Here is a 121,106-nt window from a genome sequence, read left to right as displayed (position 1 = left end):
AGGGGCCTCACGGGCGGTCAGGGAACTATCACAAGAAAACAGTATGGAAAGGAATTGGGAGTTCATGGTCAACTTTGATCTCAGCCAAAATATTATCAAGAGCATAGAGCATCCCAGGCAGCAATATCTCTTCTGTTACCTTCTCCGTCCTGGGAGGGAAGATCTGGCCTGGGTCCATTGCAGAGGCAAGAGTTGCCGGAAGGCTTTATGGCAACGTGCTTCTATTACCACCAGATTGTCGGGAGATGGATTCCGACAAAATATATCTATCTTTTGTTGGAAAGGGGCGACAGCAATGGGACTACCAGCCAGCGTTTTCAGGATCAAACCTGTAATTGCACCAAAATATTGGTTTTGGTGAAATAGTTGATAGTTTATTACTCTGTGAAAGGTCAACAGTCTTAAATCTTAAGATTTTAAATCTCTGTCCTTAAATAAGGATAGTTTCTTAACATCACAGTAATACCAAGGTTCTTATTAGCTTGCCATTTGCAAAAATGTACCTCAGAACATAGGAGTTCAAAATGGGAAACAATCTAAATGTGCTTTGGCTTGGTTCTGATGCTGCCAGTGCTCACAGGTTTGTTGTGAGTTACAAGGCATTTGCAGTTATTTTTTCTTGAATCCCAGCTCCCTGAGTCATGTGCTTGTTTGAGACCCTTCACTCTTCTCGTTCTCCTTTTAAAAGATAGTGCTGGCAGCCAGTGTGGAAGTATTTGAAACAATAGTATTCCTGAAAAAAGTCTAAGAAAAGAGAAAGCAAACAAAACCACCTTTTGTGTGTAAATAAATACACACGCATACACCCATAGGTATATATAGTATGCACGGGTGTGTCCATGTGTAAATATGTATCTATACATGTGTATGTGAATATATATGTGCATATGTATGTATGTGTGTATATAGGAAAGGAGAGAGAGAGAGAGAGAGACTTACTTAAACATAATTTCTAAGCCAATTTCATGATCTTTGTAAAGGCATGGATTTCAGTTTTTGGAAGGCAGCTCCTGGCAATGTCAATCCTCTAAAAAAGCATTAATGAAAGTTTGGAGGTACGTAGCCATTTGGAGAAGATTCAGCAAGGTGCCAGCCTAGGCTCTTTTTGGGACAGCACACAGCTAGATCTTGCAAACACTTGTTCTGCGTGAGCAGCTTTTCATGTGGAGGTGGCTAGTCCCACTGGTAGGAGTTTTCACAGGAAAAAGTAAGCTACTTGTAAAAGAATAGAAAAGCTCGGGTTGTTCCAGCAAAGGATTCCAGCACCCTGATATGGCAAAGGCTTTTGTGTGCTCTAAGTTTCCTCACTTGTGGTGGTAAAGTTGGCCTCATGTTTTGTGAGGTCAGAAGCTAAGGATTCAACAATTACAATCTTCCTCATGAGTAAGCTTTCGTATGATCTAGAATTACTCATCAGGTTGTAAGGCCAAGCCATTTATGAAAATACACTTTTAAATACTGGTTTTCTGAATTTTCTGAAAAGGAAATTTTGGTATAAAAAGTGTGAAGAATTGCATCCAAAAGCATTATATATTTCAATATATCTTTCTTAAGATTTGTGACTCCATATTTGTCTTGCTTTTTTCTGTAGGTCAAAAAAAGTTTTACAGCAAAAAATACATATAAATGCCAGCAAGTATTTAGATGTACCATCCAGTACCATCCAGTATATTCAGACTTATTTAATTAACCTGTCAGGCTTGCTTTTTACCAGGCTCTTTCTGTGGCTATGACAAATTATATCTTCCAGATCTGATTATTCATTAAATGTCTACTGTGAATTTCAGGTTCCCTAATGCCTAAAATACAATGCATGTTTAATAGGATTAAGAATTAAAATATGTTTCTTCACTTTATCTAATTTACATCTTAAAATTATGGAATTTAAATTCTAAGGACGCGACAGAACACATCAATTAACTGTACTGAGCTAATTAACTTTTATAATTTTTTTTTGACTGCAGCACATAAATTTTCAGAACGGTAAAAAATGACTGGACAGTTTGTTACTGAGGTTAATTTAAAAGGTTTATTTTGATTTCAAGGGTGGGCACATTTTAATCCACTTCTGGAATAAATAATGAATGAATGAATACTCATTGCATTTATCAGAAAGATTCTGTGATGAAACTAAGCATTCTTTTAGACCACTGTTTCCCACTGTTTCCTGGGTGGCACAAGAAGCTCTTTGGAAGGTTATTGCAATACTTTGAAGACGTGAACATCTCACTCCTGTGCTATAGTAAACTACAGGAATCTTGCTACCATATGGCAGGGGAGCAGGATTAGAATTTAGATTCTTGGTAGCTGCTGCTCCAAAACCGTAGAGCCTGCCCCAATGCACACTGAAGTCTACAGGGAGATTCCCGCAGATTCCTGGAGATTTTGGATTAGATCCGAGCTGCATAAATTGCAGTCTGAAGCTTATTTTCACGTGCCTTCCTTTGCGAAGGAAGTCATTTTATCCTTTGTGTCATGCAGCTTACGAAACACACATCTTGTTTTTCTCTTCTTTGTTTTAAATGAAGTATTGTCGCTATAGAGGACTCTTTTCTACATTGAGGGCTGTAAGAGAGCCTTAAGCACGATCTTGTGTAAAATTTGCATGAGAAATTATTTGTAGCACACAGCCAGCTATCACTTAATTATGCTTACAGGAAACCCTCCTCCCCTCTCAGCAAAGCAAAAATTTAAAAATAGGACTGAGCATTCAGAACCTGATGTTATCGCTGCTCTCTTCATCAGCTGCAGCCTTGTCATTTATGACAGCTGAGTAGTTCGCACAGCACAAGCCTTTACAGGTTGAGAATACGCTGAGAGAAGTACAATGCTTATGAAAACGCCATTAGAGTAACAAGCAAGAAGGAGGCCTCCGTATGAAAAATAAAGTTTAAGGACAATGCAAGCATCCTGGACTTACCCTAGTAAATCTTTTCAGCTGCCTTGAGTGGGAAGGTAAATGACCCGTGGGACAATTTGCCAAAGATTGTTTCTCCTTCATAAGTAGTTTTAAAATCCAAGTGGGTGATTTTCCCAAAAGGTGTGTTCTACTTCAGCCGCACCCTCCGGCCTGGAGAGTGCATTAGTTCAAACAAGTCCTACGGCTTGTATTGGGGAGACCTTGCTGACGCTCTGTGACCAGCAAATCTATAAATCGTTGTGTCTCACTAGGCAAGCATCTGTCAGGAAGGTTAAGATTTCATTGTGAGGCAGGAATAAGTTAGATTTCTTCCAGCCCTTTTATCAATGGTATCTCTGATGACACCTTCTTCCCTCTTTTTCCCTCTATGCAACACTGTAACTTTTTTTTTTCCATGGTATCCCCTTACATATGGAAGATGCTTCCTGAGCTAATCCCATCTTTCTGTAATGCATTTTCAAGTCCCTCTTCTGCTATGATACCTGTTAAGAAAAGAGCTGCTATTTAATAACTTGAGGGAGGCGCTGGTAAAATAGCAGTTACACTGCCGTTTAAAGTTTTATTTTACATTAAAAGTGCAAGAAAAAGTATAATACACTTTTTTATATGTTTGACAGTCTTCCCATCTCCAAAACCTGTATGGGGCTTGTTTTTATAGACTCTAATCAACGAAGGCAATTCAAGTACGACTGCAGCATTAAGAACCCGTGGGAGCTACTAGAAGACAAACATTAATTAAATACTTAAAAATAATGATATATACACCCAGCCCCACTTAACTGAGTTTGGTTACATAACCAACTAGCATCTTACCATTTTAATGCTGGTTGACTTTCTTCTCTGCTTGGCAAAAATAGCTGGCAAATACGTTTTTCTGATTTGTAAAACTAGCCTGTGCAGCTGGCAACTTCAGACGGTTGCGCGAATAAAATGCTGGATAGCTACGTTTCAATCTTATGATCGGAGGTGGAAGGCTCGGTGGAAGTTATAGTGGGCAGTCAAGCCCTGGCTGACAATAAAATAATCCTTAGGGGCTGTGTCTTAGTCAGTGTCGGGTTGATGGGGCTCCATTTAAGGCGTCATCTGGCATTCACTGCAGTCGGTGAAAATTTTGCCATTGAATTTATGAGGAAAGAAATGGGGTCTGCAGATAGGGACAGTCTAATTAGTAGGATAAGGCAAAAAAAAAAAGAAATCAGCTCTTTCTACATTCTCCCTCTGGCCCTGCCCTGGTGACTTGTGTGGCTCTACAAGCCCTTCACCTCCTGCAAAATGAGATAACACATACCTCCCCGCAGCGCTGGGAGATTAACTTCATGCTTGCAAAGCGCTTGGAAAAGATGAGGCACCAAGTATTACTGTGCTGCTCTCCCCAGCAGAGCTTGGGCTGGCTGTGGGGCTGTGGCGGGTAGGAGCCTCTGCCAGGAGCTTCTTCTGAGCAGCAGCACAGAGCATATAAAAATAGAAGAGCAGGATTGCTTTCTGATTAATTTCTCAGACATTTTTATTTGCCCACCTCTGCTTCTTTGGGACCCATGTCTCTCTGTCTCTCTTTCTGTCTCTTTTTTTTAAAGCATCTATACATGTTCCTGTGCTTGTAGGAAAGGGAGCTGGACAATGAGCTAATTCAATGCAAATTAAGAGATTTCCTAGCAAAATTTGGTGGTACTGCAGGTATGTGAAGGCACTGAGCTGTAACCTGGGAGTACGGAGAGGGTAAGCCTCTGCTCTAAGAGAGCTATCACTTCATGCAGTAATTGCCAAGAGCTCTTTAGCACCCTGTCATTTTTTAAATGAAATCGATTAAATATCTACATCCTGGTCATCTTCTCCAGCCATTTCTGTCTCCAGCTCTCATTAGAGCTATTCTCGGAAATGAATACAGTTCATACAGCGCTGCATCCCTGCCGTTGATTGTGATACAACATAAGCTTTGGACAGAGAATAAAAAAGGAGGAATAAAAAGGAGCTCTGAACAGTATGACATGGGCTGGGGACGCAACTTCCCCTCTCAAAAATAAACAAAGAATCATCTTGCAAACACAATGCCTTTCTTCACAGCAGATTCCTGCATGTCTATAGCTGGTATTCCATGTCATGGGAATACTCCCAACTACCCCAGTTGACGTTTTTTTTTCATCAGACTCCTCAGCTAAGCAAGTTTTCAGGAATACATACTATGCATGATGTGTATTTGTAATAATCATTTAGGCTCTTCATTCTGTAATGAAAACCTCTTCCGATGCTTTCTTTTATCTCTTCTTTAGGTTGGATGGATTGAGCATGCATCAAGATAAAAATCAAAAAGGACAATAGCAAAGAGTTCGCATGCAGATTTTAGCTAGCTTAAAAATCTGATAATAGTAACAGCTTAAAAATAACATCTGGGAAGTTCCTCACGATATTTACTAAGTGGATCTATCAGTGCACTCCTTAAAGTTTTGCCTGAGAATTGCCTTTATGGAGGCTTAGTTATCAGTATTAATTCCCAGAACTATGCGGTTTTACCAAGTATATGCGGATGAGAGAGATGACATAAGAAAACCATTAACATTCTCCCAGTGGAAAAGGAAGTAATAACAAATGAGAAATACTGTTTTCATGCTTCTACAGAAATATTGCAAACAAGAGAGAACATAAAGATCTACACCAAAGTAGTTAATAACCATCTAGTTATAAATGTATAGTTTGACAAATAGTTTTCAAAAAGTCTGGCGCTTAGGTCGGACTGAATAAATAAACAAATTTCTGTAGGTCCCTAGTCTAGCTCATTCCATCTCACTGTGCTTTGCAAATGTTAATCGGAGACTAAATCTGACAACCTGAGATGACTGTAAGTGTGTATGTTTATTCCATGTTAGTGAGAGGGAAACAAATCAAGAGAGATTGGGTGATCTGCACAGAAATGCCTTGATTCTCATTCTTCTCCTTCTTATGTGATGTCAACAACAATGAGCTGAAAAACGATGTCTGGATTGCACCTGCATGTACAGCACGTGTTTTGCCTGTGCACTATTTTTTTCTGAACAGTAGCACCAGCCGTGGCATATGTCAGGCCATGCATACAGTGTTATTTTTATACAAGCAGAAGTATGAAGTAATACCCTGTTTTTCTATTATATTTTAAACTGAAACATGTTTATATATTTACCAAACCTATCTGTGAGAAAGACTGAAAAAGATCAAAATTAGTAGGGGTATTCATGTTATAATGTACGTAGCCTTCCCAACAAAGAATATTTTCTTCCTACGGAGCAAAATAATCCTTAGCTTCAGGAAAAGTAAAGTCGGCATTCACATAGAAGAATAGCTGCTGAATTTTACGTTACATGCTTTCAAAAATCTGAAAGCTCTTTCTCTTGGGGAAGAAACAGCTTATGACTGAGTTAATCTTCAACTAGGGAAATAACATACTTTCTTTCAGTGATAGTTTGGATCCTTTCTGCATGCCTAGAACGAATGCTCACAGTTAGCAGTTGACCCCCAATAAGTAAATTACAAAAAGTGAAAGGCTCAACTTTCTCCTTTTATTACCAACTAAATTGCAAAGTTGCTTATTTACCGCTAATATATATTAACAAGTGAAACATTTTAGACTTCTGTAGTGTAGACAAGACACCAGGATTTGACTCTAAAAGGAGTCAGGAGGTGAAATAGACAGTGGAGAAAGTTCGAGTTCCTTCCTCAGAGAGGGAAATCCTTATCGATACTGCAGACTGTCTTTTCGAACTATTTTAATTTCACCTATGGAACTGAAGTGAGTTTTCCTTCCTGCCACAGACCTATTTCAAGTTTTTATATATGTGCTTAAGCATTTATATATGCGCCTAGAGTGAAGAGTATGCGTAGTTGTTCTTTATTGCAAGAAAATTTTAGTGAATAACAAGCAAAAACAGGGAGGAAGAAACGAAGTGTGCCCTTTCCAGAATCAAAATAGTGAAGTACCTGAAGATGCTAACAAGCTGTGCTGACTGTTGTATCTTTCTGCCTGTCAAAACCGTTAGCTCCCCTCTGCGAGCTGCCTAATTCTCGTTCTTTCCCAGAGAATTTCTATGATACAGGAATTCATATGTCAAGTATGAAATTCTTCAGAGTGCTGGAAATTCCAGGACAAGGTAGAACAAAGCAAATGTAATATGAAAATAAGCAAGTGAGAAGACTCTGTAGGAGCTACGCAAAATAATTCTGTTTTATTTGCTACACATACACATCCTTGACTGCAAAGGGGGTGAAAGATGTTTGTATCTTGCTCTGAACTCCTGGGCTGGTCTCATTCAGCCCAGCAGTAGTGATTGCTTGGTTCTGTGTTTTTAGCCAATGCTTAAGACTGGGTCTTGCTGGTTTCTGGTTTCCAGGATACTGAAAATATTTTTTAAAACCAGATATTTTTGGCCAGATTCTGATGCCTCTTGTTTATACTTTATGTCCAGAATTGGAATGGGCGTTGTTATGGCAGTGAGATTTGTTCTGTTTCTTTGAATCTGCTCTGGGAAGATCTGAAAGGGGCAGGCTGGCGAAGTCTCCAGGAAAACTCTAAAATGAAGCTGAACGAGCGAGAGCAGGGGTTTCTGTAGCAGCTCACTCTTGTTCCTTGTTCGCTCTTGGAGGCAATACCGTTTTCCATGTTTACCGTTGTCACGTGACGACAATATCAGACACACAAAGCTACTCGAAAGTTGTGGGGTTGTCACTGTGTGTTTTTCCAAGTACTTGTAAAAGTAAGTGATTCAGCAAAGAGAATATGAAGTGTGAGTGCCAAAACTATTTTGCTCATTGGCTACATCTTTAACTGCTTTTGCCCCTAAACTCAAAAACTTCCTTGGGGTTGGGACCTATTATTTTACTGACCCAGTCCCCTTACTGCACAACACAGCGTGCAGTAACAGCTTTATATAAATATTCATTGCAAGACCACTGTGGTTTAGACAGGCAGGATTTTATTGCATCTGAAGCCAATGTAGCAAGCCACAGGAAACGGAGTCTGGTGTGATTAATGTTTGCAAATGTACTGTACTGCACACACGGGGGATCGCTTGATGGCACAGGTTTTCTTGTTGAAGTGGAGCCTTGGTGTAAGATTCACAGCTTTTAGTAACAAGATGGTGGAAGGGCTCATTACAGAGTTTCCTCAAGCAAAGCAGAATAAAAAGCAAAATATTACCTCTGTGTAGAAAAATAAACATCTTGGCCTTAAGCACAGTCTTTCAGACAGACGCTCTCATTTTACTTAAGTCTCTCCCAAATAGTGCTGTGCTTTACACTGATGATAAACTTCCATAAATTAAGACACAGGGACATTAAGTTATATCATTAATTTTATGGGTGAGTAACAGCTGAATCACAACTGTGACTTGAACTGGCAGAATACTAGAATCTCTATTCCAAGTGAAATTCCAACATAAAAAGTCAGTCCAGAACAAAAAAAAGAAACCCTGAGATTTCCTGTGGAAGGAGATTTTCAGATTTTTTCCAAGACAACATTCTGAATGACATATTTGTTTGTTCTTTACAAATTCTTTCTGAAGAGCCTGTAGCTCTGGCTCTTTACCGTGCTATGCCATGGGAAGCTCAAGAGCAAGGAAACTGAAAAACCTAATTTCCTGAGATGTTTGGACTGCTGAGAAGCCCCAGTCTTGGACATCCTGTAAAAACCTTCACGTGAGCATCAGTTATGGAACCTGGAGCTGGGTTATTGTGGGATAATTCATACAATGACATGGGCTAATCATGAGGGCCTTGTCATTTAAATGCTCCAATTACTTTATTGCTGTAAAAGCTTCTGCTCGTCTCCACATCCCCACAATACATTCCATGGCTCCTGTGTTAATGGGAAGTATATTCCTGTGGGTGAAGTGGACTTTAATTAGCACCCAAGGGCCACCACATTCACGTGTCCTGACTCATGTGGAACTGAGCACTTCAGAAAGCCCCATTGCAGGCTATGGGAGTACTCATGAAGAAAGGTGCTTCCTGACCCGGCAAAGGTATCGGAGCCTGGCTGGGATGCTCCAAGCCACCTATACAGGACAAGAGGCTCCACTGACTCTCCAGCATGTAATCCTGTGGCCCGAGGCGCTGTAAAAACAATAGTTACACTAACTATTCAAATTATTTCACTTGACTAATGAGTAATATGAACGGCTCCAGATTTTATGTCTGTGAGCAATATAGGAACGCTGTAAAAATTGGGATTGTAGGCAATCTTGTAATAAATTAGTAACTTTGACTGTTATGTGAGTCATCTGTTAAATGAGCCCTGAGTTATGAACACGCACACCAACTGTGGGGGTATTACGAAAAATTAAAACTAATGTGACATAATACTGGTTCAATTACAACAGAAGTACTGCAGCTGGAAATGATGGGAAATATGGGAGGGGCATAACTCCACCAATTAGCATAATTATATCCACGCATCTGGTTTCCAAAAGCGGGGTGCGAGCTGCTTCCCACACGGTATCAGCACCTCCTGTCAGCTGTGTAGTTAGATGGCTGTAAGCAGACGTCCTGGCTTCAGTTCTACTGGGATGAAGCTGGCAGCTAGACTGAAAGAAAACAAGATACCGATTAAAACGAAAAGCTCAGTCTGCAAGTTCCATGATCAATACGTAAAAAGTCACTTCTGATGGCCGGCCCTTCAAAGCCCTTACAAAATACGCTTCACTGATGATATGAAACATTCCCTCCACCATCAGTTTTCGGGCTCCTTCCTCATCCTACATCCACATGTTCTGACCATCCTCCTCTGAAGGACGCCAGGTGCAGTTGGCACTATATCTAGCTTCTTTGCTGGCCACTACAGACGGATGTGCGTCACTGTCCTTTTCACAGAACGCGAATCCCACCTCTGCAGGTTAAACCCTGCATGGCGATTTGAGAAGGAGGAACCAAGCCCAAGTTAGAAATCACCTTGGCAGTGTCCCAGTTGTGCTGTCTTTCAGAAACGTGTCCTGCCCACAGTGACAACTTGAGACTAAAATGTCAGCAAATACTTCATGAAAGTTGTTATCTAGGAATTATTTCATAACTCAGAAGAATATTTATTGAAATATTTTATGAAGAGATCATTATTATCTTAATTGTGCTTAGTCTGGAGAAATAATTACAATGCTCTGAGGCTACTGATCCCTCCTGAATGAACTCAGTGGAAGTAAAAATTTAAAAAAATTTTAAAGCTTTAAGCTTTAAAGTGAGGAGAGAGTGAGCAGAGAGCTGAAGTTATTTTAGACATGCTTTAGGTCCAGAAAACACCTGTCTAAAAATATTATAAGCAACATGTCCATCAAAATCATAGTACAGAAATATAGGAAAACTAAAAGGCAGAAACTGTGTGTTTTAATTGCTTAAAGCATTTTTTCTTCCACGGTATCAAAATGTCGTACAGGATTTAATCAACACCAGACCTATTTTATATTGTTAAAAGACAGCATAATGTTTTTAAAATATACCATTAATAGGTTTAATGTCTCCAACAGAATCTGATGGAACTTGTTCAATGTGAAAGGACTCCATATGCGCCAATGAAGAGAAAACTAATCCTTAAATATTCTTCTACTTTTTAGGTTATATACAGATATTTTTTCTATGTGAAACAAATGGTCAGTATAGATCCTGCTGGGTAAAGAGTTGTCATCGATGATATACTTCTTTTGGCCAAATAACCCTTAGAACAAATTAATGTAGAAAACTTGCACAGGCACACAGAGGTGCCTCTGTCCTGTTGGTTAGCAGAGGTTGGAGCCCGCTTGCGTGACCAGACCTGCCAGTCATTCGTGTTGCTGATAAGCAACCCAGCTTTCCAAAGCTGAAAAAACTGCAAATGTTTCCTACTCAGCAGAGGTCCAATCTTGCATATTCGGCCTGGGTAGATAAAGAATAAATGGGCACAGGGAAATGGCTACCGATCTCTCTCCATTGACTTTTTGAGGAGGTCGGGTGACTAGCTTTGATTAATCATCTATTTTATAGATAAGTGAAGTAACACGAGGCAAATGCCATTCTGTGGGCCTAAACTGATGGCAGGACAGCACCTGGAGCTCTGATTTTGTTTTCCTTTTTGGTAACTCCAGGATACTATACTCTGCATGAAAAATAGTAATGCTATTTAACTTAAATTTAATCTTTCAAGCTGATACACTCCCCTTTGCTGCATGTTTACTGGCGAAAGAGCAGATGAGGCCAGATCAACTTTACCTAAAGTGGGAAAAGCTGCTTTCACAACTGTGTACAAAAAGGGTGAACTCGGTTAAATTCCCAACTTGGTCTATACTGGAGCTGCTTTCTGATACGGGCTTTTGATTTGTACACTGTGAAGTGTTGAATTTATTGTTACATAATGCTGTATCATACTGTAGCAGGATATTCTGGGGCATACTCCCATTCCTCTGGATTCCTGTCCTCTGTCTCGTGCCCTGCTTGCTTTCCTCTGTAGCTGCCTGCTGCTCTGCCTTCACCTACAGCAGCCCTCACTTCAGGGACTTGGGCTTATTTGCCTCAGGTGGTGCCTCGCTTGTCCCACCCTTGCTATAGTTCTGGCAGGAATACAATAACATGCAAGATATATCTCTTGTCTAGACGTGATTAGAAATCTTTACATATCTACTTTGATTTGTTGTTGCAGTAAAGTTCCTCTGTTATCTGCTCTACAAGACAGGCAACTTTAAGAAAAATATTTAACACTAAGTAACGGTCTCTTTTCTGGTATTCCCAGCATTCTCTCTTCTCACAGGCTTAGGCACCGTAAGAAGGATTTTTAGTGAATGCAAATCTCTTTAGAGAAGGCAGACAACAATGACAGAAATGTATGTAACACGCTGGCAAGTACTTAAGAAAATAAAACGTAATGCTAGAATTCCCTGTGCACGCATAGATGGTTTTCTGTATGAATGGCAGGGTCATGGCACAGCTAGACTACTATGGATGCAGAGTGGCTCTAGGTATGTGTAAATAAAACAACCTGACTTTCAGAAAGGCTGTTTCCATTACAAATGAATGTCCTTTGAGTTGGATTCAGTCTCTAGATATTTTCAGAAAATTATTGCCTCCAACCTGACTGGAATCTGAGGAAGTCTGTTGTTATCTTGATGACTTTGTCATACATGACCTCGCTCTACCCTTTCACAACAGATGCTACCAGTAAAGCGCTGTGTTTTTTGATGACACTCATTTCATTTGCACAATTGCTGTTTATTTGTGCCCAAAACTGAATCTGTTGGTTCCCATAAATCCCTGCACGACTATAGCTTTTGCTCTCTGGTCCTTAGGATGAGCCAAACCTTCCTGTACTGGAGAGAAGAGTTCACTCTCCCTCTCGCCTCGGAATACTGAACTTCTGCCTGTGGCTCATGCTAGTGTGTTGTTTGCTAAATTATTTGGTAGCTTTTGAATGTTTCTACAGAATGTTTCTTAGATTTTTGACCTCGTCTGGCACCCAAACAATCCAAGCCTCTTCAATAGAAACTTCTGTCAGTATGTATATGTGAGCTGTGCCCCAAATGTCCCTCCATGTCTAGTGTTCCTATGCCAATACAAAAGGAGTGTTTGAACCCAAATTAAATTGTAATAAATGTCTACCTTGCTCTTATTCCAGCGCCTTCACTGAAAATTTCCCTTCCAATGCAAATTAATCTACTCAGTCATTCATTCTCTCACTCCTCCTCTCTCTATTTACATCCCTTTTAATTTTATATCTTGCATTCATCATTGTTACATGTTTACTCCTAAAAATGGATGATTGGGCAGAACCTTCTTCATCCCTTTGGTCCCAAATGATTAGCTTGTATTATGTCAACCACCATCTTAAAAGCAGTTTGTGTCACATTGATAGTCCAGATGTAAGTCTGTTCTAGGTCCTCACTGTTCTCACATTTAAGAACTTTTTTCTATTTTCTAGACCAGAGTTATTAATGGCTAGCTTAATCTTGTTTGTCTGCTTGTTGTACCAGCACTGGAAAAAACCCTTCCTTTCTCTCTTTTTCCCTCCCTCCTTCCTAGCCTCTACCTTTGCTCTAGCATTCCTTCCTCTCACTAAACTGTTTATAAAGAACTGGTGCCTGTGATGTTTCAAGGACTTTCCAGACTGTCCAGAGTGGAAAACCAGCTTTGTCCTGGAGGTTCACAGCCCAAAGGATCTTAGCAGGCAGATGTTAGTGGAAGGAAACAGGGACTTTCTATCCATGTGAACTAGAATCACCCTGTGAAGAAAAGACAAAGATGGGTAGACAATGGGGAGAGATGCCATGGCAAATGTGATGCAGCATGCTTTTCCGATTCCTCAGTAGAAGAAGAAACCAATTCCTTTTCTTTCCACTCCCCTTAAGAAAGGACGGCTCCCTTCAAGAAAATGATATAAACAAGAGTGACTGCAGAAGGGGGAAGGAGCACATTGACAAGGGACTGTGAAAGCCTCTGCTTATTTGATGAGGAAGACAGGAAGCACTTCTGTGCACCTCATGCCTCATATTCCTCCTTTCGATATAGTCTTTCCAGTATGGGCACAGTGCCTGCAAGCATACTTTCGTGCTTGTGCAAGCAGGCTACCTGGAAGGAAATGTGTGTGGGAACAACTAAGCCAATATTCCCCTACGGCAATAGGGAATCAGCAGTGTTTTTATCTTTCATCCTCAGTTTCGGAAGGCAGAACATATTGCGTGGGTATCAGAGCACGGCAAACCTGGGTGTGCAAGTTCCTTTGTTAAACACAGAGGTCACGGGACACTACTATCTTCTGTGTTTTTTTTTTTTTTTATTCTCATCAACCTGTTACTCATGGTCCCGTGCAGCATTGCCTCTTCAGTGACAACTCAGCTCCATGAGCCCCAGGCCACGCTATATGGGATAACTGGCAGACAGAAATTTGCAAGGAAGGAGAAGATTCTATTTCCTAACAATTTGGAAACACTTCTAGATAAGTATAGATCTAAAGAAAAGTAGAAGCCACAAAATGGTATGTCCATCTTCAGCAACCATCCTCTTGCAGATTCCATATAGGAAGCAGTGTAGTATGATTATGTAGAGAAAAGACATGCAACTCAAAAAGATGGGTAGGCTGTTGAAGACTGTGCCTTACCAGTTGCTAACTTCCATGGGAAGCATTAATCTCTTTCCTCAAGGCCTGAGAGTAGATTTCTAAACATGGGCACTAAACATGCACAAGAGAGGCCCATTTTTTTTTTAAATTATTCTGTGGCTAATAGTTTAGTTCTCCAGCTATTACAGTTTGGTAATACCTATGTGTAGTGACTGTCTCGCCTCCTACTCCGATACCTTCCTCTTCTCTGCTCCAGCGTTCCTATAGCATGAGACTCAGTTTATCCAGCGCATTGAATTTATTACATAGATTGTGAGGTAAGGGGGTGAAAAAAAACCTGTGCACATCACCGCCACCATGCCAATCTCATCCCTCTCCCATTTTCCTAGTGGATCTAATGTGGATCTCTTATACTACACCTTGAGTTCTTGCTTCTCCCACATATCACACATCGGTCCCTTTAACCCCCTTCCTATCCCTGGCTTTTCCCCCTAAAGTTTTAGTTTACTCCCATCTGCCATTTCCTATGCCTCCCTTCATCCTCTGTTCTCCCACTACATAGTGCCTATTTTTTAATTTCATGCTAATTCCCCACTACGTCCTCATCCAAAAGTGTGATTACTTCTTCACATTAGACAGCCAAAGGTGTTCATGGGCTGTAAGTAACTCGCAGGCCCTAGGTTACATGGCTCTGACACAGGGAACTTAAGGAACATCTGAAGGAACAATTTAAGGAATGTCAAGAAACTTAAAGTACTTGTCTTTGGATAAGTTTACAAGGTACAATGCAATGCCATACAGATAGGATTGAGCTAGTGCTAAATGTGCCAGCTCTTTTGTCCAGTGCTCTGTCCTGGCTCATTTACGTGGCTTCTCGACAGGAACAGGCAAAATCCCACACTCATGTTGCTATACCACTGCTGATGTCAGGGTCAGCTCATTTAGGGCTAGCTCATTTACCTCTGACTTGTGCAGACATACCTTGAAGACATTTTTTTTTTAGGAGGCTCATGATGAGTGAGAACAATGTACACAAGAAAGGAATTTTTTAAATAGTGCACTTCTTTAGCTTTTGTTTTATGCTTTTATATTTTGCCTGTGATGGTTAAAATGTATCTTAGGAGTGTGCGGGTTTTGTACAAAATCACTGTAAACAATGTGTATAGTAAGGTCATCGTTAATCCTGCTTGAATCCAACCCACTTTTGTTTTCTTCCTCATCCCTTGCAACTGATTCCTGTCTGTCTCTCTTTGAGGGGGAGTCAACAGGAAGTATGATAGTGCTGGGCAGGATGTGTGACAGTTTTAAACTCCCTGCTGAGGCTCCGTTCTTCATAGTATCATAGCAGTAAGTGTCAGTACCTGAAATTTTTTGATACAAGAGTCTGTCTCTTTATTTCTAAAATAGCAGTTACATCAGATGTACCATGCACAATGCTTTGCACGGATAGAGCACTTATTACAGAGCTACAGTGTTAACTATTGTTTTATTATCTGAAAAAAAAAGAAGGGAAAATGCTAAAGAGTTTTGTTTTCTTCCTTAATATTGGAAGGCAGAATGGGAGTGCATTATCTTTTGATGGTGGTTGAAAAAGAATTGTCATAAAAAACAATAAGCAAACAGTTCCATGTTGTAAGCACTAATATAAAGGAAATGCAGACAATGCTGATTTTTTGCCATGAGAAAAAATGGTAAAATGTATTTATTGATAGGTGAAATATTCTAAAGTCAGGACAAAGTTATACTTGCTAATACAATCTCAGCACTGCTCTTCCTAGTATTACAATACATTCTCTACTGAATGACATAATCATATGCTTTCCAACCATCAATATCCCTTCATCATTCACACTAAAGGTCAGATGACAGAATGGCTCAAAACTTATTTTTATCATTCCTGTGCAAGGAGTGAATTCCCACTTCCCAGTTACTTGGATCCCTGACTCCTTATTTTTCGATCTTGCCTCATTCAGCAGGCAGCATCTGGAGAACTCATTCCTCATTTTCAGCATTAGTTGAATGGTGGGCTTTGACTGAGGCAGGGCTTCCACACGAACAAGAAACTATGTTTATTTGATGTGCAGAGAACATCTCATTTTCTGGCCTGGAAGAATTTTACCTAGGAAACAACAGCCAGAATCTCCTAATGGATCAAGAAAACTGTGGGATCTAGAAGTAGCTTTGCGTTGGCTAGCGTTTGCCCCTGGGCCTTGTGAGACTCTTGTACAAGCGCTGCAATTCAAAGCACTGTAAAGAATGTTTTCTTGCAACACTTTGTTTAGCATAGCCAAGCCTAGAGTGAGTGTTTTTGGCAGACTGTTTACATAGAAGATTATAGCACGTATAATCAGAAACTTTTTTTTTTTGCCGTGTAATTACTACATTTACATATACTTAGCCTTGAGGATAGATATACTCATTCTGTACACTGCAAAAAAAGCTACCTAGGTCTTTATTTTAGCCGTTTGATGAAAAACTTAGATTGCTGGGAGCAGCAAAACAAATCAGGAGATTGACTAGATGATTGACTTTTGGGCCTCTACTTATGAATCCATTGCACCTGCACTTTCAAGAGAAATTTTAAAAGTACCCGAAAGAAAATCGGGGTCACTGAAAACACTTGTGCTGTGGCAGTGACAGTGTCATAACAAATACACGCAGTACCTAGTATTTTTAATACTATAATGGGAAACTATTTCATGGCTGAGAAACAAGTGCCTTTTCTATACCTCAGGGGAATAGTTGTGTAACCACGAATGAGTTATCATGTCTAGGCTAGTCTTTAAACCCTTGATTCCAATTGTATGAGAAGCTGGAGCACGGTTTCCAACCCGAAAGTAGCGTACACATCTCAACTGTATGCCTTATAAGGAGCTTCTCTTTTCTATCTTTGTTTACTAAGCCTTCTCAGAAAGCTAGAGCAAATGCTTTGGCATGCCACAGAACAGCACTGTCCATGTGCCTGGGCAGGTATTTCTATCTGAACGCACAGGTGAGACCGATTAGTCAATCCAACAAAGTAACGTACCTTCTTTTTTATTACTTTATGATTGCGCAGTAAACAAAAGCAGAATAGAGAAAGCGTACAGTTCTGTACTATTTGTTTCTTAGATGGAAACTATGCTCACAACTACATAAATATTTAAAGGCCAAGTACTGCATATATAGACCTATGTTTCTGGCTTCCTGAAATCAATGGGAGCCTTTTAACACTGAGTTCAGGTTTACGATGCACATTTTTCATATATTTTACCACACTAGAGTAACTTTTAGTTACTCCTTGCCCAAAAGCATAGGAATTGCCCTGCAGTGTGTCTATAGTTAGTCTGATTTAAAAGAAGGACATGCAGCCACTTTTAGTATAAAGGTTGTTGATTGTTCCCTCTCAACTGAGAATTGACCTAAATAGTGGAGCAGAGTCCTTCTGATCCACGAGACTGCTTGACTATACAAATTCATTTATGTACTCTTGGTTGCTAAAAATATAAACGTATTTTGCTGTTGGTTGCTTCTGTTTACAATGAATTTATTCCGTTTTTGCCTCTACCAGTTTTACGCCTCAGTGTTTCCATACTGAACTCGTCATTTAAAAAGCTTGCATCGGGACCAAAACCGTGTGTATTTGCCACCCTTTTATCAGGTCTTTTCTCTCATTTTTCGATTGCTCCTCTCCCCTTCTTGGCTGGGGCAACTTGAAACAGGGGCAACTTGACACAGGGGCAAAAATTATCGAAAGCCCAAACTTTGGAGCTTGAAGATCAGGAGAGGCAGTTATTCCTCCGTAAAGATGACTTTGGTGTTCGGAGGGTGTACATCCGGAATCCGCCCCCTTTTCCTGCACCTAGCAAGTCAGCAGCAAAAAGAGGACTTTCAGGGGCAGGAAAACTATTTCATGAACATAGTCATATCCATTCACTATTTGACCCGTACGTTTTTCCTGAGGCAGGAAAACGGGGATTTCCCCCCCCCCCCCCCCCGGTTACTTAAAGACAATCGTTTTCACTTCTTGTGGCGACACCTCAATTTCCATTTGAAATCCGCTCTGGACAAAAGTTGGGGGAAAAAACAAAAAAACAGGGAATAAACGCCTCCTTCCTGGCGAAACAAGCACACAGCGGTCACACCGGACAGCAAAGCCCTCCCGGCCCTAGCGCGCCACCTTCTCCCCCACCCCCTGCTGCCGCTCCAGCAAGGGGGCCCTCAGGGGGCAGCAGGGCCGGGGGGAGGCGGGGAGGGAGGCTCCGCCCGGCCGCGCCGTGGCAACCGCGCCGTCTCCAGGGTCAACGGCGGGGCGGCGCCGCCATCCCGCCGAGGGCCGGGGGCCGGGGGGGGGCGGCGGCAGCGCGGCGGCCGGAGGCAGGTGAGGGCGGGCAGCGCTGCCGGCAGGGGGCGCCGCGGGGCGCGGGGGCGCGCCGGCCGGCAGGGGGCCGTTAGTCCCCCGCTGGCGGCCGAGCGTCAACGGGCGCCTCAACGGCTGTGGGGCGGGGGGAGGGGCAGAGGCGCAGCGGGGAGGGCGCCGTCGCCTCCGCGTGGCCCCGCTGCCTGGCCGAGGGGCGACGCGGACCCTCTGGTCCGTAGCCCTCCCCCCTCCCGGCGACCATAGTGTCCCTCCGTCGCCCCTTTCCGCGTGCTGTTACCTTAGAGCGGTAGGGCTGGTGGCCCGGGGTGGTGGGTCAGGCCTCGCCCCACCCTGCCCACCTCGCCAGGTGGTTTCGCTAGCCCACCTGCTGCCCCGTGTCCGCATGGAGAAAATGGCTGTCCTTCATGCACCGTCTGCGTCGGGGTGGGGGGTTGGCGCTTTGGTGGGCCCTTGTGGGTTTTTTGGGCTGTAAAGCACGCAGGCTTTCCCTGGGAGTTTCTGGGTGCGTCGGACAGGCTGCTTTCATGGGTTCAGCACACACTGCCACATCTGTTAAAAACTCAAAACACATGCTGGGTGAAGGTTTGAGAAGACTCTTTGTGCTGGGTGGAGGGGAAAGGTGGAGGTGCTCACATGAACTCTCCTTCGCCTTTTGAAAAAACGCGGTTTTGGTTCAAAGTTTGGGCTCAAGGTTATCCTGGTTGTCATGTCTTTTGATCTTGCTTGCCTTTCCAAGACTTGAGGTAAATTCACTATTTCCGTTGAAGTCACTGCATCTCTTTTTCAAATGTTCCTTTTCATACAGTGCCAGTTCTTCACATACAGATGCTGTTCCAGTGGCTGGGAGTGGTACTAAGAGTCTAAAGCAAAGGAAAATCTATCACCGCACCTCTGGGCATCTCTAAAGTAAGGTGGCATCTGGGATTAGTTCTGTAGTACAAGCTGGCATGTGAAATGCAGATCAGTTATTACCATAAGACCATTGCGTAATTCTGCAACATAATTTCTGCGTCCCTCAGTTAGAGATTACACAAGTCTCCCCGCTCCCTATGAGCATTGTCTACCTTGACCGCTCTATAGTCAGCGTTCTCTTCTGCTGTTGCATTAACACGATATCACTGCTAATGAGGTATTCTGCTAGAAGATGTCTTTTGCAGAATGCTTGAGCTGTTACATGCAGACCGACTCCTATTTTTTTACTTTTCTCCCTGCCTTTCATACTGCTAATGTCTTTCTGCACGAGCAAGACAATGCCCGGAATGGTTTATATATTTCTGTATGGGCATTTAAGTTCATGTTTGGAGGAATAAATAGCATGTTTGGCTCTGCAAAGAAGAAAGAGGGAGGATGTTAATTCTTTTGGTGCACTCCTGTTATTATTTTATCCCATTTTTGCTTTTCCCATAGGAAACTGCTTGATGACAATGGCTAGCAGCTGGCCTATTAGTGCTTCATAAATAAGATGAATGAACAAGGGATATTTATTAAAAGAAGAAATAAGGAAATGGCCAAACATGAGGTCTCAAAATGATGCACTCAGCTAGTATATGCAACCTTGCTTCCCCTGGCATTTTGTTTTCTGTTCATGTGTTGTGTCTTATTCACAGTTGGGCCTTATACCACATGCATATACATATATACACAAATATTTCTTTTCCTTTGTGAATCATTTTATAGTCTTCCAGACAAAGTTATGAATCTGTTCCTGAAATTGCATCACAGCTGCTCCCAGGTTTAGTCATAAATTGGATTATAGCAAAGGTAAAGTATAGTGCAAAGGCATAGTAGAATGTAATACAGCTGTCTGACAATAGGCCGAAGTGCCACTTTCTTTTTTTATGGTGTGTCTGTGTGGAAGCAACCACATTGCCTACATTTTATGCTAATTTAGAGGGGATGAAGGGGAACCATATTGCTGGTTTCTCGCATTTCCGTTTCAGAGTATGAAGGGGTTCCCTGTCACATCTGCCTTCGCACTTTATTGACATGGAAGGTAGCTACCTTTTTCATCTGAACTATTAATATGCATAAGAAAATCTTGATGTTAGCCTTCTCCTTATTACTACCTAGGCCTGTGCTGTTGATCTCCTATTCATACTGTTCTGTGCATGGCCATATATTATTTTTTTTAAATAATAATTCCTCAGGTATTTAAGAAGAAAACAAAGAGGAGCTTCAAATCTAGACATCCTGCATGACTGGCAATCCACGTAAGAGACTTGCCTGGACTGACTGTGAGTATTTCAGGACTGTCTTTACACAGATTCCATGTTTTTTGGATAATTTACATTTTGATTTGTTGAACTGTGGTCTACGAGCTGTGTACAAATCATTCTGAAGCAGTGCCAGTCTCGCCTCTGCAGTATATGGTGCTGTGCTGGCTTTTCTGAGGAGGAAACTGGGGATGACTGTTCAAGTGACTATACGCACTGCCTGAGTATATTTGGTGCCTGAACAGCTGCCTACCTTCATCTGTGTCTCTCTAGAATTAACATCTGCTGCTTCTGTATTGAGAGGAGAAGGAGGCTGGTAACATGCCTGCCTCTACAGGACTGCCACAACAGCACCCTGCTTGTAGGACTGATGGCTATGAAAGAGCTGGTGCCAGTCTGCCCCATATAGAAGGCTACTGTCACACTGAAAGATGATTTTTGAAGGCACGGTCTCATTTCCTTTATGTATTATTAACTGAGGAACATTTTAACTCATGAACTTTTGTAACCAGGCCAGTCATCATAATGTTTTATCTTCGCAGAGAAGTCTGATCGTATTCCCTACCGGACTGAAGGTTATTTTGTAGTCATTAAAGATAGAAGTGCCCGTCTTTGAATTTTGAACCAGTTAGATCCATGCAGTACATTTGCAGCTGAAACAGCGTACAGTATTTGGGGCAATGGGGAACTGGGATACTCCCGATAATGTTGATGCTGCAAAAAGTGGGCAGAAAAATCAAACATGTCCACAGAAAATCAGCTTAGATACAGCAAGGGTAATTAATCAGCTAGACCCAGCTTGACTCGTGCAGAGAATTTTGGGAATGAGCAAGAAATACCAAAGTCTTCCTGGAACCCTATGTGCTGAGGAACAGTGGCATTACTGTTGCCATCACTTCCATTTCTTCCTCAACCCCTCCAGGCCCTGGACTGCCTCTGCTACCAGTTTCAGGTGGAGCCAGCCCAGCTAACTATAAAATCAGTGTTGAGGTATGTTCATTGTTGTGTGCAACTTAAATTGAAACTGGACCTTCATGTACAAGATCTCCTGTGCCTGCGCGTGGTCCCTCACAGAGCCTGGAACAGCTACTGCCAGTACCATCATTTATGATTGTGGTGTGGACATGAGGTGAGGGAGTTTCACCTGCCTTGCAAAAAAGTCAGGATCTCCAGCCAGCTCTGCCATTGCTAATGGTGCAAATTTAATATACAACTGTTAGAAATCCTTGATTTATTGTATAATGTTTCTAATGTGTATGTAGAAGATTGTCTGACAAACCTCGGGTGCCTATTATCGGAAATATCCCCAATATTTAGGACAGATATCTTAGGCACTGCGGGAACTGCCTTTTGGCAAATTGGACTTAGCCTTGTCAGTACTTAGATTTCAGCATAAAAAGATGCGTTCTTGGTAATACATTGAAGGTGTATGTATGTGGATGAAAAAAAAGAGATATAATAGCAAGTAGATGTATGGCAGCTTTCCAGTTTGAAAACATTGTTCAGTGTAATAGAAGAAAATGAGAGGTAGGATGTATGTATACAGAGTAGCATGAAGAGAAGCAGAGAAAGGAGAGAATTCAAGTGAATCTTTTTGTTAAAGTGTAAATAATATTTTTCCCTCCTTTCTCTTTAAAACAGATGCCTTTGATTCAAAGCACGGGCAAGATCATGAGAGCTCAAATTCCAAGGAGGACCACAAGAAGAAATCAAAAGAAAAGGAAAGGAGACTGGCAGTCTGTCAATGGGGCTTGGATGTACAGCCCCTTATTTCATCTTCTAAATGGCTTCAACTTCATGGGCTCAAGAGAAATAAATTGTCCCTCTCCCAGATTTTGTCACAAATTGGATTCCAGCACAGGAAAGGTATAAGACAAACAAAATAACAGAATTAAAAAAAAGAGAAGACTTAGAATAGGCTATAGTGTGGTGCTCATTTTGCACCACAGTCTACACTGAGGAGATTTTCAGATCATCTGTTATTTTATACTAAGGACACAAAGGGTAGCCATGCCCCCACTTCCTGACATTGCCAGAAGTGAAAGGACATGAAAGGACTGAGGAACTCCATTTCTTCTTGATATGAGAAAGATGCTTTCCTTATTGAACTGTACTGTTGCTTCTTTACCCTAGCCCCCATTCCGGTGCTCTACAGTTTAGCTACAACTGGAAAATAACTTGTGCTGAGGCCGTTAATTGTTGCCTGAAAATAACACACCAGCAGATCTCTGTCCGTTCTTAGGTGGCAAATGTGGAGTACACTATGCTGTAATCTGTGGTCTACTGGTTGATTATCTGGGCTAGCCAAAGCATTTCTGAATAGTATATCATTATCAGGGATCAAATTTTTATGCAAGCAGTTAAATTTGATTTGAATTCAGGCTGATTTTCTTGCAAAGTCAGGCTGTACAAAAATCTTTTTTGCAGTTATCTGTCTGGCAGCTGGAGAGGAAGAGTTTCCTAATAATTATTAATCACTTCCATAATAGTACTTTGCAGATCATGGTAAGATAGTCTCTTTTTTGGAGAGCTTACAGCCCAAGAAGTAAGAGTTGTAATGTATTGCAGTTGTTCCAGCTTGTATAATTTAAGATTTCAGCTGGCTTGTGCCTGTAAGGCATTCAAAGACCAACAGTACAGATCCTGAAATCCTGTACGGTGTAGAGGAAGGAGAAGTTGTAAAGCAGGGTTCGTGTTGTTACAGTGTAAATTTAAGAACAAAAAGTACTGGCTTAACAGGGCAGCACGCTACATAGAATAGCTGCTTTGTGACGTTAAGTATTCCCACCCCTAATATTTTCCTATCAGTGGAGCTACTGCAGAAGTTTTCCCTAGTTGCACCTACTTCTGCACCCATTTAGTTGTGTAAGAGAACAGCATTATCTGTTCCAGCTTTTGTATTTTGTTTGATGGACAAATATTTACAAGTCCTGTGGAGAGGTAAATGCATAATACGTAAGTTTAATTGCCTAAACCTTTCATTTATCTTTTCACCTATAAACAACTAAATGTGCTTTTTCCCCCCACTTCTGACTAGACTGTCAGAGAGGAGCAAGAGCAGGGCTGCTCCATAAGGGAGGGCTGAGTCAGGAACCCAAGGGGACCACAGCGCAGGCACTGCCCCGAGTGACCAGTCTGAACTGGTCTGCACTGAACTGCACTGTCTGAACGCAACGGGCACAGTAGGGTGCTGGTAGCAGTCCCAGAGAAGGTGAGGTGATGAACTGGGTCCAGGGTCTCCCCCGGGGAGGGGGAGGTCAGGAGCAGCAGGAGATGGAACTGGAGACAGGACTGGAGACAAAGCTACAGTGTAGGTCCAAGAGGCCCATCCAGGAGACTGAACGGGAGACAGGTCCATCCGAGAGAGAGGGCCAGGGGAAGGACTTGAGGCAGGTATACCTAAAACACAGCTCAAGCAAAGACTCGGTGCCCAGGCCTGAATACCCTATGGGTAGAGGCCCCAGGTGAGTCTGGTCAGGACAATCAAGGCCTGTTGGTGCCCTAGAGCCCTGTTTTAAACAAAACCAGAAAAAAATGTAAAACAAGACTATAATTAAAATTTCTTTCAAGCTTCATAATATCAGGAGTACAGTACAGATGCATCTGCCTCACAGATGGATGGTATGTACGTCAAGCTGGAAAGTATCAGATACAGATGTATCTTGCTGTGCTCTTTACTAAGGGAAACGCTCCTCCTCATTCAAAGCCCGATATATCCAACGAATCCTCCTGATTCCCTTGAAAAGGGTTTACTGCATTTTGGTTTTAGATTTCTGTGAAAAGATACTTTGATTTATCAAAAGCAGAGTACGTGATAACTGGAACAAGATTTATTGCCTTTTGTGTTGCATATGTTTTAGAAAAGTACATTGTGAAAGTAATCCTTATGATTAGCGGCTTGATCTTTTGTAACCTTACCCGTAGATTATGTGACCACCTTGGGGAAACTTGTGGCTTCTCGGTATGCAGATGGTCTGTTTCCTCAATATATGAGAGCGCAAGATGGCAGCGTATATAATGTAAGTGTGATTGACTTGTGATAACTTTCCCATATACTTAAAAGTTATTATCACTGTAGCAGAATGATGCGTCTATAATGTCTCCCCAAGACAGGAAATACTTGTATCTTTTGTGTGAGAACTTCATCTTTTGGCATTTTTTTCTGTTTTGCCAGACTGTTAATGAGAATGATCAGGGCTATATAAGCTAGATATCTTTTTTCTTTTTCTTCTTTTTTCTGGTGAAGTCTTACACTCTTGCCTTGGTGCAGCATTGCAGTAAGACTTTCCAGAGAAGGCTGCAGTTTCTAGGCAACATTTACCCTTTCTTGAAAGAGTAACACTTAAAAAGAAGATGCTCAGCTCAGTTAAGAAAACTGTAGTCGATAAAACAAATGAAGATGCTGAAATGAGGAGACATAATGTGCCATCATTCCTGATGCAAAGCTCCCCATTGCTAAGTGCCAGTGGGTCACAAAAGGCTCAGCATAGTCTACAGAGACAGCTAGTTGGATCTCTGCCCAGACTCATGTTCTAAGGAATGTCTTAGTAACAGCTGCTGGCTGTCCCATTATTAAGAGGATGGATTCTGACTGAAGAGATACACACGTGAACTAGTAGGGGAGAGAGTTAATCCGTAAAGGATTTTACAAAAAACAATAGCTTGTCATTTTTCTTTTAACTAGCATCCCTTATGAGGCACAAGGTGCAAAAATGGGAAAAGAACCATTTCGGGGAGTCTTATTCCATCTTTTCCCCATTAATGCTGTATGATATAGCTACTTAATGTCTTTCAGTCTTAGGAAGTGTTGGGGTAGGGGGAAAAAATTTACTGTAGCCATAAAGTGCCATTCTACAAGACTGGTGAGACCTCTTTTAGAATACTGTGTACAGTCTGGTTATCATAGGTTAAGAAGAAGCAATTCAAACTAGAGCAGCTACTGAGAAAGGCTAGTAGGGTGAACAACAGTGGAGTACTGATCTTACGAGAGGGCTCGGTTGACACTGATGCCTTTAGTTAAGCTCAAAGAAAACTGGAAAAGGGTATTATTGCCCTTGTATGCCTACAGAAAGGCAAATTGCAGGGACAGAGAAGAGCTATAGTTTTCTATGCTAAAAGGCATACTAGTCCAAAAATAATTGGGTATAAGCTGCCATGAATAAATTTAGCCTGGCCAGTTAGATGTTTTCCAGCCCTTTGAGAAATGGGAATCTGGATCAATCTACAAGAAGTGGGGAGGGGCAAGAAAACGGCTTTGTTTTAAGATGGAGTTTGATCAGTATAATGCACTGAGCTGCTTGTATGAGGCTGGCTGTGATAGGAGGGAATAGGACTTTCTAAGTGCTCCTTCTCAGGCCTTCATTCCTTTGGCAGACAGCCTGATACTGTGTACTTGAGAGGCGCTTTACAGGACCCTAGCTGATGTTAAGGGACAGGGAAAAATACATTTGAGAGGAAGAAGTTTGCAGACTGACACTCTGGCATAGTGCTCAAAATTTCTTCTCACTGAGAAATGTTCTTATCTGAAAACCTTTCTACCTCCAAGGTTTTGTACTCACGCCTAGAAAACTGGTTGGAGGCAGAGGGTAGCAGGTAAATAAATTTACGTGGATCAGAGATAGCAGGGAAATGTCTTTAGTAGATAAGAAGACATTTACTGCAAGTATATATAGTAAATACAAAGATACTCACTGCAAGTGGAACCTGCAGTGAATTTAACCCACATTTTGCAGGGTGAATGTGTCTGCATAGTGAGAGTATCCCATGTTTTTCATTTCAGTACTGAGTCTAGATATTGCTTAATTTACTGATACGGCAGGATAAGTTTTAGTTGTTGATTGCGTTTGTCTAAACTAAGTTTGCTTAAGCACCTACCAGAAATGCTCTAATGTTGGGCATTGTTAGTGAAATAATAGCACAAATAGGAAACGTTTTAGATTTCCTTTCAGAAGCTAAAGGCAAGATAGAAACGCTCCCGGAATCAAACCGTACACTCCCTAGTGCCGCTGCACACAATTTTAAGAGTCAGTCAAAATTCTAGTCTAAGAAAATATGTTTCTGTGTTCCTCCGTTTGTTCATCCGTCTGTTCTGCAGCCCCTTTCTCCATCTTAGCCCCTGTTTACCTCACTCTTAATTGCTCCAGTCTTGAGACAGACAAGTAATGCAACCCATTGGCACTGTCCCATGCTTGTTTAAAAGGATTATGAAAAGCAATTAGGACAAAATAGTGTCTTTTATGTTGTAGCTTAGATGCATTGTCAAGTATTTGCTCTTGAAATAGTGGAATTGAAATGGGTTGTTTTCACTGCTACTTTGGCTGGCATATTTGGCACTTACAAACCAGCTATTGCAGCTGTGCTAAGCGTGGGGCTGCATTTGTCTTATTTGTTTTGATGTTCAATGTCTTTCCCTCCCTTATTTAAATGAAGCTGACAGCCAAAAAAGAACTGATTCTTCATTTTGTGGACTGTCTAATGAGAGCTATTGAGCTATACAAGCAGCGAATGGAATGGTTAACCAGTGAAAGCCGACAGATATTTGGAGTGATTCAAGAACAGTGCATTGTCATTGTTTTGGATTTTGGCACTGTGTCTCCAACTGAATTTGACCTATGCTGTGATGCACTTTCGATGGTCCTCGTGGAACAGGTGACCCAAATTGCCAAATTTAACCTCATTCGGTAAGCAGAAAGAAATATATGTCTGCCCATTGTTGGAGAATAAAAAGAAAGTATCATATCATATAGATATGTGTTTGGATAATATGCTTTCTGTAGCAGAAATCATTATGATTTGTGTCATGATAATAGCTGTAGATTTTCCACCAAGTTTTACCCACAGTAATGTTGAGCTTGGTACTTCCATTTAATGGAAGACCATTCTTACCACCCTGAGGAACAGATAAACACTAGCAGAAAACAGTTATTGATATGTGCCTTTTACAACAGTACCACAGAAAAACAGAAAGATAAGGGAGACTCTGCAAGAGCAGTAGTGCATCTAAGTAAGGCCTATAAGCATTACAGAGTGATCCAGACAGGTCCCGTCTGACTGCCTAGGCATTCTCATGTCTTTAGCTGTTACAGGTTTCTGCCTTAAAACCAAGTATTTAAAAACCAAGTAACACAGGCAGAGGCATAGTTATTCATATTTCTATGGATATCCATGGTCACACAGAAATCAGTAGCAGAACTAGGAAACAATACTAGATTTCCATAACAAAAGATAAGTGCTGCTCCCTAACATGAGTAAATGAATTTGTGTTTAATTACAAACAGAAAAATAGAAGCAGCTATTCAAATTTACGTATCTCTGCACAAATTCTCATTTGTGCATAAATGTTTGAACGCATACGTTTGGGTTTGGATAGATGGACGGACGTTTGGGTGTATGAAAATATTATGTGCAGTTTAGCCCATACAATTTTGAAATTGGTTCCACAGAACTGACTTACAGGAATTTAGGAATCTCAGTTTAGGAACTGAGATTCCTAAAGTCATTTTACACAAGCTAATCCATCTTAATTCTGATGCTCTGTCTTAGTTCTCTACCTTGAGATACACCTGAGATTTGAAAGGTAGAAGGCAACAATGCATAGCTTTTAGGAAGCACATGTAGCATTTTCTTTAAAGATGGTCTGCAAAGCTAAGTCAAAATTTAGGCACTGTAACCTAGGAAGTGTTTGTCGAATTTGTCATTGCTGATCATTGCTACAGGAGGAGGGAGGCAAGGCGCACTGTAGCATACAGTATTACCTTAAAGAATCTGTGAAAGCATACTGGTCCTTTAGGTTTGCAGAAAACTCTTCAGAATAGTACTTGCTGGAATGTCACGGATCCTGGAACCAGTTATTTTTTTTATTTGCTTTCTGTCTTTTTATGTGCGTGCACAGACATACACATTCATGTATTTTGCACTTCTGTAATACCATTAAGACAAAGGCTTTTGATTAGTTAAAATATCAAAAAGCTTAGCATCAGAAATTTTATTTTCATAGGCAGATAAAGATCAACTCTCTTACAGAAAACACAGGTAAGATAAAATGATCTGACACAAAGACCATGCAGCAAATTGTGAAGAGAGACATGTAGAAGGCAGATTTTTTTTTTCATAAACCTATTAAAAAACCTGATTATGCTCTCTCACAACTTTTTAAAGAAAAAAATCATGCTGATAACTGTCTGGGCAACAGTATGAGAGACAGGCTGTGTCCTGCTGCTAGAATACAGCTTGCCCAGTTAGGAGCCTGTATAACCAATTACTGCTGAAAGTGATCCTTTATATTAAGGATAAATATGAACAGGAACAGGAACTGTTTGTAAAAGTACTTCAGCCATCTTGACCCTGCTTTGGAAACAGTGATCTTAAAAAAAAAAAAAAGTGCTATAAAAATTCCAGTATTTTTCTGAGGGTTTTATTTTGCCTCTGCTTCCCTTAATGCAGATGTAGATTTAGTATGTGTGATTTATTATTATTGTTATTATTACTTACAAATCTATCAAAATAGTAACAATCACAGAGATCTGTTCTTGTTCTTCGCCAGCATTATTCTAACTACTTCTGATTTATGGTTCATGTCACTTTCAGGGCTGCTCAGGATCTTGTGAAGTGGCAACAGAAATCTGCTCCCGTTTCTGAACATACTGTAAAGTCTGCTGTTAAGTGGCTCTGGAAGCTGGATCGTATGACAGCTGCCAGCCCTACCAGCTCTGCTGAGGCTCTGCTGGAAGCCATGAGAGATGAGACAGTAAGCTCATATGTCTTTTCAGAAGCCTCAAGTAAATCCAAGAATATTAAATGCCAAACTGGCTACCATGATTTGCGCTGATGAATTTTGAAATGATAAATATTAATGGAAGGGTTTGCAAGGACTTTTTTTCCATTATAGCTGCATACTATGTTTACTGATAGCCTGTTCATGTAAACATATTGTATTTTGAAAGCAGAAACTTGTTTGTTTTCTTTTCCATGGAGCACACAGATTAAATATTCATTCAACATATTCATTCATTAAGGGAAAGAGAAATTATCTTCCCTTCCACTGTCTTTACCATATATGTTTTTCAGGGTCTCAAGCTTATAAAAATATTATTTGTATGCAAATATTTGTATTTGTAACATTACTGAAGACAGCTAAACCGTTTTTATTTTGTAATGTATCTAAAGTGCTCGTGGAAATTTTTGTTTAAAATCCAAACTGGTTGGAAAGAATTATACTTAAGCATTAGCCGATTGTAGGGGCCTGCAAATCCTTTTGCGTCATTCAGATTATAGACAAAGTTTTTTCCAGGACAGTAGCGCAAAGCATATCCAAGTATTGCTGCAATTAAATTCTAAAAGTGCCATATTGCATTATTTATGCATTGTAGCAGAGCCACAAGACATACAAAATATATGCCATCGTTTGAGCTAGCCGTCATTTGAGCTAGTCACTTAAAACTGGTCTCATGAAAGAGACGTTGTATGAAATTTGCTTACAACGTAAACTAATTTGGCTCCCTGGCACCTGAATTTAAGGGAAAATTGGGCCCATTGTGTGTGGACTAGAATCACTAGCTCTTACTGCCATTAAGATCCCTCCCTCTGTGCAGACCCAGTCCTAACTTCCTCATAAATCTCATTCTGAGACATTGTTTGAAGGAGAAGGTAGATTGGTCTTGAGTGTCTTACTGGCTCCCAATATAGGTGAATTGTCAACCGGATAAACCAGATGATATTTGAAAATGGATTTTGAAAAGGAACTGGGTGAGGAGCAAATTGTGCAAGAGAGTGACGTTTTTTATGACTGCTTTTTTAGATACCTCTTTCATAAATGTTATTACCGTTTTCAGTTTGAAATATGTTACTGATTTCCTGCTCGAAAAACAAAAAAGATCATATTTAGATTTCAGTATGGTCTGGATGAAAAAAAAGCTTGTTGGACCTGGCGTGTGTGAGTATGAACAAACAGCAATTAAAATCCACCTGACAGTGAAACATCTATTATTTTTTCTGGACATTGGTGGGCTAGTGCATAGCTGGGGGAGTCAGTTTTGGCCGATGATCAATAGAAAGCAGACTTTAATTACTCCTAAATACAGTCAATATCATTCATGTCTGACAGCTTGGTTTGAGTGCAAGCTTCACTGTAGTGCAGGCTGGTGGAGTCCCCGTTCAGTCACAGGCAAAAGCTGCATACTCACTGAACAGTCATAAATGACTCACTCCTTGGAGCTGGCTTCGTCAACAGAAATTGTTCCAAAACAATAGCTCCTTTTTCCCTAGACTTGGCGCTCTCTGTCTTTCCTTTAGTGGAGCTTTTCTTCCCGTGTATGGCTACTCCCTCGATTTCCTTTCCTCGTGACTTTCTGTCCCAAGCTCGAGATCACTCTGCCATAAAGTTGCAATCCTTCAAGGTGTACCTTCCACAACTGCATTTGCAGTGTTTAACTTGCAGTTCCATACAGGTGTGTCACACTACTCTGCCAAGCTTGGGGCAGGGGTCGCTCATCCAGAGTGCACCTCCCCACCAAGACAGAGACTGTGAGGAACTGCTCATGCTGTTCTCCTTCCTGTTCTTTTAGGAAGTTTACTTGCTAGTTTAGATGCCTGTGTAAATTATCCTTTTCAAAATATGAAGGACTACATACAAAGGTTTGAACCTTTCCCCCACTAATCTGTAAGAACCATTTCCTTCGTGGTATATTATTGCTGGGTTTGTAGTTAAGTGGAATATATTGTCTGTGGTTTGAAATTTTGTTTATTTTCTTGTCAGGAGTTGGTTTTGTGTCAGCTAAGCCCAAGAAACTTCAGCATTTTAAAGGCTGCAGGGGCAGGCAGTAAATTCTTTGGAAGAAGTGTGAAAATTGATATCCTAATTAAATACCAAGCTTATGAATTATTGGCAGTCTTGGAAAGGAGGAGAAGCCGTGAATCAGGAGGAACACAGGGCAGCGTGGTCGTGCAATATGTGCGTGTCCCCCCAGGTCAAACGGGTCTTCAGCAAAAGGAATTTCAGAACAAGGGTATTGTCTCAGGACTGGGTCCCAGCTGGGAGAGCTGTGTACGTGCTCTGACAGCTTTTTAGCTGAATGAAACAGGGAGGGAACCTTTTAGAACTGAACTGAAGCATAGATAGCTGCAAGCATTGTTTCCTTTTGTTTCTGTACATCTGCCTCTAAGGTTAGTATTTTGTTAATCTTGCTCTTTAATGAAATACGTTTATTGATCTCTTTAACGTTAATCTTTGTCTAGTGTTAACAGTGATGTCAGGGATCCTGGCCAAGCACAGGCTTGCTCCCATGTAAGCGTGATCTGTAAGTATGGGTCCGGGCTCCCTTGTGGACTGTCTAGCCCCCTCTACAAGATGCAGGGGAAGCCTGAGACAGCATGGTGCTGCTTCAGCAATTTACCCAGTCTAGTATGGGATTTGACTGTCTGTTTGGGAGAGAAGTTTTCCAGTGATGAGCATTAGCCAGAGTATTTGTGGGAAAAGATAGAGGGGAGAGAGCCTGAAATCCAGAAGTCCATGTCAGTTTATGTCAATGTGCTCATGATGTGGGACAATAAGGGGATACTGCAGCCTGGAAGCTGCGAGTACAAACTGGATAAAAGATGTCCACCTGCTAATCTGTTGGCTTAGGGAGCTGAAATACAAATCAGTGTTGAAGGCAGTAATGGTAATGCTTGAACACACTTTTAGGTGATACTGAATTAGCTTTACTTTGCATGAAATAATGTGAGCGCAGAAAAACTTGCTCAGTGCCTTCCCAAACTCAAACAGTTTTGCCTTCTTTTCTCGTTCGTGGTGCATGTCCAGGGTTCCCTACCATACCTGTGGTATTTTTAGTTAAACAGCTGGTATTTTTCAATTGGTGTGTACCTTGCCGAAGGACCCAGTGTGCTTTGTTTATTGTCCTGAACATCATGAGGAGATAAGTGTTGCTACATTTGTTTTTAATGAAAGTCTAAATCCAAAAAGCATGCTTACCCTGAGGATTGTTATCACGGCTACATGCAGGCAACATCACATCTATCACAATGTAATACACAGGCAGTAACTAGAAGACATTTATTCAATTTATCGCAATTCAATCCTTCTTACAATAATGTTTTCATATCATATGCGTATGTGGTTGTAACAAGCCTGCCAAGCTCTCTCTGCCTTGGGAAGAATAAAGAATATGAATTATCTGTAAATACCTGCAGCAGAATTCAAAGAATGATGCGTCTTTCCTACCCCTCAAAATACGTGCTGCCAATAAAATCAGTTTTGGAATAAAAGTTCTTACTAATTTTTAGTCCTGGCAAGGCACCACCATAGCGTCTCTCTTCTTAAAAGCAGAATGCAGCAGAGCGCCTCATCCTGACTAATAATGAAGGTGTCATCTCTTACACCTGTCTTTGTTTATCCATTAACAACTTCTGTGGTAAGGGGCTTGTGTTGGGCAGCATCAGACCCAGGCATTGTGAGCCAGGTTCAGTTCAGGAAGTGTTATGCATGTTACACTTCATTTGAATAACTAGTGTAAATGAGAGGGAGAACCAAAGACATGCAAGTGTTATAGCCCAAGTAAAGCATCAGTTCAACCAACTTTTCATTCCAGTACTCAGCACAGGACAAAGTTTGAATAAACGCCAGACATCTCTACAAAACAGTCAGTCTTGCCATTTTTTTGTTTTCTGTTTAATGACAGGTTGAAGCTGTTTATTTCTTTGCTGTGGGTGATATTCCTGGAGATGCAAAGCAGCTACTTCTTCTTCAGATTTCTGATGGCCCTTGCCCCGTCAACACAGTATCTTTCAATGCCAGGGAAGATGAAACTGTTATTTTCCTGAAGGAGTTGAGCCGCTTGGCCTCTGGCAGGTATGACAAAAAGAAACACAGTAATGATTTCAGTATTTGTAAAGTGCTTTTCTGAAAGGAACGGTATGGAAGATATCTGAATATTATCGCAATGTTACGTATGGAGAAAATGAGACAAAGCCGTTCAGTAAGTGGTGCAGGGAAACAGAGGAAATCATTTAAAGAGCTATGGCTAAAATACAAGGCCTACCTGAGCAGACCAAACTTCTGTTCAGATGAATGCTCACTGACTTGCAGAAAGGCCATTCTTTATTTATATCCTAAATTGTATGTCATCTGCTGCTCTTCTGGATACTGAGAAATTGTTCAGAAGAAAAAGTCACAACAAGAACCGAAACAACTTTTTATTGTTATGCTTTGTATTTTGGTAATATCCACAGGCACCAGCAAAGGATTATGGTTTTGTTGGTTTAAGTGATATATTGACATGTACTGAAAAGGTAGTCCCTGTCCTAAATAGGCATTTCCAGGAATAACAAAATATTGAGGTAGTGTTATCCATTACACTTGATGGTGTGAAGCTGCAGTTCTCTCCATGGGTCTATTTGATGTGGTTGGCGGAAACGGAAATATTTCACCTGGCACCAGGTTTGCTGCCTTATCCTGGGAACCAGCCATGTGAATCTAGAATCAGCCTTCAGTAGAAAGGGATAATATGACTTTAATCTTGATGCAGATAACAAAATGAGAAAAAAAAAAAAAAGCAGCATGATACCAAACTCATGCTGAACGACAGGAGGGGCAGTAGGAGTCAGTAGGTGTTTGTCTCTTTAACAGAAGTCACCATAAGTCACAGAGCCATGAAATGGCTGCTAGTTCTTTCTGTTTTGCTGTTAGTTGTGCGGGAGTGGGAAGACCTCCAACAGTAGAAATCTCCCAAATGGCAGCAGAGCAGGTGGTAAGATGGCAGCTGCTTAGCTCTTTTATAGCCATCTGTGTTTAGAAGTAGCTTTTAAGAGATGGAGTGTCTGCCAAAAGCAGAAAGTGGGAAACTATGGGAAAGTGTTATGTTTGCTGTGATCTGATGTGTGTCTAAATGAGTGTGGTCATTTAGAGCTGCAGTACCTCCATGATACCAGGTGCCTTGCCAGTCACCATCCTTCATTTTCTTTTGTCAGTGTTTGTTTCTCCATTATAAAAGGAAGGTGAATGTTTCTTGTATGGTGGAGAAAGAGGCAAGAGGGGTGTGGCAGCAAGCTGAAAAGAACCATTTCATCTGATATGATTCCCACTGAGTTTTCAATAATTTTGCATGATTCCAGCTTAGGTGCAGAGACTTGGTAGGCCAACAGATATCTTGCTGCTGGGTGTTTGCCCAATAACTGCATATGAGTTTAAGTCAGCTTCCCCATAGGAATGGCCAAAGTTCCTGGTCTCTTCATAGTTTGAGTCTGATTCTTGTGTAGTTCAGTTTTTTTTTTTTTTGGAGATGCATCTTTTTTTCTCCCTCTGAGTGCTTTTCTTTTTTTGACAGTGAGGGTAAATGTAGTCTACTTGAATTCCTGACGTGTGTGTCAATGGTAACATAAATGTTCCTGTTGGGCTTTGAACTGAAAGATGAGCTGATTAAAAGAAGTTAGTGAAATAATGTGCTTGCTTAGTATGTTAAAAGTGTTAATTAAAACAGATTCCCAGAAGATTGAAAAGGAAGGTGCCTCAGAGTAGACAGTACCAAAATGAAAGGATGTTCTTCATAAAAAAGACTTCAGAATGTATGTAAATGTACATAAAAGGTTTCATAATATTCATAATGTTGTTGAAGGCTTGGATATCTGGAATAGGTAAGGAAATAATTCCAAAGTTGTACACCACTATGAACCTGCATATGTGACATATATCTAGTAAAAATTATAGGAAGGTATTTACATAGATTGCATAATGGTGAAACCCTATTTTGTATTACAGATTCCATGCTTTTGTTGAGAGGATTGACTACATAGATGCTACTGGACCTGCACCAAAATGTGAAGAGGATGGAAACGGTCTCAGTGCCCAGAATTCCAGAAAAGTGAAAGGGCGGATGCCACTAGGTAGACAATAAAAAAAAACCCAAAATGATACTGATTTTCTCAGTAAGGTTTCAAAATAACAACGTAACATAGGGACTTGCCAAACTCAAAAGAAGCCTTCTGTCGGCATGGGTGGGGTGGGGACAGGCTGGTCAAATGGAAATTCTGTGGGTTGGAAGGAGAGGGAAAGGAAAAGAGAGAAGTGAAGAGAGCAGAGGATGTGCTTGTGGGAGAGGATGAAAGAGAAGTGAAAAAAGGAGAAGCAAGAAAATGTATGTTATGAGCTGTAGAACAGTACTGGTGTGCTTATGGCAGTGACCTTGTGGAAATGTAAAGAGAAATGGCAGAAATGAAGAGGAAAGAAAGATAGGAAGAATGTGAAAGATCAACTGATGCAAGAGCCACATTGATACAGGCCAAATTCGTACCTGATATAAGGGGTTAAGACCACATGAAGTTGACTTGCTTCTCTCAGGATCTGAATTTATCATAAAGATAGGCAAAAGGCTTTTAAAAGCATAGTAAAAAGAACCAGAGAAAAGAGAGAGCAAGGAGGAAAGAAATAGCAGAGAGAAGCAGAGGAGAAACAGAATCCCTGTGTTAATGGGGGTAGGGCTTGGCCTAAAGCTCTCAATGTGATTCTTACTAGTCACAGTGCTACCTTCTCTGTGATAAGTCAGCCTGAGTGTGTAGTGGGACTGGATCGGGGTTTCAAGCAGGCTGTGAAGAGACCAGCTTGTGCTGTGAAGTGAGGCTGCAAGTGTCTGAAATCTTTATAAGCAAGAAATTCAATTTAAAAATGATGTGTTTTAAACATCAGGAGGCATAAGACCTCTACTGTCACGGTTTGCATTTCCATTCTGCTGGTGCACTTCGTGAGTGTGGCCCCAATGGTAGAACGGTATTATCCTCTTCTTACTGCTAGGGATCCTATGGCATAAGGTGGATTTTGTGACTCACTTAAAGACTTATGACAGTCTTTGACCAGCTAGCCCGTATTTCCCAGGTCATAGTCTAGTTCCTTGTGTACTAAGCTATCCTTTACTGTACACTAAGATCATGATTGTAACAGTACAAAAGAACCAAGAGAAATAAGAGCGCAAGGTGTCACCTGTTTGTTTGCGTCATTAAAAGACACTCAAGCCTGTCCTGCACAGGGTTGAAAAACTAACAGCAGAGTATGCTTCAGAATCATGTCTCTCATTTTATACTAATTTAGAGCCCTGTAATGATCACCTTCATCCTGCCGGAAGTGCTTCCTTGCCCGACCCCGTTTTGGGGCAGGGCTGGGGGAGAGGACGCAAGACTCTCCTTTTCCCCCAGGCAGCCAGCCTGTTTCCATAGACAGGCCTAGAGCTCCTGTATGACTGAAATTACTTCCTCACCACTGTTTCTAAAGCTGAATGCTGAGTAGCTTTAATCACTCAAAAGGGCAGTAATCTCCTTGAAATGCATTGTCTGCTGTGTCTTACTGCTATTATGGAGTAGAATTTACACATTGAAAAGGAACACAATTAGCTTTCGGCACTTACTGGGTATTATAACCACAGTTGTGACATCACTGACAACCAATCAGAGCGTTCCAGTTGTAGGCAGAATCTCAAATCCCTTCAGAAAAGAAAATACATTGGAGACATTATTCTCGTCTGTGTCTGATGTCTCTTGTTTCCGAGTCTCCTTGAAAGATGTAGAAGGCAATAATAATAAAAACGCTGATTACCTGCTAATGTGTTCGGAAACTGGTTTTTGGATATGTGGCATAAATTATAGAAGGGAATAAATAGAAAATGAACTGGCTATTTAATTCCAAATGTGGTGTTTCTTGGAAATTAAGGGGAGGCACAGGGACATTTTGATTCTGTTCCTTTTTGTACCACAAATGCAACAGCTGGAAATTCAAACTCATCGTTACGTTTTATGGCCTGAAGAAGCCATTTTAAGACCATCTGATAGTTTTCTGGGTATCCACTGAATAACTTCATTTTGCAAATACCGGATATCTTCGTGTTCACTCTTCTTCATATACTTAACCAAAGTCAGTCGGAAGTGAGCTATTTAAAACTTAAGATACGAGCTTAATTCTCCCCTGTTTTGCATCTTGAGCAGTCATTTAGAAAGTAAGTGTGAGAAACTGCCAGATTTGAATTTTTTTTAACACTCAGTTTGAATGGATGCTCAAGATCAAACAGGTGTAAGCCACTAAAGAGTTAGGGTCCTTATTTTGGCAGACTCAGATCTACTTAAGGCAAAAGAAATGCCCTTACATAAAGCCTTATTTGGACAAATGTAGTGATATCTCCTTATCCTTCCAGCACTGATTTTCTGATTATCACTTCTGCCTACATTCTTTGTGTAGCTTCTTCATCTGCAGGAAGGTGCAAATTAAGCAATTCTGTTATGTAGTTACAATTTTAAATGGAAGAGGGAAGGGAGACGAAATTTAAGGGAAGGAAGATGAAATTTAGTTGGAACTTGAAGACATAGGGGGCCAGAGACGGTGGACGCTGTGGAGCAGGTTCTTCCTGGGAAGTGTACAGTGGTGTTACCTGTTTGGAGTGATAGTGAGATAAGTGTTGAGCAGGGTTTGAAGAACAATGGCATTTTGAGCTAGATCCTGTAATGAATAGTAGCTCCTCGTTGGCTGAAATAGGAACAGCAGTAAATCTCCGGGCGGTATTTTTCTCTGTGTGATGGAATAGATGAGTTGACATGCGTAAAGAAAATGTTTGTGGATTGCAATCAGGACTCGACTGGTGTGAGAAATCTGAAGAGGGATATATCTCAGCGTGGACAGTCCTCTGGAATAACAAATTATTCAAGGCTGCGTAGGCTTATGAGTCTGACTGGCTTACAAGCAGTCTTGGCTGTTCTCTTAGGTCTGCCTGATTGTCCACAGTTACCTGGTGGTCACAGGGAAAACTTAGGTTGGTATATGTAAATGGGAAGCATAACAGTGCCAGCCTTGTGTGTAACACTGAAGTAAGTAACCTTTGCACAGACATGCGGGAGAGAGAATGCGCGCTTCAGAGAACTGGGATCATGTCTTCAGAGTGGCTCCTTTGCCTATAAACTATAGTAAAGATCATTGTCTCTGCTTTTTCCTTACGTATGCTTTGTCTAGTCGTAGAAGCCTAACCTTGGCCTGGCAAGTCTCTTTGCTAACGTGTAGAGGGTGATGCAGATAGCTGCCCTGCAGTACCACATGGGGTACAAAGTTCATTTACTTTGTCCATTTGCGCAGTGGGAAAGGGGCAGGATCTGGCTAGAATGAATCTCTCCGCTGCTTGACCTAGTAGGTATACAGGCAGCAGCTGACCCTCTTATGGTCTTTTGCACCTCTGATTCATCCCCTTCTAAGTGTGGATTTTAAAAAATCAGCGCTTCTGGGAATGCTGCTATGTTCTACTGCCCCACAGAGGCTGAGGTAGGGACCAGCAGTGAAAAAATTGAATGGCCACTCCTAAGTTGCAGGCAAATCGAATGTAAAATATATCTTCTTCCGTTACGTTTGGATTCACTTCCATGGTCCAAGTCAGGTAGTCAGAGAAGGAAGAAATACTTCTGTTTTGCATGGTTTACATTTGTGTTGTTATTTGCTTGGTTTTCAAAGGTACTGTAGATTTTTAAGGCTTTTTTGTATGGCTTTTCTTCTAAGCAGGTATTAAACGTTACATGTGAAATCAAGTGGGTTAAAATGACTTGTCAGACTGGATGAGTTTGTCTTCTGGCAGGTAGGCGTGGAAAAATTTCTTCTTTTAAGATTGCCTGCCAATGTGAAATAGCTGGGAAATGGAAATGAGGATGGTTATTAGTTTCCATATATATGTGCAAGCATGTGTGTATTTTTGCTTAGCCATATTGCCTTCCTTCTCAATTAGCAGGTGTCAGCAAAATGCCGCTGCCCTAGACTCTCCCTTGTGCCCTTCCGTGTCCTCTTCCTCTTTTTCAGGGACTCTGTTCTCAGGGGCAGAAACGCCATATCATTGAGGGCAGGGCCTCCTCGAGCACAGCCAGCTGCACACTTTGTGCTCATTTGTTCTCATTTGGCTGAAATTTTAGTGGCCAAAGGCGAAAAAGCAGCCTGCTTCTCTGCAGCGGGACTCTAGGCCGGTGCTGCCGTTGCTCTGCAGGATTGCAACGGTGTGAACTCATCGCAGTGAGAGTCAGGCAGGGAGGGGGATGGCAAGGGCGAAAAATAACCCTTCACTCTGAGCACAAGCTGGGAGTGAACAAGAGAGCGTTAGCCCCGTTTCGCTCATGGGTTTCCTGCGGCTGCTGGCTGTGCCGTGGCCGTCGCCCGTGACGTCGTTTGAATTGGAGCCAACGGGTTCCTGGCTTGAGCCCAGGGGTCGGTTAAACTGTCAGCCAGGGCGGCCGGGTGGGCCGTTTCGTGGCTGGGGTGAGGGGAGGGCTGTTTTCCTCTCGTGAGTGGAACAACCCTTAAAGCCTTAAAGCTCTTAAAAGCCATTAAAACACGTTTTTTAAGGTGAGGTGGTTCCTGGGGGGGGGGGGGGGGGGGGGGGGCGAGGGCCGAGGAACAGGACGGAGCAGGGGCTGTTGGCCTGGACGGTGCCACCGGTGCAGTGGTTTGCAACTGCTTTGCAGTTTGTGACCTTAAAAATGGCACAACTGAGGTGTGAACGCAGAGCGTTTAAACTGACGAGAGGTTAGTTTTTCTTAGCCAGTTTTCACTGATGCGCTTCAAAGTAGTCAACTATGGTCAGGCCACGGGTTCAAAAACACTGCCTAGAGGATGCTGATGTGGTTTGTGTGTGTGTGTATGTATTTTGGGTCTGGGGACTCAGCTGCTAGAGATACAGCTTTTCCTTCCCAGTTCTCCTTAGCTGTAAAGGAAAAGAGGTGGAGGTGGAGGTGAGTCTCCCATGTAGAGACAGAAAGTTGCTGCGGTGGCATGGCTTGCATGCAACCTGCTCTTCCAGTTGAACCCAGGAAAGACTGTTGCCCGGATGAAAGGTTTTCTAAGCAACCTGACATTAGCAATGTAGAGTTGTTGATGCCTGCATTTGCCCTGTAAAATATGTCTCATCAAACCTATTTGCTTTAAAAATGTATGCAGTTTTACTTTGCTGTGTTGCAGCATGAAAGCAAATAGGAAAAAATAGTGTCTTATATAATGTTAATTCAATGCACGTGTTGTTGGAGAGAACAATAGTGTTCCTGTAAAATTGAAGAGTCCATAGCATTAATTAAAGGGGAAGTGAAGAAACACTATAAAATACTCAATGTTATTTTGAAAGTAGTTGAGAAATTCTTCATTCTTTAAATATTTTCAACATAACATTAAAAATCTTCATAAAATTAAATCTAGACCCTGCTATTTGATAGCTTGTGGAGGGCATATAGATGTGGAAGTGGAAGATGGCTTCACTGGAATTGCATTTTCAACAGTCTTAAATTTAGACATATGTGCATGTGTGCGAGTGCATGTATTTTGTGGCTTTACTTCTGTACTGTTGCAGCAGATGTATAGTCAATGGCTGGCTCCTCATCAGGGAACGTGTAGCTCCCTACTTGCTGGAGTTTTGCTAACAGTCGTATTTTGTATGTTTTGCATTTCTGGGGAGGGATTGTTTATGAAAGAAAAGTTGACTTTCTAGCTAGCTAGGCTAGCATCCCTAAGTATTTGAACAGAATACATTTATTGAACTTGTAAGGTCATGAAGACTTTATTTTTCTCTCTGCCTTGTATGTTTTATACTGTGGAAAGGTTTGCTTTACTTAGGCTCTTTGCAACTGAGGAAATGTTGATTTTTGTAGTATTGGCTGAAGCAGATTTTTTTTGAAATACAGACAGGTCCCAGGAGATGGCAGTGTACAATAACACATTTCAAAATATTTCTTGGAAATAAAAAGGATTTCGCATGTGAAATTCAGTTGTTATTTTGTAAAACATGTTCGTATTACTATTTCAGGGAAGTTTATCAAAGAACAAAATGATCAGGTTTGTTTGCTAACTGATAGCCTACTTTAGTAGACAGGTTTGCGTGTCTTATCTTTTGTATAGTGAATCACTGTATGTTCACTAAACCACTAGATGCTAAGATATACTTTAACGTACTCAGCATCTTCATCTGCAATTCAGTAATAGGTTGTAATCTGTAATAGGTTGTAATCTGCATTTACAGTTAGGAGAGCTTATGATTTGGTCCCTTTTATGTATTTTTTACTGTAATGCTGCACACAGTTTTTCTATATTGCAGTCTGTCCTATATTGCAGTCTTAAGCTCTGGGGTTAACCTAATTTAAGACATTTTTTTCTTAGTAGTTTGTAGACTGCTTAAATACACGGGGTGCCTCAATGTTAATAGTTGTACTCTACTAAGTAAATATACATTTTAATCTTTTAATCAAGGTCAAACATAGCTGTCAAGATAAAAAAAACCTTGTGTCAACTCCAGCTTTGGATTTTTTCATTTATTTGAGAATGTAGCCTGATAGCAAAGGTTTTTCTTTTTTTAACATTTAATTACAACTGCTGAGGTTTGTTATGATGAAGATGAATGTATCTTACCAAACTTAAATCACATACTCTTCAGGGAAAAGGATTACAATTTAAATGTATTTATGTACTTTAGGAGAAGAAGCTGATAATGTTCTCTCTTTAAAGTTTCAAAGTTAGATGTAATATTTTGAGCCTTCCTTTGCAATGAACTCCAGGGGACCACATGTGAATTTCTGTGTGGAATTTCCTTATTTTCTGGTAGCGTTAAAAAGGATTTGTTCCCATTATGGGAATAGACTGCAGCCAACTCTGTAGGTTACTTCTACCAGTTAAGCACCTCTCATGTCCTGACATTCTCTGTACCGAGGATTTAGTGCCAGCTCTAAGCCCTTTTTTGACCTCCGTCAAAGAAGAGCACTTATCGTTGCAATGGCACCCTGTTAACAAGGTCATATGGCAATATTTAGATAAACCCAATGACTTCATGGTAATAGAGAAGTTATAAAGGTGAAAGCAGAATTTGTCTCAAAATGCCAAGTTCTGTCTGTTATTCTTTTTGCAGTAGCTGGTGTCCGTGAAGATGTCTTCTTGATCTGGAAGGAGTTAGAGGAAGCTAGGAGTACACTGACGCAAATCCAGAAAATTTTATCAGAATCTGACCAGCCTGCTTCTCAAGATGGTATCATTTATGTTCCTTTCAAGAGAGTGACCATTGCATTCATGATCAGTTTGTTTTGTTTGTGGATAGTTTTTATTATATGTCAATTTAGGGATGATTTTCTTCCACCTAGTTCCACTTAGGTGGATTTAGCAGCAGTATAGCAACATAGGCAGAATCTACACTTGGCATCTAAATGGAGGGTTGCTTAAAGTTTTCCATTACAAACCTCTGTTTACTGCTGCTTAAAACTTGCTGAACTTTAACAACTCAGGCTGAAACACGCCATTGTTAATTCACCAGTGGCTAGGTTTGGAAGTTACCTAGATTTCAAGATTTTTTTTGTACCAGAGAGAGAAAAAAAGCATTCTGGAGCCCCCTAGTTTAGGTATTTGCCTGAGTACTGATTTCACAGCGTTCTGGACGGTTTCCATATTCTATATTAAACAGACCTTGGACAAAATAGGGAAACAGTCTGAGAAAGAGGGATCGTAACCTGAAATGCCCCATTTTTAGGTTAATGTACTCACCACTGATGTAGAGAATTTCAGTTCCTCTTTTATGCTCTCTTCCTCTCTGCCTGGGCCAGCAAATCTTTCATTGTGTTCTGCAGAGTGCTAGGGAAGTACCCTATCTTTTTCTCGTCACGGTCTTCTTGGGATAGGCTCTAATCTGGTAGCTAGAATATTCTCTTGAAAGGGAAGAAGTGTGGGTTTGAATTCTCTTAGGCAGAGGTAGAGAGCTGAAACCAAATCACTCTTATTCTGGGTAAGTGCTCTGACCCCTAAGATACATGGAACAACACCCACATCTCATCACTAAACAAATAGTTTCCACCATTATATTTTGTCCTTGCACCGTTATATTTTGTCCAGAGCATGATCTGTTTGTTTTTCTGTGTATATTGGACTGAGCCTTTCTGGAGACAGAAGCATCGCTGGTTTCTGAATCCCTGGAAGGATAAACAGGGATCAGTGAAAAGATGCTCAGCTCTGCTGAGATGGAGGTGCTCTGGGCATGCTCTGGAGCACAGTGATAACACTGGCAAGTTTTAAATCCTGGAAACTTGAGAGTTTGTCAAGTCTAGGTAGCTTCAGGGTTAGATTGCAACTGAAAGGCTGTTTTTTCATGATCATGGCTGTGATTGTCAGTGCCTATATTCTGCAGGAGTTCCTGGTTTTAAAATACTTACATAGAGCCTAGTGTCGTTTTTTTTTTGCCTAAGTTGATACAAAATTCGGGCTGAGTTAGTACAACTCATCAGTGATTTTGTATAGCTCCAGTATTGTTTTCAATGCAATTGCTTTCCCTTTGGCTAGAAGGAGGCAGGGGGCAGATAGCCTTTTCTGGATCACCTGCTGAAGAACAGTTTGTACGGTTACTTGTACATCACCTGAACTCTCTATCAGCAGTGTGTTGAGGTGTGTGATTTGGGTTGTGGTGGTGAAGGTTTGAAGCTGGGAATCTTCTCCGCCTGCACTGAATTTGGACACATCTGGCAATAACATAACTCTGCAGGACTTAGCCTGACTTTGTTATTCTGTGAAGGCATATTCCACAGTTCTTTAGTGTTCTGATGATAACATCCTCTGAATGAGCAGGACTTCCCGTATGAAGTTTAACAACTCCATAACGCATGTGAACAAAGGGACCACAAAAAAGCTGCGAGGACAGCTTTAATTCCAGTGTTTGTTAATTTTGAGTGCTTGACTCTGCAGCTTTAGTGTTCTTTTAGTGTATGCCTTCATATATAAACACTTTATAGATGAATTAAACAAAATTAAATTACAGCATGATTTACATTTCAATTATGGCAGTTCTTCAGCATTGTTTGAATTTTGCCCATTGGTCCGAATAACTGCAGTTTCTCTGTTTGTCTGTCTGTCTTCCTATTTTTGCCTTCTTGATCTCTTTAAAATGCTCTGCTGTAAAATATAGTCTGTAGCAGGGGAAACAGAAAGAAAGAGGCAGATTTTCTGCTGACTTTCCAGATAATGCATTAGTTACCTGAACTAAGACATGACTTTTTACGTAAAGCATGTGGAAAAAAGAGAAATGACAGTAAGTGCATTTGTGACAGTTGTTACGCTGGCTGTCCTAAGGGCCACAAACAATCAGAAAGCTCTGACCCTGCACCTGCACTGATGCTGGCTGATCCCTGTGTTTGTTAAAGCAGCAGATAGGTTTGTATACAGGCTCAGGATTTCAGTACTGTAGTCACCATAGCGGTATGTAACCAGAGTAGGCTTATACCACACAGGTCCACTGAAATTAAGTGTGACGAAATAAATTCACCTTGCTATGAGAACCACTGCTGGGTTATTCAGTATAGATGTGTTTTTTTGAGCTAGTGATGAGTGACTGTAGAGCTCTTTATCCTGTTACCAGTATCCAGAGATGCACAGTTCCCAATCTTAAGAATATGGTCTTTAAAGAATTTATAAAACAGTATGATATGAAAAAGGTAAACATGAGAACAGTCATACCAGATGAGAAAAAAAAAATCCCAGATGCTAGGGGGAGAGCACACAACTAGAGAAAATGTAAGAGTGTACACAAGTATTCAGGCTATAGAAAGGCAATATTGCAGAGTAACAGAGTCTCTGCCAAAGACAAAGTTTGCCTTTTGCTTTTAATGGCCTTCTCTCAAAGAACCAGCAGTATGATACGATGTTAGCCTGTGTTCTCAACTAAATGTCCAATTACATCTTCTGACGTTTCCTTTTCTCAAATGATCCTCCTTGAATTTATACATCTTATGAAGGAATCTCTTCGGGCATTTTGTAATTCAATAGTTAAACCAAGCTTCATACTACCAAAAATATTCCTTTTATATGTTGATCCTGTAGCTATTTACCTTCTTTGCTCTCAGTTTTCTGATGGGTTTGTGTCAGTTATAAAGGAATCTGTTGCAAAGAACTGCCTGATAATAAAAAACCCCCCAACTGCAGTAGAGACTTAAAAATCAGTCAGAAATATCCACTCACTCCAAGGCTGTCAGTACAAGTTGAACAAATTCAGAGCAATGAGTAATATTTAGAGAATTTAGCTGCCAAATTTTAAGAGGTCTCTGCTGATCATTTAAAACTCTGCTGAGTTTTAAACTTGACAAAATTTAGATGGTAAGGTTGGCAAGAGGCACAGACCTGCTGCAGGTGACTCTCTGTCAAGGTTAGAATCTCTCCTACAAAGCCTGAAGGTATGAAAGCTCTTTAACAGACCATCCGTAGAAAATTGTCTATATGACAAAACAAAGTATTTTCCTCCATCTTTTGAGAACCATCCAAACTCTTTTATCTCTCTGTCTCTCTCCTAAGCTCTCTTCCTTACCCGTAACAACCATGCTTAGGCAAACCTATAGCACAGAAAATTATAGTGAGTAGTCAGACGCTGTTTTTGGGGGGGAGGAGGGAACACAGAACCCTGATAATGAGACCTGATAAGGGAATATGCTAGGCAGTCTTAATGACAGTCATATCTTCTTACACTGCATATAGTTCCATGTTTTAGGCTTGGGCACTATCTGGGCATTTATTATTATTATTTAATTCAATATTCTGTTCAGAATCTGCTTCTCAAAGTTCTGCAAATCAGTTCTGCTGTGAAAATCAAAAATGGTTATCTAGACTCCTAAACCCATATCTAGGCAATTAAATTGTTGGCTTAATCACCTGTTATTGGTTTAAACAGTATCTGCTGATAGTCGTAGTTTTAAAAAATGAAACTATTTGTTTAAGTGCCTAAGCAAGAATTTAGGAGTCAAATTTTGGCCATAAATTTAAAAATTTTGACTCCAGTATCATAGCCTTTTTTGTGAACGGCTTATCGAAAATGAACCCTGTTAAACTTGAAGGTGTTTTTGTTTTTATTTTCCTTACTAGGGACCAAACCTGATCATTTGTTACGTGAGCATAAATCTGATGAATATTTGACTTCAGAAGAGTGGTTGCACAAGTATGGCTTGAAAGCTCGGAAGCTGACGCTGTATGATGCGCTTGCTGATTGTAGTTTTCGCCATGCGGATGGGATTGTTGACATAAAAAGTAAACCAGAGGATGAATCTTCACAAACTGATGCAGTGAGTATTGTTAATTTTCCCTTACGTCCTGTGGGTTATTGTTTATTTTTTGGTTTAAAACTTGAAATGTTGATTGATAGCTCAATTTATGGTAAAGTATATGGTTTATTTGTTATGTGGGTTTATGTTAAAACCAGTTTATTAGTGGGATGGGACAAAAATGGTCATAAATAAGATTTCTTCAAAGGGCTGTCTATTTGAAAATGACTGCCCCTGCCTTCCTGGTCTGCATATGGTCTGGAAGGAGGAATTAGGGCTGGCTTCAGCAATGCCTCATTATTCTACATTTTTACATGGTGTAGGGCAAAGAATGCTTGTCATCTTCTTTTCTCCTTAGAAGGGTAGGTCCCAGCTACCCCAGGGTTTTTTGGTCCTTAGACAAATTTGGATTCATTTGTCTTCTGTTTGTTTTTCTCTGGCTCTACTACTATGCTATTCACTATACTTCTGTTCTTGTTAGCTACCAGTATGGAAACAGTTTCTATGGACCTTCGCTAGGAGCAAATTCTGTGGCCACTCTATGCTGTGTCCATTTCTGCAGCTGTTCATTTGCAACAAGCATGTACCTGTGAAGTTTATTTTCCAGCTATTATAGCATACTGCAAAGGGTATATTTTGAAACATGCAACCTGTATTTCTTTGCTGTAGGAGACAAAGAGGAAGATAATTCATGCAAAATACTGTGACAAGTTTGTACACACCTTCTGGAAAGATGGTTCTGTAGTTCATGTACATGTAACTACAGAAAAGTACAAGCAGTATGAAGAGAAAATGAGGACTGCGCTCAGACAAGTGGAAGGAAGGTTAGTTGTCTGTCACATACATTCAGTTTGTGTTATTTTACATTGACGCTGAAAAGTTTCATTTACTGCCATAATAAATTGAAGTGGCTGGTAAACTGCCAGTAGCAGTATTAAGGCAGGAATCCGTTTTTAGATCAGAATTCTGATGTAAAGTATAGGACTTCTTCGTAGCCATATAAAATAAACTGATAAACAATTTGGGTATCTTTTATTCTCCTGCTGCATCAGAAAAATGAAAGTCATTCTGCGCACTACTGAAATACTGCTGAAGTTACAAAAAGCACTGGAACACAAGGTGCCAGAGAGCTTATAGAATCATCAGTAAAACTTGGTAGACACTCATTCTGCGTACCTAAGAATCTCTTGTGATACCTTTGAAAGGGAAAACAGATGACTGTAGTTTCCACTTGCTTGCACTTTAAGAGCATATTACACCAGCCTTGAGGTAGGTTTCCTTGTAGGTGGGCCATCTGGAAATTGCTCCTTTTCAGTGACATTCTTCCCTGAAAAGTTGGAACAAAGGTTAAATACGTGCTATTGTCATGTGAGGAGCAGAAGCTCCCATAAGGAGGAGCAGGAAATTGCCCAAAGGGAGCGCTTGTTTGGTAGCCAGAGGAGCTTGGATGTGTTATTTATAATGCAAAGTGTTCACAAGGATAGATTTTTTTCCTAAATTGCTAATAGGGCTACCATTATCTGAAATTAGAAAATCTCTCCCCTGAAATATTTGTAGAACAATTAAGGATGACACATAATTTCAAACCATGAAACCATGAACAGTTAGGCTATTCTGCTGATCAGGAGCAGATGTCTGCTGCTGAGCTAGTCATCTAAATTATGACCACACTGCTAAATGAAAGGGGTCCAGGGATTTATGCCTGGCTCTGATACCAAGTAGCATAGATTGGCTTGTGGCCAAACTGATAATGGTTATCTGCCTTTGTTGCGATTTTGTGTCAGAGAGAAAAAATATGAACAGTCTAAATCAGAGGCAGGGTATAAGCTAACTATTAAGAAATATTTATCACCAGGGGTTCAGTGCTCAAGCTGGCTGCATGGTTTTTGTTTCTATAGCAGTATAGACATACTCACAGATTCTATAGGAAGTCTGCACAAAAATAGGCAATTCTAGGATAGGACTCATCTATCCTACAGATGCCCCCAAATAGATAAAATGTATTATATCTTAGAAATGACCATTTCTCTTGCTCTCTGCAAAAGGAGAGTCTTTCCCTGAGCAGCTGCAGTGTGTATATCTCCTTGAATATTATAGATTCAAGGAATCCTAGCTTTTATATCTACCGTAGGAAGAGAAAGAAACTTTCAAAACAGATATCCTAGAGCCAAAAGAAAGAATAAACAATGCCCTTTGTTTTGTATATTAGGGCAATGAGATGTCTCATTGAACAAAGCAGGACGTGAACTTTCTTTTATAATTTTATTGCTGCTTCTCTATGAAAACTGTAATTGCCTGAATATATTTAGCAAGGCTGAATAGAATTTTGTTACTCCTTTACATCTTTGCTGTATATTTACAATAATATTTACATACCGTGAGAACAAAATTTGAGGTAAAGGGTTTTGGTGAATTTATATTTTTGAAATGCAAAGCCATGATTATGGTGTTGCTGTTTTAAATGGCTCATCTCATTGTTACAAAATCTTGGTGGACTTCATCAAACACTTTAGGGGAATAACTAATGGTATAATGTCTGTCAGTAGCAAACATAATTCGATCCTTTCAGTTTCTCTGATATCATTTTTTTTAACCTCCCTGGAGAAGGTTACAATTTTTCCCAAGGCCATTATATTCTGCCTGCTAACTGCGTATGCTTCAGAGTAGACAAGCAGTTTATGACTCTCAGGGGAAATTAGATGTGAAACAGTTGCAGCCGTTACTGAAGAAATGTTCTTGTACACAACTGTATGTATGCACGTATATAACTGGCAGGCATGCTTAAATTCTGTTTAAAATGTAAACCTAAGTCTGTGTTTAAGGCCCCAGGCCTGCAAGGCATTTAAGCATCTGTGTTACATTAAGACTCTTTAAAGTGCTTAAGTTCCTTGCAGAATAGGTTCTCAAGTGATTTCCTGAGTAGGGAGGGATATTATCGTATGCTTATGTGATTTCTTGAGTTCAGCTTGGAGAACAAGTCACAGGGGCAATAGGAATTATTCCTTCCTCATGGGAATAGCCAGCTCAAAGTATCTGATAATTGACATAAAGTTTCTGTATAGCTTTCTGTTTCATCTGTCTCCAAATTCTCACTGAAACAGGAAAATAAGAGACTTGCAGTGTTACGTAGTGACAGACTAAGATTTCAGATCAGTGTACTGCTTATGACAGTGACCGGTAACAGATGCTTAGGGAAAGGGAATAAGAAATGCAGCAAAAAAAGATTGTGATACACAGTGCTCCAAGGATCTTATATGTCAAAACCTGACTTGTTTTGTTTTCCCCAGGATTAAGTGGCTTCAGCAAGGAAGCAGAGGGCTCTTTGGAAATGTGTTTGAAGATGATATCTATATTCTTATTGATACATCTCAGTCCATGAAGGACAAGTTGTCATTGGTGAAGGAGAAAATATTTCAGCTCATACAGGTTTGAGAAAGCGATGATTCTGAAGACTGAGAAGTATTTTAGAATAGGCTGACCCTTTTTTTGGATGATTGTTACTGTAATTCTTGAAATGTTTTGAAAATACTTTACCAAAAATATGAGCTTTATAAAAATATTTTCATTTCATTTTTCAGTTAGAAATGTCTGTTTGTGTATTCTTCACATGTGGTTTTATTCTCTTTTCCTCTCATTCCATACAAATATGTGAAAAAAATTGTGCAGAAAATGCTGAAAATTAAAATAGCTTAGGTATCTCCTCTGTACCTCCAGCTACCTCCCTCAAAAAAAGCAAAAAAAAAAAAAAAGAAAAGAAAAGAAAAGAAAAAGCCCAATGCAATGCAATGAAACATCTTTTGGCATGCTCATTTTTATTTTCAAGCAGTGTCATCCAATTCCACTGGCATGTTGTGATTTGTAATGTTCTAGATTCAGTGGCATACTTTAACAGTAGAGGGTGTGGAGCATTTTGAGCTTGCTTGCATCTTACAAAGTGACTCAGAACTTTGCAAAATGACTTGCAAAGTGCAGAGGTGACTCATAAGCAGCAAGTAGTGGGAAACCCACCTAGGACGGGATTTGTTTCTCCTAATTTTAGACATCTACAGTGATGTCATCTAAGGTTACCTTACAGTTGTGAGAAACAGGCACTGTTAGAACATAATTTGTCTTGTCCGTTTTAGACCTGGAATGAGCAACTGGCAAATGTTCCATCGGTCTGGCATTGATAGCAATCATTAGTTGGGCTAAAAAATTTAAAATTATAGCAGAATTTTTTGAACTAAGTGTGTAAGGGATAGGACACAGTAAGATGTGGTACTCTATGTGGATCAGCACTAGAAGAAGATTAAATACTGCGCTAGAAGGTTTCACAGGCAGCTGCACAGAAATGATGATAGTAAGGAGTCAAAGATTCCAGGATCTGAAAGTTTATACTAGCTTGCACAAAACTTTCAGTCCCTTACAACACAACTTCTGTCCAAAAACAACTTCAGCACATTCTTAACTCTCCCTTAGCTGTCCTGATTCTTCCCCTTGTTCTCCTGCTCTAAATGATGTCTTATTTTGATTCTCCTTTCGATTTCCTTTGTTAAAGTCGTAATCTCTTCCTTATCCTAATGTTCATATCCAGTCTTCTCTTTCTGTTTCTTGCCCTCCTAGACATTTGCTGCTCAGGTAGTTTAAGTTTAGCAATATGAGTAAATGGAGACTTATACTGGGAACTTCAAAGCATCTTAATAATTGCAGGCAGAATCAGCCCCATCTCTCTCCCTGTGTCTCTCTGTATGCTGTAACTGAATACTACAATAATTTATTGTAACCATATAATCAACTATATGTGAATTAAGACAACTCTAACTAGTCAGTAGTTGAGAATACAAGTATTTATGTTTTTACTACTGAGTAAAATTCAGATGTTGTCTCTTCCAGGAACAACTGAGACACAAAAAGAGATTTAACTTTGTGAAATTCAGTGCTCGAGCAGTGGCATGGCAAGAGAAACTAGCTGAAGTTAATGAGGAGAATTTGCAAGATGCTTGGCTTTGGATAAAAGGGCTTGAGGTAACACAGAAATTAATTAGCAAGAAGCATATTTGTACAAAGTTTTATTTTTGACTTCTTTCTGTATGGTGGGGATTTTTTTCAGATTGACTAAGTATTTGACTTGAGTATGCTGAAAATACAGAGGTTGCATAGAGTTTAGTAGATCAGAGTAAAAAGTATCATCTGTGCCATGTATTATTTTTTAACAGTGGGTTTGTTTATAAGTTCATGTTAATTCCACTCACAGCTTGATATTTTAATAGCCACAAGGCAAGCATCGACCAGTTTGATTTCTTTAGGAGTCGTGACAGTGCTGTGCTTGACCTTGTGTTTAAATTTGTCATTCTTGCTGTATCAAAGCTGCGTGGACCAGGGGTGTTCTGGGCAGACGTACAGCCCACAGGTGGTTTAGGAAACAGTCAGTTTGGCAGCTCCCAGCTGGTGTCAGCGAGCTGCAGGAGCTCTTCCCTTTTTGTGCGCAGCTGACTTTAAACTTCCATAGCAGGCACCTGACTTTAAACTTCTATAGGAACATGAGAGCGGCCATACTGAGTGAGACCAGACACCTGCCTTTACCCAATATTCTCTCTCTGACAGCGGCCAAAAGCTGAAGATTTTTCCCTGAAACACAGTGGAAGCGTTTGTAGTCAGCGTAGTCACATGCTAGACTGACTGTAAGCGCTAGCAGCTTAGGACCAGTAAATGTGTCAAATGTGGACAGCAGCGTCACCAGCATGGGACTGAAAATCAGTCATGCAACAGTATATATATATGTCCCATGTTATATTTGCTAACAGAAAAAACGTTATGTTCATATAATAGAACTCCTCAGCATTGTGACTGTACTTCCTCAGGTGTAATGAAACTCCTGGGGATGAGGGACCTGGAGAAGATGCATAATACCTCTGAGGCCGAAAAGCAAGATAGATAACCCATCACGTTCAGAAAATGATAATAGACAAATGCAGAGAGAAAGTGAGCAGTTAGTGAATACTTATAAATGGGGTTAGTAAACTTAATTGCCCTGCCTCCCTTGAGACCCAGAGAATTGTCTCTGGTTAAGCCATACACATGCTACAACGTCATGCAGGTTTAATAATACCTGGAACTAGTTTAATTTGACACCGTTTTTGTACGTGCATTTGAGAACGGCCTTTTTCATCATTGTTCACTGACGCTGTGTACTGTTAAGTCTATAAATTTCCTTTCAAGTGTTCAGCTCTAGCTTTTTGAAAAGCACAGGGAATTGTACAAGAACAGTCTACTATTTTTTCAAGGATGTCGTCTGCTGCTGACCTTTTAGGCTGTTTAAAACGGCGCAGGCGTTAAGTCTGAGATCAGAAAGCTGGCTTGACAGTCAAGCTGAAATGAACAGCAGGTCATTCTGAATATTAATCAGAATAGATCCTTTGATCTCCTGTTATATGCTTGGGTCCCCAGAGATGTTGAATAGGGAAGTTGAGCTATAAATTTTAACTATTCCTTAAAAATCCTTTAGAGGTTGATAACATTTATATTTTGTGGGGTGATAGTGCCACATAACTGAGGCATGTCATGTTTGCTTACACACTACAAAAACAGTGGTGCACTTGTAACAGTAGCAACTGAGGAGTCTAAAATTAAGAAGCTTTACCACAAGGTACATAGTCATTCATTTCCCTCACATCATTAGCATCCACATTAGAATGTATCTTCCCATGATACAGTGGAAAAAGTTCAAAACCATGTACCATTATTGGAAAGGCCCAGGATGGCTAATTTAGACATAATTGAGGGTGACATGTGCTTAAAACTGTATGATGCTTACTAAAACATTAAGAATATTAGATATATTTAACACAAGAAATGGCTCGGGCTAGTTATTTATTATGAATGAGTACTGTTAGAGATTTTTTGTGGATAAGGAGATAGGAATATAAAGCATTTAAGCTTTCATCTTTCCTGGCACAAAGACTCTTACAGAGCTATACAGTCACTCCTAGAGTATACCTCCTGTTTCACCTGATTTACTTTCTCTGCCATTTCTGATAGAACTATTTGGAAGAGGGACGAACTGGAAGAGGTTTTAACTAACACACTCAATAGGGCGGAAGTAATAATGCTCTCTCTTAACATATTTTGCATGTATGGGTCAATGTTAGTGATGATAAAAATATATTTATCTTCTGCAATGTGTTATTTATGTGGATCCTAAGTCTCTTCTCGCTTACACTACTACAATCCTCACTGTCCTCCAGAAAGGTACTCATGCATTATACTACCATAAAACAGATTTGTATCTTCTTAAGGATTGTTCTTGATCCCTATTCAGATCTAATACTAAGAATTAACAAAACATTTTTCCATATGAATAAAACCTCACCTCACCTTTCCCTTAAATTTGGCAGTTTTTGTATATTGAATGTTTGAAAGGTATAAATCTGATGATATAAATACTTGTAGTTTTTAGGCTCCTGTATGCTGTGAGTTCCCTTTCCATGAGTTTAGGAGTTGCATTAAGTCTGGAAGGAAAAAAGACAGATTCTGAACACTAAGTATGTGAATGACACAGGAAAAGTGTTAGCCTTACTCAGATAGAATTTCTAGAAGGCACAGTACTGCTACTTGTATTTTTATTGTTGTAGCTAATTTTCTTACTGAAAAACAATTTAATTATGTTTACATTGATGTGCTGAGGTATTAGATGGAAGATAGTTTGGAAATAAATTTAATCAGAAAACCGGTAAGTCCTTTTCCTATTTTTGAGAAACATCTTGAGCAACTCATTTGTGAGTCTGATTTATTTGATTAAGTAAAATACATGTGTTGAGTGAATGTGATGAGCTGGGAATCAAGAGCAGTAGTGGGAAAATATAATATAATTTACCCTTTATTGTATATCTTCCTATCTGTTTATGGTGTTTTAGTGATTGCTTTTCCTTCTACAGCTCGCATTTCTGTTGCTCAACACTTCACTTATATGTGGTGGCATAAGCACTGAATACCAGTTTGGTGCCAATATATGCTACTTTGACATTTGCTTTGATCTTCTGGTCATTTGATATCCAGTATTTCCCCTACTTTATTACTCAGTTAGGTTCTGTAATATTCCCTGAATCAGTACACTCTCATTATGAATTTAAGAATGGAGACAAAGAACTATTTAGTAGTTTTAACTGTTTCTTTGTCTACTTTTTTTTTGGTTGCCTAGGTTGGCAGTTCCACAAATACGCTCAAAGCTCTCCAGATTGCTCTTGCTGATACTGACACTCAAGCCATTTATCTTTTGACTGATGGAAGACCTGACCAGGTATTTCGGAAATAACAGAAAAGGCAGTAGTATGGTGCTGTGGTGATGGTATCAGAAGGCTGAAGCAAAGTGTAAGAGATGAATATCATACCTGCAGAGCTGAGTCTCTTGGAGGTTGTCATAATATTGATAAATTGTATCTCTAAAATGTGCTGTTTGTGAAGAAGTTTTGATGAGAAGTCTTCTCCCACTGTCCAACGTTTGATGTATGATAACTCGTGTAATTTCTAATTAGTTGCTTTAAGGATCCAGTAATTGATTCAAGTTGTATCTTAATGTCTAAGCTTAAGATTTTTGTTAGATAGAACTTATTCCTAACTTAGCAAAATTATTCTCATGAATTAAAAACTGAGAAATGACGAATGTCCCGTGGTATGGTTGTATTTAAATATTAAAACCTTACAACCTTGTGTGATGGCTTGAAAACCTAAAAAGAAAATGACTGGTAACGAAATAAACAGATTTGGGTTCAAGATTTTTTCCCATGTAGCACATTAGGCATATAAATAGATACCTTCTGTTCTGCTGCAGAGATTGCACAAGGGCTATGTCATGTCTGAGGAATAAGAGCCTAACTGTTGAATTAATTTACATTATTTTTGTCTAAATATGTTACTACTGACATCATGATAATCTCTCTCTGTATAATACAGAATTCCATGTTATGTTATTGAGTCAAATGTGATCTCGCATAGGTGCAGTTCTGGAGTAGCATCATTCTGGAGTTGTTTTGACTCTAATTTTAAGTGGCTAATGAAATCAAAAGTGTGCTGTTATTTCTGAAAGTTTTGTCACCATGACTTAAAATGTTTGTAGTTCATATTATTTCGTGTCATATAACACCAAGTAAAAACGGAAAAAAACCAGTTCTTGATCAGATGAAAATAAGTGGAATTAGGCTTTCAATTTGTAACATGTGGTGAAAAATAACCAGTGTTCTGTGAGTGGCATTTAAAAAATACTTTATTCATCCATGAATATTTAGCTTGGTTGTAATGGCAGGTGTGCACCAAAGTCTTGACTTTACTTAGGTAAATAGCTGTGTTGAAAGGCACATAAAATTATTTTTTTAAGCATATGCAATAAATCTGTGATTCAGAAAGCATCACAGACTTGCAGAAATAACTTCTTTATACTTTGATAAGGAAAAAAATGCTAAAGGCTTACTTTTCTTTTTGTTCTGTTTTTCTTGATCAAAACAAGAAGTAGCTCAGGAGTCAGGGTGGATTTATATGATTCAAAGTTATGTGACTATCAAAGTGTAGTCCTGATTTCAATTAGCAGATGAAAAAGTTTGATTTACATTTTAAATCTTGTTTTAATTTTAGTTTCAATCTTAGTTACTTTCAAAAGAAAGGTTGATAGCTATCAGTCATTAAAACTTCTCAATTTACAATTGAATAAAATCTGTGCATTGTTTGACACTTACTTTTGCTAGCTAATAGCATATATCCATATTTAATTAAACAATAAGTTGGCTTAAAATACACTTATTCAGATTCTCCATTCTAATATTTTATTAAGTTAAAAATTAATGCACAGTTCATTTATTTTTACCTATTTAACAGCAGTTTTTCTTATGATTCATATTGCAGTTTATTTAGATGCAAAGTGAAAGTGACTAAAATTGCTTTCTGCTGTTAAGGAGTAACAAACAAATGTCTCAAAAATACCAACAGAAAGCTAAATTTATCAAGATTTGACTCAGGTTTCTGAACAATACAAATGTTATCAGAAGTTAGAGAACAGGACTGATAATTTCATGCTACGAGATCCCTCAAAAAAGACAGTAGATCTTTCCCACCTACATTTTATTTCTATATTAGAGGAAGAACACCGATTTTCCTACTTCCTCAGTCTCTATTTTTTTTCCTAGTGATGAATCAACTTATCATTAAACTAAACTAGTTGAATAAAAATTTCAATAATTTTTATCCAATTATATATCCCTAGTGATACTAAACATCAGTGTAGTAGTATCATTTCCCATAATTTAATACTTTCATTTCCTTTAAAATTTCAGAAACAACATATACTGATAATTTTATAATTTCGATTTTATTTTATTAGCGTATGTTGTGCCTCTAACACATTGTCAGCGCTTCAAATTTAATTCAGAATGCTTTCATTTAATGTAATTATGAAATCTGTAATCCAGATAAAATACATGCTTTTAACTGAGCTATGTCTGTCTGGCTCTAAGCAGCAGTATGACTGCTGAAATTCTGTATAAATTCTCCACATTTTGATAAATATATTTTAAGTGCCACATGTTTAATATACATTTTTGTTTTTCAGCCCCCCCAAACAATTTTGACTGAAGTTCGGCTTCACCATAAGATTCCCATTCATACTGTGTCCTTCAACTGTGATGATACAGAAGCTAATAAATTTTTGCATGAACTAGCTACTGAAACAGGGGGGCGGTTTCATTATTACAACATTTATTTGACAGATCCTGAAGCTGCAGAGGTTATTCTTGTGAGTATTTCTAAATAAATATATTTGCTTCTTTGCGGTATTGAAGAGACCGCACGATTTGCATTACTGTAATTTCATATTACGATATATGATTTAGAAAACGGGTTAATTCTAGTCAAATATGAAGTGATATGAAAGCAATGGTTGTGCCATTTTTTAGTTATGGAATTTTATTAGATGACAACAAATAAGCCCAAATATTATGTAAAGTACATTTGTCGTGCTACTGTTGCTAAAAAGAAGACAAACATGTAGGCCAAATTCAGCTCTGGAAGAAACACACATGATGTCTGTTGTCTCAGAAATAAGTTATTGTGTAAAACAAAACCATGATTTGTATCCTGTTAGTGAATGAGAGAACACAGATCTGGATTTTGCTAAAAATTTGCTCTGCAATAGCCACTGGGGAGAAATCTGTAATGGCTAAAGTTACTAGAATATTAGAGACCTGTCAAGTGTAACTAACGAGCTCAATCTAACAATCCCCAATAGGAAATTTCTGAATAAGGTAAAAGAAACACCCATTGAAAGCATATTCTTGTTTTTAATTAAAGTGAACACTCAGTTAATTAGTTCCACAAATTTTAGAAGTAGTGGTAGTGGAACAATGAGAGCAACTGGGAACAAGACAGCGGCAGAAAATTTAGAATACTGCAGAGATTAATTAAAAGAAGGAAGATATGAAAATACTTCAGCTCTGGCAATATGTCCAAGAATGCACTGGACAATTTAGATGACTCTGCTGATGTGGACTATGTGACTCTGGCACATGTTGGAAAGATGAGGACCAGAGTCTCTGTTGTCTGTGTCCAGAATTTGTGCCCTTTGGGGGTTGTAAAGGGATCTTTGGAATTTCCTTCCTGTTTCTGCCTGTGGTCCAAACGATTCTCGGTTTGTTCACTTCCAACACTTATTTAAAAAAAGACTGTGGTTTTTACTTCCGATTTTTCAAGGACAGGATGTGATACAGCTGTGATCTGTAGACTGATGGAACAATAATAGCTGACACGTACATATATTGTATTTTATTTATTTAGGAGGTACTGACCTCATTATATTATTTAGGTATATAGCTGTTCATGTTGTAAGGCATTACTGGCTTGTTAGAGAATGCTAGTCTTTTTCCTAATAAGCAAGAATGGATTATATGATGTCCTGTGTTGCTAAGTGTATTTTTATCTTGTTTTGCTGTCAGCTTGTTTGTACACACTGAAAGTGAACAAAACAAAGTTTGGCTTTGGAAGCAGGGAGACTACCTGAAGAAGTATACACAATCGTGTGGTTATCCTAACTGAATCGTTATTTAAAATTATTATCAGAACTTGCGTAGTTTCAGGTCAGAAATGAAACATTTTAAGAGTAATTGTAGTAAGACATCTGATTTTCTCTTTGATAGAGTGAAGACATGCATCTTTTAAAAAGAGAGATTGAAAAGGGAGAAAGAGACCTAGCAAAAGTGAAGAACTTTCATGCTGAATGTCTGATGATGGATTGGTGTAAGGGAGAAAAAGATCCAGAGAATAAGTATGTCCTCATACTGCCATTCTGCTAATACATGGTAGAAGCTATCTGTTAAATTTCTCCTGCATTGTATTGCATTTTTAACCTCTGGCACTCTCCTCTTTTAAGAAATGCTGACATTTTTTTGAAAGACACAGTTACATTAATGGAAAATAAATCTGGAAAAATATATTAATACTGTGATACTTTAAACTGAAACCAAATGATAGGTTCTCCCAAATATTAGGAATAGTTAAAGCAAAGAGGTGAAAATATTTTGAGATCTCCAGCACATGGTAGAGCTGCTCCCTCTGACCTAAGGAATTCATTAAAAATGATTGTCCTATTGGTAGGGATGGCCTGGAATGTCATGCCTAAATTGCGACTCATCAGAAGATGCTGTTTGAAGCGGAAACTACATACAAACGTACCCATTTAAAAGATAGTTCCATTGACAAACATTATGAATAAAATTCAACTTACTTCTTTTCACATTTGTGATCTTACAGTGTATGTCTATACATTCATGCCATATTTAGCCCTACTTTTTATCAAAAGATACGTAATCTCATCATTAAAAGTATTTCCGTGTTCAGCAGCAGTTGATGAACTCATTGAAAGTCTTCACGGTGCAAGAATGGAAGCAGAGGTCCTTCCGCAGCATAATGGAGGCAGGCTCCTGGGCCACTGTAGAGAAGTTTTCTACGTGGCTGTTTGTGCTGAATTTCTGTCTGGGGAACAGAGACAGACCTAGACTCAAACATGTTTTTATTTGTAATCCCTACAGGATCATTGCATTAGTAAAAAGGAGGGAATAACTTTCCATGTTGCCTGATTTATCGTTCCCTAATAGTACAAAGACACAGATAAACCAGGGGACTTAGATTCCTGTGTTAAAAAACTGAATAAAAGCAGTAAGTTAAAGTAAATATGCTAACAATAAAACAAATACATTAAATAAGTAGAACAATTTTTAAGTGGAGTGTCCTGTTGAATGATTTAATATCTGTGGAAGGGAAGGTAGATTGCCCAGTATAAAAATGTACAAAAGTACTTATTTCAAATTTGTTTATTTATTTTTTGTTAATACTGGGACATATATATATGTCACTTGCTTTCATGACTGATGGTCGTTTTACTCTTTCCCCCAGAATTCAAAGCAACTATTGCAGAACGTTCTGACCTCATTAAAAATATACGTCAGGGTGTTGCCTTAAACCCAATGAACAACTTTTTAAGTGGACTAAATAACAACTTTTAAATTGTTTAAAAACTAACAATATTTTAACCTCTTTTGATGACCCATTTGAAATGCAGACTCAGATAATACAGCAAATATTTGGCACTTGAGGAACCACTTGAAAGGAGTATTTAAATTATTGGAACACTTCAGTGTTTGTAAGCATTTTTTTAACCAACGATACCATATTTTTGAAGGTCATTTTTTTGCTTGTTTTTTTGTTTTTGTCACTTAAAAGCAGTAATCACAAGCAGATACTTGCTATGTCTTCTGTAACCACACGTGTTCAGGAGTTGAGTACTACGCTTAGCAGTAGGCCATGCTGTGCTTCAGAAGAGCCATCACCGACTGCACATCGGTGCACAGTAGGTGCCTGGCAAACAACTGGCGACAGTCCAGCCCAAAGGAAGAAAGCACTGTATGCAGGTAAGAATCTAAAATGAACTGTAGTTGTTAGTAGAATTTATTCACTAACTTTAAAAGATTGTGTTAAAGCATCCCTTGTTGTGGGAGCAAGGGAGGCTTTTGACTGTATTAAAACCCATCTTCCTGAAATTCTAACTTACTTTTAATCGTTTTTGCTTCTCACCTGTCTCACTCACGTGACACAGACTGACAAATGTCTGCTTGTTTATCCTTTGTCACATGCCCTGCAGTTGAAAGATGGAACTGTTTTGACAGAAATGTTTTAAAACCCCTGTAAGCAGTTTGTTAACAGTAGATACTTGACTCATTTCTTTTTAATCTAAATAAGTACCTCATTGGTGAGAATGAATGGCTGTTCTGTGTTTCATTAGTTACAGCATTAATTGCCCTCGTATTTTTCCTTACTACAAGTAGTACACTAAGTTTCTCTTTGGAGCATCCTGTGGATGCAATCTGAAACCAAGTTCACCTGACTGATGTGAAAAAAGTCTCCACTCTTGAGGGAGTACAGACTGCAGATTAGCACTGAAGTGATATTATCATTGATGTCTCGTGCAGGCAGTCCCTTAAAAATTGGGACTGGACACTAAAGAAGAATTTAGTTTTCAAAAAACCTTGGCATGTCTTTGACTAATAAGTTAGCTGTTCCTTTCTTTCCCTTTCAACACCTACAGAGCAAACAAAGACGAGTCTGTTGAGAATCCTGAGCCGTAGCATGAAATCTGGGGAAGAAAGCCCAGAGGAAAGAATATCTCCTGAAAAAAGGGGCTTTTCTGTCAGAAAGAGTGTGAAATCTGTAACCATTTTCAAAGGCAAGTTAACACAACAGGAAGCTGGGAGTGGGACACATGATAACATTTCTCCTAAAAGGCTTGAAATTAGTGGTGCCTCTTTTGGGACAAAACTGTGCAAACCTGTAGTAAAGAGGCCTGGAACTCAGCAGAGATAGAGAGGGCTAGACACACGGGAAGGTATGTATGGTAACAAGGTCCTTGCTGCTGCCACCAGACTCCTTGCTCCAGTACCCAAACCAGTTAGTTTGAGAACAGCTTATTTATGTCCACAGTGTGCTGGAGTTGTGATACAGCTATGCCTAAGACTGCAGAAAGGAGACTGAATCATAGTTGCTTCTTATCAACAGAGTGTATAACCTGTTGTGATGCAGTAGTATGTTGTAATTGTTAGTTCTTAATTCTGCGGTTCCAACATAAAATGAGGTTGCATTTCATTAATGTGCTTAGACTTGCTAAAAACATGCTCACTGGGAAGGATGAGTGTGCAGAGACAAAAGTATTTCCGATGGGACTTGGATATATGTCCAGATAGTTTTTATTTCTCTCAGCGATTAATGCAACTCTAAACTTTATCAATTTGTGCTATTAGTTCTTCTAAAACCTCACCTATATTTAAAGATGTTTGATGTTGTTTTAACATTTCGGTGTTGTCTTTTTAGTTCTTTAGATACCTTTTGAGTATCTAAAGATACTCAGGTTTTCACTCAGATACACTAGGTTTTCCTAGTGGTATACCTTAAATTAGCCACTCCTAGCCATGTCCCTAGTGATACCACGTGATATTATATCTTGAATTTGGGACTAGTCTTTCTTTTGGTTTATAGGAAATAAATAAATAAAAAGTTCAAAGGTCTTTTCTGAAAAATTAAATGATTCTTTATCTACTTTATAAATTTCTTTGTTAATTAATTAGATATCATGAGGGATATAGTAACTGTTAATATCGATCAAGCACCAAGAAAGAAACACAAGAAACGTAATTCTTATTAATAAATTTAGCCACTAAAATGGGCATTATTGTACAGCCCTTGTGACACTGCTAGTAGGCTAAAATAAAAAGTTGATGCTATTACTCTGTCAGCATAAGTGTGTGTTCATTTTTTTGCACAAAAGCCATGACGTAATGAAATGTAAATGTTTTTTCCCAGATCCGAAAATGCAGAAAGATGCGAAAAGAACATGTAAAAGGTATGTGTGTGCATTTATAGATACATCAGAAAGATAGTTTATATTTTTCTTGAGTCATTTTGAACTGCTCAAATACATTTCTACCTCATACCACATCTGACAGTCTCTTTTCTCTAGTTCTGTAGATATCTCTTCGGCTCGTTGGTTAAAGACCCATGGCTTGGTTGCCAGGCGACTCACCATCATGGATGCCTTAGCTCCAACAGCTGTCCCTCATGGTACTAAATACATCCCAGTTCTGGACAAGCATGTGGGTTCTAAAGTATTTGATGAGGTAAAGCTCTTACGCTGTTTCAGAGCATGTATAAAACTTGGCATTGTTTTCAAAAGGATTTTGTTACTCATTTCTACAAGTGTCCTAACTGCATTCTCTGACGTTCACTACGATGTGCACTGAATGTATAGTACATATCTGAAAGTGCATTCGTGCATCAGGAGAAGACGAAGCTCATAGTTAATAGTATTTCTTACCAAGTGGAGAAATTACAAGTTTTAGAGCTGTTTATTTTAATTTTGTAGTTGCCAGTTGATGGCAGTGTGCAGCCATCAGGTGCTCAGAAATTTCTTGTGGGCCACAGCCGCTACTAATGTTTATTAATTTACTGAAGTTCTATATTTTAGGCTCATTAAGTCATGCAGAAAATTGTGCAGGCTTTTGTGGATTGCTACATTCTCAGGGCTTACCTCTGTCCTTCTAAAGACCTCTTGAAACGGATTGGAATTCAGTAATTAAAATATGATATTGATAGTGTCGAGCATTGTGAGATTCTGGAATTGAACAATTCATGATGAATTGTGTGCCAAGGAAGCTGCAATTGTCATTCCCTCTAAAGGAAGTCCATTTTGTGGCAAGTTTCTCTAAATTAATTCTTCTTATATGATGCATTCTATGAAAGTCCTATGAACGTGCTGCAGTTCTTTTAAACTGATAACAGCTGTTTCTCTAAATAATGTTGAAATAAAAAGCTAAACAGGATCTGTTTAAATAATAATGGTTAAGCAAGAGGTTTTGGAATGGGATGTGATACAGAGCTAAGTAAAATATTTATAGCAAATGTACAAATACGCATTTTAAAGTTTTCATATTTGCTTATTACATTTAGGAATGGGAATTTTTGCCGTAGTATACAGGTTTTTGAAGCAAAACCTTCTGTGTTTTAGTCAAACCAAGTCAAATCCAGATCTTTAAGTATTTTTTTGAAGTGGAGAGGTAATAGTTTTAAAGATGACTTTTTGTACCAAGAACATTCAAAATATACGTTTTCACATTTCAGATGTAAAACAGCCATTTTTGGAAAAATTTAAAATATTCAGGGACTGCAAAATTACAAGAAACTATCTATTTAAAGCAAAATGTCAAACAAAAACCACTCTCTTACAGAGCTCTTACACAGCTCTTGAGGATTGATTTCTGAGCAGTCATTTCTTTCCTCTGTCTTTTTCTGGACGCATGTACTAAGTAGTGCTCTTTCTTCCACCTTTCTAAACGAACAGACTCCTTTGTATCCCTTCCAGAGAATTCTGAGCTGCTTTTGAACTACTGCTTAAACAAACAGTAGTCTAAAAAATATAAGTCTTTGAAAGCAAGCAAAGCTACCATTCAACAAGTGCTATGTTAGAGGTATTTCTAAAAGTAGTTTGTGGGAGTGCACCTTAGCCTAATTTAGGGCTGAATAAGTTCATTAATTTCAGGATGCTGTACAGAATCTGTATAGCTGCTGTACAGAATCTAAACAGTTATCGGTGGGCTTTTTTTAGTTCAGAGATAAAAGCACTTACAAAATAATATATCTATTTTACCACTTTTTCATACCTGGATAACCCTCATTAATGGCACTGAAAGCTCTCAATTTCTAGGGCAGTGGGGAATTACTGTTCTATCTGTAGAGGCATGGATTTTTCTGTATCTGAAGCAGGATATAGAAAGGAAAAATAAAGTTCGGGATTGCAAACAAAGTGGAACCAGTAGGTTTTACTTTATTGGTTATGGTAAGCATTCTCCTTCAAGCTTCATGCTAGCAAATGAAGGAAAAGCAGAGAACAGGTTCTGAGACTAACCGGAAAGCTTGAACAGGGCTCATAAGCAGATTAATTAAGAATCTTTGTTATTCCAATACTTTGGACGACTTCACTGAGGGTAATAAATGTAGAGATGTATTTGCGTTCTTTCTCCCGAGATCTTAGTTTTCTTAGTGGGGAATACAGACATGCTGCTTTGTGTTTTCTGGGGACGGTAGAATTTTTACTTTCAGCCTTTGCTAGCAGTGATGATGGACTAACTGTGAGCCGTTTTCTCACCTTGGAGATGAGGCAAGCAAAAGGTTTCCATGACAACTCTTCATTAACCCGGCGCCAACCTGTGTTTTCAATTCTGTGTGATCTGTCAGTTTCACATGAGTTATTTCAAAGACATTAATTCATTAAACTACCCATCAGTTTCATGTCCAGAAAAAAATTTCCTTCGGGGGCTTATTGAAGCTATAGCAGTGGTAGTTTTGGAGAAAACCTTCCGTATAGAACCTTCTGAGCATCTCTTTCGCAGATTGTGGCATCTTTAGTACAGCTTCGCAGGTCATGGATTTTTGCCTTCAGTGATTTGCTCAGATGAATCAAATTCAGATTCAGTTCAACCAAAACACCTGGTTCAGTCTAAAATAAGACATATATTTCTAGGGTTACTGGGTTTTGGTTTTGTCTTTAAAACTTTTGCAATTGTGTTTCTGAAATAAACTCTTATTTTGAAACAAAGCATTCATTTGATATGAAAGTTTAAGTATTTAATTTATAAAGGGCCAAAACATTTTGACATTCAAAAAATTTCCTTGTGTTTTCTTTCAGTTGAATCTATTTCTCAAATTTAACTTGACTTTATGAGCAGTTTTCATCATTCCCAGATCACGGATAATGTTTATAAGTTTCATATTTGCTAAGAACACATTCTGCTCTAGTTTTGTTCTTCAGTATTGTAATAACGTGTCTATGTTTGCCTGCCCTTCATATTCTATTTAGAGCGTTTTAAAAACTGTATTAAATACTCGTTTAGCACATGATGCTGTTTGTACTTGGAGTTGCTGTGGGAGTTTGTAAGGGAATCCATTCTGTAGGAGAGAGCTTCTACATGGCAAAACACTGCTGACCTTTTATACTTTTGGTTTGAATACTGTAACAGCCAACAATGATGGCTTCGTGGAATTGGATGAGAGGTGCTCTTAGATCCTTGACACTGAGCTTTCAAACTCCACTTTTCTCTAAAGTCATACTTCACTGTCATATTCCCATTAACTTTAGCTTCTGAGTGATCTTAAAATTAATCTAATATGTAGCTATGACATAGTCTGACACTGAAGTGACATAGATTCATAAATAAGAGTGAAGATATCCTCAGAAAGAGCGGTCTGCGACTTCATGACCATCTGCAGATAGGGAGTAGATAGTCACGCCACTGCTCCTGAAAAATGATAATGCAGAAGTAATTGGGAATCCAGCTAGGCTGTGATGATTTGAACACAAATAAAACATCACTGAATAGTGCCCTCAATTAAAGAAATCTGTTGCTTCATTTTCTGATTGCTTGCTTTATCTCACCCACACGAGTTTCAGTTTTATGCAAATTGAAGTTTATCCATCTTTTTGTCATCCACATCCTGATCTCAGACAGACATTTGGAGAAGCTTCACGTTCCACTGTATGTATTGAGAAGTGTTTTGGGGAGAGTAACATCAATGTTCTGGTGCTTCTCCATATCCTTTTTGGATTTTTTCTCTTGATAATCTTCATCAGAACATTGATTATATAAATAACTTTTTATAGAGCAACTGCTGACTAATTTAATAGGCTGAAGAATGGTGGGACTTTGGATTGGAAGATGGGAAGGCCTCTTTCCTCTTCTTTGCCTCCTTTTCCCCCTTTCCTCTACCTTTTGAAGATCTAAGGATAAGTGTATGGCTTCCTGCTGTTTGGTTAGATGCTTTGTTGGAGGCTTTGAAAGATACTGATGTTCCTGATTCTGTCCAGCCTGGTTAGGTTCCTAAGCCTTATTGCAGTCAGTTAAAACTGGTTTCAGTGAGTGATAGCCACCTTGTTCTTGTTGGTGATCGGTGTGATAGTCAAAAATATCTCTCTGCATCTTTAGTACTCTAATTCCTTTGAAAATATGGTCTTCCGGAAGACCGTATTTTACTTACTTAAATGCTAGAATTAGATGCTAATAAATATAAGAAAGTGTTATTTTAAAGTAGTACATTTTGGAATAGGGTCATTATCTACATTTTGGAATAGGGTCATTATCTAGACATGCTTGTGTCCCTTCTCACCTAGCTTTTCATTATTAAAGTGACATTTTGGAGAGTAGTGATTTAGTTAGAATTAACTAGTAATCAATAATCTGCATTTGCCTTGCCTTAAAACCATTGATTTGTGTAAAGGGATCATATCGTTTTAGAAGATTTTATTAACAGTCTGAAAATTATGTCTTAATTCTGACGTTCCTTATTGCTGACCAAAGATCACTCCCTTGGGGTGCTCACAGATTTCTTACTGCAGCCTTTCTTTTCTTTCCTCATTCCTTTCCTTGCTGCCTGTTCAAATCTTTGGATATGGAGTCATGGGCTATCTGTTACTCTGGTGGAGGAAATGTTGTATGATAAATGAAGTCTTTCTTTTTTTGATTGTAGATTTTACCATTGGCCCATGTTAGCAACGACAAGAAGCAGATCACACTAATTAATCCTCAGGCAGTGAATCTTGATGCTTATAAAGAGAAACTGGAACAAGCTATTAAATCCTATGAAAGGCAAGTCTTCTAATCAGAAATTGACCATGTTTACAGTCTAGATCCAGATTTTTCTGATGCGTTGGGTACTTGCTCATGCATACTCTGCCCGTACTGGTAATTCCACTCTTTGACACACTTTAATCAAGCGTTAAGCTGTAGGAGAAAGGTTTGGTTCCTCAAAAAAATGCAGAACAAAAAGCCAGTGAATAGCCAAGGAGGTCAGAAATATTCTATTGCTCATATTATGTTTTTTCAATAACAAAGAAAACAGCATTTTGTTTTCTTTCTGAGAATAAACGTGAAAGCAATCTTCCTTGGGGAGGTACCCCCAAAACATACAATAGTAGCGCGACTTTAACCTACAATTAAGCTTCTAAAAGCATAGACTGATATTTTAAAAAGTGGCCTTCTTTTTGCTGTGAGGTGCTTAACACCCACCTGTGGGTGCAGGAGTATAACTAAGGCACCTATAAGATACTGACCATTTTTAATATTTTTTTTTGAGAGAGATGTCTTATGCTTATTAATTGAATGTTGATAGGAGCACATAAGAAGTAAACAGCACAAAGACATTACATGTCTAGTCTATTTTGTTCCTTGATCTAATGTTATGGGTTTTTTTGAAGTAATGCAATTATTTGACTGCTGATAGTCATTTAGTAACCTTATTAGGGTTTTGGATAGAATTGTTTTAATAAATGAGATGTCTTATCAGGCTTTATTCTGGTAACATTTACAGAAGTAATTATTTTACATGACCAAAAACCCCTGATGTTAAGTCTTTGCTTTCTGGTAAGTTCCACTGTGGGCTCTTTAAGTTTTTCTTTTTTCTGTAGCTCTGTGATCATGTCAGTTCTTTTTTAAACATATAATAGCTCTGTTTTTCATTCCCATTTCCTATTGCTAAATTTTCTAGTAAAAATCAAGAATTCTGATTTCTAAAGGGTGCTTGCTGTGTCTAATATTAATGGAAATCAGTGAAGAAATATCTGTTGTTATTGTGTGTTCTCTCACTGACACAATACTGTTATTATCAGGCTAACGATGAACTCAGAAATCTGGATTTGTCACTGATTTCAGTAGGAGAAGGGGCAAGTGAGAGATTTTGGATGGTGATTTCCAGTACATCTTCAAGTTTTTCACTGTTGTGCTATGCCATTCTGTATTCAGTGTTTACTAATTTCAGTTTTGCACATTTTAACAGTATTGGCCCATGTCTCTGAGACTTTGGTGGGTGGGAGTTTTTACCTATGCAGACAGTCCCATAGGGCTTAATGAGTCAGATATATTTACAATAGCAGGACTGAATTCTCTGCTCTTGTGAAATATCTGTACAAAAGAGAGACCTGCCTAAAGATCCTTATCATTAATAATGTAAAAAAGATGTCTTCTCATTGCTTTTCCTCTACATATGAGACCGCAAACCAGTAACATTTATCCTGCTATAAATGCTGCACTGCTTTTTCAATATTCAATTTGCAAAGGCTGCAGTTCAGCTTTGTGAATGGTGATTGGGCACAAATTTATTCTGACATTCATAGGTTAGACAATATGTCAGTTCATGCAAGTCTGAAGAGCGGAACAAAGTATGACAATATCTTCCCCATATGTAGCTTGACCTTAGCACCAAATTAAGAGGGAGGAAAGTGGCGAGGGCAGTAATTTCATGCTCTGACAAAGAGACTATCCAGTGCTGAATGAGAAAAAGGCTGGAAGCTGCCAAGTGTATGATCTTGTATAGCCGGAGGCTTTTACAAATGAGTCAGTTATGAGCGTGCACATTTAGAAGTGTGAAATAGGCAGTGGAGCATGCTGAGACTGCAGATTGTGAATGAATTAAGTAATTTACATTCTGAAAGTGCTTGGTTTTGGTTTCTGGAAGATAAAATGAATCAACAAGAAATTCATATTCAAAATCTGGTTTTAGTGGGGTTTTTTTGGATGTGCAACAGTAAATCTAGCAAGATATTTAAAAGTCTGATGGACCTGAATTTTTTCTAACAATGAATCTGTTCTTATGTTTTCAAAGGGAAAATAGTAAAGTTCATTTTTCTGTAATTACAGCAATTAGGATAATTGGTAGAGATTTATTTCTACAGTATGAAATGAAGTAATTGAGTGATGGCTTAATTGTTTAGATTTCAATGGAGAAAACTCTAAGGTAGATGACCTAATAGGAACTAATGATTTATGTTGAAAAGGCAGAAGCAGAAAGGTTTCTGGTGTTTCTAAAAGGCCAGAGAATGACATTGCTTTGCAATAATCGGTTCTGTTTTGCTATCAGTAGTTTTTCTTTGTAGCTAGAGTTTAATGAAGTAGAAATCTGAATGGCACAACTGAAGGGTTATCTTAGCAGAAAAAATAATTAGCATTGCTCTCCCTGTGTCTTCAGGCTACAGTTTTCTGAAACTGTTTAATTGGAGCAACTGTGCTTAACTTATCTGGTGTTTAAACAGTTCTGTTATTTGGCTTAGCTTGCTGGTGCTGAACAGAACCATCCACAAAAGATCCTGGCGGGAAACATCAGTGACTGCTACTGATCCTTCTGTGACCCAGAAATAGTCATGTTGCTACTTGGTGGAAGATGCTATTTTCCTATCTTCTCTTGTAATTGATAATGTCATAACTGAAAGATAAGGATACAGTTTGACAGTACAGTGCTCTTGGAACACAAATCAGTGCAGATACCTTACGAAACTGCTTATTTGCTATTTTGAGATTATCAGAGGCACAACAAACTGTGTTCTCAAAAACTGTTTTGCTTTCTTTAATAGGCGCCTAAATCTAATTATTTGGAGAGTACTACCTCAAGACGAAAGAGACAAGTAAGCTTATCACCCTTTAGTTTTCTGCCTCACCTCTGAAAAGCTGATCATAAATATTTCACACTTCTTTTTCATCACTAATTTCTGTAACTAGCTTGTTTTATTTTTGAATATTTTATGCCTGTACCTTACTTTTAAAATGTATATGTGATAATGGAGTAATATTAAACTCTGGGCCTCCTTTTTCCAGTGCTGATTATTTTTAAAGGAAAGGACTTGCAGTCCCTTTGAATGGTGCTAATCTATTCTTAATCAGGTGTCAAGTGGCAGGCCTTGGGAGGGCAGCATATCATTGCCTTTGGCATCTTGTTAAATCTTTTCTCATCCAGTAAAGAGTACTTATAGGGTGTTTGTAAAGGTCTAATGAGCACTTTTATCCTGCTGGAACTGTATACCACACTGGAAGTTTATATTACTTTAACTAGCTTGTTTCTTCATATCAATTTAGAAAACCGGAGACTGTCAGCAGGGCTGACATCAGTGAAGTCAGCATCTGTTTACTTCATGGGGTAATGTGAAGATCAGTCAATGCAAACTGAATGGGTAGGCAATATTCTAGACAGAAAAATGGGAATAAAACCAGAAGGCTTTAAAGAAGACTGAGTTAGTGAGCAAAAAATACACAGTTCTATCAGTAATGAAGCGAACAGTTTTGGCAAAAACCCATTCTAGCTCAGAGAGGAAGTGAAGGTTGTTAAAGGAAAGAACAGCAAGCATATAATTAAAAAACGGAAATAGATACCCATTAATACAGATAAGGAGGTATACATTACAGATAAGGTGGCATGAGAACAATTTTATTGCTGGCAAAGATAGGGACAGTCATGAGTTTAGGTATATAGGAACAAAATAAATCCTAGCAATTGTACAGTCTATTATTAGAGGGGCATATAAAGATTGTTAATATTGATGCATAAAAGTTGAAATGGTCAGTCTTTACTTCTCTTCTCAATTTACAACTCAAAAGGTAATGTCCATGTATAACAAAAGGATGACAACGTATTTTCAAATTCTTTAGGAATCTGGGGGGACTATTAAACAAAGCCTAACAACTTGGTCACAAGAGTTCTTAAGGAATTGCCTGAGGAGATCTCTCATTCACTAGTGTTTGTTAAAAGGTATATCAGATTATGAGGGAAATTCAAATTTAATGGAGGAGCGGTAATATTAGGCTTGTGTTCAAAAGAGTTGAGAGAAGTGATTCAGATCAGTTTGCTTGACATTGGTTCTAGATTAATAATGGATTCTGTTAGTAGAGAACAAAATCTAGGTAAATAACCATGTCGGCCAGTATAATTTCAATGCAAAACAGTTCCTGGAGGAAGAGAGAGCTGCGTAATGAGAAAGAGTAGGGCAATGGAATAGGCTTTGCCATGGTTATACATGTTGGTAAGACAGACACTTAAATACTCTGTTCAGGTCTAGGTTTCACATTTTTAAAATGTTGGCAAAGCTATAGAGAAGAGTCACAGGAATAACAGGAAAACTGAAAAGAAATACCTTACTATCTCTAGGAGATAGTATAATTTAAAGAATTGTATCATCTGTTCTGTTTTGGGTTTTTTGTTTTTTTATTGTTTGTTTGTTTTTTATCAACAATAAGACTGTAGCTGATTCACATTTTTGTGTAGAAGTGCCTTCAGTGTGTAGGCTTAAAATGGGTCTTCAGTCTAGAGGATATTGACATAGCCATAACCCATGGATGAAAGCAAACTTCTGATTGATGAGTGACTAGAGCAGTGCAGGACTGAAAGAGGAACAAACAGCAGAAGATGCTCTCTATTTGATGAATTCGGTCAAGACTGATGAGGCAAATCAGGACTTAATAGGTACCATTTTAGATGTTCTAGATGCTACTTGACTGTAGCTGCTACTCCAGAAGGGTCTGGAATTTTCATGATTTCTGGATCGTATCTGTAAGCTTTTTGCTGATGCCTCAGATGTTCTAGGGCGTCTAAAATGGCACCAAACACCTGGCTCAGCCATTGATTTGCTGTCTACGTGTCTTTCTGTGACATATGGTTAAGCTAGGTGCAATTACTTGACTCAGCACAGCAGCAGCTGAATGAAATGCAAGAACTTGTGGCATACAAAAGATCAGATTAGATGAATCTGGTCTTTTATTCTGCCTTTAAACTCCGTGATTCTATTTGTAAAGTGCAGTAAGAACTGAAATCTCTCCTATATGCAGTTACTGATTTTTGTTTATTTATTTTTTAAGATTTAAAAAGGATGGGCCAGTCCAATATATGCAGAATAAGGAAGCTTTGCTGGAGGCTTTAGAAAAGCTAGAATGGCCAATTTCCTATGAAGATGTAATATTGTTAGAAGATGAGATACTGGCAGCATTAACGTACAAGCAACAAGCCTCTGATCTTCAGGAAGCTGTGAAAAAAGAAATTGAGAAAAACTCAGAGTCACACGTTAGCAAGAATAAAAAGGTAAGAGATTGGAAGGGCAGGCAACATTTTCCTTTCGAATATTCCTCTTCAGTAAATGCTTCTGCCATAATTTTATTCTGTCACAATAGCTGGTAAATTAGGCATTTAGTGTAATCCTCTTCAAATGGACAGAGGAAAGAAAGTAATAAAAAAGAAAGCGATCTGTTATGATCACTTACAGTAAACTTTTTTTCCTGTCTGTCTATCTATGTATCTACCAAATATTCACACTCTCTAGCTTTGGAGAACTACTGAAATACTGGTATTTGGGATGCAGTTTACCCCTGTGTCATATGGCACTTGAGTAACTTTTTTTTAAAAAAACCACACCACAAGGCAATCGGGAAAAGCAGGTGAATCTCCTAGGATAAGCACTTTTAATTGTGTATATACGTTGTCTGTAAAGCATAAATAATCAGTAAGACACTAAGTGTACTTTTAGCAAAGCTAAAATTTGTCGTGAATGTAGACTTTGCTTTGCATAGTGTAGTACAGCAAATTTGGACTCTGTTGGATGTACTTTGTAAACAGAAGTTCTAGAGCTGACAGAGCCACAAAAATTGAACTGCTTAGGAAGCAAATCTGAGCAAAATACCTTTGTTTTCTCTGCAAGAACAGCTGAAAAAGAAGAGATATGTGAAAGATGACTATGATATAAGCCTTGTGACAGTTTATCCTGCAGATCTGCATAAATGTACATACGCATAAAATATAGAGCGGAAGAAAAGGGTTGCCTTTGGAAGTGCGGCTTCATAGATTGCTAGTCATTTTGTTCATTGCGTCAATTGTAATGGGTTTTTAAGAGTAACTTCATGTAAAATACACAGTAATAATCTGCAGAACACAGTGAAATGTTCTCTAATGAAATGGACAACACTCCGGACTTCCATTAGCATTAGCTAATGCTGGTCTTGCACGGTCTTGAAGGGTAAGGCATTCTTAGGAAGTGGCCTCAGTTCTGCATTTTATTTCCTGGCTAAAGATTCAGAATGGTCTAAGAAATTAGAAAAGACTTTACAAACTTTAGACTTGTTTACCAAGAGGTTGATAAATATTTTGGTTAAAGAGACAGAAGAAACCTCTTTTGTGTATTTTTCTTGTCCACATAACGTCAATATCTGCTGAGCTTCAGCATCACGTAACTAACTCTCATCCAGGTGCCAGGAACAGGGAGAAAAGAAACTGCACTGTTCAGTCTTATGGGAAAGACAAAAGCTGATTGTCATCACATTGATGGTGCAGCAGCTCAAAGTATCTGTTATTCTTAAAGTTTCACAGGCATTTTGCTGAGAAGAATAAACATATCTCATCTTTATACTTTGTTACAGAGATCTCCAGTGGGATATACCCAGTTCTCTGGTTTAATAGAAGTTGGGTTAATAGCAGATAAACAGGACTAAAAGATTTTGTAATGGCAAAAGTGATTCACTGTAACCTTCCCTGGTATCTTTATTCTAAGAGAAAAGATGGACAGGAGGGGTGAGATTCATCTCCATATTCAGACACTGAAATTTCAGTGTCCATACCATGTAGGTGTCTACACATGAACAGGTATCTCAGTTCACATTGCTACTCTGAAACTATAATTGAAGTCTGAGATTTTTTGTTGATGTTACATACATATTTTCCTGAAATGAACCACTGATTTTACTTGGAGTGCTGTTGAGAAATTTGATGAAATGCCTGTGGAAATAGATGAAGAAACAAGTATAGAGGTTAATAAGTTATTTTAGGCTCCACAATGGGAAGGGAGAACATGTTCTATCATATTAGCGTTTCCTGTGATATGCATGTTCAGAAAACTTTTTAAGTTACAATATTGTGTTTTATCATTATTTTCACTCTTTCAGGGTATTCTTGAAAGGGAATTGATTCTACTTTAATGGCTTTTACGTTTAAGTTGTATTGCATAATAACTTTTATAAAAAAGGAATGTGTGTATGTAAGTATAAAACCCCACAGAGCACTTAAAACCTTATCTTCAATTTGAATAGTGCATAGATCTTCTGCACTAAGTTTTGTCTTTGCGACAGTGTGCAAGTGAATTCTAAGGGAAATCAGGAACATACTTTTAAGTTTTAAAAATTGATTTAATTTTCCTCAGTGGATATTTTTCTGTATATACTGTTGATGCTTTAAAATTCAAAGTACTTACCTCTAAAAAAAACAAGCCATCTCTCTTATTCAGTTTCAAATTTTTTTCGTCTAAAAGCTTCATCAAACAGTGCCTCACTGGGAATGCTGCTACCTCTGTAGAACTGCAGTCTAGGTAGAGTTGTACTGTGCTAATACTAAGATAAGCTCACTAGAAAAATAAGAAAAAAGAAAATCTTCTTTCAGATCTCTAAGTTCTAACAGAGGATAAGTAAAAACAAATAGAGAATTCGTCATAAAGCTCATATATTAATATACCCCTTTTCTTTTTCCCTGTTTCATATCAGTGAGTGAGGGAAATTCCTCTGACTGAACTTTAATGCATGGTTGGCCTAAGTGAAGTGAATGCTGAGAAAAGTTGTGTGCTTTGCATTATGTAGGAAGCCTGATTACATGATCATACTATTTCTTTTGTACCTTGATGTATCTGTGTATGCATCTACATACATACATACATACATACATATATGCGTCGATATAAAGAGGTAAGCTAAGTGAAACCCAAATAAGCACAATAAGAACCTATACTGTGAGTTCTCAACAGAAGATGGGAATGTCCTCTACTTGAAAATTATATCAGGTGTCAATATACCCTACCTAGCAGGTCATGCCTAGAAATATAATGACAGTTTCCTTAAAAAGACAGTCTTAAGTTTTATCTGGCATTCATCCACGTCTCTTTTCCCTGAAGTCAACAACATTTTCACATTGAGTTGTAGTCTTTTTCATACTATGACATAAGTTGTAAAAATTTCTTTGTATTAAATTGAATAGAATGTATTATGATAACACAGGCCATGTATGAAAATAAATTATCATGAGAAGCCTCATGTTCAGTTTCTGTAACTTTGGAGAATGTATTTGTTCCACTAAGAATCTACATTTGAAAACATTTTTTAGGTCTTCAAAAACCAGATGAAGATTTTGATTAATTTTACATTAATCTGAAAATATTACTTTGCTAATAAAGCTATTTTGATTATTGATTCATCTCTGCCACCTAATGTCTGCACAAGAGGAGCAGAAACATGTTATGTTTCATTTGTTGATTCTATGTAATTTTACTATTCTGTTGAAACATCAGTGTGCTTCATGCTCTCGGACATGATGTGATTAACATTGTGCAATCACTTATCCTGAGGCAACCTGCTTTAGGAGCCTAATCAGAGCAGCATCTTCAGTAATTGCTAATCTGCAACTGAAAAGCTTTAAGAGTGAGAGGCAGAAATGCAGATGTAATTAGAATTCTGTTTATGTGGTGGAAAAAAAACAGTGAAAAAAGCCGCAAAAAAAAAATGTGGAGCCTCCTTTAAAAGTTGCCAGAGGTTTTTTTCAGCTGCAGAAATGGGTATAAAAAAGTAAACTGCCAGCTGAAAGACGTTACAGTAACAAAATAGCTGATCTGGCACTGAATGAAAATTGTCATTGTGAGAGGGTAGAAAAATGGCAGTTATTCTGGAAATGTGCCCAACAAAGTAGACTTTTAAATTGCCTGCTATTTTTTTTAACTAAAATTCAAAATAAAAACCCTTAGCTTTTAGCTTTTAAGGGTTCCTAATTGTCTTCACAACTTCTTGGAAGAATTAGTAATCCTTTTTGGATGTCCTTGCTACAGGAGCTTTCTGTTTAAGCCTGCAACTGAATTAATGATCTGGTTATCCTCCCTCTGTGCTTTGACCTTCTGTGGGAGTTGTGTTCAGGCTGCTATGTTTGCTGATATCTGTGAAAGGGAAGTTATGTCGATAGCTTACCGAAAGAGAATGAAGTAGACATCTACCTGCGTAGGGCCATGAGATGGCTGAAGATCTCTAGTGATACAAGAAGTAAATGTTTTGGGAAATGAGCAAAGAAACACATTTAATTATTATCAGAAAAAATCTAAAACACTGAAAATGGATGATTAGCTAATTTGAGGAATAACTGTAGACTGTATCTCACTCTATTTGCTCAGTTCCGTTTGCTGTGCTGATGTAAACATGTTGACTAAAACGTTCCTCTTCAGGCTGGCACTTGATTTTGATTGAAAAATGATACAAAAAATGAGGACTGCGTCAGTCACCTTTCTATGTGTCCTAATAAGTAACTGCTTTGACTTAAAATATTGTATCTGGTGTCTATTTTGAACTTGTCAGGCATTAACGCTCAGCCATCATTTCTTGTTATGATTTTTCTCACTGAATGATAAAGCCCTTTACCACATGATGTTTTTACCTTAGAGAAGGCCTTGTACACTCTCCCCTGTCCACCTCGCCTTAGAGCACCTCAGGTACCAGGGTCATGGCATTACTATTCTCCAAATGTGGTAGCTTCCAGGACAGTTTTTGTATTCTATTAACGGCATTCGCATTTTCATGTTAATTATTATTCTGTTCCTTAAATGTCATAATCCAGCCTTTAAGAGTGGTAAAGAACATCTCCTTTCATATTAAGTCTTTCTTTTTCTCCATATCAATGAACATCAGATTCTGCAAAGAAATAAAGCCATATTCTTTACAAAAGATTCACTCTCATTAGGACTACAGTTTTAAAGTGCTGTGTATCCCTCAGCATGAGCTTGCATGTGCAGGGCTTAGCCTTGTTCATGGCCATGCCGAATGACCATTGTGTGATTAAAAATAACCTGAAATGATTTATAAATGTAATGTGAGTGTTTTGTAAAGCAGGTTTATTTGGGTGGGAAGGGACCTCTAGTAGCCCGTCTAGCCCATTCTTTTGTATACAGTTGATTTAATTATTCTAAATGAAATATATAGAGCTGAGTCTTAACTCTATCTGAAAATGGAAATTCTTTACCTCCCTTGGCAGTTTCTTCTATTTCCTTATGTCCTAATTCTTACAGTCTTGAATCTTCCTCACTGTTTATTGAACACTAATAGCTGTCTGTTGATCTCTTCTACATTCAAATGTTTCCTAAATAGCTGGGCATCTCCTTTCTTTGTTCTTGTGTAGTAAATTTCCATTGTCATGAATGGAGAAACCTGTTAGAGAAAGTGTAAGCTACAAAAAGTTATGCTTGCTTCCAAAAAAAAAAAAAAGAACTGTGGTCTGGTCTACACAGAATGGGCTTGTTGTCACCAGTTAAGGGTTTGGCACTGTTGATCTGGAGGAATTAGGTTGTGCTGGTAGTAATGCTAAAGTTAGGACGAATATACTCAGAGGTCTGTGGATAGTCTTCCTGTCCATTCTCACTCACGATGGGAAAGCGCAACAACAGATCTCTTTCAAAAGAGAATTTTAAAATTTTAAAACACAGCAGACGCTGGCAAAGGGAAACAAAATCTGCTTCACTTCATATGGTTTAATGCATTGGCTTCAGTGGTTTCATGCATTGGCTTCCGCAGAGCTAAACACCCTGGCCTCAGTGGAAATCCCTGTGAATGAGAGGGAGCTCTTTAAGATACTAGACAACTTAATACCAGAAGTGGGCACTGGCACAATTGCACTGAGCACCTAAAGGTTACATTAGGTAGGAAAGACAGATGTGACAGTGGTTCTGAGCCACCTGAATTCTGCAGTACATTGTGCATGCTTACTCAGTCTTTAGTACTGGGATTAATGTGGAATGCTGGACATGGCCCAAGTTATTAGCCAAGCATTACAAATTAGTTAATAATAAATATTCAGCAGCAGCTGTCCCTTTGGAGCCTGAGGAATTAAGTAAATGGCTTATCCAAATGCCCTTTTGTGTTTGTGGAGTATTAAGTCTTTGCACTCAGATCAGCCTTTGTTAGGTTATACTTCAAACATCTAAACGCTGTGAAGAGCCTTTGTTTTAGACTGTATTTGAGAAACAGGAGTGTTGGTATAATTTATATTCTTTAGAAGTAAAGAATAAAACGAGAAAACAGACATTTCTCCTGTTTAAAATATCTCCTTGTGTGTTTTTCTTTTGAGTTTTGTTTTTTTTTTAGTATTGTTTGTGGTTTTTGTGTGGGATATTGAAAAAGTCTAGGGAGAGAGGAGTTCTTAATAGCTACAATGAAACTGAGAACAAACAATTTAGCCAAAGTTATTCCTGTCTTTTACATCATTGTTGTCTGTTAGGGCAAATGTCGTATCCAAGTCAAATGTACCTTTAAGGGAAACAATGTCACCAGACGAGGAAGCAGGACATACTCACCCTAGCAAGCAGGGGTTTTTAGGGGTCTGTGGGTTATGGTTATTTTTCAGAAACAAAATTTATAAACAGAATGTACATCTATGCAAAAGTTTACTTTTTCATTTTGTGATTCAAAGGAGCAATATTAGAGATGGATGCTTGCAAATTGTTTACCTGATGTGGGCTAATAAATGTTTTAAAAATTAATGGGGAAACATAATGATTTATTTAACTTGGCATTTGCTTACAATTTACATTTAGAAACAGTATCTTGAGCAGTATGGAGAGAATAACATGCTGTTATTCAGTAATTAATTTCATACTGTTGTAGCAAATGTAAATTACACTGTGATTCTAGATTATTGAAATATTCAGTATCAGAAAGACAAGGTTTTTGTCTCATCAGTTTTCTTAATTTTTTCAGAAAAGTAGAATGAGAAGTATTCTTTCACAGTCTGATGAATACACATAATTCCCTGGTGCTCTCAAAACCTGCTGTAAGAGAGTTGGCCTGAATAGGAAGAAATTCTTTCTTCTAGAAAAAAAGGGATTCAGGAACATGAGATTTTTTTTAAAGGCAAGTAACCCTGAGAACCCACAAAACGGTGAAGTGAGAAGTAAGAGGCTTTAAGGTAAAAGAACATAATGACTTGCAGAGTCAAGTACTCAGAAGCTCACAAAGGCCAGCAGTATGTTTTTTATGTAGAGCCAATTGTGATTTATGATAATCTTTGACTATTTTTCATATACTTTATTTTCCACGACCCTTTACCTCAGTCACTGCATGTGATGCATGGTGCTCTTTGCATTCCTGATTCAGTGCTGAATGCAGTCACTGACTGCAGTAGGAGTTGAATCTGTCCACATATGGCCACCTCCCTTCGTATTTCTTTGTCTTCTCACTATTCTGTGCCTGACTGTACTTCTTTTTTATAGTGTACCATGCATACCATTTGTTTGATTCAGGGTAGTTATTTTATCTATGAACTTTTTTATTTTGTTGTTATAATATCTTAGTCTTTTAAAAGAATTTCTTACCTTGTTTCCACAAAACTCCTCATGATGTAAAATTGTGTTGTTATCCTCGTTTTGCAGATGAGGAAGCAAGGTAGACATTGACTGAGACCAGAATGATAAAGGATTCAGGATGCCTAGGCTGAGAAATGTAGCATGTTGACTTTTCTGAGGGCTGGTCATTTTAAAGAAGTTCATCCCTTCGCAACCAGATGTTTCCTTTTGCAGTTGCACACACTAAACACTGCCACAAATCAGAAAATTAGGATCTAAATTCAACCTGTCTCACTTTAGGATGAAGCTGCAGTAACATCTTTGATAGACTAGATTGCCCTTTGGAAATTTCTCTCTCTCTATTGAGCGTGAGGGAACTTGTGAAATTTCAAGTACCTTGTTACAAATCGTTGAGGTACATGGTCCTAAATAACAGCACCTGAGAAAAAGAAATTGCATCCTTTGATATAGTGCTGGGCTTTGAGCTGACTGGTACCCTTCCAAACAAACGTTATAAAAATAGTCGCTCAGTTTTCCATAGCGGTGAAAAGAAAAATCATTACGAATGGAACAGGGAAAGCAGAGATCAGATGCCATTACAGCACTGTGTACATCCATAGTGTGCCCCCATCTTGAATACTGGCTGTAATTCTGCTTTCTCTATTTCAAAAAGGATGAGGTAGAGCAGGAAGGTTACAGCAATGGGCAACAGGAATTAGGTGAGGTTTGGCCAGCTTCTATATAAGCTAAAACTTTATAATAGATTAAATAGTCTGGGAAAGAGCTGACTGAGAAGAAGGTGTGGTAGAGCTATGAAATCAAGACGTTTCAATGTGAGTAGAGAATGAATATTCACTGACTTTTGCAGTATGAGACTATGACCATCAAATGCATCTAGCTAGTGCCAGACTCCAAGTGTAAGTGCTCCTTTGCGCACCACACTGTTAAGCTGTCCAATTCCTCGCAGCAGAATGCTGTGGATTGTAAAAGTTGACATATACTCTTCTTATGTGCCTTTTTTGAGTACATCATGAGCCATTAAATGCAAACACTCTCTCTTCTGCCTCAGGAAAATCCTGATCTATGAATTACTGGAGTCTGGGAGAGTGTTCAAGTAAGAACATGCTTGTCCCGTTCTTATACTCCTCCCTGCTATTGGCCTGGGCCACATACAAGAAAGCAGCTGTATGGCTGTTTGATCTGACTCCGTACACCTAGTCTGTTCTTACAGCTATCTCAACTGAACAGTTATAGCACTGAAGAAACCTGAAGCTGATGACTGAAAAATGTTTTTCCGATGGAAAACACCTTAAAAGGGAATAATGCAAAATATGCCACAGAAAATTTCATCTGTTTTTCAAGACCTCGTGCATCAAAACGATTGGCCAAAGAGAAAGATTTTTCATCTGGAAAAGCTTAATTAATTAAATTAAAGGGTTGTTTGGATCACCAGGTTCATTTGTGAGCAATGCAACAGTAAGTTTTGTTACTCTGTGGTGCCTATGGAACCTTGTGGGAGCTATAGTCTGGGGAGTTCCACCCCAAAGAAGAGAGTTAGTGTATGAAGAACCCAAACCTCCAAGGCAGAAGCATACACAATGGTGGCTCTGGAAAATGGGGTGTAATATTTTGCTAAGCTGAAATGTTTTTAAACTACTGAAAAACTTAATTTTGAAAATCATATGAACTTTAAATATTTGGTAAATCTGTTACAGATCGTAAATAAACATTTTGTCCAGACAGAAGCTTCAAGATCTTCTTTTTATTTTGGATTTTGTGTTTGACTCTTTTAATCAGTCATTCCACATAGTACGAGCACTTCTAATAAAAAAGCATTATCGTGAAAACCCACCTATCTGAAGGAAATGGGTGTGTGCGCAATGTTCACTTATTTTGTAAAATACGTAGATTTTTCCTTACCTCATTCTTGGAAATCCAGCTTTGTAAAATTTTTCCTAGGAAAATGCAGCCAGCGTCATGATTTTTTAAGGTAAATTTCCACCTGAACACTTAAAACATAGGCGTTGTTATGACCATATCAAACAGGATTTTATAGTGAAAACTGCTAGGTGATCTTATCTGTGAGTGCTTTCTGTAACATACCTTGCTCTATTTATCACTATTCTAAATGTTTAAAATAATCCAGTTTACTGGGAATTATTAACAGAGTTCATAACATTATATTGCATAAATGTTTAGTTAATTCCAAAGGATAGGTACACCCTGACTGGATAGTTGTTGTGGAAAAAAACATGTTTGTATCAAATTATAGAGACTTGAAGAAGAAGCTGTGAAGTCACAGTCTAAAAAAAGACAAAAAGGAAAAGTATTTTTAACTCTCAAAAGCCACAAGGTGATTGCAAGATCAGACATCACCGGATTTTATTATCCAGGTAAATGTTTTTGTTTGCGTTTTATGTATTTTTAGAGTTTCCTAGTACTGATGAAACATTTCTTTTGGTCATATTTAGCTAGTTCAGTTTTCATTAGATTTAGTATTACACTTGCATATTAATGAAAAATGAATATATGTATTTTGTGTGTGCACATATATGCATTTATGAAAAGATGCATTCCGTAAGGTCCCAAAACTATGCATGTCTGCTGACAGATAGGTTTATATAAGAAGAGTGCGGGGAAAAAATGCCTTTCAGTACCTGACACACATTTTAAACTAGGTGAGAGTATCTGTCTCTCCCTCTTTGATGCCTCTTTTCCTGTGTTTGTGTTTGGAAAAAGCTTGGTCAAATAATTCATCAAATATTTCTTCCGTTTTACTGAGTTTTAAGCCAGAATGGTTATCATGTAAAATTGTACGTTGTTTTTTCATTAAAAAATCAAACTAGTGCAGAGACTTTGCTACCAGGAAAAAAAAAATACCTTGGCCAATTCTGTTATCTTCTCGTTTTCTTTTCTGTTGTGGATGTTTGAGCTTGGTCTGTGTTTCCACATAAAAAGCGTGACCCGAGGCAGTGTAATAACAGATGTAGTGTGTGTGTGCGCGTGTGTGCATGTCCGTGTGTAGTGGGGAAGTCCATTATTTTTATGCTACTTTGACTTGTTCTTTTTTTTTTTTCAATTTTCTCCATATTTTTACCTCTGGTAATAGCTTGATCATGTCATCAGTCAGCCAGCTGGTACGTTCACAAAGTTCATACTTAGGCTAGAAAATTATCCTTGTTTTTAGTTTTATAGTGGCTATGTTATTAAGAATGGTTACTAGGGCTGTATTTATTCAGGCACAAATTTCCCTGTTTCCTTAGCACAAATTACACCAGCTAAATGAATCCAACTACAAATGGAAATGAGGACTGTGTAGTGCTGACACAGTGTGTCTGACCTCGGCGATGTGTGACAGTTTATTTTTTTACTCCTTATGGAAAACTTCAAAAAGTCCTATAATAATGTGAATATTTTGTTATGTTGTTCTTTTAGGAACTGTGATAAAGAATATTAGTTCTACCCATGCAGTTGTTGACTTCAGCTGTGGGGAGACCTGGACTGTACCTGTGAAGTTCATTATATCTGTAGGGGGTGCTATGCCATGTCCGTATCTGCAGGTGAAGAATTGTGTGTTTTATGGTAGCAAATATGGACTGTTAGCTTTGTCCCATTGGTCACAGATAAGAGTAAATTATACGTCTTTTTATATTTTGGAAAAAGTGATTTATTTTAAAGAGTCTTTACTGACGGCAATAGCTCTGTTCTGATGATATTATCAACATGCTATTTTTCATTTGTTTAGAGCTTCTTTTCGTTATAATCTTATTCATTTGCTTATCGGAAGTCTATATTATTTTCTTTATAAAACCTGACTACTTGGCCACCTGTAGAGGAGATGTATGCTGTTTCCCAGCAAAACAGTTTCCTAGCAGGTAGTTTAATAACCAAGGAGAGCATTTTATGTCCAGCAGGTTCTAACAAGTTATTTATCATAATATAATTTAAATACAGCAAATAACCTTTTACTAGCCCCAAGTAACAGTAATGGAAAAACCTCTTCTTATTCCGTTTCTGTGTTTTCAAGTTGATCAGCTGACTATCTGCAATCACAAATCTTTCTCTTTCAGGTGATTCATATTTTACACAAGAGAGAGATGATAGAAACAAAAAGCAGTTTTGTAACTATTGTGTTACGCTTAAAGCTAGAGACGTGTTTTTTTCCTCCCTTGAAATGAAGTCAAATGCTGAACAGGTGGTTCCTGGTATTCTGTAAGGGAAGCATCCCATTCTGGAAAAGATCTGCGGAATTTCATAGAAATTATAACTTCTATGTTGATTTAAAAATGGTTTTATATACATTAGTTACATATGCTATTCTTTAAAATACCCAAGGTTGCTTTAAAAGCTTAGTATAAATTTATGCGTTTGTACAAAGTTCAAGAGGATAAAGAGTTGGAAGAGTTTCCTCATCCTCATTCTGTCCAACTCGCCAGCTGAACCATGGTACGTTCAGTAGGGCTCTATCGTGTAGTTATTGCTTTTGTGTTCTCTTCCTGATCCAGTGGAAATTAAGAGTGTTCAGTACCTGGGGGGACCAAGTCCTTTATCTTTGCTTTTAAAGCTCTGCATTAAAGGACTGGAACGTGATAGAACGATGATCTGTGTAAAAATCTCAATATCTATCTTTTATGTCTTGTAAAACTCACAAGCTACAAGGTTCTCGCAAACCAATGCTTTCCGTGGTATGCAGGTTGGAGACTATGTGTTTGCCAGGACTTGTACACAGACTGGAAATGATTATTATGTACCTGCCATTGTCATAGCAACACCAAAGAGAGTGGAAACGGATAATAAACTCTACGTGGTTCTGACGTTCAACAATAGGAGAGTAAGTAAACCTATAAGAGGAAACAAATTTTGTAGTGGTAGTACCAGGATTCTGGTTTTCATGATACAGATATAACTGGCCAGGCTAAAGAGCCTGCTGTCCCATTCCCTGTCTCCAGTTACCAAAGTAAGCCGGCTTTCAGGGTTGAATGAAAAGCCCTCTAAGATAGACATGAACTAAGAAGTTCTGAAGGATAATTTATTCTTAATTCAAATGCTTTTCTTTCCTCAATAGTCCATTTAGTGACTTTCACTAGCTTCATGCTGCTAATGTGAGAAACTTAGGGTTTTTTTGTCACATGCAGTACAATCTTTATTCATTTCATTATCATCACGGCCTACAGACAAGCAAACATAATTTTGCTGCATTTTTTTCATGGTGCATTATTAAAAAATGCATTTTGCACTTGAAACTTTTTTCTTCCCCATGTAGATGCTGCTTACACCTGCGTTAAAGTGATTGAGATTTTTTATACGTTCATTTCTTTACTGTTTGCAAAATTTAGATTTAATTTGGTTGAATGTTGATTGTATCATTGCAGGAACACTGCTTACGAAGTGGGCTTATTAAAATCAGCCAGACAAAGTATGCCTTTTCCTGTCGGTACATAAGAATGGTGCAGATGGCAGATTATATGATGTGAGTATGCTTGAACCTAAAAACGTAAAACTTATTTTATGTGAATCCCAAATGTTGCACTTTGGGCCCAACTGTACTGTCAGATTTCCGTATCTAATACTCTTTGTGAAATGGAGTATGGTTTGCTCTAAACATGCAACCAAGCGGTTTGACCCGCAGAACATGTGGATGAGAAGAGTATTACTTGTCTGTTCCACCATTTTATTACCTGGCAATTTGTTGCTCAATTTTCATTTTCAAAACATTGATGGGATGTGTTGGCTAGAAGCTTAGCCCCAGGAAGTTGTTAGAGAATTGCTGAAAGGTGAGATGGAGTTTCTGTTTCTCGAAGAGCTCATTTTTCTTTCAAGATATTTGCGTGATATAAAGCTATGCATTAAATTGTAAGTTGTTTCTAGGATATTGGATCTTTTATTGGGCTTAAATCTGGGGAATGATAGGGAGAGAGTATGTAGCTTGCTTTGAATATGACCTCCTGGAGAACTTCTGTAGCACAGGCCTAAAATTTTCTGGTGTGAACAGTGCAGTGAACATGCAGTGGTTCCAAGTGATTATGGATCACTTTTTCATTTTCTATAAAATTCTAGTTTTATCCATTTGAAATAGCATTGGATTGTGGTAAATTCCAGCACATCAGCTGTCTCTGATAGTTACCAACATAAGATTTTGCTATAGGGATTCTAGACTCAGTTGCTCCCTCTTTATCCCCTGTACATCAGTGTAGTGTTGGCACTGCTGCAAAAGAGTTCGATAATACCTGTCAGGGAGATTTCTTTCCAAGAAGCTACATGAACAGGACAAATCCCACCTTTAAAGGCCGTTTTAAAACTTGACTTTTATTGAAATTTCCTAAAATTTTTATCAGTGTTAAAAATGATATCCATGGCTAGGGTTCCAGTAGTGAGTGACCTATAGAGTCCATGAAAATAACAGAAAGGACCAAAAAGCAACACTGATAAAAGCCCTAAGACAGTGGTTCTCACACAGCTTCTAATGGTGATTCCAGTGCAGTTTGAAACTCCCTCTTCTGTCAGCTTGCAGTCACACTGCATAAATAAATGAATATTTCCCATTTACTGAGCAGAATCCTTAATCTAGAAATATATTAATGCCTTTGTCCAGGCCAGATCATCTACATGATAGTAGCCAAGCCTGCTTTCACCCAAAAATAAACCCTAAAACCATGATTTCCTACTAAGTACGTACAACCAATTGAAAAAAGACAGATATATAATTGAGCTATCTTCTAGGAAAATCAGTATCTTTCCCTTTCAGTGGGAGTTGGATTATATTCTCAATAAGGTACCTTATTAATAAAAGATATGACTAAATGCATAAGCAGTAAGAATGGCTTCCTTTTTACATGCTTTGTTTCATGATTGAGTGCTTTAATATCAAATGTGATATTCATTCCCCAACCATAGACTTTATTGGCAAGCTGACTTGCCATCGTATTGTACAAATGAAGAGAATGTGGAGTTATTCACTGGCAAACAGAGGAATTATTTGGAGAACTGGTGGAAGTAACTGCACTAAATTTCTGCAAACTAAAAATAATTGTACTCATTAGATCTAAATTTTAGATGAAGTGATATCAAATCTGACAGAACTCTGGGTAAAACAGTATGTGAAATTACATCTTCAAGCCTTACTAATTGTGAATTTCTGTGTAGTGTATCCAGCAAGAAAACATCGATTTGGTCGTGCAAACTCCGGTCAGTTGGTATAGCAGATAATTGAAATTAAATTAGTGAAATCTAAATAAAATATTCCAAAAAGTATTTTTCCTGCAGCACAAAATAACGGAATCTTAGTTAAGGCATTCATTCTGTCCCCTGTAAACTGAACTAAGTGAAACAGTTCTTAGCACGCCCTGAAACAGAGCATACATTTTGCAAGAATAATTATTGAACATACCAATGTCTTTGTTGTTTTAAGGTCTAAACTTGTTGCTACATCATTTTTGTTTTTTTTTTTCTTTCATTCTCTTTCCGCAGTTGAAGCTTTTAGGAACAAAGCAGAACAGTTGAAATGACAGTTCATGTATTGTTTTAATAAAATATTTGCATTGTAAAATATCTCTGTCTTTGAGAATAGCACTGTTCAGACAGACTGTCCTCAAATTATCCCTATTAAAGGCACATGAAAAGTACCTCCAAATGCTGTCGTTTCAAATGACATTACTTACATCTGATTACTAGTGTTTTAAATAAACCAAGGCCCAGATACACAAAGGGACCTCATGATACTCAGTAACACCTGAGCATCTGGCAGCTGTGTGAGTGGAATTTAAATGCCTCAGCTCCATGGGCGCAGAGATTTATAGCATATAGTGCAGTGAAATGTGTAAGGCAGCAAATAAATGAAGGGAGAATAGCATCTAGAACTGACACTCTCTTTTAGCTTAGATGCAGGCTTACAGCCCTGAAGTAGACATATTTGAGCGTCTGGGATTCACGGGCCTCTTTGGCATTGGGTAAAATGCATAGTGTATGATATAACTTTTAGCGTACAGGCAGCATAGACCTTACCCCCAGGTACCTAGGTGAAGTGCATTGGTGTGCCAATAAAGACTTCAGTGATCAGTAGTGAACCAGAATCCTCCATTCTGCCGCTAGAATCACAGCGTCTTTTTCTGCATACTCCCGACTTTATCGTCTACTGCAATATATTTCTGCTCATCTTTGCCCAAACTTTATATCATCTCTGATTCTGCTGAATTTTTAGTCTGTTTTCTAAGAATCGAAGCCTAGTGGGCTAGAGCTTTTACAGTTAACAGCATTTTTCATTTCTTACTACTTGGAGCTATAACTCTACAGTAAACCGTTTTGTAAGATATGAATAGAGAGGCTCTGACAATGCACTTACTGATTCAGTAAGTTCCCCTATTACATTCTCAGCTAGTTTTTTTGAGTTCTCTGTGAAGCCACATATTTGTAATGTGAAAACTCCTTCCTCTCGTGCTGCTTAACATCTGACTTTAGTGTCATGTAGACATACCCAATGTCTTTTTGTGGGCATTGGCTTCATTAACTCAGTGGATGCATCATAAAAAGCCAGTACTGACCATGATTTTACTTTACATTTGTTTCTTTTTGTAACCCGTCATGAAGTGCTGAATGATTGTTTTCCTTTTATAAGATCTGCGTTCAAAGCCATTAAACAAACGATTGTGTTTCATTAGTTACATATCTCTTAATCACTTACTAACACAAGGAATGCTATGGCAGTGCTCTAACCCAGATTAGGTTGGCGTTTCCATTAGAGCACCTACCTTTCAGGGGGCACAGAGTTGTACTTCCAGCTGAAATGTATTATGTATGTGAAGCATTCTAAAATGGATACTTGCCTCCCATGTCATACTTCCCAGTGAGAAACAGTGCAGCATGACTAAAAAGTAAGGGTTAGTCTGGGCTTCCCTATTGACAGTCCACAGTGCGCATAAACATTATATTACATACATAATTATAATATATATACATTTATACATATTATAATCATATATTAAAAACATATATGAGATAATAAATTTATTGTGTTACAATAGCATATTTAAACCTTCAGCTGTGGGTTCTTTGGGACTGCCCTTCTGATGTTTGTTTGTGGTGTGCTATAGGTCATGCTTAACTCACTTATCTTCAGAGGTACTAATATAGCTCTCCTCGTTTTAATATCTGATGCTAGCATCTGTTTGGGATGTTTTGCTGTCATCACGGTAGAAAGAAAGAATTAGGACAGAACAAGCACACTGCAAACATAACTGACAAGTTGCATGTGCAAGTCAAAACATTGCAAGCTCTGGGCCCGTATCATAAAAGGCAGACAGTTGCCCAAATCCTCTTTGGAGTCATGAGGGGTAGATAGAATCAGGGGCTAGATCCAGAAAGGTATTTAGGAACCTTTCTCTTATCTAATGTCCATAAAGCGGAGTCCCTAAATACTTGTTTCAGTTTAGTTACCTAAACACTTCTGATAATTTGGGGCTGAGTGCAGTGAAAATAATCATCTCTAAGTGCCTTTTGCTGCATAGCTGTTCTGCAGATCTTAGGAATCTCAGCAGCAGAGTGGGAACAGACTGTCTGTGAGGGATATGAAGGGTGTGAATTCTCGTTGAATCATGTTAGAATTGAGATTAACGGGAATATTGTTCTTTTTTTTTAAGAGAAAAGGTTATATGCAATAGCTTAGCAAGATATACCCTATCTACAGAAAAAAGAGAGAAACAATGCATGCTATGTTCTACTCTTTACTTATTTGGTAACTAAAAGGCAAACGGAATTGTAAGACAATTATATCCCTGATAAGTGGTCAAAAGTATGAAAAGCCCTTCTCTTGTCAGTGCTGTGAGATGTGGGAGAAGGTGATGTAGTGTAAAGATGTGAAACAGTATATGGTATGTGAACTTTTAATTTAATGAACTTCCTTCTCTGATTTTCTAGCCTGGACAAAGAGACCAAAAAGTCCCATCCTCACTCATCTCTGGGAGATGAAGCAGGAGAAGAAGTAAAGGAAAATATTGTGAAAGAACATAGGGGAAAAAAGAAAAAGAAGAGGGCAGCAGAGGATAAAAGACATCCCGGAGAGACGATGTCAGACTCTGATGATCTTTTGTTTATCTCCAGGAGGGAAGTAAAACACAGAGGAAGAAATTCACTGCCTAATGATGAAGAGGAATTTGAAGGTAAAGAAGTAGGCTATAGAAAACTATAAATATTAGGGATTAAATAGATGTCATAGGCCTTTGGTTTATGCCCACCGAAGAAACCAGGGTTCTGCATTATCTTTCCTGGGTGTTAGCCTGCTTTCAAGTGTCCTACATGATGGAATTCTGTGAGCTTCTTTGGAAACCATTCTTCACACTGATCATGCTCGGCATATTTTTGCACGGTAAAGGAAAGAAGTGAATAAAGCATGTTCTGGCATATGCTAGGTTAATTTCCCTAACATTTATAACTGCTGACTGCAGTATCTGTATTCCTTGTTACTCTGCAGTAGAGGCCTGGGCTAGTATAGGTATGTTCTCGCATGCCACAGTCAACTTATCATTTTAATGAGCCTACTGTCAGTGGAACGATAGAAGAATTTTTTTCCATGCCTGCTAGTTGTACCTCCTCATACCATTTTAAACTTACTCTCAACATCCTTGTAACTTGTTTACTCCTTTCCAAAAGTAGTGGACCGTAGATTCACTCAATCGTCATGTTGACAAGCTACTTGAATTAACTTTTCTGAAATTATCTTCTAAGTTCTCACTGATCTTTTGATGATTGTCTGCAAATTCCATTTGCTTTGTTTATACTGGGCACTGGTGGCACTGTATTTTAGGAGTGGCCTGGTCAGACTTATATGAGAGTAGAGGTGCAGAGCTTGTCCTGTAGCTGTATGAGACCATAGCTTCCACGGATAGGGATGCTTTCCTGGAACTGGTCAGTTATCCTTAAACTCCTCACTCTTGGACATCCTGAGAAGCAGATGTTGAGTAAGTGTGAAAAACTGCTAATGTGATTAGCAGATCCTGTTACTGATTTCATGCAGGTTGAAGGAAAGATGAAATGAGGACAGTGGCTGTCTATCACTTTGACGCTGCCTTGCCTTGCCAAATTTGCTGAGACCTGGTCACATATTATCTACCAAGACTATTCTTCGAGCTGCTATGCATGCGGAACATGCTAAAGAGCGTCCCTATCTTCTTCTGAGGGCATCATGAGCATTGTTGGCTCTTTTAATGAAATTTATTTCTATTTGCATATCTTTCTGTGTCTCATCAGAGAGCGGAAATTCAGAGAACTGGTAGAGATTTTAAATAAGACTGTACGGACATCCTCACTGAGTTTAATCAGATACCTCCTTATCCAGTCTCAGTATGTGATTGTGCATTTATGCTCTTTGGGTGTACGTATTTGTCCCATTTTCAAACTATGCTAGTGATTTTCACAGTATTTTGTGTATACAAATTTGCAAGTTGTATCAAATGGGTGACTAAAATCCTGACATAATTCTCTGTTTTAACTGAGTTAATACTGGATTTTAAAGAGTGAAGAGAAAAAAGAAGACAGATTTGTCTTGCATCGTTTTTGCCTTCTGCTTAAGGTCCAGCTCCAGTATGAGAATAGTTTGCACTCACAACCTGGCAGTCCAGTAGGTGCTGAGGACCAAATTTTGTGATATTCGTGCATACAGGTGAACACTTACTCTCAGAAGTAGTCATATTTAATTATATTGATATGAGTAAGCCATAGAATAACATTAGTGAGGTGTTGGAAAGCTCTACCATGCTAGTGAAGTGGTTGGTTAGTCTCTGTGGACTGGATACTAAATATATTAGGTATCTAGCAATGCACATAGGCCCTCCATGGAGTTTTCATAATGCTCAAACAAGGCTGGATATTTAAGTTGGGAGCGTAAACTGCTAAAGTTCTTATGAGCTCAAACACCCTCTTTTCGTTTTCAGACATCTACATAACTTTGAAACCTACTTTACTGCCCCTCATACAGTGGACATGCAAACGCCTAGGTTACACGTTCAGACTGTCAGAGTGATCCCTTACCTGATTTTCCTGGTAGTTTTTTTCAAGAATTCATTATTTTTTGATTGTTTATGTCAAAGCAGATTTCTTCTAAAACAGAAGCAGCATCTCAGAGAAATATTGTGAATACCTGAAAGTGCCATTAATAGTTAAAGCTAATAACTTTGGTAGCTAAGTGTCTTTTACAGTAACTAGGTTATAGTCATTCTTTAAGGATATCTGAAAGCAGTCTGTGGAACTGGGAACTGGCTTATTTGGAAACAGCATAATCTTCCTACATATTCCTCTCATTGTAGTATCTAATACCTGAATAATTTGGATATCTTTTCTCTTTCGCAGAAGCTCAATAGTCCTGATCTATTTGCCTGAAGAAAAAGCTTTTTCTTCATAATGATACACAGTAGTTTCACCTGTATGCTAGTATGTGTGTAATGTGTGTTTAAAAACTTTTAATGCTATCAGCAATTCCTGCACTTACCTTTCCAAAGGTTTGTCTTGTCATATCTTATGAACTCTCCAAATATATATATATTTTTTTTGTTTGGATTGGGCTGTGTTTTGTAACTAGTCCATGTGTTAGTGGACATTTCTTTCTGCAAAGAGTTCCATTGGTGAATTCAGCTGTACAGTTCTCATATAGGTTAATGAAGCCTGATTTTGCCAGTGTTTTGGGTTCTGTGTGGTTTAATGGAGCATTCGAGGAATGTTTTTGAACCAGTCCATACTCATGCTAGGAGGAATCAACAAACCCCTGCCTATTGTTTCCACTCAGGAAAACACCATTAACACAAATTAATAAAGATTAAATAACTGTATTAGTTATTTAGTGTATATTAGGTTCATTATTGTTTTCATGTGTAATTTTTTCTTATTTATTCCAGAACTGTTATATTTAACACATGATTATTTTACTATGCATGTCTATTGCTCCTATTCTGTTAAGTAGTTCTGTATGTTTATATGAGTGTGAATGAAGTCCTGTCAAACCCCTACTGACTTTTAGTGGGCCGATGATTCTTTGTCTAGGTAACTCTAATAAAATTATTTGATTGGAAAAAGACAAGATCACAAGTGCTTATTCTCTCATCAGTTGTTGCAGTGATTGTTTTGTAAACATCTTTAATCGCTTTAAAACATGTATTTGTTTCCATAGAGAAGTTATCTCTGTCTTCTACTGTCTTCTCTCTGTTCTACCCAATCCCCATTTAGTAATGCCTAAAATCAGTGTTCGTGTAATGTGATTTCTTTGCTAATTTTCTGAAACGCTGTTCTACCAAAAGACTAAATCACAAATAAATTTTGAGCCAGGTATGATACGCAGTAGTAAACTGCAATGCCCGATGCATTAGCAAATCACAGCTAGCAGAGCCCAAACCTTCTTTTTAAGTTTTAATGAGATGTCACTTAAAGCAATTACAGTGATAATTGCTGTTGCTGCCAGTGTGGGGTCAGTGGGAGACCTTTGAAAATGATCTTTTTCTTTCCTTTTTTTTTTTTTTTTGTTCTGGCAAATACAGTTCCTTTGAGTCGAGTTCAAGAGTTTAACAGCTGTGGCACCTGGCAGCCTAGTGGATTGGCTAGATTTCCCAAAGTAGGATTTCGTATTTTTGGGACCCACTTGTTTTCCAGTCTCATTTTCCAGATAGTTCATTCAGCATTTGGCTATCATAATAAAGCAGTGTTCCCATCTGTTGGTCATGGCTTGTTTAATGAGCAATTGCTGTTGATTCATCTATGCTTGCATCTGTCCTTTACTGCAGCTGTGTGTTGTTAAGGGCTCCCCGGTAGTCTCCAGATTTAGCTTTTATTTTTCTGGTGATAGCATGTTACAACTTGCCCAGAACCACTCTCTCCTCAGTCAGGGTTGTCCATTCATCTAAAGAGAGAAATGTATTCATCTAGGGTCATCTGTTTTTCCATAAAGAAAGAAACTTGCAGGTGTGCGAGAGAGTAAAGCACAGTTTCATTGCTATATAATGTGTTAGGGTATTTTTTTTGTTGAGGTGGAGGCTAATTCTTTCCAGTTTTGGATAGCAAGACCAGAATGGCTTGTTTCAACATCTTGGGAAGGTACGTAGACAGTGTGTGCATTAGGTAAAGAAAATAAATAGTTTGTGAATTGTGGGTTATAGAGAACACGCGTTTAACAGTAGATCCTTCATTTTATTCAAGATAACGGTATGGCTGCAGTAGCTTTCAGTATTTTAGTCAAGCAGTGTGTTTTGTAGTGCAGAGCACAGCCAGCTTTCAGAACGTAGTCAAGACATTTCCTGCACCTCACACAGGGAAGCTTCAGATTCCTGTCTCTCAGGTTGCATTTGCCCAAGAAGAATCAAAATGTTCCTTTTATGTGTCTAAATCCTGATGTTGTGCATACGTAAAAAATTTTTTAAAGTTATGATATTGATTTTCAAACCCACAGCTTCAGGGTTTTCAGTGGGAGCTATGGCTAAATGAGCTCATCTAACACTGATCGTCTCATATTCTCTGTACACTCAATGCATGGTGTTGCTTCCCCACCCTGTATATATCAATTTCAGATGCCTCCTTCAGTTTTTGATACGACACCACTGTGTATTTCATTTAACCATTTAAACCCCCCCGCAAAAAAAACCTCTGAAGAAATATATAAAGCAAAATAAGAGTATGCGCTTTTGTTTCCTCGGTTCATCCTATTTTCTCTCTCCTATTTTATCCTTCCTTCTGCTTTTGGTCTTTTGCCATCAGTTCATTATGCTTGTCATCTTTTTGTGCCAGGCAGGTTGCTAGTGATAGGTGGTCTCATTTGGTATGATACAATGATTGATATGATGCCCACAAAGGTTGGCATGTGAGTAACAACGGATACAAACCTAGGAATGATAATAGTTTAAAAGCTGACAGACAGGCTAGAACTTGTGAGGGTGAAAGAAGAAAGCAAAACGGTGAAAATACTCTTTATGCAGGACGATTGCTCTCTTACTGTAGGCATGGAGTCATCTGTTCCGTGATAAATTTCAGGGTGTGAGTGTGTGGTTGAAGTATTATTTTTAAGCCCATGGTGGCTCCTATTTTCTCTCATTAAAGAGTGCCTGTTCTCCCCAGCACCTTCTTTCTCCGTTTTGTTATCCTGCTGCTCGTCAAGGTGTGGAACGCTGCTCTTGCCAAGCACTTCGGCTCCTAGCTCACCGCAGCATCCGTGTTGCTCTCGCAGTCTTGTCGTGGAAACCTCGCCAGAGTCTGGTCAGAGCAGCACCACCAGTCCGATCACAGGCAATGCGGGGCAGCAAGGAGTGGCAGGACAGCCTCAGCACTACTGCACAGAGCATTAAGGATGGATGATGAAGGAGCCTGTGAAGAACGGATCGGGCTGCAGATAGGGACTATTTCTAACGCTTGCAACTGTGAAATTTTATTCCTTGAATCAAAAATAAACTGACTAATTAATGCAAAATTATTTATGATTTTGCAGTCTTATTTTGGAGGTATGGAAGAGTGTCAGAGATTCAGTTGTGCTGCTAAAAAATATCAATATTAGAAGAGAGAACAGAAATCCTTTGTATCCTTTGTAGTAGACCTATTTGATTCATTAACCATGGGTCTTTTTCACAAATGCCTTTTTTCAAAATGCCTTTTTCACAGACTGAGTCTGTAAGGCATCTGGGAAGACCTACTGCTGGGAGCCTACCCAGCTTCCTGCTGGCGCTGTCTTTTATGAGTGTCTGACCTAAAGCTTTTGCACTGATGGGGGCTGTTCCGTGAGTACGTAGATGAGGTGCTTTGCCCTTGAGGACTATCCTCTTGATAACACAGACTTAGATCAAGGACTGAATTCTTCTGTGTGACTTTTAGTATAAAGCTAGTGCTACTCTGAAGGCAGTGGAATTACTTCAGTGTTACAGCGTTGCAAATGAAAGCCAGAATTGCATCTAGATACATTGAGGAGCATGCTATGGTCAGCTCCCAAATAATGGATAAGTGACCGAGCCCAGAAAACAAGAAAAAATCTCTTTCTAGCAAAGGTAACATACAGCGGGCACTTTCCAAGACATGACCTTTGAAATGACATCAATAGGCGTGATGTAGTAGTGTATTTTGTGCTGAAGATCCACACCTCATACAAGGCATGACTTCTGGATGTCGTGACACAATTGTGTGGTTGTCTAGGGCTTTCTGTTACAGTAAAGACTGATTCTTAATATTTTGGCATATCAAGGTGAATGGCTGTTAAAAGTTCTCACAAGCCTGATTTTAGATACCAAAGTGGACTGATAAGGCCATATGACTGCTGGGATAGTCTTCTGTTTTGATGAAGCAGTAGTGTCTGTGATCCTTTCTTTCCCCTTATTACCTCCTCTGCACTTTGTTTCTTCTCTTTTTAGATGTTTTTCTCAGCTGAAGAATGTTCTTAGATTGATTTACAATAGTGTTACATTGTAGTTACCTTTCTGAATGTATTACCAAATATTAAAGATTGCTAGATGATTTAACAAAGAGTAATGGACATATCTTCACCTTAGAAGAGGTCTGGCATTCCCAGCTCTTTTGGGCATCTGGAATGTAATGCTATTACTGCAGATGTGCAGTGACAGGGCATGCCATGCTTGCTGTCCCCATGCACTCTAGGAACATGACCAAGCCAGTGCTACAGCTGGCCAAGGCCATCTCTGCAGCTGAGTGTAGAGAGATTTCTGCAAGTCAAAGTAGGGAGGCTTTTGCATAGATTTGTGGGGAAGTAGTCTCCATCAGCAGCAGAATGAGTGGGACAGAAATGCAGGGGACATTTCCTCTGCTCTAGAAAGGCTATTCTAAGCTGAGGTTGACTAGAGCCCAGGCATTTTACCATGTGGCTGCTGTTACAGTCTTTCTGTGTGTTTACGTCTGTTTAGAATAAAAGTGAGGAAGCACCTTCTTTGAGTGAGGGCTCTCTCTTTCATGCAGCAAGTTTCTTCAGAGCACGAAGTGCTCCACTTGGTACAATGTAACTATGATAGTGTGATGAGAACCCTGACTTCTTGGCCCTGAAATCTGAAAGAAAGTGGGGAATGGCTAGAAGGGGCCCAGAACACTGTCAAACATTCAGCTCCCACTAAAGGTCTTTCCAGATTGCTAGTACCTTAGCCTTGTGAGGTAAATTCTCAGCATCAAAGTGATGAAGTGGGTGAAATACTCCATTTTGACCTTATAGGTGCAAGAAGGTCATGTTTGGTTTATGGCAAAGCTTGTAGAGACTTCTTGGGGCCGATGTGGAGAAAGTAACACCTGGACCTGCTTGTAGTGCTTATTACCAGTTCCCAAGGAGTTGCGCAGAGAAGATGGCACATTATTTTCAGATGAACTGGTGTCCCCTGGGACAGGAGAACCAAAATTACTGTACTTAACACCTTGCTTCTCTTGGGCCAAAATACTGGCTGAACTTCCATATACAAACCTGAAAATCTCAAGCCCCACTCCCTCTGTTCTTCACATTATTAACGCCCATTGTATGAAATGAGAATAGCCTGATGACATCATGTAGGAGAGAGTATATATGAGATCTAGTTGCCCTAGGCTCCTTTTGTAGTCAATGGAAGCAAACAGAGTCTTTGAGGATGTAATGTAGACATCTCCTCTCAGGTTCCTCCTTTAGGCACTTGTAATGTTGTTTAGAAAGCTAGTTCACGCGTACATTTGGCCAGGTAAATCCTATCCAATGTCTATGCAGGTATGTATTTCCCAGGAGAAAACTGAGCTATCAGTTTTGAGAACTATGTGAGGTTTTGACACTTGTTTCTGTCTCAGCGTGGAGCAAAAGCAAGATCTACAGCTACTTGTTAAATACAGGAGAATTATGGAGTTTGCATTGCCAGAGTGACCTTGCAGTCAGAATGCTTCAATGGGGTGTGGGAAACATGGTTAAAATTTCTGCCTAGATTCAGTAAAGACTCAAATCTGGAAAAAAATATGATTGAAATGGTCTATCCTGGAAGCTGCAGTTTGGATAGCTCATGTTACCTGCTCTTCTGCAGGTCAAGCTCCTTATTTATCCTGTGGTGCCCTGAATTTTCCTCTCAGAGATGGGAGGTGGCACATACATTTAGTCCCTGGCTATGGAACATCGCTGGAGATCTGTTCTACCTAGAGGAAAAAATGGATTTAAGATCATTGTACCACAACTTCCATGAAACATTATGGCAGGATAGCCAGGTAGAAATATTTCTATTTATTTTGGACATGAACACTTTCTCTGGAGTAAATGTCACTTATTTTTTTTTTTTTTTCTGCAGTAAATGCCACTATAAATGAACCAAAAAAACCCTATTAATTTGGAGAGAAAACATACTGCAAGTTTACTGAATGGAAAATCCACTTTTTCCCCAAGAGCTGTTTTCAATCACTTGGTCTTAGGAATTCTACAGCTCTTATTTTTAGCAGAATATGATGGGATTCAATTAGACTAATTCAGCATCAACTACTTTTGAGCATGTGATCATTTCACCTATGACTTTTGTGACTTAACTGTATTTCAAACTAAATGTGCAATTGCAATGACATGAACAAAATGGAATGTGCCTGATTTTGCATGCACATACTGATCAAGTATGTGCAGATGGATTGTATGTCACCCCACAGTGACAAAGACTGGGATCGCCTTGAAAAATTGCCTAAGAAAACTTACCTTAGTATTCCACTGGATGCAATACTAATTTCTGAGATGCATAAACAGGAGTGTTAACCAAGCACATGATAAAAACTGGCAGTATAGGAAGTCTGAATGGGGAATTGTTCTACGTAAAAGGCTGATCATAAATCACTGTTGGTTCTTCAGACATATACTAGATTTAAAGATTGATTTATTATAGGGAGATGGAAGGTGATCGATGAGTTCCCTTTTTGCTTGTTATTAAGGATCCATTTCACTGTTCCTTTCTGGATGTGCAGTTTGACCTCAAGAATCACCTGTCATGGGATAACATTTATTAATTTTGTCTACAGGGGCCCACAAGGCTTTTTTCCTGCCTGAATTTGGTTAAATGTTTTGTTGCATTGTTTTGCATTAAACCTGGAAATTGTCAGAATGATTTATTCTTTTCATTTGAATGCTCCTGTTGGTTCCGTCTACACATCCCGAACTCTGTCCTGGCCTTCATACTGCACTGCAGATGTACAGGAGGTGACGTTTTCATAAGGCCTTTCTTTCCACTGATCCATTTTAAAGAGGCAAGTGTTGTTATGATGGTCTGTCAACATGATGAATTCTCCAATTAGACTTGCCAGATGGCTAGGTTTGACCAAGACAGACTAATTTGAGGTTCTGGGGTTAGACCGTGACCAGATCACTGAAAACCCAGGTTGCTGGTTCCTCACACTGCATGCTACAAAGTTGGCAGTGGTGGTGTTTGGGCTACCTGTCCAGCTTTGGGACTGTCCAAGTCTATGCTCAGACTTCTTCTTTGTAATTCTCTTCTGACTACTAAGATGGGACCTGCATATTTTCTTTCCTGCCCTTCTGTTTCTTTTTGATAAGGAAAGAAAACCCACAAAACCTGTCACATTCTCCCCTACTTGGATTTGTCATTCTGGATCAAACACTTGGTCCCTGAAGCTTGGGACTCTCTCTCTGGCATTCAGCATTACATGCATTCACTGGTGTTGCACAAGAAGGCAAAACATAAATACTTTATACTAGACTGCTGGACTGAACCACAGAAAGGCATAGGAAAGTTGCTGCCAGTTAATTGTCATATTGATAGTTTGGTCTTGAATCTCCAAAGGTCCAAGGGAAGCAAGGATAAAAGGGGAGATGAAGGTAAAGGCTTCTATTAGACTAGTTGATACAACTGGAAGAAGTAGAAAAGCTTTCAGGATTGAATTCTGTTCAGAAGTCATCAGTGACCTGCTACTCCGTCGTGAAACCGTGAAATCAGATCGGTGTCCTCTCTTCCATGTGAAAAGGCAGCTCCATGGAAACAGGCTATATGGAAAACTTTGACTCTGTCTGCACAGGTATTCAAAGGGTCTTTTCCTCCATGGCTATTCCCTTTCTTAGCTAGTGACAACACTGCTGGCTTGACTGATACATTCTAATTAACTCCCTAAATAAAACTGAGCTCCGAAGGGCTCAGTCTTCTGATAAACCACACTGTATGTGAGGCCACCTGTAACAACGTGCTGTTGAAAAACTGAGAGTGTTAGTATCATACTCACAGTTTGCCCCAGCTATTAGCTGTTTCTCCTGAGAAGAAGGGGTGCTTGGCAGAAAAGAGTGCAGACTTTTGCTACTCTTCGAAACTGAAGAGTTGGCATTGCCAGTCCTGCCATACACTGGCTCTGGAGCAAGGCTGACAGCACTAACCAAGTGCTGTCCCTAATCAAGTCTTAACATGAAGTTGGCTTATGAGGCCTTGCTGCTTCTGGAGAGACACACCTCAAATTGCTCAGCAGAATCCAAGCTCCACTTCAATATAAAGCATGCTGAAGGGCAAAACTGTGAGGTTTTGTTTCAGCACATTAGTTCAGTCTTCTAATTACAGGGTTGTAAAAAAGGATTAGAAGCAAACAAATACAAACACATCTGTGACCTAAACTGGGCACCAGCTCTTTTAACCCAGTTCGTCTTCCACTCCTACTAGCTTTTAGAGTTGAGGGCTCAGAAGTGACAGCACCACCCTTCCTCTGAAAGTTGCCTCCACCTCACAGTCTTCAGCTGCTCCAGGCAGGCCCCTCTCAGCTCCCCAAGTAACTCAGAGCTGAGCATTACGGCATATGAGCTGCTGTCTCTTTCCTTCCCTGTTTTCCACAAGATCTTTAGCTGCCTGAGGAGCTTTTTCTGGAAAGGATGTTGGGAAATCCAGGGCACAGGTTGTGACACGTAGCCACACGTAGCTGCTCTTGAGTTCTGTGGTTGTGAGTTTTCTCCTCTCTTTGTCACACAGTGACGTGGAGTCTGAAGATTCCAGCACACCTCTTCTTTGTTTGATGTTGTGTGACCTCCGAGAAGGTCCATGAGAGATGGAGATTTAGGATGGAAAATGCAGTAGTTTTCATGAAAGCTGCCTCAGGAAGAAGACTTTAGAACTTCTCCACAGGATCCTCTTGTTTTCCTCTAGAAATAAACTTTCATCTGGGGATAAATGGTTATGGACAGGTATACAAGGTTTTCCGGGCAACCATTTTACGGTTTGTCATAAAAAGAAATATGGTGATGGGTAACAGGGCCTTATTTGACAGTGTGGTCTTTTTTTCTTCCTGGAGCTGACCTTTGCACTCATTGCTACCTTTATTCCCCAGTATCTAGATGGCTGGTTCTTCTGTAACATTGTGTTGGTATTATTCTCCTCAGTTTCAGTATTTTGAAAAAAGTTATTACTTCATCTAATATCACATAAGTAGTGCAGAGAAGTTAAAGGCAGGATGAGATGGAAGGCCTTTGATTTTAGGAGTGGGGCTAATTCTAGTGTCTTCAGTTCCTCAAAAGTTAGCTGTGACTTTCAGGCTCAGCTGAGCTCTAAAACTCAAGGCTATCCTAAGGAATATGCCAGATCTTCCATGATTTTTCTGTAAAGATACAGAGCAGGTCAGACTTACTCAAACCTGCACCAAGCTTTGCTCCCAGGGGCTCAAAAGCTCTAGCCAAGCTTTACCTAATCCTAGAATAAATTTTGAGTTCATAGCATGGCACATCTGAGTTTGCACATAGGTTGCAATGCTCAAAGTTTTTTTATGCATCTCATGCTTGTTTCTCGTACCATCTCCAGGCAGATTTCTTCTGCCATCAGCTACCAACTCACTTTGTCAGTGCCTTAGGTCAACCAGAAGTCACATGAACGTGGCTAGTGCAGCACGGAGCCTGCGTTGATAAGCCCTGGGGATAAGTAACCTGAGTTAGTCTGGGATCAGTCCTGCACTAACAGAGCTACACAACTTTGAGAAGGCTAAGAGTTAAAGCAGATCTAGTTTGCTTACACCTGAAAACAAAATCTGGGTCAGTCGTAAGTAATAAGTACTTGTGGATGCTGAATTCTCAAGCTCAGCATTCTCCTCAGGTTAAATCATTAACATTATGTCCTCCTTGGATTTTCCTCTTAGGATCTTCTTGAAGCTGCAGCTGGTGCAGTACATGGTGCAAAAAGACCACTGTAGTCCTTACACACCAGCTACTGCATTGGCTGGAGCTACTACAGGTTCTAGCTCTGCAGCATGAGGCCCTTCATGGTTTTGGGCGCTGGGGGTTGCAGAGCCAGTCTTCCTGCTTGCCAAGATGCAGTGAGATTATGCTTCCAAGAACATGAGGGGGGATGTCCGTGTGTGGATATTTTCCTTGTATACCGGCAGTTCATGGAATTACTATCTCCCCATGCTCTTTCTGATCCAATGTACTGTGATTCACTCTTTGTGGCTACAATGGAAAGTCAGACCTTTTACCAAGATAGTTGTTTGTGGGGGATGAATTCAGGCAATGTGGTGAATACAGATGGTGAATATAGCTGAATTTTTTTTTTTCCTGTGCTATTCTTCACATTTTGCATGTTCTCTGCCCTGTCTGCAGAGCCTGGCTTTGTTCTGAAAGTCTTTTCACATGTACTGCATTCATTTACCACCCAGAGATGCTGCCTTTTTATTCTTTCCTGTTGTTTTCATTGATCTAACATGAAAGGCACCTTGAACTGAAAGAGCTTTGCCCTTGCTAGAAGCACACAAAGTATAGGGGCTTGGCAAGTTTTTGTAATGACTGCTGTCATATGTGGTCATGGATTCTGAACATGAGACCTCCATCCATAAAAAGGCAAGTCGCCATTGGATTGAGTAAATTACCTCATAGGATGATTGTAGACTATACTCCAAGGCAGAGTGTATTGTACTTTTTAATATTTATACTGGCATCCATTTTTCTGAGCAAAAGCAGATTTAGATACTCATTGGCCCGTTTTTCATTCAGATCAAGAATTAGTGACATGGGGTCAGCGTGTGATTTTCTTGTGAATGTATTGTAAGAAGTTTATCACTGGACAAAAAATTTTTGTCTTAAAATGCTGACTAGGTTTAACAGCAGCCTTTCTTTTACATAGCTGCTTTGCCATATGAAGGAAGCTCAGACCTTTCCTTGCTAGACAGGAGGGAGAACTTTAACTGAAGGACTTGGTACTGGGTGCTCAAATATCTTTTGGTATGTTAATTTAAAAATGTGTTTTCAGATGGTTACATTGTGAAGATGCCTGTAGCGCTGGCAGCTGAGTTTTGGTCTATTTATTTTCCTAAATATACAAGTAAATGCATCAGCATTGGCTGGGACAAGTGGTGCTGTGCTTGCTACTTCCACATGGCTCTGCCAGCCAGGTCAAAGGGCAGCTCCAGGCTGTCACTGGGTGCTTTCACTGGAAGCGTATACACTTCCCTCATGTCTTCTTGGACAAAATTAATTTTCTTTGCCTTTTCTTTCTCTGTTACCCGACATGGGCCTTCAGCCTAATCCTGGCTGTAAGTGCAGCAGAAGATTGCATATTTTACTGCCACAGAGAAATGGGTTATGCTCAATGGAAAAACTTACGAAGATTTGTTTTTTTAAATGACAGAAGAGAACAAAGACCTATCATTCTCTGCAGTAGGTGGGAATAGTGGGAGGCTTTCCTCCTATAAATGTGTGACGTTTAATATGCGGTTTTCCAAGCCTAACTGCCATGTATTGCTTAAGACTGAACGGATAAATGCATTTAAATAAAGATATTTTACCAGCTTTAATCATAAGCTATACAATTTGACTGCAAAATCCTTGAACTTCGTAACATGCCACGGCACTGAACAAAATACCTCCCACCTCCCACTATCAACTATGTCTCCCATAGAAACCTTTTTTCCTGTATATGTGTGAACTTATATGGTTTGTATGTGCTGTGGCAAGCTGTTTTGTAGCTTTCAAGAAGTCAAGGAAAGCAGAAAGGTCAGGCCCACTTCTTACAGTCATGGTAAGTCACATTCAATATGTCATAAATGATATAAAAATGCTAACATAAAAACTACTATCTTGAAACTCGTAAATGGCAAAGACAGATCTTTTAGCTGGATAATAAAGAGAATGGTTTCCTGACTGAGGTAACAGCACTTTTAAAAATCTCAGCAATCTATGGGTTGGTTCAGCTGCACATGGAGTTTCAGGCTCAGAAAGCACCATTCTCCTTTGCCAGCCTGCTTTGTAAGATGCCACTTTTCTACTTGACATATTTGCTCTTTGTCACTAGTGGAAGAAAGAGCCTCCATGGCTCTTTTCTGTTATCAACGTGGCGAAGTAAATGAGAAAGGAATCTACTCTCTGTTATATAAATTGGAGATTGGAACATTTTGCTTGGCGCTCAGTCCAGCCATTGGCTGAATGCTCCTGTAACATTGCCCAGCGGTAGTGCAATTACATGCACCTGGGGTGCATCTGGGTGCCTAAAGAGACAGGAACTTACCGAGATTTTCCAAAACTCCTCCCATTTATTTCTTACTGACTTCAGTGGTTGATGCTCCAGAGAATCCCATGAAATGCCTAAGTAATCCTAAAACTCTAGCCTAAACCTTGAGGGGTTACATTACTTGAGGGTGCTGAGGTGGTCTCTGAGGTTGTGGAGCGCTCGGCAGCTGACAGGATCCAGCCCTGAGCCCCCGTCAGGCCCTTCTGGGCAAAGGCATTTCTGCCTGCGAGGCTGCAGGGATCTTCCTGGTTGCCCAGCTCCAGCTGAAGTCCAAGTCTGCCCTGGAGAATCGTTATGATTGATAAGGATGCACGTAGATGAAAGAAAACCCCTAACCATCCCAGCTGGACTTTTTTGGATGCAAAGCATTTTTAGAGTTAGATTGGGGTGGGAAGAGGGTTCATTCACAATCATTTTATTTCTTTATTTTGGTCTTGAAGAAGAGACAACGGTCAGGTTCCCCAGTGCCATTCATGCTGAGCCACTGCTGCACTTCGCAAGGCCTGTTTTTTTTTTTTTTTTTTGCTGTGAATTGTAGCAAACAGGACATGTTCTATATAGTGCACTGAAGTTTTCCTTTAAGCTAACACCCTCTACTGTTCACTCCTGCATATTATGCATAAGTAAAATGTAGTAACAATTACAATAACCTACTGACTTCTATGTGGTACACTGATTTCTTGAGTACTGTCCTAAATTTTTGGTTAATCTTTGAAACCCATATAGCAGTGATTTAGTCACCTGGCCTAGCCTGTGTGTCCTTTAGAAAAAATAGCATGAAGTAATTTCCCTTTTCAATAGCTTTGATATAGGATTCATCTTTGGGACTTAATTTTGAAAATATCTACAGTTCCTATAGATCTAAGGAAAGGCCCATCCCACTTTCCTGCTGATGAATGTTGGGGCTTAATTTAGTAATCAGAACCTTGTAAAGTTGATTTTTTTATTTGTATATTATATTTTAATTTGACGTAGTTGTGAAAATTGAATGCAGTTTCTCCAGGAATTGTGATTGCTGACATTTCAGAGGTTTTGATTTTGGAGAAGGTTTTCCTCTTCTTTCCTATGTATAAAGGATCCATGCAAATAAGTGATCAGAATCTGAATTACCATATAAAACAAATGTCTGGGCTTGCGTACCTCTAAATTACAGAAACACATAATTCATCAGCTCTTTCTGAAGTAGAGCAGTCAGACTGATCAGCCCATGCTTTTCTCCTACCTCGTGCAGCTGAGGATAAGTTAATGGCAAATGGAATGTCCCTAGAATAAAATATTATCACTGGAAGAAGGGTGCTAAAACAAAGCGACTGTTGCTCCCTCCCTTTGAGAGACAGGCACACGGCAATGGAAGGGGCAGGAGAAGCTGCTGAGCTCTTCTCTGTAGTCTCTTAATAGCTCTCAGTACCATACACGTGTCTGAAGCTTAGCTTCATTCCCTGTATTTCTGTAGGAAAACAACTAGCACATTGTGCTTTCTAGGAATCTCCATCTCCCTTAGCAAGAAAAGGGTTTAAGGATAACCTAACTTTAGTGATATTCCTTTCCAGGGGCATGGAATTTACCCTACGGTGCTCTTCCCCATAGGTAAGGCAATAAATGGGGAGATAACCTTTATGAATATGTTCTGCCAAAACATTCTCATCGTTACCAGCATCAAAACAGCTAGTATTTGTTGTTCTGTGAATAGGCAAGCAGGGTTAATTCTTATTAGCTAAATAGGATTTTAGCAGGATTAATCCTATGAGTTCTTGTGTTTTGCTACCAGCCTCTGAAGCTATTTGCAAACTCTCCGGGTTTATCTCTAGCTCTCAGGTTTGCTGAACCTAAAGTTTTCCCCAGGTTTCTTCTGTGCTGAAAACACAGTGTTTCCCCGGAAAATCCTTTTCCCCAATGGCACTTGCGCTGCCATTTGCTAATTGACAATTGACTTTCCAAGAGGCACCAGATTATTAGTAATCTCTCTGCAGGTTGCTAATCCAGAGTCCAGTATTATAGTGCCTTGCTGTCCCCATCTCTGAATATGAGTGTAAGAAGATAATAAGCATAGTATGAAGATAATAAGCATAATGAAGGTGTCTGATAGGAAGAACTGGACTGAAAAGAGAGGGAAGAGTATAAGAGCTAATGATTTTAAAGTTGGTCTGTGTTTCCCCCAATAGCTGGCACCTTCTGCAGCACAACACTGTGATGGCATGCTGAGGACTGTCTCTGTTCTGTATTTGTGTACAACCAAGGAGGAAGCTGGGCCAGAACAGAGCTTATAGGTGCTACAGTGATATAAACGAAGATATAGCAATATCCCTGCTTTGAGCACCACTGAAATAGCTATAACACTGCCAAAGCAATACCATACACCTGCTCAGGCCAAAACCGGCGCAGGCTGATGCACAGACTTCCTCGTCTCTTACCCGTGGGTAGCATAAACTTTCAAACTTTTGTTTTGCTGACACTTGCCTCAATGGAGCATCTCTGGTTGTTATATAGGATTTCTAACTGTATTATTAGTTTGCTGAACTGAAACTACTGTTCGTGTGAAACTAGGATGAGCTGGCCTGAAACCAGGAAGATTTCACCGTCTTGCCATGTGCACACAGCCTGACAAAGCCTACTATGCCTATCATGCCTTAACTGTGTGTGTGTGGAACCTAAAGTGAGTTAGGGCATAGGAAGCATAGCACTAACACGATCAAAGAAGGTAGCCCCCTAAAAGAGAGGTAGAGAAAGAGAGGTAGAGATGGGTAAGGATCCCATCTCTCCCACCAAGAGAACAGTGGCAGGCAGTAACTTTCTCAGTTCAAGTAAATCAGTGAGGGAGCTCATTAATCACTGACGTGGGGTATCAGACAACTTGTTACTTTATGCTAAACTTGTATACAGTATGCGCTCATTCGCAAAGATTTCTGGTGTCTTTGCCTTTATTGCCAGTGGGCCTCTTGATACTGTAATATAAGTCCCATCTGCCCCAGCCAATGATATTTTCTCTTTTAAAAGCATTTGTTATTTTCTTTGGGATTTCAAGTTTAGCTCGTCCAATTTCTATGAGTGGCGGGCTGGCCATATCTGCCAGTGACACTGTAGTCTGAATACAACAGGTCGGGCTGCAGCTGTTTGCATGGAACCAAGTCGGACTGTTGCTGCTCTGCTTCATTGTCCAGTCTTTGGAAAGTCATATAAAGACGTATCAAAGTTCCCAATAAATGAAGGTTCAGTAGGACCCAGAGTGCACTTCACTACAAGGTTGAATTTTCTGTCTCATTTTTAAATGTTTGCTTTTTATGTCTATTATTAACACCAGTATTAATGAGGAATACTTTACACCTTGAACCTTGTAATACAGTAAAATGAAATAAATGGCGTTAGCTACAATAACTCCAAAGCAAAATAAAGAGACTATCACTTTTTCTTCTCCTTTTTGCTCAGCGGCTGCCATAAAACATTCCTTTCTGATACAAAGTATCAGACTGCTTGAAATGCTATTGAAGTGAGAATCAGCGCATGGACACTTGGAGCTGTTTACTCCTTGTAGCTTTCCCATGCACTTTGTTCAGTTACTTCAGTTCTTTTGTTTCTTTGGTTTAAGTTTAGAACTTAGCACAGCATTTAGAGAAAGCAATTAGATGCCTACCACTTATGTTTTTGTTGTATGCATCTCAGGACACAGCCTCACTAGCAGTCTGGGCAGACTGTTGTTAGACTCAAGTATAGATATTTGAGTTCATGAAGGAGATGTCTTTAATCTGTGATTAGCAACATTTGACCACAGACTGTCAACTGGGTTTCTTCAGACTCATTAGTGAGGCCAACACTGACAGCAACTGCCCTCATAAAACATGATGAAAAAAGCTTTCAGCTCTGCTTTGTTTCACATGATGTGTCTCTCTTTCCTTGTGCTTGCCTGCTAATGGACCACCATCATGTGCCTGAAAAATGCCAATTTATCGTTTGGAGGAGTTGGGCTGTATCCCTAATAATGCCTCAGGCCTGACTAGCATTTTGTTGTAAACCCCCAAGAGATAGCAGGGTAGTTTTGTTTTTACTAGGATAGGTTAGTCCTGGGAAGCAACATAACAAGTAAGTATACTTCTGTATATTCATTAACCCAAGCTGGTCACCTAGGAAACATTAAGGAGGAAGCATTTAGAATCATCTTTATTTAAAAAGGGCAGTATCACAATTTACAGAAAAATGTCCACAGGTCTCTGAGCATCTGTAGTGCTTCCACATGGCTCCCTGACCCTCTGTCTTCAGGCAGTTTGACTCGCACAAGATCATAAGTGAATTCACAGGTAAGCTTGCAGTTGGCAGTGATTTCCACACCTCTCTAGACCGTGAGCTGTGTCCCTGCTGTTCAGCATCCATGTGCTCCCCATCCCTCTGAGCATTTTTGCACCATTCTCTTTTTACACCTCCTCTTTGGACATGGGCACTTACTTGCTTTTCAGTGAGAAGTGTTGTAACCTGACCACACTACATCAATAATGCAGCTGAGTGCTCACTGAAGCAATAAGCAGGAAAGTTCCTTATCTATCTATGCACGGGAGTACTCTTATGCAAATACCTCTGTTTGCCTTGGCAGTAGCAGCAAACAATATTAGAGGCTTACGCTTCATTCTTTTGAAAGTTTAGCCTGTAAGAGCTTGTATTGTGATTTTGCTTGTAAAAATGAATGGCTTTGGGTGGATGCAGAGGCTTTACATTTTATATCAAGGATGCAGTCGTGTTACACCAAAATATGTGAGATGCTTTCCACTGACTTCAGTGGCACACAGTGCAAGCTACTGTGCACCCTGTGTTTATTTTTATGCAATCCAAGGAAAAGTTCATTTGCCTTGAATAAAAAAGCAAACAGTCCTATACTTCCTCCTCCCCCCACCATGGTGTGGACAAACATAAAATAAGTAGAGTTTATTCTCTTATAATTGTGGCAGTACGGAAATTACAGCCTGGAACACTAAAAAGATGAGTGTGTCCTTCTGTTTATCAAGACACGTCTCACTCCAGTGGGGCAAGTTTCTGAAAATGGCCTAGCTGTGTTCAGTTTCCTGGCAGTATTCAGTCCCTTGCAGGCTTAGGCTGTTTTGGAACGGTGCAAGTACTTGTGATTTGGATTTCACATGCATCCTTTGAATATTTTTATTCCTACTTCTGTCTTGTGAATCTTTGTGTTTTACATTTCCATGTGTGAACTAAGTTCAAATCTTAAAAAAGCAGGGTTTTGTCCCACTGGGCTTTCACTCTGCAACTTGACTCCAAATCATAACTCAAGCGGTTTAAATGTGAGTGGCTTTTTAAGGCAGATCTAATCGGTGTTTCTCTTGCAAATGAAAGCAAATGAGCTTTCCTCAGGTTTGCATTTCAGTCCAATTATTTCACAGATCTTTGTTCATTTAATTCCTCTGAAGTGGAACAATCAGAAGAAAGGGGTCAGAACTGCAGTGCAAACAGGAAATGATGATTTCTAAACCTGAAGAAAATGAGATTTTCAAAAGCCTTATTCTTCTGTCATGGATTCTGGTAGTTATTTATAGCAGACCATAGCAGGCTTGATAGAACTATTAGAATAATGTTAATGTCCCTCATGGCAGATATGCATAGCTATATCCTCAGATATAGGATAGGCTCAGCAAAAATAGGCTCAGTCCTTTTGATTTTCCTTGTCCTACACCATTTTACAGCAGCTGAAGACTTGGACTTCAATGGAGTAAGTTACAAGGCTTTCATAGGATGAACTATCACTTCTTGGATAATATCATTACAGTTGATGTCACTAATCACCTAGCAGATACAGAAGGAGACCTCTAACAGCAGTTAACTGCCACGAAACTCTTACCTCTTTCTGACAGCAGCAAAGGGTAATTATGTACCAAAAATTATACTTTAGTTATTGACAGTCTTCCCTATAGGGCCTGATAGTCTTTTCATTTTGATTATTCACTATAACCCATCACTTGTAAGGGTGTATTGCCTCAGCTGACTGAAGAACCGGTTTTTATGCACAAATGACCTAATGCAGGGAACTGACCCTAACGCATGGAAGAACAGCTCTGACATACTGCCTGCTTCCAGCTCAGGGCCTCATTCAACCCAGCTAAATCAGTGAAAGTCCTGGGAGGAAATGTTGTTTTACAATATTGAGTTAAGTTGACATTGGATTGAGGCTTGGTAGTGACAGATTTGTGCAATCAAACCACTTCCAGTGGAGCAAAGCTAAAGTTAAAATTCCATTAAGATTTCATGGAGAATGAAGCTGTGCAGCAAGTGTATTTGTAGTCCCGCAGAGGCAATACACAAATGATTCACATGTATGTATTAGGATGCATTTTATAGAAAAAATAACAGGCATTTGATTAGGAATCATTATTTCTCCTTTCAGCAAGTCATGTAAGTGTATGCTTCTGAATAAGGTGTTATTTGAGGGAGCCTTAGATTAATCCTTTCAGTTGGGTTGTTGCTGTATTTGCAAGCCTTTCTCCTTGAGTCAGGAGAGTGTGAAGAAACTCTTTTTCAGTTTATTCTTTTTGCCAAGCGCTGGAGGTGTTCAGTACCTTTTTCTGGTATCATAGATTTTATAGTGTCTAAGTGCAACTACGTGATCTCTGGAATCCGGTGGAGCCACAACGATTAGTTCATACGAAATATCCTTCCGTGTGTCCCAGAGAAGGAGCACTGTGTGCCAACCCACAGCTTATATCCCGAGAAATTTTATCTGTTCCTCTTTTCAAAAGAAAAGAGCCTACAAGAATTCTATACATGCAAAAATGATTTATTTACATTCTCACCACACAAAGCTGATTTCATTCTTTTTTTACATTAAAATGATCTTTAGATAGAGTTCAAGATGTGGTAATTTCAGCTGGTACGATAAAACACGTGCAAATCAATACAGAAAGGACTGGTAGAAACAGTTTTGGAAACTTAATTCTCCTTAGCAGATGTCAGGGTATTGTAGTCTGTTATTATCATTTTTATGAAGTTGTAACACCATTTTTTCCTTTACGGAACTGATAAAAATGTCTTCCTCTGAATAAGAATTATTTACAATGCTAGGAAGTACAGGTATGAACATCTAATAGTACTCATGTGGTAAATATCCACATATGAAGGTACTCCTTCCTGTTTCCCATCCCTAGAAAACGGCAGTGTACCTCAAAATTGTCATCCAAGCAATTTTTCTGTTTTAAGGGGTTTTTTTCATTTTTTCCACAAAAATATAGATAAACATGACTATTACCTGAATGGATATCAGGATATATACACACTGTCAATTAATCATGCTCACGAGTACTCCTCTTAGTTTGCAAGCCAGCATGCAAGGGTTTCCCAAAGGGAAACCAGTGAGTGTGGAGATCACACCACAGCAAATCTTGTTCATGCTCACTTAGCTAAAAAGATGCAAGCATGTCAGAGCCGCTGTTGTTACCCAGCCCCGCAAAGGCAGACGTGAAGACTATATAGATGCTCTGAGCCCAGCCTAGCAGACAGCACTGGGGATTTACAGAACTAAGGTCACATATCTCAACTGACTTGATCCTCTTCTCAGATCTACTTTTTGCCTTGCAGAATAGGTATTCCTCAAAATGCCATCCTGCTGCTGCATGCAGAAGGGTTTCATTCTGTAATGGCTAGTCAAGGCTCTGAAAACTCCTGTTGCAATTAACTCCTATTTTTCTGGTGCATTTCGGGAAAGTTACTGCTACATCATCTTCCTTTTTTCTTCTTTATTTCTCAGAGGCCGTTGATGATTAACCTGAAAATTCACAAGCCAGCAGGTCCTGCAGTTAAAGGGAGCTTCAACTCCGCAGATGAACTCCAGAGAAATGGAAAACAGCTGGACAAAAGATATTTGTGGGAAATTCTTTCTTTCTCAGAAGACTGTCCAAAATAGCGGTTATAAGGAAAAATGCAATTTATGGACTCATTGATTGTGATTTGATGTTCCAGTTGTGTTTCTTTTTTCTATTCTAAAGAAAATAGCTCAAAATTATGTATAATTGTTATGGTCATTTAGCGATTGTGTTGTTGGCAGTATTTCTCTAACTCACAGGGATGCATAAAATAGAGGAACATAAAATAGATGTATTTAAAGAATGCAACATGATAGGAGAGTCACTTTCATTATATGCAAGTAAAGGCAAATAACCATTCTGAACACAAGACAAGTGTCACAAAACACAGAAAAGAAACCAGTTTGTTTCTCAAATTAGAAACTTTTAATCTTCTGAAAATAAGAGTATGACCCATGCACTAGAACCAATCTACTGAACACATATTTCCTTCAATTTTCTGCTTGGAAAAAAAAAAAAAAACGTTTTGAGATGACTGGATGATAGGGCAGAGAGCACCCTCCGTACGTTTGCTGACAATACAGAACAGGGAGGAGTGGCTGATACACCAGAGGGCTGTGCTGCCGTTCAGAGAGATCTCAACAGGCTGGAGCAATGGCCAAAGAGGAACCTCATGAAGGAAATACCTGGGGTCCTGCCCCTGGGGAGGAATAACCTCGTGCACCAGGATAGGCTGGGGGCTGACTGGCTGGAGAGCAGCTTTACAGAAGATGACCTGGGGTTCCTGATGGACAAGTTGGAGATGAGTCAGCAACGTGCCATTGTGGCAGAGAAGGCCAACCAGATCCTGGGCTCTGTTAGGCAGAGTGTTGCCAGCAGTTCGAGGGAGGTGACCTACTCTCTACTCAGCCCTGGAGAGGCCACCTGTGGAGTGCTGGGTCCAGGTCTGGACTCCCAAGTACAAGACAAACATGGACCTACTGGAGCGAGTCTGGTGAAGAGACACAAAGATGATTAAGGGAGTGGAGTATCTCTTACAGGAGGAGAGGCTGAGAGAGCTGGGACTGCTCAGCCTGGAGAAGAGACGGCTCAGGGGGATCTCATCAATGCATATAAATATCTGATGGGAGGGAGTCAAGAGGACAGGGCCAGACTCTTTTCAGTGGTGCCCACTGACAGGACAAGAGGCAATGGGCACAAACAGAAACACAGGAAATGCCACTTGAACACAAGGAAACATTTCACCACTGTGAGGGCGGTTGAACACTGGAACAAGTTGCCCAGAGAAGTTGTGGCACCTTCATCCTTGGAGATATTTAAAAGCCACCTGGACATGGCCCTGGGCAACCTGCTCTGGGTGACCCTGCTTGAGCAGGGGGGTTGGAGCAGATGATCTCCAGAGGTCCCTTCCAACCTCAACTACCCTGTGATTCTGTAATAACATACCATGTCAGCTCATCAGCCCTTTTCTAGAGGCATATGATTTGAAAGCACAGAAATTCACTCTGAACTGGAGAGAGTGAGATTATTCTTTGTGTTTTATGTTCTGAAGGAAGAAAAGGATTTTTCAGACTCTGAATGGGAGAGCTCTAAGAAGCAGTTCTTTTCAGGGGAAAGCCAAGGGAATGGGTACCATGCATCATCCTTTGGGCTGCTGCAGCATGTTCCTACATCGTCTGCTTTGCTGCTTGGACTGCAGGAGGATAAAAGCATTTTGTCTTGACAAGGTCTTTTGAGATCAGAGATTGCTAGTGAAGAAATGCCTTGTTCTTAGGACACATGGACTGTTAGTGTAGTTGCTCGTAGAAACTCATGTGTATTGGGAGGAAAACTACTTCATGTCTCCAACCAAGCAGCAAACTGGTCTGGAGAGGGCTAAAAAGTAGATGGAATAAGCTTGAAATAAAAAGTTGGTGGACTGCACCGCCAATGTATTACTTAAGGATACAAGACCCCTGCAACTTTTGAGGGAGCCACTGCTAAGCCCTTCCTTCTGAAACCCCTGCCGGAAGGGACTGAGTGCTGCTTTTCTCAAACTGCTTGTTTTTGAGGTGGGCCGATGAGAAACCTTGCATGCAACAGAAAACTCAACGATCCCAGTTAGGTTTAGTAGTAATCAGGTGATTGATAATGTCTTCATAGTGACAACTATGATTCTTGCCTGATTCTTTCTTGTTCTTCTTGATATACTGCACCTGTGTTGATTAATTTGTGGATCCTTGTGGATGTTAATCTTACTACTGGTCATACGCATGAAAGCATTGGGACTATTGTCTTCATTTTGTTAATTTGGATGTTTACCTCTCAGATCTTTTCTGTTTTATTTCTTCTTGTGCAGCAAATTCATTTCCCTATCTTTTTTTTCATAGCGATCCATCTGATATAATTTTTCTGCCTCTTATCTCTTCTGCTACCATATATGCTACTATTGAACATCTGTACTTTAATTATAAATGTGGAACAGAATTTCTTTTCCAGACCATACAGTCACTACACCAATGCACACTGGTAGAGTAATGCTTTACTCTACATTGATGCTTGGTCTGATTGTTCATTTATTTTTCTGTCCAGCTAAATTTATAAATTCATCCTTACTATAATTTAACCCCCACCTCATATTGCCTGGAACAGTACAAATGTTATTCATCCAGGTTAAAAAGTGTCAAGTGTTTTTGCCTGCTGGTCCTGGGTATTATGAGGAGGCAGAAGATGGGCTGTGTATATGAGACTGCACATCAGAAGTGTAGCTGGAGACGATAACTCAAGTGGAGCAGATGATAGACTTGAAATTTTAATGACAAGGCAAGGAGGGGAAGGAGGGACAACTTAGTAGTGGTAGAAATGAGTGGCAGTTTAGAGTCTCAGCATCTGTTTAAATATACTTCTCATATTTTACAGATTGAAAACTAAGGCATATCAAGAGATCTAAAGGCTAGATCCTCAGAGATATTTGATTTTTCACAGGAGTTCAACACCCACATACTCAGCTGCAGAGATAGACCTGAGTGATTTGCCCCAGGTCACCTGGATTTTCTCATAAAGAAGGAAACCAAATCCATTTCTCTAGGGAGTAAAGTGTATACCTAACCACTAGGCTATGTTGCTGGCTATATTCAGCTAGCTGAAGTATGATACCTAACAATTAATGGACATTCATAAACTTATTCTGGTAATACTTCTGAGGCGGCAAAGGATTCTCACTTGAGAAATGGTAACTGAGGCACAGAAGGATCTGTGAAAAGCTGAGAACCACAATCTAGATCTTCTGTGGTCCAACTGGTACTCCACTCAAAAGTCCCTGCTTCCCTAAAGGTATCTAAAAAGCAAATCTTGAATGGCAGCAGGCATCAGCAGCAGAGGCCTAGTGTCTAATATGACAAGTTTCTAGACAGGCAGGTGCTGCTTAAAAAGCACTGTTAGGATTTTCTTGGACTTCAAAATAACCTATTGCAGTCCTAAATGGGGTATTGGCAACTATGTTCTAATTTTTACTAAAGTGAAGATAAAGTAGACAGGGGAGAAGCTCATGTCATGAAAGATGAAAGGAAACAAGAGGAAGAATTCAGACAGTGGACTGACAGGTGAGGAATCTCACCTGCAGGTTCTAAATAAGTTGAAGAAGAACAAGCTGAGAATGAAATGTATGAGGAAGACGACTGTGTTAAATAAGCACGGTAGCAGAGGACCAAGGCACGAATAAAGACTGTAGCATAAGGGACTGCTTTTTCTTTCCTTTTCTTTTTTTTTTTCTTTTTTGAGGTGCTGAAATTCCAGACGTTCCCTTTCTTACTAATACAATTTCCAGCTGCAAGCTATCACTGATGCTTTGCCTAATTGCAGTCAGAATTGAACAGAACTGAGATCTAATTTGCATATAAAACTATGAGATCCATTGTTGAAATAAGAGATGGCAATTCATGGTTATGTTTTCAAGCGGTGTCTATCATAGACCAATAATTTCAGGTCAGTGAGTTAAGTCCTCCGTAGTGCCTTGCTGAACGTAACTGTTTTGATGTGTCATGTCTTGCAGTCGTCAGCATGTTGAACCTATTTGATGGCTCTCAGAGGACTGGTTTAATGACTGTGCAAATGAATCACAGGCTAAACTTGGAAACAAAACAACATGGAAATTAGGTGAATATCGGAAAGAATGAAGATTTGTGTCCTGTGTAAGCACTTTTTCACTTGTCTCTAACAAATTAGAAAATGGAAAAGTGAAAAGGTATTTCTTTTTTCTGTCATCTTTAATACCCGGACAAGTGGCAAAACTCTGTCACTGTTGAAACCTGCAAGTTTCAGTAAGAACATAATTAGCGCGTAGGAATAAAACTGAGAACTGGAGAATGTTGCCAGCTTTAACCACAGTATTCAGAATGGTTTTCTGCCTGTTAGTGCCTACTACTTTGACAATGGCTGATGACAGAAAACAGCCATTCAACCTTTTTCTGAGTAAGTTTGCTGTTGTCTATTTCATGTTATTACCCAAGTATGTTTAAAGAATTAGAGGTTCCATACCAACACTTCCCTGTGTTTAGTCTGTGTAGCTTTGCATTTTAAATTTGTTTGTTCGTTCTTTTTTGGAGATTATTTAGCCAAATTAAATTAAAGCTATGAGCTTTGCAACTAATAACATTACATTCTGGGCATAATTTCAAATGTAATTACTAGTCATGTCACTGAGGCTACCTTTGAAGAGGTATAGCCCAAATACTGGTGTATGGAACAGTCACTGGTTTTTGGAAAAGGAGTATATTTAGCAAGCTAGATTTTCATTTGAGTAAAATTACACTAACTAAAAGCCTGTCCCAGCATCCTTAGTGGACTGGCAGCACATTACAGTCTTCAGCAGTGGTACAAAGCCCTCTGCAACACTTCTGCCTCATAAACAAATTGCACAAGAAGACCAGAAAGAAGGGCAGCTGGTTCAAAAGCTCTCTCCATTGCACTGCTCACGTATTGCTAGAGCACAGAGAGCCATTTTGATCCCCTCTCATCCTATGTGTATCCCCAGCCCATATGTTGTATATGTGATGAAAAAGGGCTATTTTGTTTGGCTTGACCTGCAGTGGGGGAATGTATAATAAGCCTTCATAAACACACAAGTTTAAAGCTTCTATTGCTCTTTTGGGGGTTTTTCAATTCGTGAACGATGCCTGCATCCTTTATAAGAGTGGTTCTCTGTTGCTTGCTGTAGAGAGCTTTGCTAGCGCTTTGCCCTTCTCATTATTACCTCCCAACTAATGCCATTTTGACATTGTTTCTACCCTGTGCTTCCTGCTAGGGGTTCCACGCTTCTCCCTGATTTTTACCCCCTTCTCTTCCTTGCCTTTCCTTGCTGTCTCCAGCAGCTGGGTCTGCCCTTTGCTCTATGCTCACCTCTGTTGTTGTTGTGTGGTTTTAGTGAGGCATGTCTTGCTATTTGGACATCAGGATTTTATAGCATATTTTTCTGTAGTGGCTTAGGGATCATCTACCCAGTGCTTTTAAACAGAATCCTATCCATGGATCCCTTGAATTTGTGGCATGGAGCACCTTGTCCCAGCTATCCTGTGCTAGCTGTAATTGCTCTGAGCAGATCCTCAAATCAAGTTGTTGCTTCAGTAGGAAAACAGCTGGACTCTCTTAGCTCTATTTAGTTCTCTGTGAAGGTGTACCCTGTTCCCCAGTAGAGCATTTAAACACTTCCCAGTAGTTCTGGTGCATGTGATAACAGTAGGTCACTGGCCGATAAAAAGTTAGGAAACTATCGGGAGCTCAACTGAGTCTCTCTCTGCTGTGCTTACAATCTATAGGAGTAGTTGACAGGGAAATCTGGGGCTAGTGGACCTCTAGCTTTTTTGCGACGAGGGATGCATTGCTGGAAGCAGAGTTGACAAAGCATAGTTACATTTCAGGGGGTAAGTGGGCTGATGTGGAATCGCTGGTTTTGGTTTGGTACTGGTAATATATTTGTTGTTCAGGTAGTGCCCTGTTTGAAGGCGAAACATTCAGTGCCTCTCCGCAAATGTAACTTCTTCAGGGGCTTCAAAGGAATTTGAAAAGAGGGTACTCGTTTCCCTGGTAAGATTACAAATTATGTATTTCCAGGAATTTTTTTAAAAATTTATTCACTATAAAAAAGCTTTTAGGGCTGAAAGAAGGGTGCATTCTAATGCAGCAGGAAAGCTGAAAATGAGGTGGTACACTTAATGCAGAAGGCTTAATATTACTGATATCTTGGGTATATATTTTAACTACCTACATAAAAAAAAGAATATCGGTGAGGGAATTTTAGGCTGTAGGTAACAATTTTACCTGTCTAGAGAACTGTAAGTGTAGGCTTGGTATTTCTAAAGAAATGATGATTGTCTTTTAAATGATACAGAATTTTCCATGAAAAATGAAGGAGAGAAAAAGGAAAACATTATATGTAGGCAGCATATTTCATATACTAATTTCGGTATGCTCCCTTTTCATTTTGTGAAATCAACTGTCTATTCTAAAATGTATGTAATTCAGCTATGTTACCTCATAGATGTCACAAGCAGAGGAGACTACTGTAATAACCTTTGATAACCTCATAAATAACACAGGTCAGAAAATTTAACTTCCTGATTCTTGAAGTAAGTCTATCACTGGCTGAGAAGAGCATCTCTTTTAGATAAACAACACTGATTAAAAGCTTTAGTTGAATCTGTCTAGGATCAGTTTCCCATCCCATAGATTTTGTTCTGCTTTTCTCAGGGGAAGTATCCAGCGTTCATGCACATAACCTGATGGGCCTGATATTAATAATATCAAAACATAAATGGCTTATCGTCTAATCTGATATTCTGACTTATTTTGTTTTTTTGTTATGCATATTACCCGCTAGCCATAAAACATTCCCTTCCATTGCAGGCTTCCTCTAAGAATAGGTTCCTTCATAGCTTACAAGTGCAATATTTACTTTTATAACGACAGTTATTCCGAGGCCACAGTTTCACATAAGTAACAAAAATGAAAAATAGGATTTCTGCCTGGTACCTCTGAAGCTGCTGAGTCAGTATTTCTTTCTGACTCAAAAGGTGAAGAATAATGCATGTGTTTATATTGTATAATGTGATAAAGGCAGGGGAGGAAAGAATGGGAAAAACACTGACTTCTTTTTGTTTGAGATGACTGTGAAGTAGGCCAGGATTAAGACTAAGCTAGGGTTGCTTAACCTAGTTTTCTAGAGCTGGCTGTAAAAATCCTGTTACTTCTCCCAAGCTCCACTCTCCCCTGTGGCTGGCACCCCCCAGCGGAGCCCTGCCTCCCACGCTTGGCATCTCCCCCTCGCTCCACCCGCTCAAGCTCAGTCCCACAGTGCCTGTCCCGGTACACACCTGGTCTCATCCTTATGCCCACCTACCCGTTTCTCCTCCCATTTCCCTCTTGAAGTGGTTGTTACTGGTGACGAGGCACAAGGAGGGTTCCTTACTCTTGGTAGCTGTTGGTAGCTACCTAGGAAGGTAATTTCTATTTGGGCACACAACCTACCTGGGCAGAGCAGACCAAGCATCATTCTCTGTGTAGGGGGCCAGTGAAAGCTCAAGAGGAGATGGAGAAGTTTATGAATAGGCAGGACTCAGTAGGGAGCAATGTGAGCTTAAGCAGGAAGGGCTGTCAGGATCATATGTAAGAGTCTTGGACGCTATACTGGAATTTAAACTGCAGGTTGCCACTAGCAAATGAGTAGTCTAGGATTTGTTGCAGAAATGCAAATTGCAGACTAATGTCACCAAAACTTGAGGAGTTTAACTTAAACTGTGTCCTACGTTTGAATTATGACCTGTATCTCACCGTTAGAGAACTGGAGAACCTTACAGAATTTTGGACACAGTTCCATAAATTCTATCCAGAAGCACAGAAGTTTCTGAAAAAGTCCTCGAATAGTACACATGCATGCTTCCATAATTATATTTTGCATTGAACTTGTAGTACAAAGACCTAAACACTGAGAAATAATCTTATACTTTTTAGAAAGTTGTAATACTGACAATATATTATTTTCTTCAATGGAAAATAATATTTCCAAGCAAACATGCATATTATGACACATGCCCAGATCAATTTCATTAACATTTTTTCCTTTATGAAACATTTGTTCTCTGAGATTCCATTCTATGATATAAAAGGCGTGAAGAGACTTTGATTAAGGAAGCTAAACTGAGATAGTGTGAAGATGTATTTAAGTCTTCCATCTGTATTAGAAACATAGCTTCAGATGTGGATATACATATTTGTTAAGATTTTTAAGGGCTTGCGACTTGAGGGTGGGATTCAGTTGCGTAAACATAGGTTTCTTGCACCATTCGAGGTGCACTAATGTATGTAGGATAGCTGAGTGGGACTTGGCAAATATGACACAGGATCTATAGGAGATGTGATCTATTGGAGAAGCAACTAGAGGCTAGGCAGGATACGCAGGGTAACTGGAATGGAACTAGACCCTTATGTTAAGGTAACTGAACCCTGCACTGGGTTTCTCTACTTTGGGGTGATTATCATATGTTCATTTGCAGAGAGTATTCGCTCGGATGCTAATATGAATGAGTCTGCCCCAGATAAGAAAAAATGCAACTGATAGATTATTAAGAAAGTAGCCGATTTGACAAGAAGAAAGTTCAGATTATGCCCTGCTATGCTTTCATTTTTTTCTTCTTTAACTTCACTTTAACTAGAAGCTTTCCTTGTAAATACCTTCCATTGGCCAAGAGGAGAAGACAAGCAGAATACAAATGTCTGCAGTTTCTGTTCTGCTTCCAAAGATACTTAAATATGAATCTTACGACAATGAGCACTTAAATCAGCCATTATATCAGCAGGGGAACTCTCATTTAACTTGAATGTCACCGAAACAAATCTGTTGGTTGAGATTTTTTTGAATATTTTGATTGAAAAACTCCTTGGCTCCCTCATTATCAAAAGAACTTTCCACAGATCTTTGATATAGCTGGTCAGATGTCATCGTTATCACTGCAAGAATATAGCTTCTTGCGTCACCTATGGAGCACAATACATTGGGGTCTCATTGCTGCAGATTAAAGACTAACACTCTCCATTACTACTCCATTATTATCTCTTGCTGTCATTCCCATAGGCTGGCTTGTTGGGGAAGTAATAATATTGCTTCATGTCCTTCAGAAACAGT

At 39.2% G+C, this 121,106-nt stretch overlaps 1 protein-coding gene across 1 annotated transcript; it reads left to right on the top strand.

The window, feature by feature from the left end:
* Positions 1-18,234: 18,234 nt before the first annotated feature.
* VWA3B (von Willebrand factor A domain containing 3B) lies at positions 18,235-95,184 on the top strand. Its single transcript, XM_068923531.1, has 30 exons — positions 18,235-18,309; positions 19,115-19,215; positions 20,457-20,543; positions 22,164-22,388; positions 24,447-24,541; positions 26,952-27,202; positions 29,109-29,268; positions 33,197-33,366; positions 35,272-35,396; positions 42,401-42,517; positions 46,378-46,574; positions 47,223-47,377; positions 49,841-49,979; positions 51,426-51,557; positions 54,730-54,828; positions 57,127-57,309; positions 58,706-58,833; positions 60,288-60,475; positions 61,150-61,287; positions 62,418-62,457; positions 62,575-62,731; positions 67,131-67,249; positions 70,006-70,056; positions 72,278-72,497; positions 82,031-82,151; positions 83,194-83,318; positions 84,452-84,589; positions 85,131-85,228; positions 89,668-89,909; positions 94,840-95,184. The coding sequence occupies exons 3-30, from the start codon at positions 20,504-20,506 to the stop codon at positions 95,064-95,066; spliced, it is 4,080 nt and encodes a 1,359-aa protein (XP_068779632.1). The 5' UTR covers positions 18,235-18,309; positions 19,115-19,215; positions 20,457-20,503; the 3' UTR covers positions 95,067-95,184.
* Positions 95,185-121,106: the final 25,922 nt, after the last annotated feature.

Source organism: Struthio camelus, chromosome 1, assembly GCF_040807025.1.
Source record: "Struthio camelus isolate bStrCam1 chromosome 1, bStrCam1.hap1, whole genome shotgun sequence".
NCBI lineage: Eukaryota > Metazoa > Chordata > Aves > Struthioniformes > Struthionidae > Struthio > Struthio camelus.
The sequence above is the reverse complement of the archived record's forward strand: the minus strand, read 5'-3'. Positions and strand labels throughout refer to the sequence as shown.

What these genes read in the sequence shown, in the direction of transcription:
- VWA3B (XM_068923531.1), top strand. Translation starts at nt 20,504, where the DNA reads ATGACTGGCAATCCACGTAAGAGACTTGCCTGGACTGACT. An exon ending in CCAGCCTGCTTCTCAAGATG is followed by an intron (nt 42,518 to 46,377) that starts GTATCATTTATG and finishes TTTCCTTACTAG; the next exon opens with GGACCAAACCTGATCATTTG. An exon ending in CACCGGATTTTATTATCCAG is followed by an intron (nt 82,152 to 83,193) that starts GTAAATGTTTTT and finishes TTGTTCTTTTAG; the next exon opens with GAACTGTGATAAAGAATATT.